The sequence below is a fragment of the Phasianus colchicus genome, chromosome 1, assembly GCF_987193195.1.
Source record: "Phasianus colchicus chromosome 1, bPhaCol1.hap1.1, whole genome shotgun sequence".
Classification (NCBI taxonomy): domain Eukaryota; kingdom Metazoa; phylum Chordata; class Aves; order Galliformes; family Phasianidae; genus Phasianus; species Phasianus colchicus.
The window spans coordinates 34,938,105-35,075,057 of record NC_143436.1 but is presented as its reverse complement, the minus strand read 5'-3'; the positions used below and the strand labels follow the sequence as shown (position 1 = coordinate 35,075,057).

The 136,953-nt window shown below is 42.7% G+C and overlaps 1 protein-coding gene and 1 long non-coding RNA gene across 8 annotated transcripts; one reads left to right on the top strand and one right to left on the bottom strand.

Moving 5' to 3' along the window:
* The first annotated feature begins 3,090 nt into the window (after window positions 1-3,090).
* Window positions 3,091-4,952, top strand: LOC149919495 (uncharacterized). 3 transcript variants are annotated; one of them, XR_016463615.1, is made up of 3 exons: window positions 3,091-3,251; window positions 3,488-3,590; window positions 4,688-4,952. It is a non-coding gene; the product is annotated as an uncharacterized LOC149919495 (long non-coding RNA). The 3 variants fall into 3 exon arrangements; XR_016463613.1 differs by lacking the exon at window positions 4,688-4,952 and adding an exon at window positions 3,664-3,779 and having other exon boundaries at window positions 3,092-3,251; XR_016463612.1 differs by lacking the exon at window positions 4,688-4,952 and adding an exon at window positions 3,682-3,779 and having other exon boundaries at window positions 3,095-3,251.
* Window positions 4,953-25,446: 20,494 nt separating this feature from the next.
* On the bottom strand, window positions 25,447-129,794 carry HMGA2 (high mobility group AT-hook 2). 5 transcript variants are annotated; one of them, XR_016465688.1, is made up of 6 exons: window positions 129,383-129,794; window positions 127,188-127,274; window positions 119,998-120,048; window positions 116,772-116,906; window positions 44,495-44,527; window positions 35,713-43,315 (listed from the first exon to the last, which is right to left on the bottom strand). XR_016465688.1 is itself a non-coding variant. In XM_031589507.2 (5 exons), exons 1-5 carry the CDS (start codon window positions 129,491-129,493, stop codon window positions 25,554-25,556), a joined length of 330 nt encoding a protein of 109 aa, XP_031445367.1. In that variant the 5' UTR covers window positions 129,494-129,792; the 3' UTR covers window positions 25,447-25,553. The 5 variants fall into 5 exon arrangements, 3 of the variants coding, with proteins under 3 accessions (XP_031445367.1, XP_089994504.1, XP_089994511.1); XR_016465690.1 differs by having other exon boundaries at window positions 116,772-116,911; window positions 129,383-129,793; XM_031589507.2 differs by lacking the exons at window positions 35,713-43,315; window positions 116,772-116,906 and adding an exon at window positions 25,447-25,601 and having other exon boundaries at window positions 129,383-129,792.
* Window positions 129,795-136,953: the final 7,159 nt, after the last annotated feature.

Below are 136,953 nucleotides of genomic sequence, written 5' to 3'. Positions count from 1 at the left end.
AGCACCTGTCAGTATCTGAAGGGGAGCTACGAGAAGGAAGGGGACACACTCTTTAGCAGGGTCTGTTGTGATAAGACAGGGGGAACGGATTTAAACTGACAGAGGGGAGATTTAGAGTCATAGAATCATAGAATCATAGGTTGGATATAAGGAAGAAGTCTTCTAGAGTGAAGGTGGTGAGGCATTGGAACAGGTTGCCCAGAGAGGTGATTGATGAACTGTCTTTGAAGACATTTAAAGCCAGGCTGGACCAGGCTCTGAGGAACCTGATGTAGCTGTGGGTGTCCCTGTTCACTGCATGGGGGTTGGACTAGGTGACTTTAAGGGTTTCTTCCAACTCAAAAGATTCTATGATTTTATGATTCTGTAAGAAATTGCAAGAATATTTTATATGGAAAAAAGGATTCAGATAACTCTTAGAAAGAAATTAATTTCTCCTTGGCTTCTGGAGTTTTTCAAAGCATTAGACATATGATTGACTCTGAATGCTGCAAGAATGCATTACAGCCCTTTGGGATCATAAAAATCTTAATGTTACTACGGTGGAAACCAGACTGTGAATGCCAGACAGTCCATGGTAATACTTACGTGATCTATTTTTGACAGGACTGATGTCAGCTTCATAGTAAATGGACAGGTCCTGTGGTGAGTTGGCACACGAAGGAGGCTCAGTGCAAATGCTGGTGGTCCATGGGGGGAGCCGAGCATCCAGGTTTCCTTACAGAAGCAGCCAGGAGAGCCATGTCCGTACACAAGGGTGCTCCACTGCAGGATCAGGCCTGCCTGAATGCAGACTGCATTGCTTTATTGATTGTGATGATGCTTGCCTAAGTAATGTCTCCTCAAATGTGTGGCAGCAAGTACATTTCTTCTGTAAAAAGCCTGGCGTGCCTCTAGTTCTGTTGGCTGGCTCCTCTGTCAAGGAAGTCAATAGGAAGTGATTTAGAACTAGTCACACAGCAAGTCTTAGCTATTTTATTACAGTACACAGACTGCAGTGTTATTTCTTTGTCTAGGAATACTGTGCCAGCATCCCAATTTGAGAAATTACAATACATCTGTCCTTTCACATATCTCGTGTTAACTGGAACTACACCTTCTGTCCATGTAATCTAGGAAAAAATTATTTTCTCTTTCCAGCAGCAAAAACAAATTATTTTTCTGAACCTGGCTTTTAAGGGCTTCCAGAGCTTCATTTTGTGTGTGAACAAAGCAATAAAATTTGCAGGCCAACGTGATCTAAGTTCTGAGGTTTGCAATTAAGCTTGAAAATCCAGGGTTGTTTTTCCCCTTGTTCTCCCTTGCTTCACTTTCTTTTCCTTCTTAATGTACAGACTGAGGAAAATCTGCCAGCTGCTATTCTAACAGTCTCTGAAACTTACGTCCTTCCATACAGTTTGATTCTTTCATGCACATTATCATCCTGAGATTAGATCTGGATTAATCTCTTCTTTTGATGGATGACTTTCAGCTCCTTGAGAGAAATTTGAACAGCACAGAAAGGGTTCTGGTCAAAATTGCAGATCAGCTGTAAGCTCACATCCAATTGCACAGGATTTCCTTTGGAGGAATGAATGAATGAGAGCCATTTTATTTGTCAATTACATTGTTTGCCTCCATTGACATTGTTTGTCAAGCAAATTAATTAGTGAAAATAAGCCACAAAACCATCAAAACATTCAGGCAAAGCTTCACTCAAACTAACATGTTCAATGAAACAGAAACTTGGACTGGCAGCTCAGTGTTTTTACACTATTTGTTGATTCTACTGACAGCTTTAATCATTGCTGAGCTGACACTCCAGTGGAACAAATGAGTAAATAAAATGTCAGTTTTGCTTATGGTGACACTGAACATAGCTGTTCAACCTTGACAAGTCTATATTTGTAGACAAGAGGATCACTTCTCTAGGTTTTCCGGCAAGAATAACACAGCTAAAACCTGCACAGACACCAGCTACCACAACCATGGCCTGTAACCAATGGAAGCTGTTATTTCTATTTTCAATTCTTAGAGAAAAACTAACGGTGTCATTTTTTTTTCCCTGCTCAGAATGACGGAGCAGCTGCAACGTGTGCCCAGTTCCAGGTCTAGGAGGAGAAGCCTGGCCTTGCTGAAATCAATGGGAGGCTTGCTATCAGCTTCTGTGGGCTCAGCACTGGCTCTACCCTCAGTTAGAGGGATTATGTGAAACTTTGTGTTTTTCTTTGAAAATTCTGTGTCAAAGGGGTCCTTTGTTTAAAGCATAACCTGAGTTGTCTGTCAAGTGTGGGCCCCAGTCCAGCAAAGCACTTAAGCACATGTGTAGCTTTGTTGAAACCAACGGGACTACCGCTCATATGCTTAAAGTCACGCGTGTGTTTAAGTGCTTTGCCAGCCTGAAGCCTTTCAGAAGTCCTTTATATCATGTTGATTTCAAAGCACATTTAGTTATGACATCATCATGCTGTTCTTGGCAGGGAATGAATTAATAAATGAGACAAGGAGAGGTCCGGCAGGAGCTGCCGGGGGAGTGGGACACTGCATTCCTTTCAAAACAAGGCCGTGGCAATAAGTTTTCAGGAGACATGAATCAGCCACGTAGGCAGTTATAAATAATGGGGCGCAGCCGGGCTGGGTGACATACCACTGCACTGCGTATATTGCAAGAACATATCAATACTGTGCACTTTCTGCATTTAATCTTCCAGCAGACTTGGCATCCACACACCCTCTGAGGCCGGTGGGAGTCTGGTCTGTGGGAGAACCAACTTGCTCTTGCTCTCCGCATGGGATTTTTATGCTATTTCATGAGCTGGGACTGTACGGCTGGAGAACAGTGCTGTCACTTATACCAAACTATTGGCAAGAGAGTGCTTCACACATATTAAAGCCAAGCTGTCTACATGAGGGTACAGCAGTAAGCATAGGGATGAGTGGAGAGATGCATGCGCTCTCAGCACATGAGATGAGCCCTCCAGAGGAATGCTCTCTTGCATCCAGGACCCTGTGGCTGTGCCTGTGTTGCTGTTTGAATGCTGGGATTAAAGTTAAGCTTCTCTTGTAATCACAGTCCCATTCAGATTTTGGGAAATGCAAGTACACAGCACCAGGATGTGGCCACACCCCTCTTTATTAGCCAGCCTGGCACCTCATTGCCAGTGTCCACAATGAATTGGAGATTACAGAGAGTCCCATACCAGTGCATCACAGCACTGACATCTCATCCCAGCTTGCAAGGCTCAACGGGCTCCGTGAGCAGCGTCTGCTGGGTAGGATGGTGGCAAACACCACACTGATTTCTCTCCTTGTCATGGTGGGGGTTACCTACTTGGGAAGGGAGTAGCTAAATGGAAATGAAAGAGCACTATGGGGAATAGGGAAAAAGAGGGCAGGTGTGGTGGGGAAGAGGAAGGAGGAAGAATAGGAAGAATAAGCATCAAACAATTGGCAGAAGACGGCAATGTTGCAGGAATAACTGAAACTCTCATTTGGGACCTCTCACCAGGGGACAACCAGGGTGGTTGTAAGAAGCAAGGAAATGGGAGACTCCAGCATTAGTGTTGACCACATGCATGGGAGGTGCAACAGAAGCTATGGAAGTTTCAAAGGTATTTTCACACAACAAAATGTAGACAAATAGTAGAAGTGTAGTAGTTTTTCCTTTGTAAAGTTTCTTCTAAGGAAGCCACTGTGCTACAGATACTGACAAGCAGCTGGGAGAACAAACTTCCAGCACGGAGGAGGCTGCTGGGAAGAGAGGCCAAGCTCTCTATCAGAGACCCAACTCCGTATGCCTTTTCTGTTGAAATCTGTGAAAACTTGGAAAGAATAACAACAGATTTATTTATCACTTCTAGCAGTTTGGCCTAGTTTCATTTTTGTCTCTCTTCGGATTTGTTTACTTACTACTGATAGATTATTTTTATGCCATTCATTATCAGAATACAACAAACCATGCAGTTAAACAAAACAAAACAAAACAAAAAACAAAACAAAACCAACTAGCTTTCTAGTCTGAAAGGTGATATGATTTAGATTATTTCCTTGAACTAGGACCCAGTGTCTGCTTTGATGAAAGTTACAGGAAAGCTCTCAGCAGCAGCTTAAACACACACTGCCAACTCACACCAGAGAAGGAACCACTCGCACACTTTCCAGAGGATGTTTTGCATCCTGTTATTCCAGCACCATGCAACATTTCTGCTGTCATGTAGGCTGGAATGCTGTTTTTTATGGGGAAACTTACTTGGTGATGGTTTATTTTCCCTTTCTGATGTGTACATTGCGCGGGGCTAGAATGTGATATCCAATAAAAGCCTAATCCAAAGTCCCTTGTAATCAATGATGAACTAGCTGTGATTTCTCAAAGACTTGGATCAATTTCTCTTCCTATAATTGCTGATAAAGAAGAATGTTATTTTTGTTGTAGTACTTGCATTAAGAATCACAGCTATCATTTAATCAACCTTGTTGCAATGTGTTTGCTAACAAGAGGCTTAAATTCTTTGAAGGATTTAGATCTGCTAAACCATCTGGGAAAGGAAAGATAATGCAAAATGTAATTTTAATGTATGTAAATGTAACGTAAGATGTAATACAAAATGTAATTTTAATCCATGTCAGAAGTGAACCACTTTTTACGATCAGATTCTTATGTGAAATTCTCATGAATAACGTACTACAGCTTTGACATTTCTTGTTTTAGGGAAGCTACTTCCTAATGATTCTTTCTTTGAAAACACTTCAGGAGCAAAGCAATGAAAAGAAGACCTTGTGATCATGCAGCACAGGATATACATTAGGTTTCTAATGCCTGTCACATTCAGCCAGCTTGTCTTGGTGTGTGCCATTCAGCATGGTGGTATCTGTGCCAGATAAGGAGCAATGCCTCCAGTCCATCCCCAGCTCTTTGTCACTGCCCTTCTTCAGAGGAGCAGTGAGCTCCTTGGTCAGGGACTGTCAACAAGGACTATTATCAGCATTTGATAGCATCAGAATTTGGCTGCAAGAACACTTCCAGCCACAGGTAGGGCTACAGCAATGGCCACTGGTAAAGCTGAGTCCATGGTGGTCTCACCACACAGATATATGAAAGATCAAAGCCCCAACAAATGCACCTTTTAAAAATCACTAAGCTATCTAAACCATACACCAGAGAAGAGTTAGATGTGAAAACATTCCTTGAGATCCTCACAGGGATTGAGGCAAATGGCTCTATTAAAGAAAGAGGTCTGGAAGGTTAGAGGAAGGAAGCATTAATTTAGGTAGGGATGCCAGGGCATGGACAGGCTGTGGGTAAAACTGACAGCACCTCCCAGAAAGAAATGGTTGCTATATAGTGTTAGAAATTGAGGAGGGCAGAGGTCCCTGGCTGGGGCCAGGAAGGAAATTTCTGCACCAGCGCAGGGATCAGGAGAGCACCTGGTCACTATTTGCTGCTTTCCTATGTAGTTCTGCCTACTCAGTTTGGCTGTAAGTGATGGTGTTCATCACTTTTCAGAGACGGTTTTTCTTCTGTATGACACTATTTACTCTAGGAGTATGAGGAGGTAACCCACTGATTATCTTAGCGGACAGAAGGAATAGAAAGTCAAGTTTCAAGCTATTGCCATGACTTAAGAAACATGCAAGGCTTTTGCCTAAGGACATAATCAAGTCAACGTGTTCAGTATTGGTTTATGCTTAAAAAGCAAAGTAAAAGCAGATGAAGTGTATTTATAGGCTCATCAGCCAATGAATGGATGAAAGGGAAAAAAAGAAATTAATGGGAAAATGTCAGCCAGGATAGAGAAGGGACTCACTGTGAAGTTCATGTCCAGACCAACAATTTGGATTTAATTCCAATGACTGGAATATACTGATTTACAGTAGAAGAGAAATTGACATTTTATCAACTTTGAATTTAAAATAAACCAGTAAAATTATCCTAGTGTGAGTGAGATTCTTTTGTCATACCACCACAGTCTGGGAAAGGCTAAGGGGCACTTAGATCTGGCCACTCAAAAATGTGTGGTTTTGATTTAAAGCTCAAAATCTTAAATAAAAAGTGAAAACAACAAACAATGCTACAGCAACAACTCTGGGGCTTCTTCACATTCCTCATCCTCAGATAAACCTGTCTATGACTCTCAGAGAGATGAAGAGGAAAGGAAAGTGGAGGAGTAAAATACTACTCCTTTCTGTCTTTGTGTCTTTCTGCTCTGCTGGAATCTCTGCTTTTTTGAAAGTAAAATCACATTTTTAAAGCTATTTTTGGCAACATTAAATACAAGGACAAGCAGAAAGAAACAACAGCCTTGTTAATTGAAATGTGAGGGCAGGCTAGTAACACAAGATACGATCGCTGAATCATGCCTCTTTTAAAAATGATTTAAGGAGTTCAGAAGAAGACTTTACATTTCATAAAATCTCATTGTCTGATCTAGTCCTGTATTTAAGAGAAAGGGATATGAGGAAAGCAGCGTAATGAAACCCAGCCCAAGGAGGCCAGGCTAGAACAAAGGAGTTGCTGTTGATTTCGTGTCAAGCTTTACCACAGCTTGATTGTGTGATCTGGAGCAAGTCTTTATGTCCATTCTGCCATCAAAGGTGTGAATGCAGCTCACATAATCATGCCCCCAAGCTTTCTTTGCATCAGTTTAGCCATCTGCACCAAAGCCATCGCACAATTTTACCTCTTTTAAGGGTTGTAGCACAACTGGCGTAATCAGATTTTGCAAAAGCTTTTGTGGTCTTTGGATGAAAAGCATGGAAATGCAAGATACTCTATGTAATATTTCTATTTGTTGAGACTACTGATCAGGGCATGTGTCTTGCTGCTGGAGGAATCCTCTGAAAAAATCCAGTGTTCACCCATTTTCTTCTGGCCGCAAGACTATTGCTGTGAATTGACGCAGGCTTAAAAATGTAAGCCAGAGCACAGAACTAAGCAATAATACACATATATATGTTCTTGGCAGTGCCTTGATACAGATCATGACCACGATCTGTTTAACGAATGCATATTATTTAATGGTCTCATCCGGTGTTGATTTAAAAAACAACGAATTGGAATATTTATGCTCAAACGGCAACTAGGGGAAGATGACTCAAAACCAAACCATTCCCTTAATTCTGATAGAACTCAGGGCTAGAAACAGCCCCCTGAAATGGCTTTAAATGAGTCCAAGTGGAGTTTACACACTGGTGTTCATAATGCAGTTCATGTTCCAGAAAAGTAATAACTGAGAACACACGCACAATAGAGGCTCAGTGCACAAAGCTTGCAATGTATTATTTGTGAGGAATATTTCTTTAAAAATGTAGAGCAAGAGTATCACTTATCGTTCCCACATGGAACAAGTGGTGAAAAGGTTGTGGAAATCATTTTTATTGTTATCATATGTTTTCCCTAAATGTTGCTATAGAAGTAAACCTTTTTTGGTATTACTTACAATATGGTATTGTCTGACATCCAACATTACACTGATGTTTGAATAGCTTACGCTTGTAGCATCCTTCTTTTCCTTTGTTGATTAAATCTGAGATAAATATACCATTGTTTTCATGAAGATTTAAAAACTATTCAGTCTCCTTCTGAGTGACTGAATATTAAAAAAATGGTAGGAGTGATCTTGCTAGAATAAACCACTTGAACAGTTGTTCTTTGGATGAAAGAATCTGAGTTTCAATGTCCCAGTCTGGTTTCCTGCAATTCCTGTGTCCCAGAATGGTACATGCAGCTCCTGGAGACAGTGTCTGACTGTATGACTCTTTCTGCTACTCCACTCCATTAAGAAGGGGGAATTTACTGTCTGAAACAGGTCTACAGGATCTGAGGATGAGTAAAACTTCTTAGAGTTGGTTTCATTTGACACGTGTGGTCAAAATGAATCATCATTGGTCTTCTATAAAATCTGATAAAAAAAATTTCACTGAAAAATGTGTGAGTAACTTTTTTGCAGAACATACTTCAAGTTTTGGGGTAAACGTAACTTGGAGGCTTATGAGAAGATGTACTTCTCAGTGTTTCATTTTTTCTGGTTTTCAGGGAAATATCAGGAAGTTTAGGAATAATAAATGCATTTTCTTTTGATTTGATTTTTTTTTTTTAAGTCGGAAAAAATAATTCTCTGACCATATATTGCCATTTCTGTGTAAAAGGCATAGTGGTTCATTTAGTTTTATTCCATGCAAAATAGCTACAGTAATCCAGGCAGACATCCTTTACTATGTCTTAGCTGCTGATAAACAGTTGAGTTCATGGACATACTTCGTAATACATTCACCTCTAACAAAATTTAAGAGGTCTAGGACTGCCTGGCACAACCCTTCTTCACTCCTCTCAATTCGGAGTAGAAAGTGCTTCTTATGATGCTCACAGAGCTATGATGCATGAATACAAAGATAAACGGTCTCTAAAATAGATATGAATATGTAGAAGAGTCAGTGTTCTAAAAGCTCTGTGGGTCTCCAAGGGCTTTAGAAAAGGCTGTGGCTCTTAAGATGCTGGTGGGATCACTAAATGAAGTATGGCATCAATGTTGCCACAGAATGGTTGGGGTTGTAAGGGACATCTGGTGATCATCTTGTCTAATCTCCCTGCTCACGCACTGCCACACAGATCTTTCTCATGTCTTCAAGGAGAAAGACACCACAACATCTTCAAGCAGAAAGACACTGCGACATCTTTGTGTGACCAGTGCTTACCTACACAGTAAATAAATGCCTCCTGATGTTCAGATGGAACCTCCCGTGTTCCAGTTTGTGGTCATTGCCTCTTGTCCTGGCAGTGGTTAACACTGAGAAGAACCTAGCTCCATCTTCTTTGCACCTTCCCTCCAGGTATTTATTGACACTGACAAGATCCCCTCTGAGCCTTTTCTTTTTCAGGCTGAACAGTACAAGCCCAAGAGATGTGAGAGATGCTCCAATCCCATTTTCATCTTCATGGCCCTTTGTTGGACTTTAACCAGTATGTCCAGGTGTCTCTTGTACTGTCCAGAACTGGACATTGCATTCCAGGTGCAGCCTCACCTGTGCTGAGTAGAGGGGAAAGATCACCTCCCTGGACCTGTTGGCAGCACAGTCCATTTGTTTATTGCCATTGACACTCCTTTTGAGAGCTGGCCATCACATGGCCCTAGGAAGGCCCTTTTAGCTCTCTCACCCTTCTTATTCCCTCACACGCATCTCTTGCCACGTGTCTGGATAAAAACTTCTGTGCCTCATGTGCTGGTGTGACACAAAGGGTTTCATCACGTATTGCCAATATTTATTTATGAGCAGTATTTCACAGACCAGGCCTGGTAATATATAACTTCAAAATAGAAGGAAAAAAACATGGAAACTGCCCTCAGACTGCTGTTGCCCGCTGTGCACTGGCACAGTCTTTCAGCAGCAAGAAGTAACTTCGTATCATGGCCAGCAATACTGAAATCTGCATTTCTGAAGAAGGAGTTTGCTGTTTGCTGTGACTGATGTGCTGTTCTCTGCTGTGTGGGCTAGGATCCACAAAAGCAGGGCCAAAGCCCTGCTTGAGCCCACAACTGTTTGTAGGCCTCAGCTAGATGCATATCATGCCTTCAGAGGTGTGCCATGGATATTTTATCAGGAAAGCAGCTTGTTGCATGTACATATATTGATTCAATAAACTTAAAATGGTCTTTAAAGGCATTCACTTTCAACTTATAGTGCATAATGTCAAAAATATATGTTGTATAACTTACGCAAGGTTTTCATCCCATTTTCAGTAACCGTTTAAACAGAGATGTTTCACTGTAGGTAGATGTTAACATTATGTTAAGCTGCATTATACTCCTGTGTACTAACAAAGGTCATGTATAGAGTAATAAGTGTTTGAGGTTTGTAAGATTGCTTTGAAGTAAATTCTATTTGCCACTGGTATTCTCCATTTACCACACATATCCCTGGAGAACAGCATGCCTGCATAGCTCATAAATTTGTTATAAATCATAATGCTTCTATTACATCATTTCCAACCTATCCAAGCTAAAAGCACAATGTGATTTTTTTTTTTTCCTATGTGAAATTTCCAGTTTGGTGGCATATCTACTGCATAATAAATTCCAGACAGTCATTCTTTCATGGTATATCTAACGTCTGCATTTTGAACCCAATCTAGTTGATTACTGAAAAGTGTGGGAGTTTGCCAGCGGTTACAGTGGGACCAGAACTGGGTCCTCTCAGTATTTAACTTTCCCTTGTTGGAGCAGCATGCTGTTTTGGAACGAGTTTCTAATGAGAATGTATCTGGGTCTGCACACATCAGATTTGCTAATTGTCTGCTGAAATGCTGATTTCAGTGCCAGCAGCAAGCCTTGGGTTTCTAATTCAATGCTGTTTGTTTTTCTTTATGATTTAGTGCCACAAAATTCATCTGTTACACTTTGGAACAATGGCAAATGAGGGAAATGCTGGCTTGCAATGAACAATTATGCAATATGGTAAAATAGTGACAGTGATGCACCGCATTTCTGTTCTGTTTCTCTTACATATCCTTTCACCCAAAGTAGGTATGGGAATAAAATTAAGCAGTTTATGTCAGAGTATTAGCAACACTAAATATTAAATCTTGTTGAAAGACGAGTCTGTTAACCAAGTGAACTGTAAAGCATAAACCTCCATTTGCAAGCATTTGTATACACAAGTTACTTTCCAGACATATATATTCCACTGAATTCAGTGTATATTCCATGTATATTATCCATGTGTACTCAGTTACTCAGTTGTGTGCCTGTAATATTGGGACTTTGTTTGGTTCAAAGCAGAAAGCTGAGATAAAACTGCTGTTTTATAATATTCAGAATTACTTAGCCCAAGAAAAGCAAAGACATCAAAGTCACTGTAAATCCTGTGCTCTAATTTTGACAAAGGGCAAGCATGTGAGTCTTACATGTGAGTCCACCTGTCTATTTATCTCGGACAATGATATAAGGAAGAGTAAAACTGACTAAAACTGGCTGAATAACAAAACTGTTAATGGAACAATCTCTAGAGCTAATTAGATACAACAGGACGTGCAGCTTTTATCAAGATTTTTATACAATTCAGTAAGAAGTGAAATTAGATTTTGAAGGATAAGTTGTTTCAGGCAATAAGATGGAGGAATTGCTTTCATGGTAGTGTTTATGAAAATATGTTCTGTTTTTAAGTTAAAAAAGTGGAATTAAGAATTTTTCAGGCAAATCCGTCACTCATCTTCTGTCATAGTTGTTGATTTCTACGTATCTTTCGGATGTGGAGTCAGGCTCTCTCCCTGGGACTTTAGTCCCAGGAAAACCCAGTAAAGACTCTGGGGTGACTGGGACCTACAATCCATACTTTGACATTGGACAGCACTGGCAGCAGTGCTGGTGGTTAATTATTGGTGTTTCTGCTGTCATTCTTTGTCCCCTGTAAAGCACCGCATTGCAGACAGGTCACCATCAATTCACATCCTGGAACCAGGGCTGTCATCTCCACTTTGGTTCAACCCATTCAGCACTTATGCAGCAGTGTTTAGAACAGTATTACAATCAAAAAAGTGAGACAAGTTGCCATGGGCAGTGAAACTAGGAAAAAACCTATAAGCTGCAGAGCTGAAATAGCAGTGAAAAGACATACACAGCAATGGGTCAATTAAGTATACTTTTGCCAGCAATTTCCCTCGTATTCCTAAGGTCTATTTAAAACAGAAGTCTTCTATCAAATAATCCTTTGGAAATTATTTACTTTTTTATGGTTGCTAAGTATGGCAACATAATACCTTTAGTAGAAACCCTAATAAATGGCGTATGCTGCAAAGTGTCTATGAACAAGCTTTATGGGCTGGAATTCTTACGTCACACGCTGTTTACAATTATGATTCCAGTGAATGCCTTGGGGATATATATAGAGATTTAATGAAGGTATAAACTGATAATGTTTAAAGTATATCATCACACCGGGAGAGAAGACGGGAGAAATATCATAAACAATGAGATTTATTGTTGCAAAGTGCTTTACAAGTGTTACAATAGATGAGGGTATTAAAAAATGGTGGCCCCCAACAAAGGCATTGGCTGCACTGGGCACTCACACCAGCTCAGCAGCAAGCACCGTAGAGACCCAGTGGACTGGGGTGGAGCAGCAACGTGCCAATCTTCGGGCAATATCTTGTTACACTGACCATCTGCCCTAGTGCTATTGGCCCCCAAAGGTTGGAACAGCATAGGGGTCTGCATGAGCTGGAACATATGGGACGCATTTTGATGTATTCCTATGCTTTGCTGGGACAAACTGTTATGAACTGTGTTTACCCATACACTACAAGCACACTTGGTGCCTTTATGCCTTGTTGGAAGCCATTCTCTGAATATATTGCCAGCTTAAGGCAACAGTATGAGACTACTTCAGCTGGAAAATTTTGAAAACCAGGTGTGGCTCATTGTTCTCATTCTCTTCCCATCCCATAGTATGCTGATCTCCTTTTTTGTTTTAAAATCTTTTTTTTCACAGTACCAGAAACATGATTTATTTTTCCTTTTAACAGTTGAAATGAAATTCCTTTACAACATAATAACCATCCCATGTATAACCTCCTCTCTCTAAAACTATAAGATTCCACACTGTTAAGAGATTATTCCACAACTGACGTATTTATGATCAAGCATTTCTTGGCCATATTTGGTCTCTGTTTAGCTGTTTCAATATGTGTTCAGTCTGGATCTTCTCGGCAATCCACACTTGTATGTGAAGAACAATCACTTTATGAACAGTTTAGTGGAGGCTTTCCAATGGCATGAGAGGGTCAGACCACCACCTCTTCAGTATTGTCTCCTGGTCTCATCCAGTAGAAGATGTTGGGAAGGTGTGTGAGTGCTCAGGCAGAACGAGATTAGGATTTGCAAAGTGTCCAGAGGAGATGCCAAGAAATTAGCAAGTCATGGGAAGAAAGGTGGAAATAACCTAAGGACTTGAATTCAGAACTACTCCATCTAGCTAAGAGCTGTAATTTTGGTACTAGAGTCACATTTAGATACATCTCTACCTATTTAGATGCAGCCAACTATTGTATGATAAGAAACAGAAACCAGGAAATGCTGACTCAGCCCTGATCTGCCCATCTTCCACCACCTCTGGGGACCGTGCTGCTGGCACCAGCCCTAGAACTGCCCTCACGCTGCGGCCCAGCAGTCTCACCTCTCTCTGCACACACGAAGTTTTGAGCTAACGATGCATTTTATCTCCCATCACCCAGCTCCGGAGAACTCACAGGCAAAACTGGAAGGTATTTGCTTTACTCCAGCAGCACTCAGCAGATGGGTTTTCAGTTACAACTGAAGCGCTGCACTTCCTTTCAAACTGCTCCGTGATGAGACTGATAAAGTTCAACAAGAGCAACATTTACGACAAAGCTGAAATGTTAATGTTTATATGCTGTGTTTATTGGGCTGGAGTAATTAATTTTTTATTAAGATATTAAACTGTTTTTCTAAATTGTGCCATAATGGTTTCCTACCAAAAACACACTGTTCAATTTTACGTCTTTTTTTAACATTTTCTTTTTTTTTCCAGTGTCTGGCTTTGATCTTTTGTTTGACTTGTGCTTCACAGAAGAATGCTCATAAGTCTTCGCTGAGAGGTTCTCTTTGCTTATAGCTTTACTCAAGAGATATGATGGATCTGCAGCAAAACCATTTTAGGAGCACTTATGAGAACTGTAATCTATTTGCTCACCATTTGAAAAAGAGGTTCACTTCCCACCAGTTTAGAAGAATGCTTTCAAACATAGAAGATGATGTTCTGATTTTGGATACGGATTACACCACACTTTACAAAGCTTGGCTTTTAAAGCATGAATGAGATTTCACATACTTCAGTTCTTAAACGGTTTTCAAGAATGCTGCCACAAGTCCATGCAAGTCTTTCTGAATGCTTTCCTGGTTCAGAAGAACGCGAATCCTATGGCTGCAAACAAACAGGCCCCTGCCTGCTGTAATTGCAGGGTAGGAACCAAGCATGGAACAGGAGGGTGAGAATTTTCAGTTTGCCATATTCCAAGGTCTCCAAAAATTACAGTTGTATGTTGAACTAATGGTTTTTCAAAGTGCTGATACGTCCTTGCCTCAGAGAAACAGAAATATTGTTTCTCAACAGTTAGCACTTAAACTGTGCTTACTGTAGTTTACTAATAAAATCCAGGAAGAAAAGTTCACTGTATCTATATTATTATATTTTAATCCTTCTATTTTTCCTAACTTCCCATTCTTCTGAGAGAAGCAAACCGAATGGAAGTAGTAAATGTAAACCTGGCATGTGCAGTGCAGATCTGAAGAACTGTCTCAGTCTGCATTCTGATGTTTAAGCTTCACTAGTGATATTGTTTGCAGATGCAGAAGAAAGAGAGCTCAGCCATCCTGCCAGGCTAAAGGAGAACACAGGTGGGGTTTCTTTCCCACCTTTCTGTCTTAAAGACTCCGCATCGAAGTTTGTCACAGGCCTCTGGGACACAGCTTGTCCAGGGGCACCTTACCATGAGCCAATCCCAAATCACAGTGCTGGCAGCTCACATTTGACCAGAGGAACTGGACGTATCTCATTTGATGAAGTCCCTCATGGAAGCAGGAGAATACGGGTGCTGAAAGAGGGCTCCCAGCCCAGGGACAACCTCTTGGTCAAAGAGGGGCTTGAAGAAAAGAATGAAACATTTTAAATGAACCAGGAAGGACGTTATGATCCATGGAGATCTGCACTTTTAAACTCAGGAAGTACAAATCAACCAATTTCTCATTAACCGTATCTCAGAAATCTAGTCAGTGGGACATACTCTAAAGTTTACTCCTTTTCTCTCCTCCAGGACTGGTGGTGCTCACCACTTAGATCAAATCGTTTGCAATCAGACTGTCTGCTCACTACTTCTTGGACGAAGTCATTCTTCTCAGATTGTTTATGGGCATCTCTCCTCCCTTTTTACTCAAGTCTGACCTCTGGTTTTTAAATTACATACCGTGCTTGACATCTTCTCCCATCTGTCCATGAGATCTCATCTCTGCTCTCCTGGCTTCCTTTTATTTTCAGATAGATGTGTGCCATATGACTAATTTCCCTCTACAATTCCTTTTTTTTTGCAAACCTTGCATCATTTCTCAGTGGTTTTCTACTGCATCTTTCTAATCTCAGCAATACTCTTCCTACAACAATGGAGAAGTCCCTCTCTCAGAGCGCTCAGAAAGTGCTCTCATCAGTGTTCTTGACACTGCTGGAATGGCTTCAGTGGATTTAAACATCAGGCCTATATACCCAAAGAGCTTGCTTGGCTTTCTGACAGCTGCCTCGCATGGTGCAGATGGTTTTAGTTTATTCCCCATTTACCACCAAATGATTTCCCCCTTAAAATTAATAGAAGAAAAATATTTGGAAAGTGATAGCTGGTTGTTAGATATTACTTTTAGTGTTCCTGTTCATATTTTTCTTTTCTCTCTTTTCTTTCCCATATGCGCTTGTTCTTGTGATCTTGCAGGGCTGTGAAGTTATGATTCAGCAAAGCGCTGGGAATGGAAGTGTGGCCCCACCAGTGCTGTGCAGGCATGCGGTGCCAGCAGCTTGGGGATTGCTGAAGCCTGGTTTGGACATAGAATTTGGAACTAGGGTGTGTGGACAAGGGCAGGCTTGGGGAGGTTTTCGAAGGGGCATAGAAAGAAATCTCCCATTGTCCATGATTTATTTCTTTTGGGGACATCCATCCTCCCTGTCCAGATTGTGCCAAGGCTGGGGAGGACACTTTTGATTTGTACAGAATTGATAGCCTCTATTGAAATCAATTCCACATGGGGAAATAAGCATTGTCTCTGCATAGTAAAGCTCAGTGTGGAATATACTGCAGGGTTCAGGCTCTGACTATGAAAATGCTTGAAGGCAAAACATGTGTTTCAGGGGTGTTTGAAGATACCACAACCCATGGGATATGTATGCCAGCATGAACGTGTTTTGTATAACCCATGAATGCAAAAGAGAAAACTTCCTGAAGTTTTTGTCCTATCTCAACAAACTCTGCTAACAAATCTGTCTCTTCCCTTCTTACAGCCCCCCTCCCTTTAGATACTGACAGACTGCCCTCAGATCTCCCTGGAACCTTCTCTTCTCCAAGCTGTACAGCCCTGGCTCTCTCAGTCTGTCCTTGCAGGGGAGTTGTTCTCATTGTTGTAGTCCTCCTCACCTCCACTGGTTGGGCCAGTCTAGGTCTCTCTGAATGGCATTCTGTCTCCTGCATGTCTCAGTCACAGCACACAGTTTGTTATCATCTGCAAACTTGGTGAGGGTGCACTCAGTCCCACTGTTGATGTCACTGATGAAGATGTTAAAAAGCATCAGTCCCAGTACTGACTCCTGAGGGACACCACTTGTCACTGATCTCTAACCAGACATTGAGCTATTGATCATCACTCTCTGGGTACAATCTCACAATCAGTTCCTCATCCATCGAACCCACCAAATCCATATCTTTCCAATTTGGAGAGAAGGATGTTGTGGGAGCTGTGTCAAAGGTCTTACTGAAGTCCAGATGGATGTCATCAGTGGCTTTTCCCTTGTCTGCTGACAGTTATGCCATCATAAAAAGCAACAAGATTGGTCAGGCAGGACCTGCCCTTGATGAAGCCATGCTGGTTATTCCATATCACCTTCCTGACTTCCGTGTACCTTAGCATAGCTTCCAGGAGAATCTGTTTCATGATCTTCCCTGACACTGAGGTTAGGCTGACAGGTCAGTAGTTCCCTGGATCATCTTTTCTACCCTTCTTAAAAATGAGTGTTATGTTGCTTTTTCTCCTGTCACTAGAGATTTCACCTGACTACCATGACTTTTCAAATGCCATCAAAATATTCTCATTATACTTGCATTATGAGAATAGAGCTTTACCTTCTAACCGAATCTCATTGGAATACACTTCAGGCATTTATTGGGCCCTGTGTACACCTGCCCACAGCCCCAGGGAGGTCCAGGTAGGTACCACGTCTGCGGCTCCTGCTTACCTCCTCTCTCTGCCTTTTAGTCAAGGAGGCTCCAAGTGTTTAGGCCTGAGTTTGATGGGACAACTTCTTCAGTGGCATAAGGCAGAGCACCTTCATTGATGTCCCAGATTCACACCATCTGGGAATATGACGCCAAGGATTTACAGAGAAAAAGATACATTATATTTCTGTTATTTCCTAATGTTGTTTTGTTATAACATCACATTCTGGGCAATGAGAATTCAAAACCCTCCTTTTAAGAGCCTTTTTGCTGGGCTGCTTATGTGGAGGTTTAGGCTCATGCAAAGTCCTCATTCCGTCATCTTAACTGAAACTGAACCCAGAATGGGCAGGAGGACTCAACTTCGTGGCAGGGTTTGTAGAAATGAATGATGGCTTCAACAAAGCAATATGAACTGTAGGAAGTATCTGGCATGTTTTCATATGTTTAATTGTGATATTATCCATAGCTGAGGGAATCTGATCAGGTTTGGGCTTGCAGTCCCACATGTCCTGATTTCATTATCTGCTCTGAATCAGGAAGAATGGTGCTGATGAATTTTCAAAGTCTCAGAGAAACTGCTGGCTCTTGTTTGAAATGTTTGTCCTTGCTATCTCTGATACAAATGCACTCCTTAGCCATTTGATCAAATGAACACCTCCTGCATTAGTAGCAGCTTTCCTTATGGGTAAGTGACAGTGCTGGATTGCAGGACTTTTCAAAGCACAAAGCACCTGATACACCAAAGGAGGGAATGATGCATGTGAAAAAATACCTCTAAGTTTTCGGTTTGAAATCACCTTGATTGGTCAGGGAGTGCCTACCTGCTCCAGGCAGCAGACTGTGCTGTTCGGAGAGGGATGTTTCTGTCTGTACTCAGTCCGCCCCTTCCCAGTGTGCAATTAGATCTTTCTGTCAAACTGGGACTCAGAGCCTGTCCCCTCCTCTGGATGTTGTTCACTTACCCCTTGCACGTGGTGAAGACAACTGGTTTATATTCCCTTGAAGACCCAGCTCTGGAAGAAGAGTGCAAAAAAAAAAAAAAAAAAAAAAAAAAAAAGAATTGCAGCAATTGCTCGTGAATAGGAGCTCTCAGCTCAGCAGTGTGATTGGAAACGAGACAAATTTGTGTTGTTTTGAAGCAGGTTTAAGAACATTGTCTCAACTTCCTGCACAGTCAGTGGGGAGGGGTTGGTGATTCATCCCACCCAGCTTGGGTCCATATTTTAAGCAAGAACTGAATGGACTGAATTATCCCCTGGCTGATGAAGACCTGGGATGAGACATCTAATCCTAATAACTAAAGCTTGGTGACACAGATCTCATTTTAAATGCAGAAAAAAAGTTTAATTTTAATTTGACTGCTCTTTTGACATTCAACTGGAAGCAACACTAACTTGTCATTGACACCAAATGCTTTTTTATTTACAACAACCCCACCGCCTCCTGGGCTCAGCACTCCTTAGCTTAGCTTGTGAGGGTTCGCCTCCTCTGACACCACAGTGGCTGCTTTAGTACAACTCCTTGCACCTCGATGGACTGCGAGGGCACCTACTCATTTTACTGATGCTGCCAAACTGTCTTTAACAGTCCTTATGCACATGGTCGGGAAAGAAGAGTTTATCCCAAAGATGTACCCTGCTGGCATTATAGCAGAGGCCTGTCACTGAGAGACTCAGTTCACTCAGAGCAGAGAATCCTTTGGACATCCATCACTGGGAAACAAAGAGAACTACGTGGCCAAGGTATCTGTAGTAGTGCATCTCTGTTCATCACCTTCCTAGCAGTGTAAAATCACATCTGTACAAATCAGCCACCCCTTGCAAAACTATGGGGTGGGCACAGGTGCATGGAGCTTACAGAAATATGAAGTGTTTTGGAAGTTTCTCAGAGGAAGGTTTCCCTTTCTTTGCTTAGTCACTGCTGGAAAGTTTTACTGAAACCCACAACAATGGGTAAGGTAAGGGAAAACCTCATGTAAACTGATTTAATGCTCTGTATGCAGCACAGCAGCCTTAGTGAGGGAACTAAAGTGAGAAGAAATTCACAGCCAGCTCCTGCCAAGTGCCAACTTCCCTTGGTTCCAGGGTGATCAGTACAGTCTAGAAGAAAACCCTAAGACTGTACCAGTACCATGCCTGGCAAGTTTTCAAATGCTTCTCAGAAAAGTCCTAATCTTGTCCTTAAGGTATTTTGAAGTGCCTCTCTTCCAGAGCACTGATGGAGCTGTAACAACCTGGAGTGGGTTAAGAGCTGTTTCCTTTGGATGATTTCTTCCTAACTTTTGATTTTCTAGATTAGCTTGCAATTGTGCTTAACCAAACAGCAGAATGTTAAGTTTATTTGGAACTAAGAGTACATTTCAGCACTCTGAATTTCTGCAAAGCATCTGAGCAGTAGACAGGCAAAGTGTGTAAACAGTGCTGTACAGCAGCCTTTTGTCTCAGAGAGCGGTTGGGAGCAGGGGCAGTGGTCCCAACCTGCAGGTGTACTGATGTCCTGGGATGCTGTCTGCTCCACTCTGCCTATATATATCTGACTTGAACACTTTCCTCTTCCCAAGCCAAACCATTAGCCAAAATTTGGAGTTCTGGATGTAGTTTCACTTGGGAAGACAAATTGAGTCAAGTGTTGAGTGGCCTAAGCCTGCCTCTTTGTGAGCAATGCACTGGGTCTGGGCTCCAGAGGAGAGCAGGAGTGGACCAAGGACTTGCACACAGCATTTTGCTGGCAGATTTCTAGCCTGCTCTTGAGCCAAAGCATTTTTGCTAAACAGTGCTATTTGTGTCATTCTGCTGCTCCTTCTTCTGTTTCTGCTTTTTCTCTATTTTTTTTTTTTTCCACTTAAAATTACAATAACAACAATAAAAAGCATTCCACTAATTTCTGTGCTCTGAGGAGAGCATTTAAGACTTTCAGGTTACCCATAACTTAGGACTCAGGAAAGTACAAAGGTAAATTCTGTGCAATACGAGCTGATATCAGGTCAAGAGACTTTCATGAGAGAAAAAAAAAAGCAGAAGAAGAGGTCATCTTTTCCAGGTCAAGGCTAATTACCAAAGAGAATGGAAACAACCTTAAAGTTGTTAGAGGACAGGGGATAGACAGAAGACTATGAATGCTTCCTGTGTTTCATAGGAAATGAAAACTTCCTTTTTCCCAATTTTTCCTTTCTTGAACCTATTTCCTACTGAAATCAGGAGCTATACTATTTAATTTTACATATTGACCAAGAAAGGTGGGGGCATTTTTAAATGTAACATATAAATATAACCAAACTGAGGTATTTTGTGTCAGATTCTGACAGAAGACTGGCAGCTGCTATTTCCAGCACAGGTAATTAAGTGCTGATGAAGCAATTGAATTCTAAAGATTTTAATAATAAACTGTCATTCTTACCTTCACAAGACTGTGAATAAAGACATTTAAAGGTAAATTTCAGTGCAAGAATGTCCCTTGTACTCATTGGTCTGGATAATACAGGGCTTCTGACATTTATTCTGGTCTCCTGCCCTGTGCTGCAGCACAGCTGTGTTGTTGTTTGAAGTACACTTTGCTGAATGCAAACGAAATCAGAGGCAAATGTGATAGAAACCTTTGAAAAACATAAAATATATCCAGGTGAAGTCTGAGGTGTGACAAATCTGACTCCTGTCTTGTGATCAGAAAAACACGTTGTTGCCATTGTGTTGGGTTCTGTCTCTAATGACAAGAAGAGCAGATGTTTCAGTTTAAAACAATCAAATTGCTGTGCAAGGCACTGGCAGCGCTGGCTTTCAGTAATTCCCTGTCTCTGTATGACTGTAATGTGATGGGAGTGGAAAGCTAAAGTAAAAACTTAATGTGACCCCTTGCCACAGGCATTTTGGATAGAGCAGTCTTTGATGCTGGATGAACACAGGCCTTGTTCCTGCAGAAACCAATTGGTTTTGTACATACAAATAGTCCCACTGTGGTACAAAGTGTGCAGAAGTTTATTGGGAGATGCCCCCGGAAGGGAAGTGGGTGTGAAGTGAGCTGGAGGAATGACTAATGAGAAATAGATGGGAGTTCGGCACAGGGCAGCAGCAGTTCAGCCACTTGGCTGATCCACCAGTTGGGTGGGTTACAGCTAGAGCATCACATCGGATACAATAACAGGAAGAGCTAAGTGATGGAAAGCACAGGAAGACCACCAGGAAGACTGAGATTGGAATGATCCTTTACTACCACCGAGCTGGGTGAGAAAGGAGAGGAGGACACATAATGCAAGGAATGCCATTACTCACATCTCTGACTCAGGACTGATGAGTATGTGTTACTGCTCAACACACATTTTGTGACTGTATTTTGGTTATTTTACGAGTAATCAAGTTCAATGGGAACATGCCATAAAGCTCTTGGGAAAGCAGAGGTTATTAGGCCAAAACAGATTAGGTGAATATTTTACAAACGAGTGAATACAAGGAATGTGTAAAACCAAATATTGGAGAAATTACTATCTGAACAACCACCCTTGGTGAGAAGGACATGGTTGCAGATATGAATGAGTGGACACACATCACAATCTTAACATCTCCCTGTAAAAAGCCACAGGACCACGTAAGACCAAATGTAGTGTGGAAGCCAGAAGAAACCCGCATAACCTGACTGTGACAACTTCGGGGTCGAAGTTTCAAGGCAATTTTCTAAGCCCCTCAAGCAGTGTCCCAGACAACACCTAGCCACATACCTGTCTCAGCCAATCCAAGTACTCAAACATCCTCCTTCCTCAACTATCCAGGATATTGAAAACAGGCATCTAGATTCACAGAAGGCCTGCTGCTCTGATCCTGTCCCAGCTTAGATGGTAAAGTACCTCCCTCCGGCACCCACTGAAGAAGGCTAGGGACTTAGGCTCATCTTTACATCTGCAGCTCTCAGCCTAGGCAAAGTGCCAAAAGGATGAGGTGACAGGAATCCATGCCATTTCCTTACAATGGTCCTACAGTAGCTTGAGTAGCCAGGAGGCTGCACAGTGCAGACCCCAGCCTTGCACCCCAAGGAAGAAGGGTGGGTTTGTGCTCACACACTGTCTTCAAAAGGAGGAACTTTACCTCAGCTCGCATTCCTCCATTTCTAGTTTACCCTAATGTCTGCATAATAAGCCATAAAACCTTCTGGATGCAAAATGTGATCTGGCCTAAACAGAGGAGAAGGCTCTGAAATTTGACTGACTTCCCACAGGTAGATCCAAAGATGGTCAACAAAACACGCCCTCAGTCTCACCGGTGTTACAGTGCTTCTGTCTTGGTGGCAGCAACTCTGCTCCCCTGGCACTTGGCTCTGCACGGTGAGTGCCATGCTGGGAACATGTTCCACTCCCTGAGGGGATGCTCACAACATGTGCCTCTGCTGAGGGCACACACTGGTGCCCCTCACAGCAAATGCTTCTGAGGTGCACACCTATGATCCTGAGACAAAAAAGACTACTTGTATGCAAAGCTTTTACAAATTTGGTCACTGTGACCAAACTTTATTACCCATTTTATGGAACTGTGACAAAAGTCTAGGAATCAAACAACATGGGGATCACAGAGGCTATGATGTTTATTGTGCTGAACAGACTGTGATAATCCATTAAAGGAACATTTTCAACAAGCAAGCGATTTGAAGTACAATCGTAGACAGCAGCTCTACATGAAGAACAAAGCAAAAAGTTAGAAGACACTCAAAAGAAGAAGTAAACTGTAGTTAGACATCTTGAAGCGTTTTTTTTTTTTTTCCTGCAAACACACCTCTCTTGCAGAAATGGTAGAAGAGTTAAATGTCCAGTCTTAGTTAGCAGTGACCAATGACAGCAAAGAACAGTCGTATAAAATTTATCTCCCACAAAAATAAACTATATATATAAAAAATTTTATGATGTTCTCGCTGGTTCACTGGCCACATGCAATTTTTCAGTCTGAAAAAATGAGGTATAGTAGGCCCTAAGAGGTAGTAATGTGTTTTGATTGTACTACAATATACAGAAAATTCAAGATTCCGTTCATCAGAGTGGTCAGTCTCTCGGAGGTTGAAAGTGTGACACACACCCAGTGATTATTCTGGTGTCATCTGCTGAATACTGTGGTTTCAAAAAATGTAAACAAAACCAACCAAAAGGGATTTGCTAAGGCTCAACTCGAGGCCCTCTGAAGTCAACAGAATTCCTTCTATTGACTTCAAGTGATGCTGGATTTGGCCTGCTAGAGCTACTGCATAGCTCGAGTTATTTTTTGTTCACTTCCTATTGACATGTCTAGTTTTAACACTCCGAGGAGCTCTTTCTCAGCAATCTCTGACAACGGACCCTCTGCAGTCTTTTGAGGAGGTCCGCAGTTCTTGACTCTGCCTCTTGGAAGAAGCCAGTAAGTAGTTATCTTTAACTGCACTTGGCTCGCTACGAAAGCCGTGCCAACAGACGCCTTCCTGAGAAACTACCCCTGGCCCAGTTATTAATAAAATGTTACAAAGTACTGACTAAGAAAGAGAGGAAGAAAGGAAATTAAACAGAGAGAAAATGAAATGAGAGAGAGAAGAGGGAAATAAAGAGAGGGAGGAGGAGAATAAAAATACTCTACAGAAGAAGCATTTAAAATAAATCTGGCTGAAACATATTACAAAATCACATTTGTGTAAAATACATGAAAATACTTGTCAAGTATTTTCTTACAATCTACTAATTACTTTTTTAAACACATATTTGTGATTGCATTATGCAAAAGCTGAGCTTGTTGCTTCCCACCTACAAAGCTTCAAGTTTCTTTGAAGGTTTTTTTTTGTTCATTTTTTTTTTTTTTAAATACGAAAGTAATTTAAAATGTGTTCATTTTCCACAAGTTATTTTACAAAAATAGTTTTGAATTAGGGATTAGTTGCAGTCCTAACTGTTTCAAACGTCTCAAAACTAATGCTGAAAGTAAGAAGTTCATTCCATTTAAAGTCTGGAGGTAGGTCTTTGTCAATCAATTAGTCCATTTCTTTAAACAATTCATTTGAGGTACAAACTTGGACAGTAATATTTAAACATTACAGCTAAATTTTTTTTCTATGTCATGTAGTGTCATTGAAGAAAATTCTCCTTACAAACCTATCAGCAATTCAGTACAAAAATATATTCAAGTTAACAGTACATTACACAGAAGTTTAGCGGAGAACAGGGTAAGTACATTTAAAAAAAAAAAAAAAAAGAGAGAGAAAAATACATAGTCATGCTGAAACACAATAAAGATATTGCTTCCTTAAGTGTAACTAAGTGTTGAAGTAGAAATAAGGGGAAAATGCAGATACTCATGATTATCTACCCAGTAAAAATTTCCTGCATTGAATGTGTATAGCAGCATGTATTTATCAGTCTGTTGAGTTAATTGTAAAAATCAGAGGTAGCTTTGAGTAGTGGGGTAATATTGCATCTGTTGCTAAAAGTGCTGCTTTGAATGAAAAGATGGAGAAACACAACTGGCACAAAGTGCTCAGTGAACCATCCTATGTCAAAATACATTGCTTAAAGTAATACACAAGCTTAACTGAGGTACGTGGTGTTGGTTCTTACATCATGACTGATGAGTAATGAGGAGAGATCCATCCTGTTTGAAATCTGGTGCGGGGTGAGTGGAATTAGTTGAAAATAACCAAAACATCTGGATTACTTTGTTCAGATAAATTCACGATTAATTTTGAGGTACCTTTCTACATGATTTAAAACACTTTTCTTGATAAAGACTTAGTCATTAATGGCGTTAGTGTTTGGTGTCAATCATTTCTGTTTCCACAGAAAACACCTGGCTTTACAGAAAGCCGACTCCTTCAGGCTTTCTACTGTCCAGAAGGTGAGGGCTGCTCATTTTGTTAACTACTACTTCTGCTGATATGTTTGTATGTAAAACTATACAACGTATCTTTGTCTTTCTTCCCTTTTGCAAAATGGAAGTACCTTTTTCATGTCGCTCTTTCTTCCGATTACCAGCTGAATGAAGTGAGAGTTCAGCTTTCAATTTTTTTTTTTCCTGAAATATCAGTAAGACTAAAAAAAAAAAAAAAAAAAAATCAAGTACAACTCTACAAGGTTACAAAAAAAAAAAAAAAAAAAAAAAAAGTAGTATCTATCCCTTATCTTTGGTGTTCTAAAACAGAGTTCACTAAGTAGGGAGTGGGTTGCTGGAAGTGTTGCAAGGCTAGGTGTTACACACCCAGCCTTTCCTATTTCAATGCCCATTACAATTAATATGTTACAAGTTTCTTGTTTATATGCAGTGCAGTGAATGACTTAAACCTGATTTGGAGTTCTTCTTGACCCAGTCACCCTTACTTAGCAGCTCAAACAAACTATTAGTAGGTTAAGAAAATTGAAAACAGTAATTTGAAGTTGCATCGTTAATCTGTGCCCCCATTGTGTTACAGCAGTTTTTCACTAAACCTGGGACTGTGAAGGGATTATAAAGAAGTTGATTAGTCAAATCCTTTTTAAGGTTATGCAATTTTTTTCCCCCCAGGCAAAAGTGGAAAGACCATGGCAATAGAAAATAAGTGGTCAAGGCAGTGTCTTCTCCCTTCAAAAGACCCAACTGCTGATGAGGTAGAAATTGCATGGTGCGGTCTCCTAGTCTTCCTCTGCAGATTCTTGTGAGGATGTTTCTTCAGTCTCTTCCTAGAATACAAAAAGAAAAAAAAAATAAGTATGTGGTGACCGTGTGTCTAAGACTGCCTCCTCCTCTCACACAGCTGACAACTGCATCCCAAGCTAACAAAATGTGCTGTATAGCTGCTGTGATGCCTCAAGAAGCTGCTGTGGAGAGCAGGGGAAGGTCTCCACTCTTGGACCGCACCACTTTAGTTTGCTGCTCTTCCCTCCTACTCCATGGGGCACCAAGAAAGAGAAATGCCTGCCGTACTCTGTCATGGGTCTCCTATGAGAAGTATTTTGAGCACATATCCAATGTGAAGGGGGTGCTGTGGGAAGCCTTCGCCTTCTTGCGGGCCATCCTCCTCCGCCCCAAAGCCAACTTGGTCTTTCCTTTCAGCACACCTGGCTGAACGCAACACTCTTATGCTGCTTATTTAACCAATGAGCTGGGCTTTTCAGGACACAGACAGTAAACTGGGAGCAACAAACATTTCTGATAAAAGGGGCCGAGAGTGAAAGGTTGTTTTTTCTGAAATGCACATCATTGCCTAAGCCAGCACGTGAAAAAGATCTATGAAAAATAGGAATTTATCCCTTCAGCCAACGGAGACCTTTTAAGAATGACCAGCTTAAAACAGCTTATAGCAGTCTTCATACTTTAATAGATTTGATTTTCCACATGGCTTCATTTTGTCTCGGTGGCTAACTGACACAATTTATAACTCTCTTCCTTTCCCAGGCCACTACAGTACACCATTCAGCAAAGCATGCCTTCAAGCTTGTCTGCATTATATGGCCAAACTTCCATTCATTAGTGTTTGAAACACCTCAGCTGTGAAGGGCTCCTAAATGCTACCATGTGTGACACTGCTGCAGAAGAGCAGCATCAAGGAAAAACACACAGCTTTAATCATAGGCCACCACTCTCTGCAGTCCTCTTTCAAAAGGTTTCAGCCCCTTGCACCCCCCCAAGAAAAGACTGAAAAAAAAGAAAAAAAAAAAAAGCTGTAAATCCAGGGAATAAACATAAGTATAAATGAATGGATGACAGCTTAAAAAATATAACCATAGCAGCATCAAGCCATGAGATTTCACACTGGTTTTGTTTAGTCTGCTTTGGGTTATGTGGGAAATGTGAAAAGCATGAAGCAAACGCTTCCCCCTCTGCCGCCAGACCCCTGCCCCCTGCTAAAGCTCGGGCCTCAGCCATTTAAGCCAGCAGGTTTATACCTCTTGACTAGGAAACGGGCCGTGACCCTGGGGTACTCTCTGGAGCACCAGGCACAAAGAAAGATGTAGAGTGATCAAAGCTGTGGACGGAGGAAAGAGAGCAAAGTCAAGTGTCAGCCGCCCTCCGACCTTGACTTCTCAATTAATATTTAAATTCCGGATGACATCGATCTATCACGCAGATAAACAATTTCTTCCTCACAACAACTGACTGCCGCTTGCAGCACGGTTATATTTAGAGCGCTGTGTGAAAACGATCCCTGACTCACCATGTGATTAAGCGACTTTCACTCCGTCCCCCGCAGCGTTTGGAGATGGGCGCTCGCGCTCCATCTAATCCTGTTATCATGTAATGCATTTTCCCTGCTTATCTTCCACGCAGAATGGGATTGTGACTGCTACAACATCTCAGGCAAGAAGAAAAGTGGTATCTGCAGGCACCTACTGAAAAGCTAACTTGGGCTGCGTGTTGAGAGACTGCACCAAGTACACTGGCTTGACTCTTGGTAATTCAGAACTTGTGATGACCACTGAAAACAATGGCTTTGCCTGCAAGCCAAGTATTTAAGTTAAAAATTATGACTGTGGGTTCTACGCTCGGCATTTGATGACTCAAATGCCTCAAAGCACTGGGAGCAGTCTGAACCTCTGGCCACTGAGTCCCAGAAGCCTGCAGTACACACATGGGCACTCTGTTTTACCTCCGCCTTGTCACACAATTGACCCATTTTCCATGACTTCTGATCACAGTACAACATTGACGGGGCATAGGGAAAATACATGGCCGGATGTACTTCTATTTCCGAGCCCAGCCAGGGGAGCCATAAAGAGCTATTTTTAGCTGAAGACCTGCCCAATCTCCTGATTTATACTGTGAATTTCACAATATTTTTTTCCTTGTGTCTCTGCTGCTGTGACCAGGAAAACAAATGAGAAGTTCATCTTTCATCTATCTATCTGTATATGTATCAATATTAATTTAATGACAGATTTGTATATGTAAATGTACACCTGCAGTGCTACAAAAAACGAGAAACCAGAAATCAAGCTAAAACCAATAATATTTAAATAATAAACCGATTATTAAAAATACTTGAGACTCGTAGCTCTACTTTTCAAATCCACATTTCGCGCAGAGATCAGGCTGTCACGCAGCAGAAAGAAAACTTTTCTTCATTAGGTTCATGCCTTGCAAAAGCCTACGATAGCTCAGTTACAGACGGGTGGTTTTAAGCCAACCTATCATGTAATTCCCTTGTCAAGGCACAGATGGAGACGTGATTGCTGCTCTGAAGTGCTTACAATTCAAAAGGATGATACAAATCAGGCAGAGATGAATGGAGGGACCCAAAGAAAGAAGTGAACAGAGGTTCTGAAAGAGAAAATGCAGATGTATCACAGCAACAGAGAGAAATGTTTTGCATTTGTCCCCTTTGTGTACCATATACATTTGTAAAAAAAAAAAAAAGGTTACAAATATCAGAAGATTGTGCAGCTGTGATCCTCAACCCAGCCTTTGCTGTGTGCCCCACATACACGCACACTCAACAGCTGACTGACAAGGTGCACTGCAGAGGCAGTTTTATTTGGCATGTCCTGTCCCTGGTTGTCCTGTGCTGTATGGGACAACATATTATTTACTCTGAGTTGCTGCAGGTCACAGTGTGATACTGTAAGGACAGATTGCAAACAGCATCCTGAGCTATTTCAATCCTTAATTGCTGTAACTGACCTAACAAGCAGGAAGTGATGTGGAACTGCTATCTCTCCCAGAAAAGAGTACTGAGAAATCCTTCTCCATGTGCTCAAATGTTTAATGGTCTCTTCCGGAGGGGCATCAGCAGCAAGAGGCTGGCAAATGTGTCCTGAGGACTGGGACCCACCAGCACGGCCCCAGTGTTGATCTGTTGAGCAAGGACAGATGTTTCCCAATGGTCCACAGCAGAGATCTGCCCTCAGAAGGGCTACTCTGCAGGGGGCTGGCAGTGCTGTTGTTAGCCTGAATTTAACAGATGGCAGCAAAAAGAACCAGGATGCAGCACAGCAGGCTTCCGTTAGAAATGCTCTCTGCAGTCAGTGTGCCTAGTGGGCTTTCACCCTCCGCAGTTCCAAATGATGGTACCTTCGGTGGGATCCATATGTCTGAAGATAGGAGAATGGGCCTGTTTTAGATGCCCTGAGTATTTAGTTTGGCATTCAGCAGCCAGGCCAGAAGGCTGCTTGTCTCCCATGTCACACTATGGATGTCTGTGATCCACCAGAGCACCTGAAAGGGCTTCGGACAGCATTGAGACAACTGTTCCTGTTTGACAGCAGCATCCCCCCACATACAGAAGGACAACTGTTTCTCAGTTTTGTAAAGAAATTTATTATGTTCTAATTCCCTGAGCAAAGCTCCTTTACAGTTACTTCAAGGTTAACTGCCTCAATAAACTGGCAATTCAGTTGGCAACTCATTTTTTTTCCAACTTTTGTTCATCAATCTGAACTTCAGATTAAAAAAAAAATAGAACTGATTTTGCGAGATGAACTACAGGATCACAGCAATGGCACATGCAGAGCCTCTGAATTTGTCAGAGCTTTTATTTTATAACAAAGTATTTGCTATTGGCACAGATCTTGCTGGCTGCTTTCTAAGTCCAAAAGGGTATGCTTGAATAGATACGTCAAAAAGAACTGCTGACAAGAGCAAGTTGCAGACTGTGGACCATTGTCTGCTAACTTGTCTGAAATCCCCCGACATGCAAACTAATATTTTCAGGAATCCCTGAAGCCAGTGGCTCTTACTGCAGTTGCAGACACCCAGGCTATGCACAGACAGTGCCATCCTGACTGCTCCATGGCCAGCACACTAAACTGCTTTAGAAATTCTTACAGCACTAACAGACACTCATCATAGATTTCTTTTGCATGAAGCTTTTGGTGGGAACTTTTGCTTCAAGCTGCTTTGCCCTCTGCAAATCATGCTGGCAAGAGCTCAGGCTCCTGTTCCAAGGAGCTGTCAGTCAGCATGCAGCCCTGCTGAGTTTGTGACAGCAGTCACTCAGCAGTAAGGCAAAGTTAAATTTGAGATTTTGGATTCAGAACTCATATTATTACAGGTATTTAATGCACACATCACAATAAAAGGATTCATTAAGGCAGAAGAGACCACCATGGCCGCATACAGAAAGCCACACAACTCTAAATGCTGGCTTAAAGTATATTTTTATATTCGCATCTAAATAAATTATTTCAGTACTGAAAATCTGAATACAGATGAGTCAACCAGCCTCCAAGCAAGCAACTTCCATGTACTGTCACTATTAGCACACAAGGAGTGCAAATTCACCAGCCTGGTGGTTAAAAGTACAGTTGAAAACTCTACCAACAGAGCAGTTCAGCAAACCACTGCCCTCTCCCTGCACTGGTCCTGCATTTGACACCCTACAATCATTGACTAAGCTATGGGACAGCCCTGATGAGAGCAAACAGACAGCTCCCTCCAAGGAAGCAAAACTCTTGGTACTATAATGACATTAGAGATAAAGAAAGAGACAGATGGAGAGGTGGCAACTGATGGGACAGTTTGGGGTTGACATTTAAGGGCTGAAAAACAACATTCTTGCTTTAAATATCTATGTTCCTATGAACTTTGCCTCTAAGGTCCTCCTTGCTACCTAAGGACCTTGGTCTTAAGAAGGCTGCAGACTTAACTATAAGACAAATCCAATGCTGAATTACCAATGAGTTTCTTACTGAGCTGCTGCTTAACCTCCCCAGTGCCTGTGGAGAGTGCAGAGCTGCCTAGTGCTCTTGGGAGCAATCAGTTTAAGCATCTTAAAATTCACTTCAACTTGGAGATGTCCTCAAAGCTTCCACAGCAAAGAAAGCAATGCACAACAGACAGTGAGAATAACACTCCTCTGTGAGTGTCCATGTACGCTTGTTCTTCTTCTTGTTCAGCATGATCTCTAATTTGAAGCAGATACTTGAAGCTGCATTTTCTACTGCCTATGAACATGCCAACCAACTCAGAATCCATATATGGAGGATGCATTTTTTGTTTGTTGAAGTCATTCCACGTTTATATAAATGATCAATTACTCTCTGAGATAAAAAGGGAGCAGAAATAACAAAGCAAAATACCGGTACTGTTCTGCAGGTGATCAGCCCGTGGCCTTTCAAATGCATGAACTTACTAAGCAAATGATGGGTGTCCTCTCCCACTGCTGCTGGAACAATTCTTCTTGACTAGCAAAAAAGCTGCTCATGAGGATTACTGGATAATCCACATCTCCAGCTGCTGGAGGAAGTGTACTAGCTGGGACAGCTGGAGTGAAGTTGCTGGGGCTGCCCTGGGACTCAGATGCTAGAAAGCTGAGAACTGCTGCCAACAATGTGGCTGAGAGCAATAACAGCAGTAGAGGTCAGAGGGAGTTACCATCCTTGCACAGCCATGAACCACTCCTACAGATCGCCTTCTTACAATGGCTGAAGTGTTTTGCAAGGTTGCAAATCTTTGGGTCTTGAGTTACAGGTTCAGGCAAATGAAGGGGACCAGGACATTGCTCAGGAGCATCCCTTCCGGACAGGACAGGACAGGACATTCTTCTATAAATTAGAACAATTTTCTTGTTAGATTAAGCAAATACAAAGATATTTTTCTATCTCTTACCTTATCTGCCACTAGGAGAACTGTTTGATATAATGGAGTGATAATGACTCTGGTTACTTTGAGATAAAAGGTTTATCTGACACAGGATTTTCAAATCCAGGAGGAGTCAAAGAGAACGTCCAGAAAAAGAAATTAGGGTGGTCTATGTATAGATATGTATAGATATTCTGAAAAGTACTATCCTAGAATCTGCTTCTCAATGTCTCCTACAAATGGGCTTTAATAAACCTGTTAGCAAATGCCCAACTTTGCCATGGATCTTAGAGCAGCCCTGATATAACGCAGCAGTGAGATTTCTGACAAGCACATTGCTCAGTGCTGAAGCCAGCTCTGGTGAAGCCTTTTGAAATTGAGACTTGTCTGTCTAAATCACATCAGGCCAAATTTCTTAAACGCAGTTTGGCATATGAGTAGAGCAAGTGCCTTTTTGACCTAAGCAGGTCAAAACACTTTGAAAAAATCTGTTCCCCATGTGATTAAAAGGAGAGCGAAAATCTCCAGCAAAATCTCAGTACTAGTTAGAACAATTTCACAAGGAAGCACCATTTAGAGTCTACAATGAACAGAACAAAAGTGAAAAATGATTCTTGAAACAGTCATGGGTGCTGTAAGAACACCGACAGAGACATACTTTATCTTAGAGAGATTCACTCCCACAAGTTGTAAACAGTTTTGGTGGAAAGGAAACAAAATGTCACAGAAAATAAGGCAGCAGTGCCATTAGAAACATACACAACTGAGCTGGAGCAACCTCAGCTCTGATGAGCTGCTCTTACAAACTTCTTGTGGAGGCTTTAAACTAGAGCAGAAGAAAACTGCTCTGTGTGCACACTCAGAGCCAAAATCCAAACTGGAGCAAAAGGCAAAAAAGGCTGTAATAATGGTCTCTAATTACTAATGCATGCATGGATGCCAATCTTTAAAATCCCTAGGCTTGTAGAGTCCACTGAAATATTATGGGCCACTGCATAAGCTCTTATTTCACTGGCAGTGGAGACCACAAAGCCCAGAAGGATGATGGAGTCCATGAAGGTAGACCCGAACAGGCCCGCCTTCCTCCCAAGCCCTGCAGCGCTGGAAGAAACGTTGATGCCTGTGCATATTTTGTGTTCAGTGGCAAAGGAAGAACAGCAATGAAGCTCTGGGTCCTGGCAAGGAGGAAACTTGGGGAAAGGGACACCAGGACTGGTTTTGAAATAATGGTCAGATCTGTGTTGTTTACCCTTTGCTTCCTACTCTTATTTAAGAACACAAACAGGGGAATAAAGTAAGGCCTGCTAGGTTTCTATTCTTTTTCCTCCAAAACAACTGCTTTTTACAGACAGGAAGCAACTGTCAGAAGTTATTCACCTCCAATCCTTTATCACTTAAAAAAGCAATACGGCTCCATTTATGGAGCCACTGGCAACTGTGGTTTGGGACCAGCTATCTATCCATAATGATAAACAATAAAATAAAACGTCTTCCTTTTGAGTCCCAGCTGAGAGATTTTGCCAAGCGATCAAACTTGTCTGAGCCTTGGAGCAGCAGCTTTGAAGTAATAAGAAAGAGATTGAAAACCTGCAGCCAAGAGCCGCACACACCTCATTAGGGCCCAGCTATGCGGGAAAGCCAGGCGGCAGCTTCCCGGTCAAGCCTGCCTGCCCACCAGAGAGGGGCTGCGGGAGAGTAAGATGAAAAGGCCTTTCAAAGGGGAAGTGCTCCACTGACATTTTTACGAGGACTGGTCTCCTGAATGAGCAGCTCACGGCTGGGCATGTAACCCACTCTGAGAGCCAATGCTGGAGCTATGGGGAGCTCGGCCTGCAGTGAGCGCGGCTGTGGGAAGTGGGGCTGTAGCCACCGCTCTTTCTGAAGCTTCCCCGGTTTTCCCTTTGCTTCTTTTCCACTTGTGAAAGAAAGAGTTCAACGCAGACAGCTCAACCTTCCCCAAGCTGTGCTCTGAAAAGTCCCCGCAAATGAGAAACATATTTCAGAAAGATAGCGAGCTGGGCCTGCTTATTTGGTTCTGCAGAGATCATGTGAGACTCTGCGGTACAGTTCAACTAAATTATTTTCTTTAAAAAAGAAAGAAAGAAAAAAAAAACACTAAAGCTTAACAGACTTGTAAAATGCTTTTAAAAACGTCTGAAGAGTTTAATCATAGATCTTACCACACAGACACTGGTGAGGCTTTGTGCTGGCAGCAATGCAGAATATTTAATTTTGAGATCTGCAGTTCTGGGTTTGATTTTTGGTTTCAGACTAAACAGCAGGTCTGCAGTGAAAGGCAGGGCAACGACTCTTGAGCAAAATGGGGTAATGGGAACGGTTTCCTTGAAACCTCACTGATTGTGTAACTGTGGAGCACCTCTCTGTGCAGGCAAAGAGCGCAAAATCAGAGAACTTTGTGTTGGTTTGAATAAGCATCCCCTCCCGCAATCCCTCCTCATTTTTACAGCAAAAAATTCTGTTGCTATTTTATTATGTAATGCTGCAGGCTAAAAATATATCCCTAATTTAAGCCATCTTGCCAATAAATCTACAAATACCAGGTAATCCAAAAAGGGTAGTTATGGTCTAATGACATATGCTTCTTGTCATCTTAACATGTTCAACTCCTAAAGGATTTAGAGCAATGCATTTAAAGATTTTTCAACTTCTTGAATATCTCCACATCATCTGGTGGGAAGGGCAATAAAGTAAGGTCCTCTTCAGCATGGAGCAGGAACCCAACTTTTCAAGTTCCATCTGCACTGCGACCATAGGGAGAAGCTTTTTCTTTTTCTAAGCAAGATAGCTTGATTTAAACAGTGTGGGCCTGTCCAGCTGAATAGATACTGAAAATTTCCTTTCCATTGTAGAGCCTTTTATGGGAATTTCTTTTCCAGTTGAGCACATCTATATTCTTTAATCAAATCAGAAAAGGTTTCTGGTAGAAATATGTGTTCAAAACACATTTTCTTTTAGGAGCAAGACAGATTACTGCAATTTATATCTCAATGTTAATCTATTCTGCTATTTGTAAATTTAAAGAAATACTAATATAAATTACAGTAAATGCCCCACTATATAACGCAGTTCTCAGGACACTGTAAAAGTGATGGGCGAGCCACCTAACATATTGTAACTGCCTCTCTGCTGTTCTGATTTCAGTTTCCAGATTTTGAGTCAAAACAAGCACGATTATCGGGGAAAGGGTGGGAGGAAGCCATTTGCTGCCCTGAATCTGATATCTCCTGGGTCCTAGAGCTCACATGTCCCATCTTTCCAGACTCAAGTCTGGTTTCAATGGAGCTCTCATTTTTCTTCCCACTAATCCTGCCATGAGATCAATCATTGGTAACTCTGTGAGAAATTAAATACCAGGATGTGGGAAATCTGAGATCTGAATTTGGGCAGAATGTGGGTGATTTTTTTTTTTTTTTTTTTCCCCCTCCTTCTCTTTTCCCATGGTTGTTTTGTGGCAACTAGCTCTCCAAACCTGAGATCAGAGATTGGCCCTTAACAATGTGACTGCATAAACAGATCAGAAGCAACATAACAAAGTACACTGGCAGCATCATATCCCTTTTTAATATAAGAAACAGTCATTCCTAAAGGGAGATTTTGGCCAACATTTTTTTGAAAACATTCTGGCATTTCCAGAAATGCCTTCCAATGGGATCAGCAGCAGAACTTCGTCATGGTGATGTTCACCATCTGGAGGAGCGGACTTCATCAAGAATTTAACATTTGTGACACTGGGATCCCAATGAAACAGAATCCATGAGATAGCTTGCTATGCTGATGTGAGTGGTAAAATACCCAAGAGATAGGCAGTCGTTTTGAATAGCTTTTTTCCAGTCTCTGTGAGAAAAGCGTATTTATTTACTTCGGTCCTATACCCAGGAAACTGAGATCCTTACAGACACTGGACAGCCCAAAGACATAGGGTGGGTCCTTTGTGTACTGCTTTGCAATGTGTCAATGTCCCGAACGATGCCTACATACTCCTGCAGTCTTCACCATGAAGTGGAGCATGTGTCACTGCATAGCCTACTAAGAAGCCTCTTGACTTTTTATTCTGTCCGTAAGTACAGCAGCACCATGCTAACAAAATCAGATGCGCGATCAACAACAGTGAGCTCACAGCTCCTCTCCAGACAGCAGCCTGCCTGTTACAGCCAGTGCTCACTGGCTGCGCTGCTTCACACTGTCACAGCACAAAGGGGTAGCGCAAAAAGAGCACAAGATGGAAGTTCCACTGGCAAAAGTGGCTTTAGGATGTTCTTTTTTTTTTTTTTCATTTTGCACTGACTTTAATTAATCCTTTGCCTGAATTCTTCTCTGTGAGCCTCATGGGAGGAGGCATGCTTGTAAGTCCCATTGCTCCATGCCAGCCCTAACATTTGGCACAGGTGTCATGTGCTGACAGGCTGCCCAGGGAGGCTGCATCTTTCTCCAGAATAGCATGGCAGCACTGATTTCATGGAACTAAATTCACTGAATTCCATGGATACCCCACAGTGACTGACAGAGTGTCTGTGAAATGCTTCTTACTCTTCCATTCTAAGACTGTTGTTTTAGGCAATAAGGGGACCTTATAAAATTCCCCCAATGCCATGGAAACTCTAGAATAAAATAAAATACTGGCTTCTTAATGTTTCCTTCCAGAACGTGTTTAAAGATGTATATCAGTTAATAAGGGCTGAGTATACTGCTGTTTTCCCTAGCCAAATCTTTTTTAATACTGCTGGTATGCACATACTGTAAATGACTATTCTAGCAAATTATTTAACAGATGACAAATGTGTTTTCTTTGGTCTTAACTTCAAACCTCATTGTGTTCCTCTAATTTTACCTCCATTACTGGAGTGAAGCATACTTCACTCATAACATGCAATTTGAAACAAAACTGATATGATACTGAACAAGCAAAGCAAAGATGCATCAATTCCTAAAAGTGGATTGTAGTATGTTGTTTAAGATTGTCTCATACAACCCTGAAGCCAATCATAGTTACATAAGGCCCATGTCCCATGTTTTTCAATGGAGCGAAAGAGCTGGATTACAGCCCTGGGACACTTAATATTTATGCCAAGAAATAGGGCATCCTTCAATTACTTCAGCCGGGTGTGGAGGACAATGATGCTGATTGTGAAAGATGAAGAACCTTTACGAGAACCTCAGTAACGAAGCCCTCAGTGAAAAGAGTGCTTTTGCTCTGCACAGCCTTCTGATACACCTCATCTTTGCTAATTAGCGTTTTGATTATTTTTGTTGAAGTCCAACAGCTGATCATTCTGGTAGTTTCAACTTTCTGGATATCATTCTGGAAACGTTCTAAAATAATCCAAATTTTCAGGGGGTGGCCCATACTTCCTAGAATCCTGTATGCTCATGAAGCTGGATACCCAAGTATCAGCTGTATGACTCTTGTTACTCTTGGAAACGTTGGCCAAAATGCACAGTATATGTATGTAAAAGTAGCACTGTTTAATTTGCTCTTGACTGGCATTTCTTAAACAGTGCTCCCAGTCCAGCCATCCTTCTCAGAGGTGTTTCACAGCTGTGTCTCCTCTGGTTACTAGTGAGATTTTTGTTTGTGTCAAGTCAGAGCCAGGTTTTGAACTCAATGTGGTGCCTCCCTTGTCATCTGTGGTCACAGCCACAGGGTCAAACATAAGGCCTTCCTGCTCACAGCCATCCCCTGCCCATGGTGGACTTTTCCCCAGGCAGGAAGGGGAGTGAAGTAGGAAATGGAGAAATCACAAGGATGTCATACTGCTCACTTACGGGAAAGTATATGGCCCCCATGTACTCAACTGCAACACCTGCTCTGAGCACCATGTGTGAAGCTGCACAACAGTTGGAGTTTCTGGGTGTTTCTGTGTGCTCAGCATGGAGAATTTTAGGAGCAGGCCTTGCCTCATACCTTGGGAAAGAGCAGCAACCTGATAGCATGTCTGTATCGAATTGGCTAATGTGTGACCAGCTCTGCATTCAGATGGCTGCTTCCTGTGCTAGGGCTCGTGTCAAGGAAATTGTGTGTTCCATGTTTAAATAAGTAACATAATCTTTTCGTGACTGCTCAGAGTGGATGACCCCTCCCAGGCTGGGCAATGCAGTGACACTCCTGCTCTTCAAATGACTGGGAAATGACTGACAAAGCCAGGGCATCTTCAAGCTGCACATCACAGCACGCCTGACTCTGAATCCCACAGCTCATTCCTAACAAGCCAGGAAGCAAAAATATCTTTGGAGATCTGATTCCTTTTTAGTTACATCAAAACATGACTGTCTGCATGCTCACAAGTCCCTTATGAGATGGAAGCATCAACATCTCAGTTTCAGCAGATGATGTTCAATTCACAGTGAGACTTCCCTAAAAAGGGACTTGCACACTACAAGTGTTCAGCACTGATGATTACAAAGGACATAGGAGGCTCTTCCACCACAGGTGATACAGACACCTCTGTTCCTTAGTCAGCATAAGGGAAGAAGCACTTCAGCTTGCTTTTAGATTATGGGCACGCCAAGCAAGGTGATGCAGAACTCAGCATTGAGGTAGGTGCTGTATGAAGCTGGGACATAACCAAACTGTTTTCCTCCTGTTTGTTTGTTCAGAGGCTCTTTGACCTCACTGACTGCACCACAGCCCAATGCTGAGTGAGTGGCATGGATAACGCTTCTCTCTTGGCAACATGTGTAGCCTGAAAGGCTCCTTAAGTGAGATGCACTGGGCTGCTCTCCAGGGGACCTACTTCCAGACTGATTTCTGCAGCCACCGTGGTGCTGCAAGAAGCAGACTGCTCCTCCTCCCCTGCAAAATCTGCAGCAGTGCAGCTGCTGGGTGCAGGGATGCTGTCTACTGGTCCCAAGAGAGAGACTGGGCAAGTAACCGTCTGGGAATTTGCTACTTCTCTCAGCCAGGCTCCCAAATTCTGCCTGTGGGCATTGCTGATGTGCAATGGATGACCCTGTGGCTACACTATTTAGTGTGTGGAATCGTTAACTGCAGGCAGTGCTTGCCAGCCTGGAACTGAGAGGCCACCATCAATAAAAGAAACTATAAAAAATATTAAAAAGATAATCTTATAAAGCAGCAACATATACCTTATGATCACTGTATTTTTGATTCTTGATTCTTTGAAAATTACTGAATACCTGAACATACTTGTGTACTGAAGATCATTTTTTCTTTCTTTGATTTCTTCTGGTTACATAATTTCTCAGCTTCTTTAATTTATGTCAAGTCAAATTTCTAGAAGGAGCAGTCTCAGAAATGTTATTCAGTTACGGTTATGTAATAAATGAAAATCACAAACAGTTAAGCTTTGGAAATCTGAATTATACACTGATTTGAGTATTTAGGTGAAATCTCATTGCATCATACCATTCAGGTTCTATTCACAAGTTATATCATATAAAAACAATCTTTTTGCTATCAGAAATACCCAACTTCCTCTTCTAACCCTCATTCTTTAGTGCTTCATCTGTTCATCAAACTGGATATTGAACTTCTTTATTTTTCCCCACATATTTTTGTGTTTGTTTCAGAAACGTGTGCTCTTTTGAAATCTGCTTTTTTAATTATTTCATTTGAAACAAATCCTTCAGAGTCCCCATCACCATAAACCAACGATTTCTACCTTTCTCTGGAGACCACACCATGCAATTGCCACCATTTTGTCCTGAAAGGAGGAAAAAAGTAAGACTTAAGCCCTGGCACTCCCCATGAGACTCCACCTACTGCAACCATGTGGAAAGTAAGAGACTCTCCTGATCCCCTTAAAATCAAATTCAAACAACTGTGATGGTAATTGCAAGCTCTTTCTTTCAGTAAGGTAACCAAGTTTCTTAGGGATTCTAGCTCTAGTCTACAAATTTGGTATCATATTTAATTGCTTCTTTATTTTGCATTTTTCTTTTGCCAGCAAGGGTTGCTAGAAAAGGCAGAATTGGTAACAATTTTTCAAACTAGATCCATTCTTCATGAGATACTTTTATCCATTTCTTAAAACAATCTCTTCAAATGAGAAAAAAAGTTTCAAGAACACTCAGAAGCCATATATGGAAGATTTTTCCAAAGCAAAAACTTAAAAAAAAAAAGAAAATTAAACCATACATTGATTTAAAAAGCTTAAGTGATGATAATAGTGTGAAGCTTTGGAAAAACGAACCTTCCAGGGACACCTATGGGAAAAGGGTCAATGCAAACAGGTTATCTCATTGTGAAGCTATTTATATAAAAATCCAAAAGGCACTGTGCCCTGTCAGGTGTGGGAGGGGAGCACTGATCTGGGGGTCCCACTGTGGGCCCATGGCTTGGTCCTGATGGGAATGCATGAGGAGGTGCAGCAAGTCCAGCCTCACTGAGTTGTAATACCCACATGTTGGCATGCATGCAAATGGTGCCGAGGGCTTCCAGAACATATAAGGTGGTTCCTACAGCCATCTTTGGGAAAACTTTCAGTGTTTGCTTTAAAAATGACAGTGATAAAAGAAAGGCAGCTCAATCACTCAGAGGATGTTCAGGAGTAGTGTGAAAAACACACACGCACCCTATGGTGGAAATGTAAAAAATTCCACATACGTACAGAAAATAAAGTTTTCTCCCTCTGGAAACTGACAACTTCCCAATTCTCCATATCGGTAAACACAGAAAAAGTATAGCACACACAACACAACTTGCTGGATGAAGTGGGAAGAGTGACGAAAACCCAGGGTACCAGGTCATCCTCTAGGGCAAAGGTGTTTCTGGAACCACAGCTACAATGAGAAAAGCTGCACTGCTCCCCAGTGGGCAGGATGTAGGTTGGGCTCGAGCAGTGCCATGTGCTCCCTCAGAGATCTGAGTGTGCCTGTGTGGCAGTGAGTGATTTACCAGCCTTTTTGTGACACCAGCAGTTTCCTTCAACCCTGAATCCTTGCTAGATTGAACCTTTCGAGTCCTTCTATTACATTTCTCTCTGAGTTTTCCCGAAAGGGGAAAAAAAATCCCATGTGACGTGTAGCAGGTACAGAGAGTCTTGTGGAAGTGCAGATACACTGCAGGGCACAGAGAGGTGATGCAGCACATGGGCACAGCATGGCACCAGCCAGGGCATCCCAGCGTGTCAGAACTGCTCCACAAGCATCATGTCTCCTGTTCTCAGCTGCACTCCCGAGGTCTGATGCTTCTGAGCTGCATATGAATATGTGAATCATCAATGCAGCTCCTGGACTGCAGACCCTGTCTGACACTTGTAGTATTTACTGTCTGTCCTACACTGAGTGCATATGTGATGGGTGCAGCTGTGGAACACATATAACTTGAAGTTGTGAGGTGCATATATTATGACTAATTAACATGCATAACTTAATTGCTATCAAGACTAAGAACTGAGTAAGATGAATAAACACAATATTCCTATACAAAGCAATATTTTTTGGTCTTATTCTCATTAGGATTTAATTTTTTGTTTGTTTTGTTTTAAGAGCAACTAATGCACTTAGCATAAGATAGAAAATTACAGTTGGGCTTGGATCAGTATGCTGCCTGTCAGACTCTGACACAACCTCAAGAAACTGCATGGATTTCAAATTTAAACAGACCTCCTGAAGAGATTATAAAAAAATTTTCAAAGGGTTGTTCCACACTCACTGGATTTCTCCTCTCCAGAATGATAAAAATAAAACATGTCCTGTTTTCAGAAAACTTTGATAGCTTTCATGATGTTTTCCTAAAAATATCTATTTCCTTTGTATTACTTAAGAGTGTAACTCTCCCATATGGCAGAGGCTACAGCTGCTACAAATAGTTTAAAAACAAGGAAAGGAAGAAAATGGGCTGTTTCTTTGCATACCTCGGTAATATTATTTCATCATTTGTACTAAATTTGGCTGCCCATTCTTCAGAAATGGTGGATTTAAAGAGAGCTTCTTGTTTTTGAGGTTTAGGCACATATTTATGTGAAGGTGCTAAACTTCCTGATGGCATGCAGTCAGGCTCACTATCTTTTTTTCATTTCCCCACGGAAATGTGAGCGTATGCGTCAGTGAACATCACAGAGGTGTGTACAGACTACAGTATTTAAAGCTTTCCAGCTGAATTTACAGTTGCATTTGCTGTCTGCATGACTGTCACTCTTCAGAGCTCTGGGGATGTTTGAAAATATTGCAGAAGTTTATAAAGACATCTGTACGGTCCTAAGTTAGCAGCAAATATTGATAAAGAAATTTAGAGCATGAGGGAGTTCTGTGCAATGCTTAAAACCTGGGAAAAGGTGATGGGAAGGAAACTCTCATCAATGGAAGGAGAATGTGATCTGGTTTTGCAGCTTCTGTACTTTTAAAAATAACACAAAACCAAGAGGCATATGCACTAGGAGCAGGAATGACAGCAACAGCGATGTAAACTAACACTCACCGAAGTCTTTTAGAAAAGGCCAAAAATTTGAAGTGCTGCACTCAGGGATAAAGCTTCTGCTGCTTCTACCATGGCAGACTGGGGTACACGCTCACCGTCACACAGCAGTTCCTGACCGCAGCCACTTCAGTCCCCATTGATGAAGAAAGGATACATTTCTAACTTAATCCAGACTGCCACATGGTAAAGCCATCTGGGAGGATATTTTGAAGGAAACAGATGGAAAAGGAAGAGATTCCTCTGTATGTAGAGTCAGATTTACATTATCCTCCATGAACTTCCATGTAGTCCCCATGTTTATATAATTTATCATTATTTCCTTAGACAGCTCAGATTAGGAAGCCTGCATGAGCTCATGTTCGTGCTGTTAATTCTGAGACTGAACCTTCCTCCTTTAAAGGGAAAATCAATGTAAAAGAGAATGGAGAAAAGCTACAGGACTGAAGTGCAGCCCAGCGTCATGAAGCTCCTGGCTGTCCCAGGGATTACACTGCTTTACCTCCTTCTTCTCCCAGCCTCAGGAAGATGCTGCCAGGAGTGCTTGCTCTCAGCCATCAGTTTATTCCCCATCATGCACCCACAGCCAGCAAAACCGCAGTGTTGTGTAAGCAGGAGTGTGGGATCAGGGCTTAGCTAGACCAGGAAGGGTTAAAGACGAGTCAGTGATTTCACTGAAAATCCCTCAGGCCAAGGATTAAAGAAAAGAAACGTTCTCTGAGTGAAGACATGGCACACAGATAATTTAAAGACTAATACCACTAGTCCTGTTGTGATGACTGGGGATTGCTAAAAAGCCCTCTCACTCCTTTTATCCATTCTTTCATGCCTTCTAGTTTGCTATGCAAACGTTTCCATTACTAATGGGGATGTCAAAGGGCTCCGCCTCTCGCTCTCACTCTCTGACCAGGGAGATGCAGCAGCGGCTGCACCCGGTTGGCTGAAGCACCCATGGCATGACCACTACAGCCACTGCTTTGGGAAAGGAAGGATGGGAAGATCCATCCTGGGAATCTCAGTGCTTCAATTCAAACTCCTAGATCATTAAAGCTGCCATTACTTTGTTCTTCTATCAGAATACGGGAGTCCAGGGCCCCGTTTCATCCTCCAGCACCCCAGCTCAGCCTCGGTCCCAAGCACTCCTTCCTTTTCAGTATCAGGGCTCACACTCCATTACCACTCAGACAGCCTCCATCTCTGCCTCCCAGATTTGGCCTCCCTTGCACAGCACAGTCTGAGCTCCTGCATCCCCAGTGCCATGGAGGAGAAGGCTGGCTCTGTGCCTGCCAGCAGATTTACTACCAGGCTATCCAAGGAACAGCATGACTGCAGCCCTCGCATTTGAAGGATGTAAGTGAGACCAGGGAGAGGAAATATCTTTTATTAGAACAACTCAGTGTGTTTTGAATTGTGTGTTGTAGTCAGAAGGCTGTAGATGGTGGGTCCTCAGGGACTGGTGCTGCATTTCTTCTGTGAGCTGGCCTAATAAAAGACATTACCTCTCCTTGCAAAACTTACCTCACTTGAAGACACTACAACACTCATCTTGAATGTTATCTCTGCTATTAGGAGGCGTTAGTACTGTTGCCAGTGCCACTGATTCACCACTGCTGTGACTGCATTGATTTCTTCTGTAGAAACTTGATTCCTACACATACTTTTAAGAGTTACATCATTTCACCCCTTCAACTCACAGCTAGGATGTTTTCTGTTTCTTATGTAACAGCTCTTAATTCAGATTGCAGTAGACATTACCATAATGCCCACTGTACAATAATGTATTAAAACCATAAGGTGGAAAAATGAAAGTATTATTCCCTTTTGAAAGCAAACTTCTCTCCAGAAAAGCAATAGCCCATTCTGCTCCTGACTCAGCAATCATTCATATTCACCAAGGAATGGTAGTGCTGCCCCATGGAGCCTGCCAAGTAGGGATGGACAGACTTGCTCCCATGCCCACACCTCTTCCCTGCTGGAGCACATGTAACAAAGTTACATAAGAGTTAGTGGGTTTTGTTTCATTTTGTTTGTTTGTTTGTTTGTTTGTTTTTTACATGAGTGTCCTGGCAAAATAAAATGGAAGAGGCCATGAAAGCAGTGTGTTTGACTGGTTTCATTATACCTTAGCTTGCATTTTGTCTAAGGTATTAAAGAACAATACCATTCAACAGAAGATCTTCAAATGTGTTAGTCTTTAAGATGAATCCAGTTTAATTATCAAGTTCAGCTTATTTGACTCAGGATTTAGAGACTCATTCAGACCAGTGGAGAGAATGATTTCACACCTGTGTCCCTCCTTCCTTTAAGCAGACATCAGTTACTCAGGTTCAGGGCATACACAGATACAAGCCAGATCTGCACTAGATGCATGTGGCTGTGTTGCCATCAGCACCTGGCAACTGCAGGAGGACATGTCTTGGCAACTGCAGGAGGACACGTCTTAGCAAGCACTCTGGTAGTAGCTCTATTGCTGCCTCCTCTCCTTCCCTAGGACTACTGCATGAATTGCCAAGTGGTTCTGCACAAGAAGCCAGCAGCTATCCCTTGCTTCATATTATTGATGCATTTCCCTTCACTCTTTACAGTAAATGAGACCAGTCTAAATACTGAGGGAGTATTCAATTTAAGACAGTCCAAGGACTTTAAATCAGCTTTTCTTACCTGAGCAGGCTTCTTTTGAACCACTTGTTGAGGCTGAAAAGTCAAAAAAAGAAAGCATGATGAGAAGTAAATTCACTGAAGTTTCCATTCAGCATAGGAAATAAAACACAGGCAAAATCCACATTCAGAACTAGAGTGATGAATGTACTCAGCTCTTAGAGTCCTACATTTATCAAGACCTTCCTCTGATTACTCTGGCTGTAAAACATGTTAAATTTGTATAAGTAAAATCAAGGTGAGGTCTAATTTAGCATGTTATGAATTCCAGCTCTTCTATGACATGGCTGGATTTACTTTGCTGCATTACTTCATACAGCCTAGTTCTATTTTGCTGTCTCCATGAATGCTGTGCTGTGCACCCTCTTCCACACTCTTTCAGTCATGAGTTGTGTGTAAGCCCTCCTTCCTGACCTGTTTGTACAGAGGTGAGGGACCTGTTCCCAAGGCAGGGCTCCCTGCCAGACCAAAGCCAGCCTTGTTGCAGCCAGCAACGAGGGTGAACTGGTGCCTCTGGCCCCAGGAAGGTCTGGTTTGGGAGCTCCGAATGAAAGAGGTGACGAGCCTCACGAGCTTCTTGGGGAAGTTTTGGGATGCCTATCACTGCGTTGGCTGGACACATGAGCAGGGGATATGAGGGCTGTGTCCACCAGCCCATGCAGGAGCTGGTGGCACAGCCAGGGGCTGAGGAGCTGGTTGCTCCCACTTGGGAATGGGAAACAAGGTCCCAGACAAGCTGGGAATACCACTCAAGGCCCTTCATCCCACCTCATCGCCTGGAGCTGCAGGGAGCTGCAGGGAGGAGGAGTACCAGCTAGGGAACTGACATCCACATACTTAAAATACACCACGGCTCTGGTGGTGTGACCCCTGTGAGTGCAAGGAGCTGTACGGAACAATACAATCACAGATAAGGGAAGAAATCCTGACACTGTGAGCACAAAAGGGCTTTTCTTATTTCAGTGGGGCAAAGCAGCCTTCCCCCACTCTACCCCCCAGGATCTTCTGTTTTCAAAGCGTGTGAATGGCACCCAACGATTTTCTTCCTGCCCTTCCTTCCTGCCTGTTCCTAATCCCAGCCATGATTTTAGTGCCTTGGTTGGGCAGAAGCCAACACGCTGTCCCTCCAGATAGCCAAAAACCTAATTTTCATGACAGTATAGTAGGAAATAACTGGAATATTTCTGAATAAACAGTTTAGTGTAACTGGCCTTTCAGAGCAGTATTTCAGTGGGAAGGATCAATGAAAATGTAAATTAAATGTAACTGATTCAATTCAGGCTGCCCACCACCGGCATCCCACTTTAACAAGAGATGCTTTGTTTATTTGCAGTCATTTTTCTAATTCGGTGGAATCTTATTGCTGTTTTATTTTTGTACCTCTGCCTGAGGCGCTAAGTTCTGCTTTCACATAAATAATTGACCAAAAAAAAAAAGAAAAGAAGAAAGCAATGACTGGGTCTGTCTTTAAGCTTTGAGGCTGATCTTTTTCTTTTCCATTAAGTTCCCTTGCAGTGGAGAAGCGATTAGCAAGGCACGCATTTTCCTGACACCTTTTCCAGGTGGGCTGCAAGCCCTGAACTGATTACAGGCATTTGCTGCTCTTGGACAAAGAAATTATTTGTTTCAAAGAAAACCTTCGTAATTGCAGAATTCATGGAGCTCTTCAGTAATCCGAAAGGTTTTTCTGCTTTGTTTTCTTTTCCTTGCCTGCTGATTACACCTGTGTACGTTTACTCCCAAGCCCTATGAAATCTGCAGACATTCTTAGCGGCTGACTGCTTTCTCCTGTTCAGAAATCCCCATATATTTTTGGCTGTGTGCACCACATTCATGTGACTCTCACACACTGTAGCTCAATGAAATCTTCTGAAAGAGCTGCCAACTCACCAAATTTTCCATGAATTAGGTCCTGACACTTCAATGAGAGGAAAGACAATGTCTGAAACAAGGCCAGCCCTGGCTTTTTGCCTAGTATGTGTCACCATAATTCTACCAGCTGCCCTTCCACACAGCACTTCATACTTTTCAGACCACCAGAAAGCCCCTTGAATACTTTCAGTGATAGCTGGGGCTTGAGCTGCCAGTGTGTTTTCCCAGCCTCTGGCACCCAGTGGTTCCAGATTGGACCTAGAAAGTTTTTGTGTGTATTTGTTTTGTTTTGTTTTTATTTTTATGAATGGCTTTTGCAGAGGACTCTGACTCAAGCACCGCACTATACGGCCATTCATAAAAAGCAGAGGGAAAATATTGTACTTTGCCCAGTTGGAAACCGTTTGTGATACTGACCAAGGCTTGCAGGAATCCCAGTCATTTGAGACCTCTGCTATCTCAGTGCTGCATGTCAGGAGCTCCCTGACAGCGTTTGCTCACTGCCAGCCAGGCTTCCAGTGGAGCACAGCGCATGTTCTGCTTTCTCCCTTAAATGGAAGAAACACAGCTCCGAAGGACAAGGAGCTGGGTCAGCCCCTCGCCAGGATTAGTGGCACACACAGCAGCGCATGGGAGCCGTGCCTGTCCTGCCAAGCCCAGGGTGGTGGCAGTGATGGCTGTATCATGGCACACAGGGCATTACTCATCCCCTGGATGAGCCCTGGACTCAGGGCTACTAGGTATGGCCACTGGGTACCACAGTGCACGCTCCTTCACTGGGGCCAACACAAGCCAGCAGAACCAGGGCACGCAGGAAGAATGGAACACTTTCTAAGCAGTCTCTTTGATTTCATTAACTGTTGTGGATGTGATGCCTTTGGAACCTTCTTGACAGACTGCAGATACAAACGCCTCTACTTGGTAAGCTTTGTGTTCACTGAGTTAAGAGATCTTTTCAGGGCTTCGAAGGAGACACCTCTAATTCAAAAGGCTGTGGCAAATGCACGTTCAACTAGCTGGGAAGAAAGAGAATCCGTCTTGGTTATGTACGGAAAAGACTGGAACCACAAAAAGCCAAGGAGAAGAGGCTTTAAAGAGGTGCTTTGGAGCAAAATGAAGACACGAGGGCTCTGAACTATTACATATCCCTCCAGGAGCCCACAGAATACAATGGCAGGTCTCCTGCACCGCCAGGGGCTGCCTCACTTATTTCAGTGATGGTATGCAAGCAGAGTTCTGTGAAACACACAGCTTCCACATCTTATTTTTATCCCTAGTTGGAAAAAACAGCTAGTTTACACCGAATCTAGATCAGCTGAAATTTCATACATACAGAATCAAATTTTACATCAAATTTACATCAAATACAAGTGCAAGGCAATCTTAAGTAACTTTCTCAAATCTGTATGAGGCAGAAAGACAAAGCGACAGTACTGGAAAAATCCTGTGACCATGTATCGTCTATCTTACAAGAAGATATCCAAAATGCAGCAGAATGTTTTGCCATGTTTAAACTACTAAGTAAATGTGAGATAAGACAAATGCAGTAATTTTGAACTTTGTGATGAGATCCCTAACTCTGAAGAGAAAAAAATTAACCACCTTAAGAGCAACATATACAAACCTTTTGGGAGTTTTAACATTGATTCTAAGATTTGAATGTTCAAAGTCCAATTGTTCTACAACATACTTTTTCTACACCTCCTCTGTCACCTCACTCCTCACTTTATTTTCAAATTCTGTCACTTTATTCTTTGTCAGTATCTTAGAAGCATCCTTACAGCCTAAACCTGGCTCAGGCATTCCCTGTCGGACAAAAAATGATACCATCAGATAACTTCTCCCTCTGTTGGTAAATACAGACACCGGTCAAACAACTTCACTGCTTTCTTTATAGGAACAAAAAAGTTCAGCCTCGTGTAATGAGCCCATACTCATCTTGTATCAGCAGTCAAAAGTTGTATCAAATTCAGTTTGTCACACTTCCCATTCTCTGGAGCGTTTCCCCTTACCCTGTCATTTTTCCTTGTGCTATAATAAGGACAGTTAAGGGTAATGTCAGCTAAGATGAGCTACGCTGGAACACATTTTTAGTGATCAGAGATAAAAACACTGGTCTGCACAAATCATTCACCAACTGCTGTGCCTGAAGCTCCAAGGGCAAGCTGCAGTCACGATGCTCCTAGACGTTGTGTTGGCATCTCTCTCTTTAAATGGAGTATTATGAAGATGTTTGACTGATGCTTCTTGGCAACTGTGACCATTTCCAAAGCTTGACACAGAGGAGACATTCACATGAAGGTAGCTCTGCTGGTAAGGCTAAATGACCGTGATGGAAACTAATATCCAGTTGGGATGACATTTATAGTGCTGACAGCTCAGTGTTGTGCAGAGATCGTTAAAATAATTTCAGAGGTCACCAAAACACTAGTAGTTCTAAATTAAAAGATGAGTAAAACCATATTTAGTCTTTTTGTCTACATATCCTAGAAAAATCAGGAAGTTCATATTATACCAGTTGAAACCAATGTAATCCAAAATAAATCATGTCTTCCAAGCAGTTCCATATGACAGCACCTTAACTACTGCTCTGCCCTACCGCTTTAATTGGTTTGAGTCCAGCCTTTCCCTCACTCTTTGAGAATGCATGGAGATACAGTGCTGGGACTGGAGGTCCACAAAGCCCATGAGAACCTCTTTGCCTTTTGATGGCTTCATGGCCATCAGAAGAATTGCACAGGGCACTGTGCCTGTCACTCAGTCCTCCAAGCCCAGAATGCTTATGACTTGCTTTAGAAATTATCTTCCCTAAGAGAGGTGAGCAGAAAGGCTTTTTATAGCGTCATTAGCAAGGAGAGGCTCCCCCTCTGCCCAAGCAGGAACTGCCTGTATTTTGCAAGGACAGGTCATGAATTCTCCTGCCTACACCCCATGTTTGCAGCCAACTGGTAACTGGGGCGTCTGTGTACGCACACTGCTGTGGGTCATTAGGATCTAACAGCAAAACCATCTGGCCCTAAGAGTTCAAAGGAGATTTCACAGTCCTCTGTGCAGTCTCATAAATGAGGCTAATAGTAATCTGTGGAGAATTTTGGCAAAATCTCTGGAACTTTTATTCTTTATTTTCTATCCTACTTGGCACTACTCAGAGTTCTTTATACCAAATACAAAGTCAGGTCATTCAAAAAATATTTATTAGCTTATTAAACTGACCTCCCCTGACTGCTGCTGGAAAACCCTGCAACATCTCAGGAGCTACACCAATAACTTTAGGTGATGACAAAGTAAATAGTGCTTCTATTCTACTTGTGGAGGAGAGCAGAAAGCATCACAGTCTCCCAAGTACACAAGTGACTTTTAATAATTATTTGACTGGCATTGAAATTTTATATTTTAATTGGCAAATCCAAAACACACTGTTTCACATTACTCTTTTGGTAGCCTGAAAATTCAGGCATTGGCACACGTATCCAGTCAGGTACATATATATGCAATGGAAGCCAACAGACTGACTTCAGTGGGGATAGGATTTCATACATTTTGCCTACAAAAGCTACTTTCACTACAAAAACTTTGTGGGTTGCTACTTTTGCAACGGTTTTGCATCTGGGGAGGATAAAAACTGTGAAATAAACCTATCAAAAATCCAATTCAGCCTTATTTTATACCAGTATATTTCATTATTTTTTCAATTTCTTTGACCCAATCTTCCTCAGCGTAGATTTCCCACCACTACAGAATATCTTAAAGGTACAAATCTAATGGTGAGAACATGAAGGGGAACAGTGTAATTTTTCTTCATCTGCTAACTGAGCTGATAGTTCAAGCACTACAATACTCCATTTATCAAGGATATAATCAAAATTCAGAGCAGAATAGTTGTTAGTTCAGTGCTCTTGGTAGATGATACTAATTTTTATGATCTTTCAGTCGGTACCAGTTACATTTTCACAAAATACTTAAGGCACAGAAGCTTATGAAATGCCCATTTAATAGGCCTTGTGTCTGTTGTTAAATACTATAAACAAAGTTTATACTGGTTCACTTAACTAAAATCAGTACATTTGAGTAGTCCCACATCTCAGATGCAGAAGGATCTGCTGCTGCTGACTGCTCTTCTTAAACCTCTGTTCTGTTTGGTTCCCCCATTACTTTATTATCATCTATCATGCATTTGATAAGCTTTCTTCATGCATTTTATTCAGGTTTCACCCAGCACATTGTGCATTTTTCTGCTAAAATAATAAGCACAACATTTCTACCTTTCAGAATAATTCTAGTACACAATTTAGCACTGATGGTTTGTTGATAAACACCTATAGCACACACTGGTTCCTGTTAAGCAAATGTCATATATATATGCCTATTTATAATCTCCTGCACAAACAGACTATTGAGAATGCCAAATGGGAGGTTCATTGTTCTTAGGTACAGTGTAAGAAAAGAGACTACATTTTAGGAGACATAAATAAATTATAAGTTATCTGCAAAGAACTTCGTGATCCAAGGATATAAACTGGCCAGGAACTACTCAACTTTATACCTTGCAGACTTCTCCACACAAGTAACTATTGTGCAACTGTTTACCTCCAGATTATCTTGTCTGTTTTGATACAGCAACCCTTCTGTTCACATGCATCTCTCTTGACCCATATGGAAATAATTTTTGGCTACTTCTAAACCAGCTAGATTTGAATTGATGACCTAGAGGTGAAAAGCACCAGATCACATTACCGTCCGGTTCCTGCTTTTGTTGTAGTCTTCCCTCTCTTCTCGCTCAGGCGCCTCTCGCCATACAGACCATTAAATCAGAGGCTGCTCTGCCTCAAAGACCATTCCCAGCAGTACCATGTGCCTAGAGCTGATCAGAGCTGCAGAACTCAGCAGTGGCCTCATCCTGGGACCTGACTGCCAGGAGTTCCTCAGTCTCCCTTTTTTTTGCAATGGTCTCCAGTGAGGTAACACAACAAACAGGGCAGGAAAGTCCAAAATCAGACCTTCTGCAAAGTTCGCAACTGTTTGGAAAGTGAACTTTTAACTTCAAAACATAACTATTGCTAGGCAACATTTTTCTTTCCGGCCTTGTACCTTCATTCTCATCCTCCATTTTAAGGTCAGAGAGACCTTAATTCATTCAGTAACAGTATTCTTGCGTCATGTACAGACTGGAAAACATGCAGAGCCCATTGTGAACAATGTAGGCTTAGATACAAATAATCACATTCATTTCCAGGTCTTGAAAAGCTTCTGCCAACAACAGGGATAGGAAAAGAATTGAAGTGGCAGTGATGGCAAGCGAGGAGTAAACTCTGCTCTGCTAGGCAGCCCGGGGACTGCAGAAGTGTCCTGGCAGGGAGAGGTGATGATTCTGTCCTGTGCCTGTGTCCCTACCAATGTGCTGTTGCAATGTCCATACAACACCCTTAGAGACTGAGAGGAAACTGAGTGCTTGATTCTACATATCTTCCTGCTGATAGGAAGGTCTGTGCTTTTCTTCCTCTTTCCTTGCCTTGTAAAACCACTTTGGATCTAGGAAACTCCACCTCATATTCTCCTGAAGGCCCAGCCTCAAGCCCTTGAAGGCCCAGGCTCTTGGCTGCTGTGTGAACCAGGCCAAATGGACCTCGGAAATCTGCAGGCTTCATCTACAGGAGAAAACAATCCACTGCAGGCCTGAAACTTGGGCTGTATCGCTGTATCCAAACAACTTTTCCTCCTCCCAGATGGAGCCCCACGGCCCGTGCCTCTTCCTGAGCTGTGCCTGAGCACTGGCAGAGGACAAGGCAGTGCTGGAAGAAAGGCCCCAGCCACCAGCACAGACAACTGCAGGACAGTGCCTAAAGCCCGTGACCAGGCATCGTTCAAGTCACTCTACATCCCCTTAGAAAGATCTATCTGTACCCCATCAGCATAAGCTGAAGTAAGGATAGAAGGGATGTAAGCGGCCTCTTTTGCATATCCATTTCTGACTCGCTGGTGATAGAAAGCATCTTGTATGGAACTTATGTGGTCATCCCAGGCCTGGCCCTAAAATCCTGCAGAAGCTTCCTCTTCCCATCCAGCCCGTTCCTCCTGTGACCTCCCATTGCCCTGTGATGGCTGGGCAGGGGTTTCCTCTGAAGAAGAGGCACACAGTGCAAGGAAGGCTGGTTGCTGATTTTCTGCAGCTGAGGATCTGGCCTGAGGCACTTCTCTTGAACTTATTTTGTCTGAACACATCCATTGGTAGCCACATGGTTGGCTGGGGATATTTTTGTTCGTCTGGGATATACAGATGTCTGATGGTTGTCTGTCTATCGAATAGATTTGATAATTACTACTGCCTCCAGGAAACTGATGCTGCTGAGAGTGTCTGTCAGAGAGTCCGAACATAGCCTGCTGACATCCTGGCACAGTTTCATAAAGAAGTCAGTGTCTGAAATAGAAATACATTTTCCATATACTTGAAATATACCAGGGGCTTGGTGGCAAGTGGTACCACGCCTCCTGGCGTGATGCATTTTGAGGTCATTCTGATGCATGATATATAAAATTCTGAACTCAGTTCATAGTTATTTTTAACGGAAATTACATTCATTGTGTCCAAATCAATGATCTGTATTGCAAAGCAGAAAGAGCCTTTGGTTTGCATTTCTGGTGTGCTTTCACCATTCACTCTGTAACAGTTATTTCACCACATGCATCATTCTGAAATCTGTGGGACACAGTGATGCATTTTAAAAGGTGGCAGCAAAACTGTTTTCTCTGTTATTCAGCTAGAAGTCATTTGCTGCAAAATCTGCAAGATTTTGCAAGACTGCAAAATTAAAGTCTACAATATCATGTCATTGACCTCTTGACGGCAGCACAAATATGTACACTGTCTGCACACACACTGCTCTTGTTCTGAAAGAAAGGAGGACAAGAGGGAGGGAGAAAGAGACGCTGCTACTGGTAATCCCAGCGTCATTTTGGAGTTGTGCTATTTACATCCTGGACAGACTGAGTTTAGTCCAGTCTAGGAGAGAAGGATTTGATCCTAACTTTAAAAGGACAGTTACCTGACTGCTCAGCTACAGATATTTAAAAGTCTTTTCTGAGCTACATCTGACCTGAAGATCATCTTAGTTGCATGGGCCTAACAACGTGAACACCAAAGGTATGTGTGTTAGTTGTGCATGCAAATCCCCTACAGCTTTTTTCCTTATTGTGCTGTAACCCGATGCCACATCAAGAATGCTGCGCCTGAAGCGCCCCACACCGCTTGCCCTGCCACAGCTCACAAAGATTTCCTAGCTCACAGGGCACCTTATGGGCTTGGAAAGCAGTCTGGTTTTAAATGTTAGTGTTGCTAGGGAGCTCTTGTTAACATTTTACCAAAGGCTGTTCATTCCAGAGAACCAGACTGCTCAATTCTCAATTCCTGATAACCTTTCCACACTTTGTTATTGCTGTTGATTGTTTCTAAGTAACGATTTTTTTTGTACTGCAAAAATTTGAGCAAAATCCTGTTCTTGGCTAAAATTGGTTGCTGAGTCTACTCAAACAGGTAAATGCTTCCATCTCCTGGCAAGTCACAGTTTCTTTTCATTGGATCCTGTGTGGTTTGGGAGGTGCCAAATAGGTATATGTTGGTAGCATCTGTGGCTAGGTGGTTCTGGCAGCTTGCTGGATGAAGGAGAAGGATAGCAGGCCTCCAGATGATGCTGTGGTAAGCAGAGACACACATGTTGTCTGGGCATTAACATGCCCTGCGTAAACATGCCCTGATAGGCAGCTGAACATAATCCACCTTCACAAGATCAGGTATTATAACAGCACCAGACCTCTAAATGGTAGCTGCAAGATCATTTTAACAGTAGCAGCAGTGTGGCCAAGGACATCCTGATGCTCTAGATTTTAACATGTATGAAAGCTACTGATGGAGGAGAGCGAGGCTCTGCTAGTGGATAGCAGGATGCTCCAGGCATCCCACTGTCCCCACGTCCCCTGCCAGTGACTCCCAAGCCCAATCTCAAGCAAGACTTTATCCTGAGAATGAAGTTGGGTAGCCTAGAGTGTATCCAGGAGGAGCTCTCCATCAGCCCCATAAAAACCAGAAGTTGCTGTGAGTCCACTGTTCTTTCTGGAAAACCCCCATGGCCAACAAGGAGGCCACTGGTGAAGGAGGACAGCATTGAGAGGAGAGGTGAGGAAACCGGAGTACAGACTGGGACAGTGCGTGTACACCTAGCAGTTTCTGGAAATCTTTGGCTGATAGGAAACAGTGCTGGGCTCTTTTTTCCCAGATCATGGAAAAGCAGGGAGGAACAGTAAGGACCCTGGACTCCCTGTATTGGGGAGTAGAATGATTATACCCGTACACGCAAGCAGAAAAACAACCTGCTGTTCAGGGCTGATGGCATCAGGATCTGCAAGAGCCCATGCTCTTCCTGAAGAAGAGCTCAAACCATCTCTCAACAGAGCAATCTGTGACGAAACATCTGTTTCAGCTTTGTGGTTAGACTGCTCTGGCAATGCAACAGCCAGGACATTCACTCTTTGTTATACAAGCACTTCAAAAGGGTGGGGGACAATGATGGGATAAGGAGTTGCCCATGCCTCTTCGTCTTTCACCACCTCTCAGGAATGTGTGCCTTCAGGGCTAATTTAGATGTATTTACATTTATAAATGTGTGGCCTTTTCAGCCATGTTTTTTAACTTTAATTCCTTTCTGCCCTTGCTGGCACATGCCCTTGGCAATTTGTGGCTGTTTTGCTCATTCGGCATTGTATAATTGTCATTTATTACTAAATCAATATTTTTTTTTAATGGTTAAACACAGAGCTCATGGAAGTGATATAATCTAGCTCCATTTTGCTTAGCAAATACTGTTTTTTGTTTTGTTTTTTCTTTTTGCTTCTTTTTCTCAAAAAGACAATGTTTTGCTAACTGTGAATTGATTTGCAAGCCTCAAACTGATGATTTCATGAGTCTTCCAGATGCACCACCACAGTTCCAGAAAGCTTCCTGACTGACAAGAAAGCCAGAACTTCTGTGAGATCTCCACATCAGGATACTATTAATAAACGTTCTGTACCTCAGAAGGAACCCCCCAATATCACGCACGCTCCATATGGTTTCCTGCTCAGCACTGGGGTGGTGCTCTCCCTCTCCTTACTCCTAAGTGTCCTGGGGCCCAATGACACTTGGGCTGGGATTGGTTGAACCATCCCTTGTGGAGGTACTCAATATCTCAATACCCAGCCCCAGCCATGACTTAATACATGAAGACATGCTCATCTGAAGACATGTCCACGCTCATCCCACGACAAGACGATGATGTTTGTGCTTAGACCAACTGGCAAGAGATCAGATGGAAGAACAGGATCTATGTGTCCCTGAAGACAGAGCACACAGGAAAGAAGGTTGCGGTTCTCTGCCAAAGATAAGGGTCTTCATAAAACAGGATGTAGGATAACTTGGCACTACTGATCATTTTATTAGGAAGGATCCAGTCCATGAGTTTTATTTTCATGAGTCCTTCCACAGAAAATAGTTGGCCCATTTACATTTTTGAGCCTTCACATATAACACTGCCCAGTAAGACCCAAGAGTGCACTTCCCCCTGGCTCTCAGCCATGCTGCACCCCATTACAGGGGTCAGATTGGCACAGTATAATAGACAGAGGAAAGTACATTTAATTCCTGACTACAGGACTAATTCCAATTTTGTAGTTTTTTGGTAACTACACTCAACTCTGTGCAAAACCATTTGGGAAGTGCCTGGACACCACACTGACAAACATGTTCACCTATCTCCTCATCAGTATTACTCGTGGTGAGTTTCTTTTTTTTCCAAATGCATTTGTTTCAATTATCAGTGCTTCTTTAGAAATGGAAATCTAACACATTATCAGGAGAGACCTGTGATACTGTGTTAACGGGTCATACAGGTATTATACCTTGGCTCAACATGGATATTCTTACAAAATGATTATGTAATAAATGAGAATCAAAAAAGAACACAACATTGAAATACATAATCTCATCTCTGAATATCCCTTCCTTTGCAGATCCCGCAGTGATTTTCACACCAGAAGTGATTTGGGAACCCAAAAAAAGGATCTGCATCACTTTGCATGAAGTGCAGCCATTTCTGGAATGAGATCTGTCTTAACAGCACAAGACAATCTTGCATACAGTTAGGACACGAGGTAAAGAACGCCATATCCAGTTTAAGCACAGGGAAGGAAGGATGTAATTACACAGATTGGAATTTGGCCAGGACACCGGGGTCAAAACCTCGACTCTTTTGAAAAGAGCCATGGGAACTCTAATAATCACAAGTGGTCAGGGCCTTGGTTTTACATCTCATCTGAAAAACAACACCTCTAATGATGCGATTTTCTTGAGTACCATGTAAAGGCATTCATTCAAAGTGAATAGGAAAGAAAAGTGCATCCTACTGCAACCTCCTTGGAGGTATTCATTTTGTTTCCAGTAAGCCTATTTAATCTGTTAGCTCAGGGGACATATACATGCCCCTTTACAACACTGGTGTTGTGACAGAACTGGACAATGTCACAAGACAGAATTCTTGTGATGAATTTATTATCAGCAACTCAGATCACTTCCCCACTGTTTTCACAACAGCAACGCTCATCCCACTACCATTCTTTCACATGACTCATGTTGTCTCCAATGTGGGTCACAATGACTTTTTAATCTATGAGTGGTTACTAAACAAAAAGACAACTCTTTATTGCGATGTTGGTGATCTACTGCATTCTTCATGATTTAAGGACACAAAGACATCACTAAGAAAACATTTTAAAAGTCACTACCAGTTACAGGGTTTTGCCAGTTTCACTTGTGAGGACAAATAGCATCACTTTATATCTGTTTTACTAAGGAAAAAACAGTACTTAGCAGAGAGGACAGGCTAGCAGCTCATGCATGGGTAGACACTAACACTTAGCAAAGCTCAGCCAGGATACCGTAACTCAGACATACATTACATTTCTAATCTCAGATTAGAAATTATGCCCATATCTGTTCTTCCACACCTGCATGTATTTCTCCAGCTCATGAGCTGTCTTGTCGCTGGTCTACATACTGCACACAGCCCTGAGACTAGGAGGAATTAAGTCCTGCTATGCTGTAGACTGAAAAAAATACTACAGCTGGTATTTCCGAGTTGACCAGTAAATATTCATACAGCTTCTCACCCTGTTCCTGTCTTCCCATGGCACTGTACAGCTCTTGAGCAACAAGCAACAAACCCAGCAAGCCAGGTGGAAAGATTCTGGGGCAACAAGGTCTTCCTGCAACACTTATAGTATCAGGGAAATTTACTGTCCCGGTACTGAGTGCTGCATTGCTGATCCCCTCACACAAAAAACACATGCTCAAAGTACTGACAAAAGATGGGCTGTGAGGAAAAGAGCTCCAAACAAATGAAACATTTCAGTACAGAACATGTTGGTGTCAAGAATACCTGAAGGAAGGCTTCTTGGAACTGATCTTAACTTCTACCACATTCCCCATTTTTTAAACATGAATGAAAAGATGATAAGGGTTTGTCACCTCCATTCAAATGCCACCTGTAAGAAGGAATGCCCTACTGAGTATACTTCTACACAATCTGTAGCAGATCTCTGCTTGCGATGGACTTCCAACAGCCCATTCTGCACAGGAGGTCACATCAGATAACCACAGGGTCCCATCTGGCTTTAGCATCTGCAAATCAAGGATCAGATACTTCCGCCACTAGTATAACAAGCAAGAGCTAGTCTGTCTTGTAGAATGACTGCCAAGAGGGTTTCTTTTTCACAAGCATTTCCTTACACTACAGGAACATACATGCATGTGCTGCAGAGAAGTTAAATAATAAATTATCATCAAGGAAAGTTAGGGAGTTGACATAAAAACCACTAAGACCAGCTGCACATAACTAGAAATCTCAAGTTTATTTGAACAAGCTCAGGAAACAAACTCAACTGGGTTCATAGCATGAGTAGGAGGAACTGCATGTGGGAGAGAATAGGACAGCTGTACTGGAAATGGATCCTGTAGATTCCACAGGCATTATATAGGCCTTTCAGCCATAACATGATTTGTAATACAGGAACATGCAGCACTGTCTCTTCAAAAGAAATGTAAAACCAGCTGTCAGTCCTTATTTTAGGTAGGTACAGGAGACAATGTGACATATATCACGCCCTAGGTGGTTTACATACAAGGTATGAGTCTACGCTGTATGATCTACATGAAGGGAAGATTAAGAAAGTTGATAGTTCATCTCCTTTTTACAAAATAAGGACCAAAATTTTGTGATTTTTGCCTGTCTGTAACTAAGCAGCACAGACTGCCATGTTTTCAAAGTAAAATCTAGTTAACAGAAGCATACACACGTTTGCTCCTGGTCTTCTGTTAGAAGCTCTAGTGTATATTTGTCGATTTTCCCAGCCATATACAAGTATTAGTTACCTTGTTACATGAGCAATTTTTATTTATTTAATAATTTAATGGTTAATTATTCCGTATTATTTGCTTATGTCCTTAGAAGCAATTGAACCCATAGCTAAATATCTTCTTGTATTCCCTTTGCAACATCAAAGTCTCTGTAAAAAGATTTTCTGTATCTTAACAACACGCAGTGCCCACAGCATTATTAAAAACAACAACAAATATACAAAATCCAAACTTTCTCTTACTTGTTGCTTTATTCAGTTCACTATCCTCTCATTGTTTTATTGTAATTGCTGGAGCTTGATACCATACTAATTTTCCTCAGTAAGTTCATAATTTCAATTTCCCTGAAGGTCAGAAACAATGCATCAGGAAATACCACCTGCTATTCAGGGATATCACAGGAAATTTGCATTTCCACTTTGTAAAGTGTTATTATTTTGGACTGACAAGCCACATTATTTCATTATCCCAAAGTGTTAGGATCCCTGAAAGTTATAAGGAGAGAGAAAGGAAAGGAATCAGTGTCTTGGCTGACCTGCTAGCATTTCATGGTCATTAACAATCAGAGTGAGAAGACAAACAGCTTGCTGCTGAAAGATAGGCATGCTTTACACACAGTTCTTGCTGTCACTTCAGTGAGAGCAATTAGGCCCCTTCCTGGGCTCCCCAGCCTGTCCAGCCCCTGTTCTGGGCTTGGTTACTGCCTCAATATGTTTCTGCATCATCTGCAGACCGCACTAAGGAATGAGGAATGTGGATACAGCAGGATTTACCTTCTTGCAAGAGCACAGGAGATTAGAGCACAGCTTCTGCAGGGAGTTGAACAGCATCCTTGCAGCATTTTACTCACTGGGTGTAAAAGCACAGTGTGCGACCATGGGCAGGGGCAGGGAAGCTGCCCTCAGCTAGATGCTCACAGGCCTTACACCCTCTGCAACAGCTTGATGAACACCCCAGAAACAAATCTCGTCCTGAAGCATTTTTCCCCCCTTGGGTTATTTGAGCAACAATCCACATTAATCCCAGCAACTGTATTACCTTAGCATTTTTACCAAAACCTTGAAGAATCAGGCAGCAAGGGAAAGACCCATCCGAGGGAACCTGCAGCCCTGCACATTTGCAGTGCATTTTCTACCCAAGAAGGAGGATATTCAACTTTGCTCACCTTTTTCCCAGCTCTTCCCCATGCCCACACTGGCGGGGAACAGCCATGCTCTGCAGGCAGAGCAGCTACCTGCTCTGAGGCCATGTGCCACATCCCATTACATGCACCAGGAAGCCTGTATTGTGTGTGGAATGCTGAGGCATCCGCAGACTGTCCTGCTGTCTTGAGAGCACGAGGCAACCTGAGCAAGCCCCAAGCTGGACCGTGGGCTCAGCAGCCAGCACTGCGAGCTGGCAGTGGCTCAGATCTGTTTGCAGAAGAGATGTCTTTTAAAACTGCAGACTGATAAGAGTTGTTCATAAAACACCGAGTTACCCCTTATTCAATTAAGGAAACCCTTACTGATCTTTCAAAGCATCCCGAATGGATTATTCCCCTCTATGCCATGCTGATCAATCTGCATAACACTTTGGACGACCTGGGCTGGAAGTTAGAAAGTTCAAAAGGTGAGGAACACCTCCCGACAGGAATAAACAATGATGAACGTTTGGAAATAACCCTTCCAGCTACTGTCAGCCACTGAGTACCTTCTGCCAGGAAGCTTTTGTGCTGAAAAGTTACCTTGGAGAGATGGCAAGGAGCAACTCTGAAACAGCCTCAACCACATTCAAGGCTGATTTAAAGATCAGGAGGAGAAGAAATAGCAATGTTTAATATTTAAACAAAAAAATGTTTAATTTTTAAACATTTATGTTCTTTTATGATTGTTAAATCAATATTAATACAGAATGTAAACCATTTTACGGCCTCCACACAGGACTCCCCTGTGCTCCTTTCCCAAGCTGCCTGTTTTTGAGGAAGGTAGACGCTACCAGTGGGAGGTTCAAAAATGATGGTCTCAATAAATAACCCCAGACAAAAACCCGCAGCCCTGCTGCAGACACACTGCCGGACGACTTCAGTGAGAGTTCTGCCTTAGTAAAAACATCAGGTTTTGGTCCATTACCTTCCAATGAACAGAAACTGTTTATTTGTGGTTGGAGGTGCTTCCTCCTGTCTGAGCTTTCAGCTGTCCAGACTGAGCTGAAGAGGTTCAGCCAAAGGGGTTTCCCACCATCCCAGGCTGTAAGTGTGCTCCAGAGGGCTCCCACATTACCCTCTTGCATGTGTATGACCACCCTTGCCTTCAGTGACCAGGAACAGCTGACACGGATGAGATGCCTTGACGGTGACTGAACTGAAAAATCAATCACCAGTGCTAGCCTCCACTGCACGCTAAAACCTTTCCTAAAAGGCCCTTATAACTTGTAGACAAAAATCAGGACAGTGCAGAAAAACAAGAGTAGAGAGAACAGCCAGCAGTGTCCAGTTAGCTTACATGCGTTTGTTGCAATGAGAACTTCCAAAAAGCTGCCAGTAAGCATCTGTGTGCAAACCCCCTGCCAATCTGCAGCGTTCTGCTCACATACAGCTGCTGGCTCTGTTCATTCACTTTCTCACACAGCCGAGCACTCATCCAGATCAAGATGCCCTGTCCTCTCCTCTGTCCCTGTGCCCTTCAGTGAGTGCCCAGAGAGGGGCTGCAGCTCCCTCCTCACATCCCCCCAGGATCCTTTAAGGGTTTTGTGGGGAGGAAATGGCTTTGACATGTATTTTACTGATGTTTTAAGGCATATGGTCTGAATGCTCTGAATGCCGTGGAAGATTACTGTCACATGTCCTAACCCATTGCCTATCTGTTGACACAGTATCACCTTTCCTATATTGCTGGATACCATTTTCCCATCAGCATAGCTCCAAACATAGGGATTATAGCCAGGACACAAATTCAAACAATCCATATATGCTTAATAAAATAAATATAAATCAGCTTTTTATACATTTCTCCTGTAAAGCCATTTTCCTTATTTTAGATCAAACGCTTCCTTGGGATTCATGTGAATTTCTAGTTAACAGCTCCATGAATAATTAACACACAGGAAAAAAATAAAACATAGCACATAGAAAATCATACTGATTTCTATTTTTAGATTTCAAACTATGTGCTCGTGCCATGTTTTGGATATGGCACAATTTCTGAATGGATGCAAACAAAGCAAGATCTGCCTGAATGCATCAGGCCCCTTCCCACATACTTAGCATAGCTGCAGGTCAATGGAGCCAGACCAATTTACGCTGCTCACCAGTTGGCTGGGAGGTTCACAGGGGTGTCAGATCTCTAGGCATCTCCTCCTTTCCCTCATTCTCAAACTTGTGAATGGGTTAATGCCACGATCTCAGAATGCTGCTGAACTCTGCTGTGACTCTGCTTTGAGTGTTTGGATTCGGTTCAGGTCAGGCGAAAGCAAGCCAGGAAATGCACACGCACCTTTGCCACCTCCCCCCAGTTGCACACACTGATGGAGAGCAAATGCCAGCCTTTACAGGAGAGCTGACTACTGAAATGCTAGTTTGGAGTTGAAAGTACATTTGGGAGTTTTCCACAAAGACAAAATTTTCTGAATTACTTTAAACCTTTAGATTTGTCCGCTCCACTGATACAAGTAATGAGTAGTGATGTGCTTCAGAGCCAAGCAGTAGCCATTTGGGGTTGTGCACGCAGGATGAAATCAATGCCTGGTAGCTGCGGATGAGGCAGGTTTCACTCTGGCAATGCTGGCTTGTGTCACATGAAGAGATGCACACTGCTATGGAGGGCTCCAGGAGGAACCCACGTGTACAGCCCAGCCAAGCCCCTCACCGCAGTAAAACACTAGGATCTCTGCCCAGCTCTCAGTATTATGCCGAGTTCATATGAGACTTCTATTGTTACAATACCGGAAAATTTCCCATACAATTCAAAATACATGTAAATGATGACTCTCTCTTGTAACAGCTTGATTACTGCCCTGGGTTTATCTAAAGTCATCAGATGTCTATGAAAGCTATTCTCATGAATACGTGCCCCATTCCAGTGCATTTGAGCAGCCATGCTCAAAGCACCATAAAACAACCCCTGCCACCTAATCTCCTGAAATCTCCTTTGGTCACTTCATGTTCCTGGAGTTACTAGAGCATGCAGTTACAGCAGCTACACAGTTTCTAACAGAGAAGTTTCAAAACTGAATAAAGGCATGGCATGTGAAAAACAAGTTTTTTGGTGCTAAACATGATGGTGATGTCCCATCTATGCTGCTTGTCAGAGCTCTCCTTTAGCAGTCACAGGCCAAGGGCAGCCAAGCTTAAAATCCTCTTGTTCCCCCATAAGGAATTCAGCATATGACTTGCCAGAACCAGAGACTAGTGCCTTTTCCAGGCAGCTGTGATAATAATGATAATAGGGCAGTGATATAATTCAGATGAGGGATTATCGGATGACTTTGATTTCCAGGACTGCCAGGCCAACACCTTTCACAAGCACCAAATTCATCTCACAAAAATTTTTTTTAAAAGAAAGATCAGGAGTACTATCAGTGTCTGCAAAACAGACTGGAAACACGGACAGTGGGTTTGTAACTTCAGACAACCACGGAATTCTCGAGTGAATCTAGTGGATGTCACAGAATAAACATGTCCACTAAAACTGCCTAAAAATCCTCCGCTCTCTGGCCCCCCAAAAATCATAGAGTCATAGAATGGCTTAGGTTTGAAGGGACCTTCAAGATCATCCAGTTCCAACCCCCTGCCATGGGCAGGGCTGCCACCCACTCTACCAGGTTGCCCAAATACCCATCCAAACTGGCCTTGATCTCCTCCAGGGATGGGGCTTCCACAGCTTCTCTGGGGCAGTCTATACCAGTGCCTTAATGCCCTCTGCATAAAGTATTTCTACCTAACATCTAACCTAAATCTCCCCTCTTTCATTTGAAGTAACATTCCTCCTTATTCTATTCCCTCAAGGCAGTCAAACAGCAAGAACAAGCAGGGATCAGAGCTGCTCATGTATCCCAGCACACAATGTCTGGGTACTACTGCATCGCCATGCTTCCTACAGCCCCAAACCACACAAAGGCACAGAGAATCCTGTGAGGGCAGTAAAGGTGTCAGTGGGGCCAGGATCTGTCCAACAGTCATTGATTTACATCAATTTATCAAGAGCAACTAGAGGAGCTAAAGGAGAATGGGCAAAAATGAAAATGTGTGTTAGCTCCATTAGCTATCTACATCCAAACTCTGGTGTTTGAGAGCATCTGACAACCATTAAAGGCCCATAAACCAGACAGAACCTTCCCGTGTGGGCTTCCTTTGTTAACAGACGTCTATGAGGAGACTGCTTCTGTCCTTTTCTCATACTGGCTACTATACACAAAACATGAGATTAGCAAACCCATGATCTAACCCTGTTTTGTATATATACATTTTAAAAGAAGATGCCTACATGATATTTTCAGAATGCTAACAACTGCTTTTCCCTCTTGACCAAATCTTAAAATGAAATCCCCTTGCTGACGAGATGGGGAATTAAGATATATTGTAATATATATAATATACAAGATATATTTTCACATGTGGACATCCATGTGTCGTTTTATTGCCCAGTTCCCTAATTCTGTTGTATATAAAAACAGTAAAGAAAATTACTGTGTATAAAATATTTTTCTGTTTTAGTGAAAGAAATGTAAAATATGTTCCGATGCAGCCAAAATCCTATTTTTGTCTTATTCTAACTAAACTATGGCCAAGACAATTTCCTTCAAATTTTAAGCATAAGAGAAATGTTCCTGGATCTCAGCTGGGAGCCTGTGCACTAGTTTTCAATCTGGAGAGAACTTTTATGGTCATGTTATAATATTACTCATGAACAAATACTATAATGGAAGCATTGACAGGACCTGCACTGAAATGATACCAGCAAGGACCTCTGTAACAAATTCAATGAACATCTAATAGAAACCGTGATTTCATCACATGCCAACCAACATTATGCTCAGAAGTAAATCAAGCTAGCACAGACTGGCCTCTGCCCATGCTTGAAGACTGCCATCTTCAAATCCTTCCCACACAGCAACGGGTTTTACACACTGGTGCACCTTCCTTAAATCAACACAAATCACCAACCCTAGACCAGATTGTGCTTCAGTCATCCTCATTTAAATCCAGAATAATTTGCTGGAATGTGAGTCCTCAGCCTCCTTACTGAGGTTACATAGATGTGACCATGGCTGACTTTGGCTCAGTAGCTGTTAAAAAGATTAAACAAAAATTAGCAGTCTTGCACAACAAAATATTTGGATATTAACCAGAGTTAAAAATCAAACTTTAGTTTGCTTCCTGCCCATCAGACATGCTACACTGAACATCCTTTTTACATTCCACAGGTAATAAAACTTGCAGTAAATGAGCCTGGTCTTAGCACAAGTCTGTACTGATGCCAGGCACAGCAATCTCTTTCATGTGTGCTTCTTTGAAAGCACCAAGGCTGCAAGGCATAGGGGTCCAGGAAAAGACACCACTTTATAGGCTCACTGATAACTTGATGGAGCTGATAATGCAATTATTGCTCACCAGGAGCTGACATGTTGAACAGATTTTCACTGTGGTGGCAGGGAAATGTCAGAAACAAGCAGGGAAAGCAAGGCCAGTACAACTCACAGGATGTAAACTTCTGTTTCCTAGACAAGCAAATAAAACAAATCCTCAAAGGATGTGCCAGTAACGTGGACTTGGTACGGCAGAGGTCCAGTGAAGATTATTATGGTAGAATTCAACACCCACAAATAGGGCAACAAAATCTTTCAGGCCACAGCATAGTTAGCTATTTAATATATGGGGCCTGACACTCTGCTCAGCCTACAACTGGCATCCCTTTCCCATGCCTGGCTTGGCCATTGGCATTCCCCATGGCACAGCTTCCCAGCCCCTGAGGACAAAACTGGGCAGGCTGGCTCAGATCAACCATTTAATCCAGCTGAACTGATATGGCTGATGTTGCCTGAGGCAGAATAAGAAGCACTATTAGGAAGCAGAGCAGGGCAAGGTCGATAACCTCTGGCCGAGAGCAGTGACCTCTTTCACCTGCATAGCTGGACCTTGAAGGGGACAGCTTCTTACAGCCAAATATCATGGTAATGGTAAGATTATAACATGGCTCCTCTCATGGTAACGGGCGGCCAGGCTGATTCACTCTCCTTCCCATGCCAACCTCACCCTCTTTGTATTGCTCAGGGGATTGCTCCCATCTCAAGAGCATACAGCTCTCAAAGGGTTGGAGTTTTGCATTCAAATCATTTTTCCTGCTACAGCAATGTGAACAGTCTCCACATAAGTTAAAACTGAGTTAAACACTGGACTAAGGCACAATGTAGGGTTCACACTAACAACTCCCCAAACCCCTAGAGGACACCAATTAGACCAGAAGGTGCCATTATCGTCACCTAGTCCAACATCCTGCACAGCACAAGTCATTTTGCCCAGGAATTCTTGCATCAGTATCAAAATTGAAGTGCTGCACATCTTTCAGAAAAACATCCAGTTGTGATTTAGAGACTGTAAGTCTTGAAGAATTCACCACATCCCCTAAGCAAGCTGCTCCCATGATCAACTGCCTTAATTCTTCAAAATGTATACCTCATGTGCATGTGGGATCTGAAAATGTAAAGGGTTAGCAAGCCAAGTTCTGTACTTGTGCTCTGGCATTAGTGAAGAATTGACCTCATATCAGGTTTACGAGGTTATTATAATTCCATATAAGAGACTGTACTATCTTTCTGAAAGATCTCATACAGAATTTAGCATTGATTAGAAGCGTTTTCCCCATTTTATGAGAACTTTGCAGACTGTGTTTCCATCCAAAGACTAAACCAGACTTGACAAGTCTCCTAAGTGTTGCACAAGGTGTATGACCACTACAGTGGTAGTGGTACCATGGTCTTCACTAGCCCCCAGACAGACGTGCTTGCCAAGCAGCTGGGGCTGAGAAGTTGGATCCTGAAGCTAAGAGAGAAAATGGTGCTATCACTCAAAAAGCACATTTTTCTTTCCAGCTACAGCTCTTGTTCTTCCATATGAACCAAGACAGATGACATACTGCTGTCACACAACCCAATGGCAGTGTCTGCCTTGTAATCTGACAAATGTAATGCTAAGGACAGGGAACTGAAAGCTGCATGACCTAACATCTGGTATGCCGAGCACTGAAGAGGAAAAACAATTAGAAGTCCTTTGAAAATAAAAGTATAACAAGGATTCATGAAACAAAACCACAAAGAATCAACTGAAATTTCTAACTGCAGATACAGGTGTTCTCTTCTGGCCTTTAATGCTTTTCTTAATCATAGTTTGAGTCATATCTCAAACAGAAAAACAGACCTTTTCATTTAGAAAATGCTGGGACAGGACATGCAACCTTTTTTCAGCTTTAGTTGAAATGGGAAAATCACTATAATGAACCTTCCCTCTTGGGAATCTTTGATTAAACAACTTAGTGTTTCTGAATGAATAAAAATATCCTCCAAAAATTACAAACCATTGCCAGTAAACTCTTACCTGTGCTCAACCACTCACTGGTGCATCTCAAATTTTGCTGCAGTTGCAATCACAGCCCTGGGTGTAACAGAGAGAGGATGAATCTCCTCACACTCAGTTCATATTGCTCTTAAACTCCAGTCTAGCAATGGATAGGAAATGGGAGCCGATGCCGTGAACTTAGGGTAGCAGTGGGACATGGCTGCTCACAGCCCATTTGTGTGGCAGACATGGGTGAGAGGGATGCAATGAGCAGCAAGAGATATCCCGTTTTTAGATACGTAAGTGTTGTGTATCTTTTGTTAGCTCAGATTGAAGGCCAAAACATGCACTTGTGTATGCTGTCACCTGTATCACATGAAGGTGTGCTACTAGCAATTTCATCCTGCTAGCATTACCAGGAACTCAGTAATTAAATAAACACTTATCACTGTGCTCTTTCCATAAGCCAGAAGGTTTTCTCCAACACCAATCTTATCTCCTTCACAGAACACATGTTCTACTTGAAGGTTTATTTCAACTGGAGGAATCAGATCACCAAAAGGGTATGGACAAGACCCTCAGCAGATCCCCATCTGCTAGTTCTCCACATCCAGCATAGGCAGAAGTCTCCTTTCAGAGAAGTGACTGATCAACACACGGAGGCACAGCTTTCCCCTTGCTCATGTTGGTATTTCCCACATTTAATGGGAAGGGCAGCATTTTCTTTGGGTAACTAGAGTTTTCAAATGGTTATTTGGACACATTTTCCATTAAATGTATGGGAAATAGATCTGTACAAAACCTGAGCTTATTGCTGGAGACTGTGACCTCCGGGGTGACCCCTTTGGGACTCTCCCCTGGTCTCCAAGTGAACACAAGAAGGACTTCACCTTCAATCATTGTTAGATGTGACCTCATGGCTATATTTCTTTCATTTAGTTTAGCTGCAGGCCTAAGTTTTAAAGTTCAGCACTATGAAAAAAACAGATTATTAGACCCAATCAAGAGTTAGACTTCAAAGACCTTTGGTCTGTCATCTGTAATTAACATGCTCAATCACAATTAAGCCATGATTGGCATTTTATAGTGCTAGTTCTTTGAGGACAGCAAAGCTCATTTTTACTGATATTCTTTGAGAAAAAGACTTCATTATTTAAATGTAATTCAATTTTCTACACCATTCAAGATATTCTCAGGAGATACGAAACATATAATTTCAAACATAAAGCTGCTTTCACATTATTTCATTATCCCTGCGGTATTTTTGGCAGTGAATATTTTGGAGAATGAATTCAAAAAGAGAACAAATATAAAATAAAGTTGTCAGTGCACTGATTGGGATTATGACTACACATCCTTTAATCATGTGTCCCACTCAAACCATGCATCTCTGAGTCCACATGGCCCAGGACTGAATCTCCCACTGTGGACATTAAACACGGTAATACATTTAATTAATTCACTAAAATGCATGAAGGTCCCTGCATATCATACTGATGGGTGCCAAGTAAGTGTTTTTAGTTATAGCAACTGCTAATAAAACATTGCGCGCTCCAGGTTTGGAAGATAATACAGAATAGCTGAGGGGCTCTAGGGCCTTGAGGTCATTCATATCTCATATCTTCTTACAGTTAAGGAGACTGGACTGAACTGCAATGATGCGGAGCAGCCAGTGCCTTAACTCCTCTCCATATTCTCCCAACCCTCAGCTTCCACAAGAGTTAACAAGTGTGGTTCCTTCATAAGCACAGTACTTTGTAGCTAGTGAAATAAGACCAAGATATTCTGGCTGTGGCGTGACGAAGACAACTTTGTCCCACCATGTTGTCCATTACATTCAGGCCAGCCAGCCTGGTTAACTTAGCCTGCACCATAGCCACTTTCATCTCTTATTTTTCCCTTAATTTATCAGAAATACAGCTTCTTATTGTTATTTGTACACATTCATTTACTTTGCAACTGGATCATCAGGATCCATTTCAGGACCATCGGGATTCCATTTCTGCTCATGTCAGCTCAGACAGCCAATTTTCTGTTAACCACGTCAGAAAGGTCCTGCCTTGTCTGATAGCTTTGCAATGAGACCAAGATGGATAAATGGACAAAGGAAGGAAGATTAAACAATATTTTTCAAGCCCCTAGGAGTTTTTGCCTGAAGATCTACAGCTGGGACTAGTTACAGTAAATCTCTTGTTTTCTCCAACCTAAATAATCCTAACAGGTACTTACTCGACCTCTTGTCTGAAAAGCACAGAGTTGTCCAGAGACCCCCCAAAAATATAGGAAGTGGACTGTCATGGCTTCATGTGCTGCACCTACTGATGTACTGCTTATGAGTCTAAGATCTCCTTAACATACTTGCAATACATCCAGTTTTTCTTCTCATGTTGTTCAGCAGTTTGGAAGTGTGAAAAGTTATGTGCAACAGATGGGAGATGACATGCTCATTTCCCTTCTATGTGTTTCCTCCCTCTTTTAATTTTGGAGAGGAAAATTCCAGCAAAAAGTCTTTCCGTGGAAAAAGATTGCTTGACCTTAGGGAATTCTGGAACAATTTTTTTTTTTACCTAACTGATTCACTATCAGCTTCAAAAATGGCTGAATCAATAGCTTAAGTAGTGAACGTGGAAAGGAACTGGTTTGTAACTGCCAGTTGGTTTGGGAACCCAGAATTTCAAAATGAATGCTTTTTTTAAAGAAAAATCCTGCAAGATTTGTTTTCCAGAAGGATGCACACTGCTCACCCAAACTGTTTGTGTGATGCTTCATCAGAAGAACTGTGAGACATTAGATGAAAGGAGTGGCAGGTCTCACGGTTAGAGATTTCTGCAGGCAACAGCCTGCTCCCTTGGGATCCTGCTGGATGGTTCCAGCTGCCTAGGACTTCAGTTAGGTAAGGTGCTTTGGAGTTCAGCCATACTCTCCCTACTCAAAGTCTCAGTTCATCTGAACCTTCCCTCAGGCCAAGAAAACACTTCTGTATGTTCACCAACTCTGAGCTCAAAAATTGTTAGAGCATCATGGAGTTTATATTTTATTGGGTCCCATCAATACACAAAGACAAGTACAAACAACTTCAAAGAAAAGATGCACTTCTGTCTTATCTGTTACTTCTGTGAGCTTGCAACACTGCCCTTCACAACGTATCCATAGTACTTACAAACTCACTAGAGAGAAAAAAAACTGCAAAACACTATAAAATCACAATTAACAAGGGAGTTTAGAAGCATCGGTAACTCTGTCTTTTATTCTGATGCCAAGGTGAGTCCCTCCTAACTTCTTTTCCTTTGTCTCTTCCCTTGAACACCAATTACTGACTGATGGGAAGGAATCACAGAACCTGCATCCATGTGAGAGGAACACAGGAGTCAGGAGCTGTTGACATCTCTGCTCTGATGGTGTGTAAGACCTCTTGGAGAAACCACAGAGCTGTTAAAGCTCACCAGTTGGTATGAGTGTACATGATATCCTGGGGCACGGGCACAGAGTGCACAAAACTTGCCACTAAAAATGGTCACCAAACAAAATGCTAACGTATGTTCATAAAAATAAGAAAAGCACAATGAATAAACCAAAAGGAAATGGAGAAGGGAGGGAAAGGAGAAAGAAAGAGGAAGAACCACACTGCCCTAAGAGAGCGGCTTTGTGATTCCTCCAGTAACGTTGCTCTGTTTTGTTTATCATGAAAAGATCCCATTAATGCTTCAGCCCCATCAAACAGCAGACCAAGTTCATGAATGGCACCTATCAGAGCCCAGGGTAAATCCAATGATTAGAAGGAATTTGCCAAAGGGCCTTTGTAGCTGAGAAAAATGCCTACTCCAGAGAGGAATGCAGAAAATTCCTGGGAGGACAGGCGCTCCTTTGTTGGCAGGCAGCGGTATTCTGGAGCAAATAAAGGCACACAAAAAATAGGATCTCGGATGCAAAGAACATTTGAAGAAAACGTTCAAAGACCTCCTTGAAACATTCACACCTCCCCCCTTTCTTGACTGTACTAATTCTGTTTAAGATGAACGGACAGACTATACTCAAAACACCACTATTTCAGGATGACATAATAGAAATGTCTCTCTACAGCAACAGCTTTACTCCATTTTTCTACTGTTTTTTTCCCAATTAAAACTTCTGTTGACATAAGCTTTTAGCGGCCAAATTCTCAGCCAGTGCAAATTGCAACAGATCCATTGAAATAAAAGGATATCCACTGGCTTAGAGCAACATACAACTTAACCTCAGATTTAGAACTTAAAATAGAAGAAATACACGCAAACAACAGAACGGAACTACAGTTGGTGAAGAATCTACGCTGATGCCACAACTCTGATTCACCCCAGTTCGTTAATGTATCTGCAAAATGATTATGTATCATCTACAATCTATGCAGCAACAACAGAGGCTGCACTGCAGAATGAAGGATTTGCCTGGCTACGCTCACATCCAGAGAATAAACACATCCAGCCAGAAATTCAATTTAAAGATTGGACAAGACAAGCTGTCGCTTAGCAACTGAAAGAGACACGGCATGTGACTGTTGACTTATTTCAGTCTTGCACGGTTGATGTTCTTTTACTCCTTTTAAGTTCATTCATAAGAAACATATTTAAACTAGGAAAGATGCATGGAGGCCCAAAGAACTCAGCCAAATAGCAGCAAAATTATTTGAAAGCTGCAGATTGTTATGTAATATTTGTTCATACTTGCTTACTATGATCTGTCAACTACGTTACAGCAATGTCAATGTTTTTAAAATAGTTTCTGCATTAAAATAGCCTCAAATGATACCAAACACACAGAGGCAATGTTCTATTTGTCACAAGCAAGGCTCTAATCTCACTTACATCAGTGTAAATCCAGCGTATTTCCAACAATTTCACTGAACACCAGCGCAAGTGAGGTCAGAATTTGGCCCTATGCCTCCTTCAGTCTGTTTTCCTCCAGAGAAAACAAAACCTTTTTTTGTTATTTCGTTGGTGTGAAAAATCAGATACAGATTTTATGGCTGATTTAGAGGCCCTTATCTGCTTCTGAAATCTTGAATTGCATAAACTGCATGTAATCCTCACATAAACACATTCAGCAAACACTATTTCCTCCTCCTCTCCTCATTTCCTATAGTCTGAACAATCCTAATGCCTTTTTTCTTCACAATGTACACTTAAACACAATACATTTCCTCATAAGCATTGTTACTGACTTTTATTTTACGTTCTGCATTAAAGAATTTGCAGAGATTATAAAGAAGTGAAACAACTGTCATGCAGTTCCAGTTAGGCTCTGCAAGTGTCTAAGAGTACATATTATGTGTGCATCTGAAAGCTAATAAAATGCTTATTTGCAAGTCTAGAGACTGATACTCTAGCATTTTTCAAAATTAGGTTGAATTGTTAGCAAAAATGCAGTTCAAAAGCAACTGAAGGCATCTACTAATAGCCAGATTCTGCCTTCTTCTGGATATTCCTTAACTAGTTTAGTAGGGTTTGTTCTAGCCTCCCTCAGTGTCTGTGTGAGCTCTGCCTCTGAGTGCAAGACTTGAGCCAGGATGTCTGTCGGCAGCAAAGGCAGAGCTGGAGTCTCTCCATTCATTCATACCAGCTGATTTTCTTCAATGGGATTCCTTCCAGAGCAGCATAGCAGGCTGCTCCTGTAGGTGAGAGGCTCTGACAAGGGGCCTCTCACCAAAAATGGCATTAGAGCAGACAGGCTGTGTGGGCCATGCCACTCACTACCCACCTTGAAGCACATTAACAGGGGCACTAGGTGAAGTAATAGATTTAAAGATTCCTTTAAAACTCTTCCAGCAAAGACATAAAAACGCCTATAGTATCACTTAAGCACCGTGGAAACTGCAGATATCCATCACTTTCCAGGATCAGACAATCACAGTTAGCTATAATAAAGGAAAATAAATATGCAGAGAGATAGTAACTAAATTCCCTCCAAAAGGGGCACACATCTTCCCAGCACCATTCTTTAATTGCCATCAGCTGCATAAATCTTAGAAACATCTTCTGCAAAGTATCAACTAAGAAAAACTGGTCATGGGAGAAATATGCAAAGCCTGCAAAACACACGTGTGCGCATTACCCTCTTCGTATAACCTTGATTTATCGAACCTCTGCTTGGCAGATGGCTGACATCTCAAAGCTATAGGTCTGTTTGTTTTTCACCATACAGACCATAGCTGCTCTAGATGTAATTCACTAACATGGGACAGCGAGGTAAATGCCTGTCATGGAGCCCTGCCTGTCACAGAGCCACGTGAAGCCCTGGGCTCTCCTCCCAGGCAGAGGTTCTACCATCTCACACGTGTTTCTCTCACTAGCTGTTTTTGGAGCTGCCTTCAAAAACTTCCGTGAGCTGCACACTGATTCACTCACAGCTCTGCACCGTCACAGCCTTGCCTCAGGGACAAGTTCCTGCTCCACCACAGACTTCCTCTGTGTCTTAGGGAAGACGCACACACCCAGGCATTTAAAGATATTTTAGGAACCTGAATGTGCAGACAGCTGTTTGCAATAACATGTCAGACCCAAAACTGTGCTAATCCCGAAATAGACACCTTGGCCGCTCAGACACCCGGCTAGGCCAGCGGCACGGCCTCCAGCATGACAGCCACCCAGGGCAGCGGTGACGTGAAACCTCCCTGAGTGAGATGGCAGAGGGTGAATCACAGCCAGCACAGAGGACAACGCCCCGTGATTCCTCCTGTGAGGACAAAATAAAGGCAGGCTGTTTATAGACGGGATTCGGTTCAGGAGATTTTGAACTCCCCTTTCAATTCAAGGCAGTTATTTACCATTGCAAACAACCATAAGCCCTATGTCATCAAATTCCACAGAGAAAACAAGAGAGAACTGACTACCCTAGATTGAGAGTCCCGCACAGATGAAGAGAAGCAGAAAGGCAGCCCTGAGGCATTTCTGCATCCCGTGATATCTGGATTTGGGTTCTGTGATTTATGCTGGCTGCCCACAGCCCCATGACAGCCTCACAGGGAGACCTGCTTCTGCCCAGTGACCAGCTGCCTAAACAAAAGAGATGCTTGTCCAATACATACAGGAAGTCGGAACATTTACAAAGGACAAAGAAAGGGCCAATGTGTAATTACCTCCTTCTAGTTCCCACTTAGTATTGCTGCCTTCTGGTTCTTGATTCAGACTTAAAATTACCACTATCTAGTGGTGCCAAACCTGTACAACGGCAGAATGAGAACTGCGGTTTATCAGAGCAGCTTCCTGATGGCACTTTTCAGAGTACGGAAGATGCTGGCACTCCTCCCAAAACTCCCCTGGAAATTCTGAAGCCTTTACTCTAAGAATCAGATTGTCCTTCCTGTTGTCCTCATGAAATAGGAGAAGGCAATGAATGAACATCTGTTTGCAGGACAGCCTGACAGAGTCACACCTCACCTCTGCCCAGCTTTGGCCCAGGCTTGGTGGCCCCACACTGCCCAGGCATCGCTGCTGAAGCTGGAGTGCATATTGGGGTAGATACACTGCTCCAGACCTGCCCCAGGGCTCATGGCGTATGAATGTGTCTATACAAGAGTGGGTGCTGTTCCCAAAATGAAATCTGGAGGGCGTTAATTTATCGTGTCTAAGTTTGAGGCCTAAAATAATTATTGCCAGCATTCATGTTTCTCTATACACTTTGGAATTTCTACATAGCTGAAACTGGCTGCTTTTTTCCCCCCAAGAAAGCACTAACGACCTTATTTTCAAACACTCTCTGTAAAAATAATAAGAGATGTAGGCACACATTTGCTGCCTTTTCATAGCATAACAGTAGTGAATCTAGCATAAAGTGAACTGGTGAAGAGACAGCAGAGGCAGCTCTGAACACAAAAGGACTTGCTATATTTCTTAAAGGTTCTCCTGTGCTAACAGCAATTAGAAAGTCCAGCTGTAATTCCACCCCACATTCATATAGGACCTTGTCTCACCTTTAACAGGAAATAGGGACTGAGCTGGTGGAGCCTGAATATAATAGAAGTCTGTGGCTGCAGAGCACTGTGGCCATCAATATAAATCTGTCACAAACACACTCGGTGAGGAAGAGGAACTTCCATGCGCCATGGCCTCTGTGTTTTCTGATGCTGACACAGATTTATGGCACACAGGAAGCAACAGGCCTCTGGGCCTTGTGAGTGTGCTGGAACATACAGACTCGGCTCCACAGCTGACCCACACGTCTATGGCTGCCTTCCTGTCCCACAGGAGAGCTGGGTCAAAAGGAGGGGATGGGGAACACTTGTTACATTGGGTATTCAAGACAAAAGAAGAGGCGGAAATTTCCAGCTGAGTTTGTTGAACCATCTCTGAACTGCCACCTGCACTGCCAATGGCGTGTGCTGCTCCATTCACTCATATGTCCTACATGAACAGGACACATCTGTGACCCAGGGCTAAGGGACCACTCGGTGCCAGGACAAGCAGAAGAACCAGGCCAACTAGGCCACTGTGTGTCTTGCACGACTTTCTTTGCCTTCCAGCAAGCTTCTGACCTCTGACTGAATAAAGCCCCCTATCTGGGAGGCAGCTGCATCAAGTGACTGAAATAAGGTGATTACTCTTCTGAATTATGGTATCTTAAGAGTGTTTTTACATAGAGGGAACTACAAATGAAAGCAGTTTTGAACAAATTAAAAAACAGCTCAGTGTCAGTATTAATTAATTAAAAACAATTTTCCCAAGTCAGCCTAATAGAAGGCTTCCTACATGCAACCAGTAACTGATTAAGTGAGTGACTCAAGCATTAAAATCACAGTCAGGCATATTTTCTTCATCCTGGAAGGCCAAGTTCAATATTTTTCCTATGAGGCATGCCTTACTATAAAAAGAATGTGATGCTTGAACGTGAGTGTCTCTGCTCTCGGTGCTGGCACCCGGCGCTTTCCCTAGCCCTCCTGCTGCATTGCGAGAGTACAGTATGAATCACAATCATGTGGCTCACCTCCCTGCCAAATTCTTCTCTTCTGCTACCACTGCAAGTTCCTCCCAGACCTCTGCCAGCAGTATCTGTCCCCCAGCCAAGGCTGCCGGGGCCAGCATCAGCGGGAAGCAGGGCTGGCTCCCTCCTTGTTCTGTGAGGTGGAGGAGGTTAGGAAACGGTGACCACAGGGCTAGCTAAGCGGGTGGTGGTGTCGGTTGGGACACAGAAAAGGAGCGTGAAGGAGGCTGAAATGGAGACAGAGAGAGGGGAAAGGGCATATGTAGGGCTGGCTGGGTGCTGCAGCCCGCACAGCGCTGCAGGGCAGCTGACCGCCCCATACATCCTTCCTCCCACTCTCCATTTGTAAAAAAAACACCCCTCATCACTCTGTCCTATACAGATGGGTCAGGAGAGTGCTGCTCTCAGCACTATGTATTTCTTAGGTGACAAAGACCCCTGCACAACAAAACTAGGAGCTTTCTCCCAAGGCTGCAGCAGCAGGGACTCAGTCCATGGTGGACAAGTGGGCAGCAGCACAAGAGATGCCTGGCCACCAGCCCTGAGCCAGACCAGTCCATAAATATGGACTTCTCATAAAGCTTGCTACTTCACTAGTGGGGAGAAATGAGAAGCTCTGTGTTCTTCTACTGAGTCTGTGCGACTGGCACTGTTTTTATGCAGAAGGCACTCAGAGACTGTAGTGCTGGATGACAATACAAGATCTTGAAATAGGGTCTGAAGAGCAGCACTGCAAGCCATCATCACCTGAATCCACCAGCTAGCTGCTGTCGAGTATCTACAGTATGAAGAACACTGTGAGTATCACAAGTCAAAACAAAATAAAGGAAAATCCGTGAGCTCCTGAATGCAGCAAGAATGGCTTCAGAGAAAAGAATCCTGCCTTTCAGATGCTTTTCAAATAACATGCTGGTGTTATTTACCATACAAAAATTACTGTCCCTCTTAAAGAAAATACTTTAAGAAGAACTGCTGTGACAGCCCAGGACAGCAGACAGATAAGCAAGACTGGAGAGTCAGTCTGGAAAATTGTAAAAGGATCATTCTTTAAGGCACAACTGCAAGCATTTCTAACTGGCTTTAGATTACTAGCCTACTTGAAAAGACAGAAAAAAGATTAATGTTTGGCCACTGGAAAAGCTTTTCTAATCACGGATGTTTGTTTTTCAGGTAGAGAAAAGGTTACAGTCAGATAATACTGAACTAGCTTTACTTTTTTTTTTTTTTTTACTTTTTTTTTTCTTCCCAGATCATGCTCTGAGTCTTGTATGTAAGCATTGTCCCAGTGCCTTTGATGGCTCCACACTGATTTACAGAAAGCTGAGACCTTGAACTTTTACAGCTTACCTTGTGCTATAAAGAATATGAGACTTAAAACGTGTACAGTAAATCTATATTTACATTATTCTCCCAGGTTTATTCATTGTCCATAGAAGCAAGGAAGGAAAAGCACCCCAAAGGATATTAAAGTCTGGAATCTCTGAGTCCTGGTGCTTTGTTCTGTGCATGCAGCATTCCCATGCCAGGGGACCTGGGACTTGCAGACTTCCCAGAAGCAACAACTGTTCACCTCCCTGTGACATTACAGCTAAGCTAAAGACCTGGTTAATCCTGAAATGAAATGACTGATTTCTCCCAATTTACACTGAATTAATCTAACTTTTACTAGTCCAGGTTCCATACCAGTCACGTCTTAAACTTTCTCTGCAAAATATCTCTAATGTAGATTTTTACTACCAAGCTGCTGTCACTGGGTCAGTTCAAAACAGACATCACAGGCACATGGTCAAGTTGCTGACCACATGCTCACCCACCAGTCGCAGCTGAAGCGATGCCTTTTGCCTTCCATTTGCAGCAGGCTGACGACACACACACGGCTGGCTGCAGTTCAGCCAACAAGCAACAGTGATCTAGATCCCACTCTTTTTATGAGCTTTCTCTACAAAATAACGCTATGGCTAACTTGATGTGCAGGAAAGAGACAATGAATAAGAACAGATGAAATGTCCAGGGTCAACCCTTGCTCCTTTTTTGTAACGTGAGTAGCTCATTGACTAGACTGTCTATTTTTGGACAATTCCTTAGTATGGAGCAGAGATGGATGCTGCTGGCAGGTTTCCAATAAGAGAAGAGATGGTCTCTCAGAAAAATTGTCAGTTTCTGAAACACCTTCACAATACTCTTTTCTCCCAGCTGACAGATAGAACGTTTCAAAATACTTTATTTTTATTGTAACTGACAGAAAATTATATAATGTAATTTATAATATAATTTAAACTCCCGGAACACATTTGCAGATAAAAGACCCACAGTCTAACAGACAGGGAATGAAGAGTTCAAATACACCACTGATTCACTTTCTCCTGCCTTATTTCCTAAATGGGAGAATGGCATTTTCTCTTATACAATTCACAAGAGGTCTACACATCAGAAATGTGAAACGCTTATAAGATATTCAATTTACAGTGTTTCACTCTTGTAAAAAATACTTCCCCAATCAGAGTTCCAGCACTCCGAGTACAAAAATACCAGTTAATTCAGAAGAAAAAGAAACTATTTAGAATGTGGGCCACTCCATTTTAAATAAATTATTAACTTGCCCTAACTACATTACAGTTTCCTACCTTATAATTTTCATAAATCTGAATAAATCATTCTTACCTCTATCTTAATGGGAGAAAGCAGTAGTTCTAGGTGCCCATAAATTCTGAAAATAAAAGTGTCTGAGTACAAAAAGACTGTGCTATTCATGTTAGAAATATTCCCTTCCATCACTCTTGATAGCAAGCTACTTTAGCAAACAGACTGATCTGAGCGTTTGAACTAAAACTAGTAAGTGGTTTGCCAAGGTTGAAATAGGACACAGCACCTCGGGTCTAACTTAACTCCAATGGTGATTACTTAAGTAAGTGTTTCAGAAGAAGTGTATGGAAGAAAAACTGGAAGATCCTTTTTCAGTGAGACACCAAGAGGAGATCCAGTGTCACCATCATTAGGTACTGTTCCCACGCAGGAAGGCTGGAATAAGCCTGCCTCTATCAGCAAACTTATCCTTTCAGATTAAGCAGTCCAGAACTAACAACTGGACTGACAAACAACTTTTCAGTAAGAATTGTATTTGTATGGCCAGTTCATATACAGCATCTCAAACACTATTTGCAGGCTACTTCTACAGAGGATGTTTTCAATTACTTGGCTTTTTTTTTCTTGCTTCCTTACCCTCTATGTCTCTTCCAACTGTTATTTGGTCTCCATAAAAATATTTCTGTTGTGGTTGTAATTTGGGCATGAGACACGTAAGCGTATACCCAGTCTGCACATATAAGTTAATGGCACAGATTCTCTCATTACATACTGTTTATATGCAGCTTTTACCACTTTCCAGTCAGAAGAGACTTCTACTTTTCCGTTGTATGAGAGCTCAATTTAGTCATCTAATCAGCTTGATCAGTTCAGGCCAAGTTCATTCAATTCCATCTATATTTGAGTAATAGGGGATTCAGGATTTTCCTTCTGAAGTTTTCTGTCTAATCACACAGCTATTCAACTTAAAAAAAAAAAATTATATATAGAATATAGAATTCAATATATCTAATGCTTTTTTTGTGACAGAAGAGTTAGGGAAGCTCCAGGACACTGCTCCAAAAACATGCAGCAGACCTACTCGTTAGCAAACACAGCTGATTTGATGGCGTTCCTGTGTTTTGTTTTATTTTGTTGCTGGATCCACTACAAATAAAAGGCACTGGCAGCTCAGCCAGCAACAAGTGAGAAGGGGCTTCCTCTCCTGCCGTAGCGTTCCTGGCTGCTTGAGCATGAACAGAAAGCATGGACAGATGCCAACTGGCAGAAATAGTAGAAATAGCAGTGTGTGATTCTAATACAAGCAGCAAAAAGACCAAGCACACAATCTCTCTCCCTCTCTCTCTCTCTCTCTTTCCCCCCCCCCATTGACTAAGGTTCCTTTTGGCAAACAGCAGCAGGCTTTTGCATGCTTATTTCCTTCTGATAGGTTTAATTATGTAGCCCTGCAAGGTAATACTGTACAGTCTGTGGCAGTGTTGATGTGCGAGTGTAGTAAATAGAGGGCAAAAGAACTGATCAGCTGTTAAGCAGTCAGAGATACTCTCCTCCTTGGCTTTCTAATTAAATTCCACATGAATGGGCTTAGCTGGAGGACACCTCAGACCAATTCACATACGCTGCGGGAACGCATGGGAAAGGGTGTGCACCTACAGGGAAGGAAAATGTGTAAACAGCAGTGACTCAGTAATCCCAGCACATTCATGAAAGGCAGGTTCACTGGGATTAATATGCTTCCTTCATCAACAGATCTTCATTAACAACTGCAGCAAGCATGCGTATGAGTTTCAGCATGTAGAGTACAGCAGTGGGTGGACTGAATTCTTTAGCAGTTTTCTTCCTTTCTCTTCAGAACATTGACTGATCTAGACCAAGACTAATCTTTCTACCACTCTACAGTGAGTATGAGGACTTGCAGGGGGCTCTTCTCATAAATTATAACAATGATGGTTGTCATCATTTTGCTTCTTAACTGAACGATTGCTTCATAATCTGCTAAGGATTCCTCTCCCATCTCCCACTCAACCAACATTCACACTATGTCCAGCCAAAGCATGACATTTAATCCAGGGATTTCACAGAACAAGAATATATAAAATCATTCCCTAATAATAGGTGGCTTTTCCACAAGAAATGAGCTCATTTGATAAAAATCACAATTGTTATTTCTTTCTAAATGCACTGGTACTACTGGCAGTTATTTTGCTGCAGAAGGGATTGAGCAGAAAGGATGGAGCAAGATGTTTTACATTGGGCAATGACAACAGATACAGACTGTTTAGGAAGATGTGCTCTTCTAGTAAATTTGGTGGCAGCATGCTGGGAGCCCATTAAGATATTGGAGGTTACACCAAGGGCTTATTCTCAGCATAAGGTGTTCAACATTTTCAAGAATTCCAAATGCATTACAAATGTAAGAGGGAAGGCAAGAGAAGTCGAGCACACATGTATCTCCCCTTCACAAACAGATTACACAGGACAAGACAGGTTCTGTCCTTACCAGGACAGAACAGATGTTGATTTATCCCTGCATTCTTTTTCTGTAAGCAGACACCTAGAGAGGGCATACAGAGAAAGAATATAGTGTGTAATCCCCTGCTACTCTCCAAGCCTTTGGCTATTCCCCACCTAAAATAATAGCACCTAATGTCTTATAGCAAGGAGTTCCTCTGACCTACAACCTGCAGTGCTAAGGACCATCTTTCTTTGTTAGTTTACTATTGATTTTAGTTGATTCCACTCACTCTTGACTTTGGAAAGGTAGTCAACAGTCAGTTCCTACCACATCTCCATACCTCTCATGATTTTATAAGCTCTCCTAAATTGCCTCTTTCCCAGGCTGAAGAATCTCAGCCTAGTCATTCTTCAGAGAGTAATCATTCATATGACACTCTTCATGATCATCCTTTAACCTTCTTGTTAGGTTAGCATTCAAGGTATTGACAAACACATTAGCATATGGGCTCTACCTTTCTTTCAACCTCCAAGCAACACTTTTGGTGGGAAATTCAGTACAAAGGGAATCTAATGAAATGAAACGGTCCTCTATAGCACCTAAAATAGTACTGTATTAATAAGAATGTTCCTCTGAAAGACAAGTCAAATTTAAACACACAGTTCTGCAAGGTACCCCTAGTGATAGTGGAAAACAGTTCAAAGAAGATTGAATAGATCTCGCTACAGACAGAAACTTCATGCTTTTTGTCTGGCAAGCTAAGGGAACAGGTTGGAGAAGAAGGCTCAGGGCGTAGTGAGAGAGAGGAGAATGGTGTATTTTGTTTGTTTGTAGCTTGAGTGATTTGGAAGTGTTTTCCTGTGGGAGTGACTATCTCTATCTTAGTGATCTAAAATCAGTGTCAAAGGTTTGTGAACTAGTTACAGAATGAGCAATGGCACCTCCCATCGTTAGCTGTCTGCATTTATAACCACTTGCATACTTTTGGTCAACCACTGTAAAATAAACAGTCCTTCCCAAATGTTTTTGTTTTCTTTGACAGTGCAGCAATAATTCACTTGGTATGCTGCAGAATATAGCAGCACTTAAAAATTGTTGTAAAGCTGCCTTTATATGATTTATGTTTGAGTTGTTTTCAAGCAAAAAGATGCCAGACCTACAAAAGCATTTAAAATTAGAAGATGTATCATGTGAGCTTGTACGTGATACAGAGTGAGCCCACGTAGAAGCGACTGTTCTATATAATTTTCATTTTGCAGGGGAGATCTGATCATTTGCCTGTTTCTCTAAAAAAAATGACTCAATGCAACAGCCAGATTAACTTCTGCAATTACGAAAATCTAATCGAGATGACCAGAATGAGTCTCTTTCAGTATGAACTCTTAGGACCAGTGTTTACTACGCTGTATTGCCAGAAAAGCAATACACTCATAAATGGACACTGTGGCTTATCAGAAGAAATATTTTTCAGATGGAACTTTAGATGGCTACAAATGCAATCTGTACTTCAGACCAGTATAGAAACCTGTGAAAACTATTTTAGTGTTTGTCATCCTGCACTGCAAAGGAACAAGTCTATTTGACCGCTGATTTTTGTGCTAAGGCAGCATCACTGTGTTTATCTCTCTCATTTTCTTTATGAAAAAAACGCACAAAGATCCTAAACTCTGCTGTATGGCGTGGAGGAATATACTGTATGTGAAGTTTGCTATTGAAGGCTCAGAGGTTATCAGTTTGGCCATCACACCTGCAGTCCTGATAAACAGCTGGAGATCCAGAGAGGCCTGGCCCAGCTCATTGCTTCTCCAGCAGAGAGCAGTGATACACTGTCAATGAGCTCAGCCCTGGAAAGCAGAGCAGCTTCCAAGCACAAGCAAAGGAGAAGCTCAAAGCTGGCAAGCTTGTCAATGTGAATGTCTGGAGCTGGACTTGGAGAAACAGATAATAAGCTAAGGTCACCTAAAAAGAAAGCTATTAAAAATTCCTTTAAAAGCAGCGCCTGAGCCAGCAGCCCTCACTTCAGGAGGATTATTCATGTGAGTAAGAGCTCTGACATCAGATCCTTGCAGCATTTCGCACTATAAGCCAAGGAGCGCAGGGGGCATTTATGCTACAAACTCCACCTGCCTCCAGAATACCTTCTGATACTCTCTGGCAGCTTTTGCTGAAGATGCTTTCACTTGTTCAAATGATACCAAGGGGAAGACATCCCACTGCCAAGAGCACCGTCTACCTCATAAACTCTGTTTGATGGCACAGTCACTGCAAATTTGACTAATTCAAGTTGTGAGCAAGACAAGATTTACAGGCAGAAGGAATCTTTCACTAGACCAACCAATACTGACTGAAAAAAAAACCTGACAAGCTTGTCTCAAATTCTACCCTGCATCAAAGATGCTTCACATACTACAAAGACAGGCTTACACATATTCACCTGCACATCCACACACGGCCACTTCAGCTTTTCACATCTTATATGCATTTTATCCTTGTATGCAGTCTCAATTGCCACTTCTAGTAGTAACAAAGCCAAAATAGAAACCCATCTTAAGCAATGAAAGTTACAGAGTGCTAACTCATAGATTTCAAGGTTGATGTGTAAGCAACAGATGGCCAATAGCCTTATCTGTCCCAGCCACTAGGAAGTGATGTTCCCTAGAAGAAAGAATTCCCAAGTGGAAGGCTTTTCCATCTGGATGTTTTACTTTCCATCTAAAGATACCAAAATATTTCACAAAGTAGAAGACCAGAATTATCATTCCTGTTTTACACATAATGAAAAGTGAAGCACAGAAAGGGAACTGTCTGGACTGAGGTGCCTAAGCCAGGCAAAGAAGTTGGCAGGACCCCAGCTGTCTCCCTTTTGTTGAAGTCTGTCTGGCTATCGGCAGGGCCAGGGAATTCAGGTAGCTTGTGTCCTCCGCTGCAGTGACTCAGAGAGGTGCTGGTCACTGGTTCCATGGAAGGGATAAGACACAAGAAAGCTTGTTTTTATTCTTCCCACTCTCCTACTTGGTAGCCCCAAGATATTTCTACAGTAAAACTTCTCTGTAAAACTGCTGAAGCAACTGAAATGTGTAAGAATTCCACCAAGAAAGTATTTCATAGAAGTAAATGTGAGCTTCTGCTCTTTTCCTCCCTCATTTCACCATACTCTGCCTGATGCAGTCCTATGCCTTTTTGTCTCAAGTATGCGTGTGGGCACAATTCCTTTTTTACTCAAATAACCACATATTCTTTCTGCATCTTGTGGGCGCATGACCCTGCAGGACAAAGCATGAATGAAAACACAGCCTGGTCATGTACAGTGGTCTCCCCATCGGGAAACAACACCAACGAAAAGGAAACCATTGCATTCTCATCAGCCTGAGCTGCGCTGCTGGTGGTGTGTTCTATCTATGAATCATGACACTAAATAGTCTTGTAGACATCATGTAGACTGTAACTAGATCAGTAGCGTAAATGATAAAAAAAATAATAATCATGAAAGCAAAAAATGAGTGGCTTCTTCTTTTTTTTTTTTTTTTTTCAGATCATACCCTCACCTGATGCTCCACCCTCACAGCCAGCATTCCCTGTTTCTGTTTGAATTTAGCAATAATACAAGCCTACCTATTTGTCACTGGCATCTTGAAGTTTAAGTCTGGCATTGCATAGAAAGGTAAAGACCTACCTATTATTTTGTTTCTGAAGTTATAAGAAGATGAGATTTTATTTAAAGGACAGCCTCTGTTAATGCTTTCAGATATCTTCTCAACTAGAGAAACTGAGGAGGTCACAATCTCCTTTCCCCAAGTGCCTGGAAGGCATAAAAAGAGCAAAATGCTCCTCTGAGCAGATGGTTGACTTTCAGAATCTCACAGCAAAAATTCTATTACTTTGTGTAGTCCATGGTTCATCAATACCAGGATGGCTCAAACTGGCACATCTTTGTGAGCCTCCAGCACCTGTTGTGTTCTGCGATTTCAGGAGGAACAGGAAAACACTTTTTTTTTTCAAAATGTAAATGAAATACAGAGAAAAAAAACAAATACTGGAGTTTTGATCCCCACAGTAGCAAAGATACAATGTCTGTAACCATGTTTGCTAGGAACCATGGTCATGAACAACGCAATGCTCTTGATACCCGTTATCCAATCCATGTTCTAAGTGTGGTCCATAAAGCAGCTGAGTTTTGGGCTGCCTTCCCACAGAAGTCAAGGACACGGCAGAAGAAGGATCGGTGCAGCACCTCTCCCAGAAGGCAGGCATGGAACAAGGTGGTTTTCAGGGGACTGGCTCAAACCCAACTACACCCTGCATCTCCCATCCCTCTGGATGATTGCCATCTTCTGCTACTACATGATTTCCTTCAGAGCAATCGTGTCCTGCCAGATAGAAGCATCTATCTCTGTTTCTCTCCTTCCTACCATGTCCTTGGGCTCACCAGCAAGCAGCAGCAAAGCAAGTGGCAACCAGCACACCTCCAGCCCAGGCTCCTCAGCTATTGAAAACTGTGGGCTGCTGTGCCTGCTGAAAGGCTTGGGAAAGTGCAGTCCTGCTGTTTCATGTCAACATTCCTCCCCCTCTGCCTTTCCCAAGGTCTCAGGCAGAAAATCCCTTTTTGTTCTTATCAGTTCAAACAAGAACAATGAATTCCTCAGGCCCGCAAGAATGTGACAAGGTGCCAACAAAGCCAACCAGGAAGGTGATGTATGGTCTATAGGCTGCAGCTCGAATAAATCACTTCACAAACCAGTGCTGCAAGGAACGAATTCAAACAGCTTAGAGCCTCCCGTTCTAGCTCTGCCCTTCAGATTTTCACCTGCCAAGTATCCTGAATAAAAGCACTATGTGTGATGTTAAAACGTTGCATGCCCTTTGCTTTTGTTAATAGGAATAACTGTGCAGCATGTAATTAAATCAGTATTACAGTGGTGTGCCTGCACAGCTTTGGTGAAGGCAGTTGCAGTTTAAACCCCTACATTTGAGAGTTTACAACTGGATGTAAAACTGGCTCGTTGAGCAGAACTTGGCGCTCACAGCTGTCAGACAGGGAGCAAATGATTTTTACCATATTTCAAAAATAATTGGTTTGGCTCTTTTAAAATGATACTAATGTTTTAAAAAAAATGAGGTAACTATGTCTGGATGCTGTTTAGTATATATCTTCCATTTCTACAGAGAAACGCTGGCAGGCAATAGATCTCCTGCTCAGCTAGTCTGATTAGGAAAATAAGAGTAATGACCCACATATTCAGTCACAAAAAGGCATATATAAGCATGGCCTATATAAATAAAAGTACATGCTCCGCATATGCAAGGATTTGCATGTCTCACCCTCTGTTTGGACAATATGCCTCCTAGGCAGAATTCATATGATGCTTGATGCTGCATATATCAGAAGAACAATTACTTCATTCAAAATTAGACCAGTGATTGGTATAATCACTGTATAGTCACAGTTCCTGGAAGTGTTTAAGAAATGTGTTGATGTGGTATTAGAGACATGGTTTAGTGGGCAATACTGGTGATAGGTGGATGGTTGGACAAGGTGATCTAAGAGATCTTTTTCAAATGTAATGATTCCGTGATTCTATTCTATGTTTCTAAGCCTGTGACAAACAGGCATTCCTGGGTATGCCGTATTTGCAAGCCGGTAAGAAAGACAGTAAGAAGGAAGAATTAACAAACCTGACTATTGAGCTTGATGTTTTTCAGATCACTTTTTTGCTGCTATTGGTGTTAGCAACCAGTAATGCACCAGCAAACGTGTTGCAGAAAATAGAAAAAAGCAGTAACATCTCTGTAAAGAGAAATGTTACTATGGCTCTCTAGTACATTTTTCCTAATAAATGAGGATAGACAGAGTTGCGTTTGTGTGATGCCCCTAACCCTACAGGCTACCTCTCAGAACAGCTTCAGCTGCAGCAGACCTTGGTGCTCCATCTCCAATGGGTGGACTTGCACAACTATGAAGAAGCAGTTTTCTTTAACTGTGCACAGATGCATTAAAAAAAAAAAAATGCTGCCCTAAATACATATTTTATACAACATACCAAAACAGTCAGGTAAGTAATTTCTATATTGGGTTGAAATGGCCTATTTGGAATTGCTGTGGTCTGTTGTGCAGCCTGCTGGGAATGTAGTATGGGTCACAAAAGCCCTCCTGAGCAATTTCTGTGTAAGATTACTCTAGCTGAATAGGAAAGACTCTCTTCCAATACTCACCAGGCCACCCCCGCTCCCTGGAGGAGTCCTTGCAGGCACAAAGCTGTGCCTGGAAATACTTCTGTGTGTGAGTGCCCTGCTTATAACAGTCAAAGCAACCATTCCTGGCAGGGAGCAAGCAGTTAGGATTACAGCCTTCCTCAGTTGGGGGTCGCACAGAGACAGCAGGCAGTGCTCCGGACAGCACACTGCATTTCCAAAGAGCTCTTTCTTCAGTTTGACACTGAAATGCAGCATTCCTGGTGAGTGAGGTGTGGCAACAACAGAGGTGAGATGTGGCATGGAGCCCAGGCTCTCGCTTAGACATTGCAATGGGGCTGAGCTTTGGGTCACCTCGGTGGGACAGGGGAGAGGCAGTGAGAGGGAGGGGAAGGGAAGCTGGGTGTCTGGAAGCAGCAGGGCAGTGATGGACACCAGAGAAGAAAGGAGACAGCAGTACTGATGGGCAGGGAAACAGCTGGAGCCACTTCCTTGAAAGATGCACGCACTAAGCTCCAGAACGTGTCTGGTGATACTTGGTGACTTCCTTTAAATCTCAAGCCAAATGAAGACATAAAGACATTAAGACACATCACCCTTAAACTATTTTTAAAGGAAAAGCTCAACCCCCTGAAGACAAATGTAAAAGCCACTTCTCTTTCAAGTCACTCATGATTCTTGGCTAATGTCATGAAGCTTGGTGAACACGTTCTCCTAGAAAAAACTTCTGTGTGACTACAGATTTATATACAGAAGGCACTGAGGAACTTTCAAACTCACATGCACAGTTTTCATATGAAAGAGCTTTTGATGTTAGAGAAGAAATGACAACTAACTCCAAGGAACAGGAACTACTTTCACATTAGCCTTACACATTTACAACTGAAGTTAATAATAAGGTGCTGACTGTCTCCATCTGCTCTATGGCCTGCTGACCTAGCTAAATAGAAATTACAAAATTATAAAGCACTTTCAAATAAAATACACAATTTCATTGTGCTCATAATTCACTTTCACCTTTTAATTGTACTATACTAAATTATGGATACACATACATGAAGACAAAAAGGCATAAAAATTCTACATTGCCTCCATTCTTCTATTATATCACTTTTTTATATCAAGCTTGAAGAACACCAAGGGAATTTTTGCTAACACAGACAGTATGTTAATCCATTTCACCTCAACAGCACAAGGTCTTAGCACAAATTACAAGCAGAAATGATCTTCGGCATCCTCTTATTCTCACTTCATAAAACAAACAAGTGAACACGTAGTTTGGCACAAAGCCCTCAGCTCAAGAAAGGCCCCAAATGACATAAGAGCAGATGTCACCAGCTGGGGCTGAGTTATAGTAAATATCCCCTCACATTGAGCATTCCGTCCTGTCCTGTGCCTACCACAGCCATACTGTGTGCAGTATCTTGTTCAAATGAATATGTATTTGCACAAATGCAGACTTTTACTACAAACAAATGATGCAGGATGATTAATAATCAATTTCCACTTCTAAAGTAGTGTCAAAATAAGTCATCCACCTAACAGAATTATAACTCAAAAGTAACATTTAATGAAATCCTCTGTGCAGTTTATCATGTACTAATTTTGTGATGTCTGCAAAAGGAGAAACTCATTTTTTATGTGATCTAAATAAGCACTTTCAGTGGAGCAAGAGGATGACCCACCACTACTTGTTGCCCATTTGAATTCACCATGCACCTCACTGAGAAGGGCAATGCCCCGACCCTGGGAGCTCTAAGACTTCACAGAAGTCTTATTCCCAAATAGCTGAGGCAGATCTACAAAGGTCTTCATAAACAAAACAAGTGATACAATACAGTAAATTCTCCACTCTACGTTTCAGTAGTGACTTGTTTGTTCCCTTATTAATATCATGTTATCAATAAAATATCTGCCATCACTATTCAGATCGCAAACACTGTATTTTCAGTTACCTCCTTCCAAAAACATCAGAACAGGCATTCTGGGTAGGCTGTGAAGCCCAGCAGTCTTTCTGAGACAGCCATCAATGAGGAACACTTATGGAAGAGAGTATGAATACAACAAGCAGATAATGACCCTTCCCATAACACTGCCACAGTGTGCAACGATTTATGGCTCTGAGACATCCTGCACCTAAGCACCAAAGCTCCCTACTTTTCCTACTTTCTTTGAATCTGTGTAATCAATCTTTGAATTCATGTAAAAACTTTCAGTTTCTTTAGAACACTGTAAAAGCGGTTTTCAAAATGTACTGTGGGAAAAAGCATCTTCTGTTTCCATCAGATCTACCAGCCACTGACTTCACCAAATGACTCCCAGTTCCGCTATATGAAGTATGACAGTGAACATTTCTGCACCCTAAGATTTTAAACACCCTGTGAACACACCCTTCCCACTCATCTTCCCTCCTGGCTGAAGAGTTCTGTTCTGTTTGATTCTCTACCTGAAACTCCTTCAACAGCCTTGATCATCCGTTTTGCTCTCCCATGTCTTTTTCAGTTCTACTGTCTTTGCAATTCCCCACACTCACCACATTTGCTAGCAGAGGCGAGTCTTCAAGATGGCTAAGGAATGTTCAGTGGATTCTAGAGAAGAGAAGATTCTTCTGATTGTCTTTAGACTGCATGGTGGCTGAGTGTGGTGTGTCAGGTTTTTAGGTCAGAGATGTGGCCTGAGCATGCCACAGCTCCCTTCTGTGCTGCACCTTCTGCTTTCCTTTTCACAGACAGGTGTGTGTGATTTGGGGAAGGAAAAGTAGGAAGCTGGTATGCTCCCTAGTCTTGCTTGGACACGGATCTGGAGCATCTGGAGCATGCACATCTGGAGCAAGGAGCCTGCAAACACTCTCAAGACTAATAATTCATATGTAACCTCCTTACTCTCATAAAGCTGCAACTGGCCTAGTTGCTTAGGTAAATAACAATTCCTGTTGCTTTGAGGGTGGAGCAACATGTGTAGTCATATGACTTTGTCCTTTGCAACTCAGTGCAGACTGGCCGTGCTTTCCTGGTAATGGCACAAACCCAGGCATCCTAAAAATCCTGTGTGCCCTTCAGCTGACACCTCTAAGAAGAGGTTATCTCAGCTTTCCAGCATCACTCTGCCCCAAAGACAGGTGATGAATGATGAGGCAGTGGCCACGAATACCATGATAGCTCATCTCCTTTGTCCCTTTCCCCATTTTCTGACCACCAGCCTCTCCTGCAACTGTAAAGCACAGAGCGCATGCTGGGAATACCTGCAATAGCAGAGCAATGCCTGGATCTCTGCAGTGAAGCCTCCATCCTCACAAGCGAAGCATCAGCTTGCTCTCTCCTCAGGAGAGACCTCTTACCAGATCTACAGAGATTAACTAGAAACAAAAATACAGCCTGTGGCTGTTTCACCAAGCTACCAGCGCTTCCAAGACTCACGCTAAGCATGCAAAGTACATATTCTTCAAGATTTATTTTTGTTTACAGTTTGTTTGTTTTTTGAACTAAGCTGCTTAAGTTTCCATTAAGGAATCCCATGCTGCCTCTGCAGGCACAGCTCAACTGGCTTTGCAGCAACCCACCTTTGCCCTGAGCGACAACATTCCCGTTGTTTGGGAAACCCAGGGCCCATCAAATGGCAAACATGGCCTTCCTCCTGCTCCTCCAGCCAGGGAGACAGAGCTCAAAGGAGCTAGTTTCTCTCCTGACAGTGTCTAAAGTGGTAATACATCACTTTCCTGCTGAAAAGAGAAGCATTGTGGTTGTATATTTGCTGCAGAGAGCCCTGGATAGATTTGTACATGCAGTAGATTCTCACAACCACTTTAACACCTCTTGTTCTCCACATAGTTAAAAAAATTGGGAAATTATACCATCACTGACCTACATTATCATGACAGTGTCAGGCACAGCATTATTTGCCAGCACTTTAAGGCTTGAGTTAACCTGACCATAAACAGATTTTTACAAATATGTAACTGGTCTTCCATCTTCAGTTGGAAGCTCTATAAAATGTAAATCTACTGCACTTTAACATGTGCACAATTTTAGCCATTGCTTTTTAAAGGCTTTGTGCTTCTGATACCATATCTAATGTAGGAGGGAGAACAATTCTGTAGGGAATCAGATGGGCAGATCTCAATGCTGTTCCTGATTGTGCCAAAGACTTTTTTTTTCTTTTTAAAAGAGAAAGAGCAGTGTGGCGAGCATATTACTTTCTTGCTCTGTTATATTCATTATGTCTTGCCTCATGATATTAGGATGAATTTCAGTGAACCCAAAGGTTACCCCTGCCACAATTCTACCTGAAAGTCAGTATGACCGCAGTACTTCTCATCTAACAAATGCACTTCATTATGTATCGCTAACCCTAAAAGTTTACAAATGTTTGGATATTAATATGAAAAGCTTTTTATCCTCAAATCTTACCTGTAACATTCTAAGGGCTATTCTCTTTCATAAATACACAGGGATGGGTATATATACATAAAATAACTGAAGGAGAGATGCAGATGTGCTACTGTGGATGGTAATTACTCAGAAGTTGTATATTTCTACTACTGTAGTCTTATCTTATTTGAACTCTGCCTCTACTTGTTCAAGATTCAACACCTCTACACGTTCTCCAATGGCTTAGCAATTCCAGTATGTTTGAAAGTAACAGGCTGTTGCTCAGAACTGTTTCAGTCCTGCCTCATCTGTGCTTCACATTCAATATGCTGTGGGATATTTTATTTCCTCTTTCATTTGGACACGATTTTGACTTTTTGAAGACTATATAAAATTGTCTCTCTACTTCTTTCTTTAATTATGGATTCTTTTTGTAACCATTGAAAAGTCTTTCTGGTAGCTAGTGTATTATCTACTATATGTACTTAAGAAGATGTCTGTAGGCAGTCTTTCTCCTGACTAAAAAGTCTCCTCACTCCGCTGACTCTTAATTTGCTTTTAACCAATATCTGCAGTGATACACTGTTCCCCGTTATGAGGTACAATTGTGAAGGAAATATAATGAAGTAGAACACAGATGACTCAGAAGGATGCACAGTATGACGATTACCATATGGAATTAGAAAGTAAACACTATGTATTTTTGTACAGCATAAGACAAGGTTCCCCAGAGGCCTCTAAAGCTCTCTTGGATTTGGAATCATGCGTTCAAGTACAGATCTGAAGACTAGCAACTGAATATTTGCCATGTTTTAAATGCTCGTTGACCAACTAAGTCAAACAAGTTTATGATATCAATTTCAGCTCCTCATGAATATTATTCCTGAGTTCAAGTATGTATTTCTGAGGATTTCAGAGAAAAGATGCTGGGGTCTATATTTAAAACTTCCCTTTAAGAGCTTTAGGCAAACTGTTGGAACAATGGGGCCAAACTGTAACTCTTCTGGCTGTGATGAAATTTTTACTTGCATGCAGGATACTATTTTCAGAGGCCATTTATCCAAGACCTTTATTTAATTCTTTTGTTTCATGAAGTTTTTTATATTTTGCACACGTTGCTTTTGTCAGTACTTCTAATCACTGGGTTAGGTCAGTGCTTATCCAGATTAATCAAATATTTTTATCATCATCCACCTAATAGAACAGGTGGCAATAACGATTTTGTACAAAAAACCAATTTAGAATCACTGGGCTTTTTGCTGTTCTTGAGAGGGCCTGACCTCATTAATTCTTTGGTTGGAATTTTGCTTCCAGAAATACCTGTGAGGATTATTTCATAGGTTCATTTTCTTGTTCTTAGATGTCTAATTGCCTAATTTGTAGATGTGATCAGGTAGTTAGTGCTCTAAGTACTATAAATGGCACCCACAATTATTTCCTGAAGCAAATTTGCAGGCATAAAAACGTAGGACATTTTTCAAAAAACAGACCAGAAACGTGTTTTTAATTGTAGATAAAAGCATCCCCAGAAGCAGTAAAATACAGCTAGAGGTGTCATGCCCAAGTAGCAAAGGCTGGTTTTATAACAGTAAGATATTGGCTATATTTAGTGAAGCTGTAAATGTCATGTGGTGACAAATACTACATCATGCTTGGATTTTTGAAATTATTATTAATTATTATGAACTGATTGTCAGATATGAAAAAGAGTTGGGCAAAGGAAGCTAAGGTCTGTTTGTCTATGTGTACCTTATTGCACAGTGTCTCTTAAGTACCCCTCAAAAGAGGGGTGGCCAGCAGGGACAGGGAGGTGATTGTTCCCCTCTACCCTGCTCTTGTGAGGCCCCATCTGGAATACTGCATCCAGGTCTGGAGCCCCCAGTACAAGAAAGACAGGGAGCTGTTGGAGAGGGTCCAGAGGAGGGCCACGAAGATGATCAGGGGACTGGAGCACCTCCCCTATGAGGACAGGCTGAAAGAGCTGGGCTTGTTCAGCCTGGAGAAAAGAAGGCTGCGGGGTGACCTCATTGCAGCCTTTCAGTACCTAAAGGGAGCCTACAAACAGGAGGGGAATCAACTCTTTGAAAGGGTGAGTGACAGCAGGACAAGGGGAAATGGTTTTAAGCTGAGGGAAGGGAGATTTAGGTTGGACATCAGGGGGAAATTCTTTACAGAGAGAGTGGTGAGGTACTGGAACAGGCTGCCCAGAGAGGTTGTGGATGCCCCATCCCTGGAGGTGTTCAAGGCCAGATTGGATGGGGCCCTGGGCAGCCTGGTCTAGCATTAGGTGGGAAGGTTAGTGGCCCTGTGTGTGGCAGGGGGGTTGGAGATTCATGATCCTTGAGGTCCCTTCCAACCCTGGCAATTCTGTGATTCTGTGATTCTGTGAAGTATACACCTGTGTGCATGTGCAATAAAATTAAATGAAGACTTTCCTTCTTCCTTTCTTTCTTCTAACTACATAAGGCATGAAGCTATCTGGTACAGATACTACTCTGAGATAATCTTTCAATTTCTGGCAGTTCCTATGGCATCACCCTCATGCCTTTTTCTTCTACTGATGAAAAAATAAAAGGCAAATGGCATCAAGACATATAAAGCATATAAAATAAGCATATAAATAAGAAGCATATAAAATTTCAGCCATCTGTAATAAAAACCTAAGGCATGGTTATGGGAACTGACCAGTGATCCTGTCGGCAGCACCTTTGACAACTCTGGTAGTTCTCAGCATCGCTGCTGTCAGTTTTCTTTTGGTTTAGTCCACTCACTGGTGAGTACAGCAGCATGCTGTAATCCTCCATTAGCACAGAACATGTTAATTCAGTGAAGCTATTGCAGCTTGCAACAACTAAGAAATCTCGTGCAAACCCTTCTCTAACTCTACTCACTTTCAACTTAGCTTCTATCTAGAGAGCTCAGCCCCCTTGTTTAAGAGTGGGTTCCCACAACACAGACTTCCAGATTTTTAGAAAACTTCAGCCTCTGTCTGTAAAATCTTTCCATGGGAATAAAAATCCACAACAGATGAAAGGTATTCTGCCTGTTTTTGCCTTGGATATTAATGAAGGAAAATTACTAAATCAACACTCTTCAGCACAGATGCAAAGCCTTCTTTAATTCCCATTTCTTTAACTGAAAGTCTCAGCTGTGGAATGCTGGAACTGGGATACTGAAAAACTGACTCAACATAAAGCACTTAATTGTCATTAGATGTAAAAGTGAAAGGTATCTCTACTATACTTCCTGTCCTGGAACTTTAAATGGAACCTATGGCACGAGCAGGCGGAGAGCCTGGATGTGAAAATACAGATACAATTTTCTTTCCAGAAAGACTCTGAAGAGTAACTTACTAATCAAATGAAGTCAGAAACTCACAGAACACCAGATATGGTCAAAGAATGTCAGATTTTTAGGAGCTGCTGATTAGTTACAGAGACCTGAGCTTGCTTACAATTGCTGGTTATCTGGTACCCATTAGGGTTAAACGTGTTATAAGGAATCACTCTGGCTATACCAAAAGGGCATGGCAACAAAATGAAACAGGAAAACGGGACTGGGACTCTTGAGTTCGTTTAGTTCACCAGATAGCTGGTGTTCTCATTGGCACTATGAAGGAACAGTAGCATGCTGAAGCGTTGAGTAACTAAGACCGGAATGTGATCTAAATCTTCCTTGAGTGATACTGGTGTGCAGAGTTTGCTCGGTGACGATACTTGAACCAGTTCTGTGTTATTTCCTTTTCCCCTTAACGATGAACACTAATAGCAGAAATATTCTGTTTCATTTCTGTTATATAAGAATCCTCCTACACCACCGTTTTAGTCACAGGACAGGTCAGTGGGCAAAATATGCTCATTAGTATTTCCTTTGCTGAAGAAACACTTGCCAAATTGCAAAGGCAAGTGTTCCTCATTTGCCTTTTAGTCGGAGTGGTTTGGAGCCTTTGGCAGCAAGCCACAACCAGCAGAGCAGAGTGGGACACTTGTGCTGCCCGCATCGAGCTCATGGTCAGACTGAGCTTTGTGCTCAGGACTGCTCCGTATGGCTTCCCAAATGAATAACATCTTAAACAGCAGAGAGTTCCACTGGTTCTCCATTTAAATATCTAAGTATTAACTCACAGTTTCAGACACTCTTAAGGTCTCCTCTGGAGTTTTGTCCTTTTTATTCCATTCACACTCCTCTTTACTCCGTCCCTTTGAGTTCCCTCTCACTCAGCTTCTTCAATGTCACTGAGCCACAAATTCTGACCAGTCTTTTCAGAGCATTTAGTCCACTGACTGCAAGCAAGCAAGCCCACTTACTTGTTTTCTAATACATTTTTTATAATGCAATGTAATCTCTTGCCTTTTCTTGCCCTCTGGCTTTGCTCCACTTTTCCCTTCTTTTATGTTGCACAACAGACTGTGGTCTATCTTTCTTTCCATTTTGCTCTTTGTGTCTGTTTCTTCCTTCCCTTCCTTTTCATCCACTTGTATTTTTTCTCTTTTTTTTTTTTTTCCCTGTGACACCTCCTCTGCACAACCCCTGCATTTTCTTTTTTCCTCTTTCTCACAATATACTTCTGCCACCAAACTCTCCGTTTTCATCCCAGCCTCTGCAGCTTTCTTACTCTGACTCTTACTCTGACAAGAAAGACATCGTGGCCCTGGAACATGTCCAAAGAAGGGCAATGGAGCTGGTGAGAGGTCTGGAGCACAAGTTATATAGGGTGTGGCTAAGGGAACTGGGATTTAGTCTGGAGAAGAACAGGTCCAGGGAAGACCTTATCGCTTTCTACAATGACCAGGAAGGAGGTTGTAGTGAGGTTGAAGTTGGCCTCTTCTCCCCAGTAACAGCAATAGAACAAGAAGTAATGGCCTTCATTTTGCATCAAAGAAGATGCAGGTTGGATGTTAGGAAAAAAATTTCTTCTTAGAATGAATGGTGACAGGCTGTCCAGGGAGGTGGTGGAGTCACCATCCTTGAAGGTGTTCAAGAAGTGTGGAGATGTGACAATGAGGGACATGGTTTAGTTGATACGGTAGCAAGGGGTTGACTCTTGGACTAGATGATCTTTTTCAAACTTAATGATTCTATGATTCTCAACCAGACTTCTCCAATCTCTCTCAAAAGACCCAGAGTCAAAATAAGGAGCAGAACAAAGAAGCTAGGTGCTGGGAAAACCTTTTAAAAATGTGAAGGTAATGCAGCCAGGAACAGGACTCACACAAAGAGGAGGCTTTAGCAGGGAAGAGGATCGAGTGTTTACTGTGAAAACTACTGCTGAACTAGCTGAGGAAGGTGGAATTTCACTGCTAAGAAGAAACCAAGTCCATGGACTTTAACAGAGCATTAAGAAAAGACATCACCAGCTTCTCACATGGCTTTTCTCCCTGTAAACCTTAGAAGAAAGTGAAGCAGGGAAATGCATGTGGATATTCATTTTGCCCACATGTTTGTAAGCCAGAGCATCTTACATTGCCTTGCATTTAGCTCTTAAATGTCTGTTTGCTTTCAAAAAACATATGTCTCTGAGCGTGAAGCAGCACATCCTGCTGCTTTCAGGCCTGGCCCTTTGGGATGATGACAGGAACCTGAGAAAGAGTCCAGAGGATCAGCAGCTGAAGATGCCATCCAGCTTCACATCTGTGAAACTAACAGTTATAACAGTGGGAGAGACCCAGGCAGTACTTAAGAAATATGGCTGCAGACACCCTTCTAGAACAAGAAGGCCTGGGAGTGCTTGTCCTGGGACACTGGCAGGCTTCTGGGTGAGCAAAACCCACCAGAGGAGCAGTAGGCTGTGGGGAAATCAAACAGAAGAGAGTCCAGAGGGGTGACTGCTGACCCCCCTGGCTCAGGAGTAGGTCCCAGCAGACAGAGTGGGGCCGGTCTCCAGCCCGACTGCTCTCCGGTAGCTCTGCTGCAGTGACTCAGAGCAGTGCAAGTTCCAGCAGGACTCTCAGAGGTATGTGCCAGGTAACGAGACATTGCACTCTTTGGAAATATTCCTGATGCTCAGTCTAAATTTTCCTTTGGTCAGTTTTTCCAATTATATCCACTTTATCACAGAATCACAGAATGGCCAGGGTTGGAAGGGACCTCATGAATCTCCAAACCCTCTGCCACAGGCAGGGCCACCAACCTTCCAATTTAATACTAGACCCAGCTGCCCAGGGCCCCATCCAACCTGGCCTTGAACACCTCCAAAGACGGGACATCCACAACCTCTCTGGGCAGCCTGTTCCAGCACCTCACCACTCTCTCTGTAAAGAATTTCCCCCTGACGTCCAACCTAAATCTCCCTTCCCTCAGCTTAAAACCATTTCCCCTTGTCCTGCTGTCACTCACCCTTTCAAAGAGTTGATTATCCTCCTGTTTGGAGGCTCCCTTTAGGTACTGAAAGGCTGCAATGAGGTCACCCTGCAGCCTTCTTTTCTCCAGGCTGAACAAGCCCAGCTCTTTCAGCCTGTCCTCATAGGGGAGGTGCTCCAGTCCCCTGATCATCTTCGTGGCCCTCCTCTGGACCCTCTCCAACAGCTCCCTGTCTTTCTTGTACTGGGGGCTCCAGACCTGGACGCAGTATTCCAGATGGGGCCTCACAAGAACAAAATAGAGGGAGACAATCACCTCCCTGTCCCTGATGGCCACCCCTATTCTAATGGAGCCCAGGATACCATTTGCTTTTCGAGCTGCAAGACACTGCTGGCTCATGTTAAGCTTTCCATCCATCAGGACCCCCAGGTCCTTCTCCACAGGGCTGCTCTCAAGGACCGCTCCTTCCAGTCTGTATGGATGCCTAGGATTCCTCCGGCCCAAGTGCAAAACTCTGCACTTTGCTGTGTTGAACCTCATCAGGTTCACCCAGGCCCACCTTTCTAGCCTCTCAAGGTCCCTCTAAATGGTATCCTTCCACAGTGTCAATTGCACCACTCAGCTTGGTGTCATCAGCAAACTTGCTGAGGGTGCACTCGATTCCGTCATCGATGTCATTGATAAAGATGTTAAAGAGCACCGGTCCCAAGACAGACCCCTGGGGGACGCCGCTCGTTACCAGCCTCCACCTGGACATAGAGCCATTGATGACCACCCTCTGTCTGCGGCCTTTCAACCATTTTCTTATCCATCGAGTGGTCCACCCATCAAATCCACATCCCTCAAATTTGGAGATAAGGATGTGGTGGGGGACCATGTCAAAGGCCTTCCTCAAGTCCAGGTAAATGACATTGGTCACCTTTCCCTTGTCCACCGATGCCGTCACTCCATCATAGAAGGCCACCAGCTTGGTCAAGCATGACCTTCCCCTGGTGGAGCCGTGCTGACTGTCTCGGATCACATGCCCATTCCTCATGTGATCAAGCATGTCATCTAGGAGGATCTGTTCCATGATCTTCCCAGGCACAGAGGTGAGACTCATTTTGTTGATAGTACTGAACATCTGCTAAAAACTTACAAAGCTATAAGCATTTCAGATATTAATTGGCACACTGACTCTCACAACTTCTCACTGAAAACAAACAAAACACATTACAAAAATCTTTAGTCATCAATTTTACTACTGTTAAAAAAGCACTACCAATACCAATAACAAAAAATAAAATTCCAGTGTACTCTAAAAATTATTATCTTTGCTACTGTATTATACAGGACTTTAAAATTAACATATTTTTTGTTTTCTACCTCTTTTAGAAAAATGGTTAAAGGTTACAAAACAACTTCTACAGTCACATCAGTTTATACTATGATCTATCAATAATGTCTTTTCTGTGAAAGGGAACTTTCAGGTCTCCTCTTCTGACGTCGGCAAAATTCCCACCTGGGGAAGAGTGCCAAAAGTCAGTGAAAAAGCACTGTAGTACAGCTATGTGTATATATATTAAGGGTCGGGTTTTTTTCTGTGTTTCCACTAGTGCGTCTAATGCTGTTGCTGTGTTGACTTTTAATACATAAAAAGATTTTTTTAAGCCATAAAGTTACATTATTGCTACATGAAGGAGGTGATTTTAATAGCAACAGACTGAGATGAATCAGAAATACATCTGACCTGCAGATGCAACTCACAAACAAATGAAATACTTTAAAGACCAAGTGAAGGAAAATGTTGTCCATGTAAAAGAGCTTGTTAATTTCACTTTAAACACAAAAATATTTTGCAGCCTACCCTAAGTAACAAACATACTGAAATCAAAATTCAGGATTTTTTTCTGAACAAACAGCTTTTATTGCTTAGCGCTGCTGTCTTCCAACTACTAGAGGGCCATTTTTGCATAAGGGCTGCTCCAAAAGTAATGCTTCTCATTTTATTACATTAGCCCATAGTGTCAGAGGTGAATGTTGGTGGTACGGCAGTAGAGGCTGAACCTTCCCATCAATATCCCATTACATGTTGTTGTTGCATGACACATGGCAGCAGAGGGGCAGTCTGCCACAATGGTGTCTGACATGGAAGCCTACATGAAGCAAAAGTGTGGCACTGAATTCCTCCATGCAGAAAAAATGGTACCCACTGACATTCATCGATGCTTGCTGAACATTTCTGGAGACCAAACAGTGGATGTGAGCACAGAGAGGTAGTAGATGGTGCATTTCAGCAGTGGTGACAATGACCATGGATCATCTCCACTGTTTCCAAATTTTATGTGCACAGCATACAGACTCTTGTTCACTGCTGGTGAAATTGCACGGCTAATGGTAGTGACTATGTTGAAAAATAATGTTTTGTAACTGAGAATTTGCTCCATCAAATAGTGTAATTGTGCTGTGTGTATCTGTTGTCATTTCCATGGAAATAAGTAGAAGGCTTTACTTTCAGAGCAACCTGCATAGTAATAGTAAATTGGAAATGTTACATCAGTGCCTCATTGCTATTCACAGATCTCCAGCAATGCTAATAAAGGTCTGAACTAGCATCTATCTGTGTAACTTCCTGTAAAAAACATCCTGTAAAGGATCAACTGATCTGTTTAATGCATTTGCAAAAGTCTGTTTAGCCTGGACTGAAGACACAGAAAATACTTCCACGCGTTCTAAAAACTAGAGTCAAGCCTATGAGATGAGGATACAACAGGTTTTTTATATAATACTTTGGTTTGATATTAAATTATTCCCATTCCTTTAAGAGGCACATTAGCTGACTTATTAAATCCAGTAGTTACTCATTTAAAACTGCTTCTTAGGTTTGTAGCACTAGGAAATGACCCTTTAACAAGTACTCTTGAAAGTGCATCACTGCTCACGTGCTTGGTAAGATAAGTTGAAGTTTTTTAAAGCAGCTCAACAATGTGCAAATTTTAAAATAAAAAATGAAACAGCAATTAGCATTGCAAGCATGCAAACAGGAAATGGACAGGACTGTTCAGTCACGGCCAACTACCTAACCTTAACCTTTCTCACTCACACCACCAAATATTTACCTCTCATATTTATTGCTGCATTATCATTACTTTTCTAAACGAGATTAGTTGCTGCAAAGCTTCCTTTTCCTGAGCATGTTAAGAAAACCAGTGCACGTGTCAGTGCACTTAGTGGAAGAGTTGCAGTGATCTGAATGCCACATGCAGGACACGCCACATTAAATGCAGCCCTAGCTGCTTGCATGATGAGAGACTGCTGCTAAATCATTAATTTGCTTTGATACATTTCCATACATTTTATATATACCATACATACCATTCCGTATTATTTATTCCTCAGATAAGGATTTGTATGACAATTTTCTATTTATAGGTACTTTTTGTAACTAAAGACATGCAAGAGGTGTGTAAGACTTTTGGAGCAAGATGTACTCCTCTTTTATTGGCAGAGAAATCCAAGTTTGGGAAGCTTTGCTATTACTGGGTACAAACTAGCACAAAACATCACGGAAAACAAACCTGACTGACTTCAAGTAAGCATTTACATACTTTTCAAACTTTTTTTTCCCTGATTATAACCTTAATTTTGAGTCTGTCAAGTGTTCAAACATTAGAATTCAAAATTTTGAACTGCAATGACACTCTATTCCATAAATTACAATTTAGTTTTTTTTTTTTTTTTTGCCTTGGAAGTTCTTCATCTGAAAAATATTGTGCCTGTGCATTTACCTATATGGAAGAATTGCTCAGATTGCACTTCCAAGTGCAATCACAAACCACATGCTTTTCAATTTATTCTTTTGCATATGGCATCCAATTTACATACTGCCTCTTGCTCGTGTCTCAAGAATACACCATCTCATTGCCATCAAACCAGATCTGATGGATCTCTACATGGCTGCTCACCACAGCCACTCACCATCCACCCAACACCACTCATCACTTTCATTTGCATTGAAGTGTTTCACCTTGTTGCCCATGTCATCATTCCGGGTACAGCTGCTGTGAAACTGAGTCTAAAACAACCACCCATGCCACGGCCAGAATGTCTCTGTGTGCATAGAGACATATCTGCAAGTCCCCTCACAAAGCTGAATGCTTTGCTTCTTTATCTACAAGGCCCAGGGAAGCATTGCTTACTTGGGTAGATATTTCTGAGAACATCATTTCCAAAGGCTAGGTTGACTTGGGCAAGAGGTGTTCAAGAAACGTTTAGATGTTGCACTGAGGGACATGGTTTATTGGGAAATATTGGTGACAGGTGGATGGTTGGATTGGATGATCCTGGAAGTCTTTTCCAACCTTGAGGATTCTATGATTGTATGATTCTAAGAGGGGACTGGAAAAGAGGTGCTGCATACAGCACCCCGCTGCAGGCTGGCAGATCTGGCATGGGGTAGAGAAAGGAAAAACACGACAGGCAACATGACAGGAAGGGTGACCATATAAGAACCACTCCTTTCTTCGTGGACCACACGGGAGATGGATGGTCACCATTGACCTTGACTAATCAGTCAGTGAGGAATGGTGGTTAATTGCCTCTATTATATATCTACCACAGGTGGCTGAATTATCATGCAAGGGAAAGTAATTCACATCCCTGCAGTGATGTCTGTGCCACTGTGACGATCCTAAAAACTTCTGCCAAGTACTTTGTGCCCTTGTGCAACTTTATCTTTCAAGCACCTGAAGAATCTGTACTTTAGCCAGAATTACTAAAAATCACCGACTTTCAAAAAGGGAAAATGTAACCAGCTTAACAGCTACAACTACAAGAGTTACTCAAGACATGTGGTCTGAACAGTGGCACAAAATGCCACTGTTGGTCAAAAGGACTGCTCTACCTCTTCTTCTCTCAGCTCATAGAAGTGAAGAGCACCTCACACAGGACATTTCCTCAGGATGGATAAACAAAGAGTCACCAGCCCCTCCCAGCCAGTCATGCTGCTCAGGAAAAGCCCTCCACATTTGTTGTTGTTCCTCCAATACCACTTGTGAGAACTCTTTCTTCTGCCTCAGGAGCAGCAATAGAAAATTCCTTTATGAAGCCTGGTGTGTATGACTCAATTAACAGGCCATGACTGGGCACAGAGGATGTAATTATTAAAACTTCAGGAAACAGAGAGTCTCTGTCCAAACTTTGAAAAGTTACAGAAAAATGAGACATATCCTAGGGGAAATATTTCTGAGAAACTAAGAAATAGTGCCCATGGGAAACTAAAGGGAAAAGGAAATTTAGAAATCGTTTAGGTTTAGAGCTACTGGCCCACACAGAAACCCCTCCTGTCTGTATCAGAAGGGGAAATGAAAGCAAGACAAAGATGTCTTGAGAATACAGATGCAATTAAAAAAGGCAAAATCTCTTATAATTCATTAACTACATTAACTGAAAACTATGGATAGTGTCTTGAGGTATTGTACAGCAAGAAGCTGGAGAATGAACAGAGATAGGAAAGCTCCACCAGGAGATGTGCTGGTCCTTTAATAAAGTCTCCATAAGCTCGCTATTCCTTTTGAGGTACTTTTAGATAAAGACATCAAGAAGCAGTGGTGGGAAAGACTGCTGCCACAGGCAGGGAAAGTGGCATGAACTCTGCACAGAGCCTCAAAATGATGCCAAAGGATGGGCAAGGACGGACTCCCGTCAATGTGAGCAGCCAGGAAGAAATGTAAAGAACACGGACCCAGAGCTTCTGTGGTTTGTAAGCCCACCCAGCAACGTGCTCTAGGAAGAAGAATGAGGGCTAGAGGGATACAGACAGCTGCAGAAACTATTGATTGCTGTGGACTTCTGCATCCGTTGCCTTGTTCACACTTGTGACTCCACTGAATTGGGCAGGAATTAAAAACCTACCTACTTGGTAAGGACATAAGGCAGACGTTCCTCAGCCTTGAGGAGTGTCCTGACTCCTTCAAGTGGGGTTTACGAGCTTGATGACAACTAAGCAGCGGATGTGAAAGAAAAGCCATAAAACCTAAAGGGAAACTGGAAGCAGGAAACATTAACAAAAAGATTTGGGAACTTCTGGCATCAAAGGTAGGATTATTCTTGGCAGAATTCTTTCCCCAGGTCACTCCAACAGTGAATGCAATGCCACAAAAGTGCATCAGAGCTGCTAATAGTCTGAGGAAGCCTATCACTGCAGTCACACTCGCAGCAAAGTCCTCGAGGAATCAATAGTGTCTCCTTCAATAATAGTTATAGCTAGGGGTTTTGTGTTGCCCTGAAGCAACATGCACTTAGGGATGTAACTTGTTTCTGACAAACACAGCAACTTTAAACAGTAATTTCTTCAGCATTTCTAGCAGAGGTGGAAAATCCATTTCTGACTTACATGTTATTACCTCTAAATAACGCTATAACTCTGTAGGAAATCCTACAAGGGTTCAGCTTGAATCAGCTCTGTTGCTACAGCATATTGTGTTTTTTTTCCCCTTCACTCTCATTCTTTATTAACAGCGTCATTTAACTGAAAACCTGTTTCTAAATAGTTCATCTGTTCATGATGCACCTTAAGTCCTAATCCTTTGTTTGCAACATCGTAACCATTTGCTGTGGAAATGATTATGGGATCACAAAAAAAAAAAAAAAAAAAAAAAAAAGGATTAGCAAAACTGTAAGTAAGGAATAAATAGGTTGAGCAGATGAACTCTATTAAATAGAAATAAGCTATTCTCCTCCAACTAATCACAGGGAAAAAAAAAAAAAATAGGAAAAAAAAACTTTTCCCAGACCTGATCTGTAACGGATGTTAACACATGCTGACCATCAATAGAAGGTTTTCTTTTGCCATCCTTGGTCCAGAAGCATTCAGAAAAGTTTACTGGTCATAAATATATTTATTGCATTTTGAAAAGATACTTCTAGAACACAGAACTTTGCAATAAAGCTACTGTTGACCTTCTGCTTCTCTTTGCTTCTCACCAAAGCAGAAAAAGTAGTATTCTGCAGCTGATTGATAGATATGAGATTTTTCCCTGGAAAATGATGCATCTTACCTAGTGGTGAAATTAAGCTTTTTGATGAACATCAGACCAAACTAACCAGAACCAAACAACTGTGGCTCTACACACACTACAGGGCCTTGTGTGCTGTGGTCAGCAGGAATCCCAGAGGCAACTGTGCTTTGATTGCATCTCAGAGGCTGCAGAGGATCATCACAGCTTGATGTCTGACCATGCTAATTCCCACACCTTCTGTGCACCAGAAGGACTTCACAGTGACCAATTACTTTACATATTTACATAAAAACATAACAGAAGGTCTTGAAACCTAAAGCATCCCCAACAGATCAACCAAGAATTTGTGCATCAATTAGATTCCTTTATAAACTCAATCACTCCACTGACATTCTTAGCCATTAAAAGATTTAAAATACTCCTGTATGTTGATGGGTAAAGCATAAAATCTGATTAGAAGGCACCTAAATGCTATCTAGTCCAGCCTCCTGCTCAGAGCAGGGCTAACTTCTAAATTCAACATTGCATCAGGTTGGCCAAGTCTTCTCTACTTCACTTTATGAAGATCTTCAAGGAGGGATTCCTCAGAGTTCATCCAATGCTCAGACCCCTTCACTGTGCTCCACGGGAACTTCCTTTGCAATGACCTGTGGTCACTGCTCCTTGTCCCCCTGTACCACTCAATAATCGAGGAAATGCCATGGATTCAGTAGACCTGTGCAATTGAGGGAGAGTGGCGTTCTGCTCATATTAAGAATTGTGATGGTGCAGAAATGACACTCTCCATTACCCACATCCTCAAATGCCTCTGATCCTCAAGGCCTGACTTTGTATGTAGTCTTTACACAGCTTGGGCTACCAATGGGCTTAGAATGGGAAATGTGGATAAAGAGTAAGGGTGAGCAACTTGCACATCAGTTCAGCATGCAACTGCTTATTCATCTTTCCATGTATCTAAAAAATAAAAGCAAATCTCTTTCAAGATTTCAACAACCATATTGTATGGTATTCCATTTATACTGCAGATCATTCATTTTAAGATATGACTGGAATTCTGCACGTGAAGTTGTGAATTCTTTTCTAAAGAATTAAAAATGACAATAATATTTAACTTTGGAAAATAGGTGCTATAATGTTCTTTTGGAGATTTTTGAATCTTTCTTCTCATTTAAATGAACGCTTTACCTACACAAGCAACAAGTATATGTTTCAAATAAGGAGATGCCTTGCACTTGGTAGCTACAGAGTGTTCATGAAAGCTTTGTGACCTCCTCAATGGAAAAGTGCTTTTATTTTCATTAAATTTATATATATTATATCCCCAATAAAAACAACCCAAAAGACATCAAACACCAGAAAACATACATTGAAATAACATTAAGGATCTAATATAAATCCACAAAATCCAGGAAATTCAGAGATAAAGAAAGACTTTCAGACGAGGGAAAACTTTCCAATATATTAAACTGAAGCATAAATTCACTTCCTCTTCACATGTTTGCCATCAAGTCGTTCCAGACACAGGGGGTAAGTTCCTCCCCGGGGTAACTCAAGCGCCTTCAGCAGCGCTGCACCAAGAATTATTTTGGCCCTACAGAATAATTACCAAAGATTCTGATAATTACCAAAAATACTTGAGTTAAAACAGCAAATTCCTCTCTTACTGCTTATTTTCCCATTGTTCAGAGGCTGCTATAAAAGGGAATTTGTGGAATCATAATAGTTTCCATCATTATAGAGTATGATATAAATTGTGGGTCTGTCAGTGATGACAGACCAACTAGAAGAAGAACCTCTGTATGAAGGAGAAAATCTATACTCGTATATAAATATATCTGAGATTCAGCAAAGGCAACACTGCATCTCACTGGACACGGACATTCCTAACTGCATAAATAATATTCGCTACTTTCCACTCACATCAACTATGGAAATGCCCCTTAAAATTTTCTCTTTCATTTGTAAGTCATTCATGCTTCTGATGTGCTGCCATCCAAACTCGGCCTTGGTGCTGAGTTTGCAGTGTGTGGGCCAAACTTGATATCAGCAGCAGCCTAAATCATGTGCTGTGGGTCCAGTTCTTTGCTGCACTTTCTAGAAGTGCAAAATCAAGCCTCCAGCTTTAGACAGGATATGAAGGGAATGAAGTGATTTTTAACTGCCTTCAAATCTCCCATAATTCTGCCTCTGTCCTCAAGCTGACATGGTTTTGGCTCTGAAATCTGGCTTCTCCCTCCCCGATAGAGTAAGACAACCTTAATAAACTAGTTATTAGAAGAAGCCCAGGTGTCTGGCTGAGCAATATGATCCAAAAATGAAAGTGATGAGGAAAACTGGAAAGAAGAAAGACAGGATGCAACCTCCCGAACTGCATCTTTCCACAGCTAACCCTGGTACACAAGCCAACTGCCCTGAGCCAGGAGATCATAGTATCATAGAATCATAGAATGGATCAGCTTGGAAAAGACCTTAAGGATCAGTGAGTCCAACTGCAACCTGACCATACTCCCCTAACCCTAACAACCCACCACTCAATCATGTCCCTGAGCACCACATCCAGACGTTTTTAAAACACATTCAGATGTGAAGCAGAATTGCTGTAAACATAAAAGCTTCCAGCAATGCTGATATAGGTTGGTCGGATGACAGTAGCTAAAAAACGCAAAAAAATTATCTTTCATTTCCATTTCCTAGACAGAAATAGGCAGAGGGGCTATATGACTGATTGCCAATGAGATCAGGTTCAACCTAAGAACCCAGGAGTGACAGTGCTCCATTCCCTGTTCTAATAATGCTTCTCGTAGGGTCTGAACACAGACATCACATACAAAATGCTGCAGGAATAGTTCTGCATTTTTATTTAGGCTCTACATTCAGTTTTTTCTGTCTAATTCTCCTTGCCTCTTTAAATGTTACCTGAAGTATTCTTAGCCAGATGTTTATTTTGCTGGAGAGCTTCCAAATAAATCCAGTCAGACATTTTTTAATTAAATAAATGTCCTTTTCAATTTTTCATCCATCTTATCATGCTCAAATTACTCAAAACAAGAACTTTTTCAAAGCTTCTACCCATGACATTTATGCAACCCTGAGTGAGGAGAGTGGGCACGGTAAGTACTCAAAAGTCAACGTGGAGGAAAAGACAGAGACACTGAGAAAGGATGCAGCTACAATTCAGTTCTGTTTCTGTACTTATGCAGGGTGTCTGGAATGCTCACAGTGCAGAAATGTAAAAGAAGGACAAAATCCTTCCCCCGTCTTTTTTGTGATATGGCCACAAGAAGCTCTTATGAAAGTTAGCAAGTCAATAAAAAAATAGGGAAGCTAAATAAATCAGTAGAGTGCTGCACCTTAGTTATTACACACTCAAGATAATGAGTGTACAGAAAGATACACAGAGCCATGCAGTGTACAAAGCTTGCTCTAGGACATCATTTATTTAATTATTTGAAATTATAATCACACAAAGCAAACCAAGAGGATTTATAATTGTGCAGAAAGATCATGCCAGCTCCAACTTTCCCCTTAAATAGTTTTCTTAATGATTTGCAAGCACAGGATTAATAATCTCTTTCTTGGAAAAACAAGGGTATCTTGTTTGCCTGTAGTGGCTGTTGGACTTCCTGAAATGAGTGATCACAGACAAAGAAGCTTCTGCTGGGAGCAACGTTATTATTAAATATGCAATTTTGAAGTGCTTTTGTGTGCACGTGTGAAAGACATCTACAGCCCAGTATCTCTTTTTTTGTTCTCTGAAGCGGGTGTTGGCTTTACCTAAGGAATTTTGATCTAGTTGAAACCAAAAATATGATGCACAAAACCTTCTCCCTCAAGATATGCTGCAGATTAAGGAGCAAATTCTTTCTCTTACTCAAAACCATAATCAGTAGCTTTCTGTTAGCATAACTAAGAAGTGGTTTCCAATTTATGTATCACCGTTTACAAGTATTTAGAGAGAAAATCCTAACTGTAGCAAAGTCAGTAACAGTCCTGATGTAGAATTTTATTCAATGGAGCAACTATTTTATGCAGACATACTGTTTGTATGTACTTGCTGAACATACTTTTAAGGAAGGTTATACAAACAGAAGCATTAAGATCACTCTGGCATCTTCAGAAACACATCTCTGTAAAAATGTGGAAGGTAGAAGTGCAGAGGTGTCCATATTCCAGCCTTCAAATAAAATAGCTCACTGAAGTGACCGCTTCACACACCCCTGCCTCCTACAGCTTGTGAATGTCAGTGCACAACAATGAATCCAAGAGTGCATGCTATGGCACAGTTACCTTTGTCTCTTTGCCTTTTTACAGCTACGATCCAAATACTGTATTTTGTCAATGTGTTGTGTGAATTGTTTTTTTTAAACAGACAGTTGTCTGTGGAATGAGAGCCCCTGGGCAAATTTCTCAAGGCATGTACCGTCATTAACAGGAAACAACGCAGCGTGAGCAGCCAGAGTATGAATGAGCTCAGTGTGAATACTAAGGAAACCTCAAGAACACGTTAACACTGTGCAACTTTGATAAGATCACAATAATGAAGATCACATACGTGTTTGTATTACGTCTCGCAAGAGGCCCCAGTTGCTACCAGAATAATTGATATAACGATCAAAATGAATTGAAACAATGTATTGGGTAAAGTCATGATTTTTCTGCACACAGAACAAGCGGTCTGAATGCTTTTTAAGTTCCCAGCAGCTACTCCAAGCAGACAGGATGTAAAGTTTCTAAATCTTGCCAATTCACCGACAGTCTTAATGGCTTCAAAACAGAGACTGCCACTACTGGCAAATCACTGCTAATCAAAGCCAATCAACCTTTGCAGGACAGACTTTGTTCTTATTGACCCTGATGCATATACAACAATAATACACTACTTGAAACGTGATTTATCTGTGCTGATATTTAAGTCATCATAAATAGCACCACAATCTGACCCTGCAGTTCTGCAGTTCAACAGTTCTCAGTGCTGAGAGACTGGAGTAAAACAAACTGAAGTCAGCAAGTCTATTTTAAAAGGAGGGGGAAAAAAAAAAAAAGAAGAAGTCAAAATAAAGACATACATTATGCACTGCTAGCTTGCTAAAACTGATATGCAAATAGCACACACACTTACATATTACTGAATCACCAGCCACCTGGAAGTTTATAGTACATGCAATAATTGCACACAATCCTATATGAATTGGTAAGAAAAAGAATCAAAACCACATGCATATAAGCTACAGAAAGCTGTCGCCAGCAAAATTTTTGCAGCCACACTTCAAAATGCACATATAATATCTTGTTTGTCGGATGCTCTAGCATGGAATCCAAGACACCTGTTCCTCTCAGCTGTGTAAGTTCCTCTGTAAGTTCCTCAGGTGTCCAGTATTTTCCTACTTAACCTTGAAGCTCTCTGAACACTGGAGTTCAATTAGCTGAATGTGCTCAGAACTGTTAGACTCAGGTAGTAAGGCTTACATCCAGCTAACATTGTGCTGTGCTCCAAGTTTCAGCTGACAGCCACTCACAGTCCTGCTGCACCCTCTGCAGAAACCTTCAGAGCTGCAGGCCAGGCCACAGCTCCATGTAGAAGCTGTCCTGCATTCCAGAACACAACACAGCTCCATTCACAGTGCTCAGATTCAACTGGTACATCGCTGCCTCAGAGCAGGAGCACTCGAAGGCAGCCTGCACATTAAGGTGAGGAAGATCTAATCCCACACCTCCTGCACAAATGTCTCAGTCCTCAGTTATAGTGCTTTCCTGCATGATGGACATCCTTCAGCTTTTCTGTTGATACTGAAGACACATGAAGAGAAAAGTCCCAAGAAGAAAAACAAGGAAGAAAAAGGCTATTGAGTTATTAGTTATTAGTTAAGGGCCTTAACTTGTTATTCAAATTGAGACAGAAGTGATTTTCTGGTTCAAAGTGGGCACTTCAGAACAGAGAAAAAGCAACTCTAGGAATGTCACCTCAGATCTTTATGTGTGTGTCTAAAGCACCATGTCAGACTGCTGCATGTTTTCATCTGTTTTCCTGTGGCCATGTTATTTTTACATGTTTCACTATTCAGCATGTCACATCTCTTGGCAAACAGGGTCACCTCCAGGTGAGAAACAACCTGGACCCAGAGTCGCTCTGTGCTCCAGTAATTCAGCTATTATACCAAAGACAGACTTCCAGCCCCCCTCCATCACTCCTATGATGGCTAAGCAAATTGGTCCTGAGTAGCGTGAGGAAAAGTGCCATTTCTGGTTTCCTATGCACTGAGCGGAAGGACAGATGTCTTAACTCAGTGACAGCTCAGTGGATCACTTTGTGAGAAGCAGGATGCACAGCACATCAGTGAGGTGAGTGGATCCCTCCATGAACCTATTTCACCAACAAAATAAGAATGGTTTCATCATACAGATTGCTGCAACTGTCTTGTTCCAGGACAGGCTCCTAAAATCCTAGCAAGGCACTGTTCAGCTTAGGTGGAACGGGTCTCCCATAAAGGCACGCTACAAAAGGTGAGGAATGCAACCCAGAGATGGCTGTGTCCAGAAAACGAAACCACCTCTTTCTCCTGCCTGTCAGCCCAGGTGGCCAGCAGCTCCCTCTCACAGCAGAAAAGATTATCTTCCTAGAAAGAAGGTCTCCGTGTTGCAAACAAGGAAATCATGCCCCATCAAAAGCCTCCAATAACAGCAGGGCAGATAAGCATTTCCTGGGAAATCAGAATTGGTCAGAACAGGCAATAATAGATGACTGCAAAACAAACAGTGCATTATGAACATTATCAGCTACAACACCATAATTACAGGTTCTTCCACATTTGGCTCTCATTCAGTCCTGCAGCCTCCCAAGCCTTGGTGTCCTGGTTCAGGGTTCCCTCTGAAGGCTGAAAAATCTGGGACTTTAAAAGATCTCTTTCTCCTTTACCTGCAGCTTTGGTTCTGCATCTCTAAATCACTAACCTCTATATCCTAATCTATTTGCTTTGGTCTTTGTGAAACGGCAATTTTCAATTTTGACAGTCAGATTCTTGTCCCTCTATTTTGTTGTTGTTCTTTTCCCTTTAGTCTGATGAATATCTGAGGTCTCAGGACAGAAAAACAGGTTCACTTGTAAGCACTGTCGCAAACTATGCTCTCTTTATATTTTAAATTGGTACCTAGCACAAAATAAATTGAAGACAGCAGAGTGAGAACAAGTCATGCTAAGTCACATATAAAGTACATCACTACTGATGAAAAAAATGCATTTCCTTCCTTCAAGTTGCGTGCAGTAAAATTAGAAGCCACCTCCTGGTCAGGATATTTTACAGCTATTTACTGAAAAAAAAAAAAAAAAAAAAAAAACACCACTTTCTTGTTGAAAATCCATCCCTGTGCCAAAAATGTAGTACTGGATCGCCATTTCAAGTGAGACTCCCAGGATTAACAAAGAGAAAATAATAATACTTGCATTTAGAACATGCCATGACTTTCATTCAAGCACCTGAAAGCACTTTCCTCATATTAGCGTGCCTTAGCCCTTCCAGGAGAGGATCCGCCCCATTCCTTCAGTGTCCACATCTCCTACTTGGGTCTGTACAGGATACAGAATTAAACCAGAAGTACTATTACTCTGTAATTATTATCATAGCTCTTATGGGAGAGGAGTAAATTCATCCCCACGGCGGTTGACTGCCTTTCCTAAAATTGCCCATTTCTATTAGTGGCAGAGAGTAAATGTGGTGTTTTCTTGTAAGGGTACCGTGTTACTGACACATGCAGTATGAAACAGAACTTGGGACACATACATTTAATAAGGCGCATCATTAGCCAGAAACTATAAGAAACCTAGAAATCTTTACACTAAATCTTCTGTGCCATATCACACTTTATTATAAGGATTTTCACCTTTTCTGCACCGCTCCCTGCAGAAGGACAGGGAACAGACACCACGGCTGGATGGGGCAGCCTGGTAGTACTTTGTCCCATAGGTAGGGCTCAGACAGAACAGTCCTGAAAAACAGATCAACCTTATCCAAAGCATTCAAAGAATCAGATGCTGTGGTGTCATCACCACATCTGACATTCACTGGATCTGTATTGGACCTCTATATGTAATTAAGTTACAAAATGGAGAAAATACTCCTGATGTGCAGACTGTTTTCAAACACTTTTCAGGCTTATATTCAGGTTTGGCTCAGGTACAAAGCCCCCGCTGGACCCACATCTCTTCACTCTATCCTGTATATAAAGAACACACACATCTCTTCAGTTTCTTACTCCTATGCATCACTGCTTATCAATTAGATGTATGCTAGAGGTACTGTGCATTCTGCATACTCATGCCTGAGTTCACAGAAACAGGTAAAAAAAACACTTGTTGGTTAAAGACACAATGTAAAAGCGTGCTTCCCCTCCTCACCCAACCTGCTCAGAGCATGCCACACTGAGGAAGGATGGCCTTGAGCTGCAGGCAGAGGCAGCACGCCAGGAAATCTGACTGCTATTCCTGGCGCTTCTACAGATTTCCTTGGGCAATGCAATTAACCTTGTGGAGTACATTTTCAATGGAGGTGAGGCCCAGCTCCACTTTCTGCATTCATGGCGTTTTCAGCAGTAAAAATGGAACTGCAGGAGCAAGAACTAGCTGATACGCTTTCTCTGTCAAATAGTTGGATGCACGATTGTTGACAACCCTGTCAGCAACAAAACTGAGATTTCAGGCACTGCAGGTGCAAAACTGCCAGTACCAGTCTCAGTGCTCTGTTTCGTCCTATGTAAAATGGGCAATGAGGGTTATGAAAATCAAATACACAGCCAAAAAAGAAAACGATTTTTTTTAAAGCTTTTGAACACCTGTTATCTCAGATTATAAAAAGAAAAGAACTCTGAATTTCCGTTTATTGTTTACTACAGATGCTGTATCTTTCACTTTCGGCATTTTTACCCATTAAAACTTCCTCTTTGGGTCTGAAGTAGAACAGAAGATTTTCCTTTAAGAATTCTGAAGCGGCAGTCAAAATCAAAGCATATTTTAGCTAAACTGGAGATGTTTTAATAGCTCTTAACAGAAGTGGAAGCAGATTAAAGAATTAGTGGAATATCCTTCTGTAAATATAAATGTAGTTTAGAGAAAGAAAGATCACGGTCAAATTTTCTGTTTTGATGTCCAGGATGACCTGCAACTGAAACAGATGGTGCCACATCTGCTTATACCTGCAGGGAGATCCCAAGGAAGGGCAAGAGCGGCATCCCATCCTTGCTGACGAGTTTACAGAGAAATGAAAACATACACTTCTCTCAACACAGGTAAAGTAGAACAAATTCCTAGTTATTTTTACGCATTTGGTACAATCATGGATGGTGTTTTAACCTTCCCCAAAATGTTAAATAGGGAAATTAAAAAAAAAAAAAAAAAGTAAAAATTGGCCCCCAAATCATTTAAAATCTAATTATAAATTATAAGATAAAATTAAAAATTTCTAGAGCCACTTTTCTCAAAAATTTTACATTTTGAGACATGATTTCATTTAGAGCTCTGGAGATCACCTGAGCTGGAAAGTAAATATGCAGGTATAAAGCTTTTACAATAAATATTTCAATGTTTTTACCTACTCCTTACGTTTAGGAATCTAGAAGGAGAGGTTAATGCTCTAGTTTTCATAATTAGAAAAGCCCCTTCCAGCTCTTTAGACAACCAAAATTTTGAGCTCTCCTGTCTGTGTTGTCTGCACGGACGTAAAATATGTTCATGGCACAAGATATTTTATTTATTACCATATTTACATTTTGCCTTAATCATGGTTTGCTACAAATGGACCATGAAATAATTAACTCAAACAAAAATAGGTCATCATAAAAACAGAAGCTCTGGCCAGGCTTAGGCATGCACTGAACAGCATCCTGCTGCCAAAGGGTGGGATTTCCTTCACATAGCTTTTGCTGTCTAGAAGTCCGGATTGTGCCTTATTTTCTCACCGAGGCTGTCTTTGCCAATGACAAAAGATTGCCTTCTCCAGATGAGATCTCATCACACCCAGAGGAAAGCACTGTGATCTCAGTGCAGCTTTCTCTCTCTACTCAATGAAGAAGCCCACGTGCCTTTGAGCACCTCCTAGGCTGTGACTTCACATGAGGTAAAAATTACTGCACTGAGACAGAAATGAGCAAAATTGGTTAAAAAGCACAATTATCATGGCACTACCAGACAGAAACTTCCACTTAGACAATAGTTTGCAAGACTCATGACAGGCAAGAAATAGCCTCAAGACTCAATCTTCTGCTATTCCTGTGAGATTATAAAGGATCTGAGGCAAGGGGATCGCTTGATAAGTATTTCTTGATTTCAACCTCAATTTTCAAAAGTGTGTGGTGAAGGAGGAATAGAAGTAGGCCCCTGCCCTGACACGGGCCTTCTGAAACTGCTGGAACAGAAACATGCCCCACGTTCTGTGCTCACGGCTTGATATGTCAGCCATGTCAAAACAGCACTGGGAAGTAATCGGAGGAAACACTTCTCAGAAAAAAAGAATTCTGTAATGATTTTTTAAACGTGGTTTGGCATTACTTAAGCTGGAGTGAAATTCTGCCCTCATTAAAAAGAGGAAAAACCTGAGTTTCAAAAATACTCAAACGGCTCACTGATCCTGATTGGATCCATTGAAATTCCTGCTTAAGGAAATTAAGGTCATTTCTGTTTATCTTTTATCTGCTAGCAATCAGAAAAGTGCTATCTAGATCATCTAGCAGAAAACAAGATTCTTGAAAGACGGAGAGGTTTTTAGAACAAGTCACAGTTCCTATGGGCCATCAGTGACCGGGTGGGCACGTGGGTGCTCCACACACACTGTCTATGGAAATCAGCTGGTTCTGTCCTCTCATTATGATCATGCTGCTTCCAGAACCACATCTTCCCATTCTTTAAAACAGTTTCATGACATGGTGACAGCCACCTCTTCTTCTCACCAAAGTCCCACCAAAAGCTCTGTGTTATTGCTTGTTTTTTCTTTTTTAAAGCACTCTACCATGCCAATGTGTGGTCCAGGATAAACAAAGTGGAAATGAAATCAGACAGTGCCAAAAATGTATCTAAAGACAACAAAATCAGTGGAAACAAAAATTGAACACCCTTTAAAACATCAGCTTCAGAAATGGCTTTCAGGTTTCTCCATTAAACCAATACCAGAGAGCACTACAACTGTATGAAATTTCCAGAGGTTTCAGAGCCAATAACAGTGTAATTCATCATTCAGTCTACTGCTCTACTCTTATCCCAGTACTTTCAGTCAACTTCTAGATATACTAAAATAAAATAAAATAAAATAAAATAAAATAAAATAAAATAAAATAAAATAAAATAAAATGGCATCTTTGATTTCAAGCTCTTTACGCAGGCAAACTGATTGCTGATTCCACATGAAGCAGCATCAAGCCCCAGTGGAGAATGCCTGATAAAATCAAGGCAAACATTTTGATGATTTCTGGGCATGCCTATGAATTTGACTTTATACCTGTGGCACATAATTCTGCTAATAAAAGCCATGTTGCTTCACCTGCCTCTTCCAAGCAGCACAGACTACATCCCCACTAGCAAGCAAGCAGAAGAAAATAGGCTGACTCCACGCAACGTACCTTTCAAGAGGTTGGTTTTTTTGCTTTGCTCTAGCCTATGAGTTGAATGCCTCCTGGACTGCATTAGATGTACTACTGGAGCATGTCTTCCAATTTTGTTTCATTCAAAATGAATCCAGCCCATGAGCTCTGAGGCTGCTCTGCAATGCAAACAATAACTAGGGACAATTAGGAGATCTGATTCCAAAGCACACTCCCAATTCGACCTAAGATGCTAATGCAGACGCAGCCAAAGAGCTTAGAACGTGTTCCTGCACTAAAACCTCTAAAATTACAGAGTACCAAGGTCATGAAGAGTTTTACCTCCCTCCCAATTAATAGGTCTCACAGCTTTCAATGCATTTCACACATGTGCAGCAACTTACAGCGAAGATGAGTTCTCCAGCAGCAGACATTGTGTTTCTGATTCCACATATTTTCATTTCCCATCTGTGTGATCGGTCGGGATTTTTATTCAATTAGCCTTCCACATTTGGAAAGCTTTTCTATGTATCCGAGTATTTTATTTTCAGAAGAGTTTGTCACTTTTTACTGTCTGTTCTACTTACAACGGTCCTCTTTCTTTGACAGCTTTGCCAAGCCCACGATTGCTCTGAAAAGATCACTGGATGTATCACATGCTTGCGATAACCTGGGTTCCCTTCCCTCTTCACTAGGACCCTCTCTTCCAAGTTTTTTATCAGACAAGAAGATTTATTTCTTTTCCAAAAAAATGCTATCTAAATAAATAAATATTTTGCTAGTCACAAACATTAAATACTTAATTTGAACTGGCAGAAAGACCAGCTACCGGAATTCTGCAGTGGTCTGTTAGCTCATATGTCTCCGTGTGTGCATACTGAAGGAAACAGCAGAAATAATACTTTACAATTTGATGAACAACATATGACATTCAACCTCCGGACTTGCAAAAAAAGGGTCACAATCTTAGGAAAATACCTGAAAGGCAGAATTCTGTCCTCTCCAAGGAAAAGAAAATCTCCAGACTCCTTACTTTAATTGGTACAGAACTGTTATCATCAAGGCTTGGTATGTAAGTAAAATGGGATTAAGCAAGAAAGTAACCACTAAGGACTTAACTGAAGTTTGGGTGATAGAAAACTGCATCTTCTGAATACATGAAAACACAAAGGATGATATTGTGCGAGCTACTTTTAGGCAGACTCCCTCTTTGATCTTGCTTACACATTTTACTTACAGTAGGCACTATAATGGTTTGTAATAATTTAACTGCATTTACTTCTGGAGCAAAATACGGTATCACCCTCCATGTCACCATACACAGAGAAGGAACTCATGAAACCAATTTAAACCAGAAAGAGAGAAGAAAGAGGAAAAAGGCATGTTTGGTTCTCACAGCCTACAGAATTACCACAATGCAAGCTAGAGATATGAGCGTTCTCTCTGAAGATCACAAGAAATCACACCATTGGAAGATGCAAGTAAACAAAGCGTGCTTCCTACAGACATAACAGGAGAGTAATACTAAGTCTTAAAATATGCCTTACTTTCAAAAAAAAAAGCAGTGCATATGCATACTAAATAGCCACAATTTCCCTTTTTAAATCAGATTCTTCAATCCAATTCAGCCCATACTGAATCTAATGTTCCACTGATACCGCCTACTCTTTCTTCCCCATACTCTCTCTTCCCCATAGAGATACAAAAGTAAAAGGGAAACATTCTAGCCTAAAAAAGCCACAACTGTTGAGATCTTTCCACTGAAAACTCGCTTCATTTCTGACTACAAGCACTTAGAGAAAGTCTTTGAACATTTTATACCACTACATTTTCCCTTTTCATAAAGCTATTCAGCCACCCCTGTTCAACCACCACGCATTCCTCAATCAGTGGAGATGGCTTGCCTGTTATAAATTACTCTCATAAAACAGCTATTTCTGCTGCTTCCCCTGGGACTGCACCCAAGGTGAGGATCAAGCCAACAACACTTAGCATCCACATGTGCAAGCACAGAACCAAATGGGAGGAAGCAGGCAGTAACTAATCTATCTTTTACTGCGCCTGCTGTAAGCTGCCTTTGGGAACATCACCAGCACAGGTAGATTTGGGAAGGTCACCCTATTTCCTAGTGCCAAGGAGATGCTTGTACCTGAAATCTGCCTCATCCAAAAACTCCGGGCATAAGCAACACACACAGTATGTGTGAGTGTTTTCTCTACAGAATTTCTGAAATGTCCTAGGATACTTCATCACTGGACAAAGCTACAAAACTAGATCTTAACGTGACTGGTAAAGCCCTTTCCTGTGTTTAGCTGCTGATGCTCTGGAGAACATCAGCAGTAGTTTTAAGGACCTTGTGATGCTCTCTGAGCCTTCAGAAGCACACACGTTGACAGCAGTGTTAACACCCTTGCAAAAGAACTGAACCAAAGGGGAAAAATGGCAGGACGGCAAAACTGAGCTGGGCAGGGATTTGAAAAAGAAGTCTAAAAAAGGTTGACCTGCAAAAGGAAAAGACAACTAGAGAAGCATGCAAGACGGACAGCTGGCACACGCAGACATCAGAGAGAAAAAAAATGTCAGCTATATGAAACTCAGATCTTTCCATGGCCAAAGAATCAAAACCCATTTGTCTGATGGCCACATCTAGAGAGTAAACGGCAAGGAAAAGAGCAAGTTTCAAACAAAACACACTATGGTGACTACAATTACATGAAGTGCAGAACAACTTAATCCTAATCCTAAAAGCAAGTATCCTGCTGTTCATTTATGCTCTTTCTCACTGAAATCAAGGAAAATATACCGTAATTCCAGGGAATGTTGCACATTATACTTTGCCTTGTACAAACTACATCTGAATGTTACCGAGTCTCTCAATCACCTCTGGATGTCTGATAGTGCCCCTTTAACCTTTGTTACTCAATTACTGAGCAAGTTATCTCTTTGCTACTCTCTTCTGAAGGAAGAATTGTGCCTCTTTCCATGCTGATAAGAGACATAAATATTCACTCCCAGCAAACATTCAATAGTAAAGTGTCTTGAGCAAACTACCAGAGTCTAAAGGTAGGAAGCTGTGGTTAACTTTTCTGCTCTCTTAACCCTTTAGTCAATCCACCAGAACAAACAGACACAGAAGATGGATGCTCTTTTTCACAAACGAAGCAGAAATAATTGTTTCCTTAGAGAATGGACTTGTAACATGTTTTATAACACAGAAAATAAATCAAATGAAAATAAATCAAATGATTGAAAGTGGAATATTTACCCATTTTCTGGGCCGCCCTCGGGGTCGCTTTTCACCAGTGGCTTCTGCTTTCTGTAAAGGAAAAAAGAAATACAGCGTATTTGATACCTCACCATTACTGAACAACCTTGGTAACAAGGACCTCCTTTCCTGCAACACTACCCATCAGTACTTCTCTTGTGTGGCACCAGGCTTCCTCCTCAGCCCACAGGGAAAGGAGGTGCCTGTGATGTTTTTTCTGCCATTTCCCAGCCCACAAGGCCAGGGGACACTGCGCTGCACCCTGCTTTGGTCTGTGCTGTAGACAGAGGCATGAGACAGGTTTGGGAGCTGCCGAACTGCAACACCATCACATCTAACCTCCCATGGGTTGCAGCCGCCAGCCATCGCCACAAGGTACTACATTTGATATGCAACCTGTTTCAAGCCTGAACAAAGCATTTTATAGCAGCTACAACTCCTCCTTTCAGGCTCCTGATGTTCATGCACGTAATGGATTTGGACAGACTGTTACCACAAACGTGCGTTCATTCACACAGAAGGTAACTTTTCTACTTCTCATGAGCTTTTCCAGGTAGATGTGCACCCCAAGCTCTAAGCAAACCTTTCAGTGCTCCAAAACATGCGTCCTGCTCGAGGTTTAAGGAAACAGCATGGAAGGTGCCCTAGAAGTGACAGTGACATTTATATGAGCCCAGCAGTTGATTCTGTAGCTCACCTTAAGGGAAATCTGGGTTCTTCTACAGACTCTTCCATGATTTTTTCCTAGATAGGCTCTGCCCATCCACACCCCTTCAGGTAAACAGCCCTGTTCCCAGTGAGAGTGAGAGATCTTACCACTGTGAGATTAGGACTTCTGCTGCCTCAGACATTGCTAAGAACAAACATTTCTACACGTGTTCTTCCATGTTTCCTTGAACTGTTTAGTTTCCAGTTCACTGTAGGTGTGTTTGATTTGCCCCTAGAAATCAGCTGTCTCATTAAGTAGATCACTTGCAGGTCAATCTCTGTAACATACACTGTCACCTAACACTGGGCACAGCGGATCCCTCTGCCAGAGAACCTGAGCCAAAGGAGCTGCAGAGGAATCCCTACACAAACAGCACTACAAGGTAAATGCAATTACTCTAAAAGAAATATTTCACCAAGAAAAAAAAGCTGTGAAAAATCAAATTCACACTCCTAAAGGGCAAAATTATCACTCAGACTTGTTAAAAGAGTAAACTTGTCCTTTAATCGTTTATACCAGCATTACATGTAAGGTGAAACCCTCTTATGAGAATACTTGTTAAAGTGCATTTGCTACATACTGTAGCTGTCTATTTCAGACTTTTGGGTCCCTTTAAAGTGTTCCACATTTTCCTACTTAATTACCTGAAGGATGCAAGAAAGGTTCAAAGATCTATGAAAAAAATCTAACTTTTTGGAAACTAAAACTGCTTTTGTCTCCCACTTAATGCTATTAAAGGCATGATGGGAGCTGCAAGCTCCACTCCAGGGCTGTGGGGGGGTGAGCCATCTCCCCAGAAAGGCCACAGCCAAGTGCCAGGGGCTGAGACCACTTGGGGAACCCTCACACCGACAGGCGCCAGGCTCCTGCTGCATTGCGAATTCTGCCTCCTGTTAGAGGAAAAACATTTCCACAGCCCTTATCAAAACCAAATCTTCCCCAGAGGTGAGCTGAGCAAACAGCGGGGAATGCCAGTTACTATGTTTTGGTACAGATCGACTCTGTAAGTAAATAGGAGGGTTTTCACAGGCTAAACTGAAGTAAGTGAGCAACCGGAACCTGCGGAGAGGATGTGTTTATCTCCATTCTGAGGGCAAAGGAAGACAAAACACTCCTGGAACTACCACGAAGGAGCAGAGGCAGTCCAGTGGTGATAAAAAGGCGTGAAGTTTAGGAAAATATTCCCCTTCTTTCCATCTGGATTTTTTTTTAAGGTTGCGTTTCACAGACATAGCCCGTACTTTCTCCAGCAGCACAAGACTGCCTTTTAATTTAGGGGCTTGAAGAAAGGTTTTATTGTAGATCAGACAAATTATTCAATGTTTCTCCGTATAATTTTCAAGTAATTAATAAGAACAGGAACACATAAGTGCTAAAGCCTTGCTTTTTGTATTCCACAGGTATTTACGTAATCTAAACCATGTCAGTCCATCAGCTCTCTGTTTTAATTGAAGTGTTGCCTCTGAAGCTGGGAACAAATCCCAGGAGAGCCCAAAGCCACCCAGAGATCACAGGGGTCTGTATCTGGGCAGCACAGCACGGTGCTCAGCCACCCCACCCGCAGCAGCCCGTAATTGCTCACGCAGAAAGGAAGCTGCTGCCCTAATCCTCTAAAGCACTCTCTGAAATTGAGATGTGTTTGGTCAGGATTTCCTCAGCACTTGGTGCTATGCTAGGAGGTATCCTCTTGTTCTGTGCAGCTAAGGCACAGAATCACCAAACTCAGAGGAGGGCTGGGTGCATAATCAAACCAAGGTTATGATAATTTGTGAAAAATTTCTTATAACCAATCATATCAACATCTCATTTTTACTGTGTCGCAGTTTAGGACTAGAACTGAATTTACGTGCTCTTCAGTACATGATCTATTGGGGAATGCTATTTTTGTCCTGGATGAGAACGATGGCCATGCCAGCCACCACCATATCATCAACATGCCTCCAGACAGGTGTGCAATCCAGCCAAGCCCTTCACCACAAGGCCAGCCCAACCTGAATGCAGCCACCAGTCCCACGGCACCCAGCCGCCTCGCATCCCTGCATCTCCATGCTGCACCAATGGCCATGCCCAAACAGCTGGTGCTGCCACAGCTAATTAACAAGATAAGACAAGTATAAATAATTGAGTGACTACGAAGTGCTCTTTGGGCATCTATCTGTTGTCAAGGAAGATGGCAAATGCAACAGAATCCAAATTTTGGGAACTCTAGCCACTCTGCAAAATGATCTGCTGGAGACCTCAGCTGAAATGTGTCAGAGCCCAGGCAGGTGAACCAATGGCGAGGTCCCACTGCAGGGGTGGCTGCTGTCAAACTCTGCCAAAAGAGCTTGCACAGGGAACTGACAGAAAAGTTCTTTTTGCTATTTGTTTCTCTTTCTTAGAAGAAATGTAGGCATTGGCTAGATACAAAACTACTGCACTTGCTGTGTCTGTTTTACCCATTTTAATTCTAAACAGGAGCCATCTCCTGCTTCACCCACCTTGCTCAGAGCATTTGAAGTCTGATTTTTTTAGGTACAATAACTATACTGCGATCCCTTGATAAACCTGAACTTGTTTTCCCTTTCAGCCTGCTATGATTGGTACTGGTAAGAATGAATGAAACATGGGAAAAGCCAAATAGATTTTCATGAACCAATTTAGAACAAGCAGAGTCCTGATCACATGCACCTTTTTTTTTTTTTTTTTTTTTTTTTTTTTTTTTACCTTTGGACCGTTTAACTCAGGGACGTGGTTTTCCACATACCAAACTCAGGCCATGTAATGAGAGACGGTACTAAGTGTCGTCACACACAGAAACACAGGTTCTGGTTTTCAGAGAATGACATTTCAAGATCTGGTATCATCGGTGAAGTTTACTACTTCAATAACTGCAACATTACTCAAGATGCTTGCACTGAAGGCAAATTTTAGAAGAGTTTTTATTTACAGATATTCCTGGGATACCTTCCTGACATTTTCTTTTCAGGCAAACACACAGACGTTAGCACTCTTTTTCCTTGTTTTGACCCTATAATTGTTTTTTTTCCTTCCCAACAAGAGAGCATTTATGCCCCTACCGTATTTTTGTGAAGCCCAACTGTGGGAGCCAAACAAAGAAAAGCCCCTGAATGCCAGAGGGAAATGCAATGGGCTGGGAACACAACTCAGCCTAACAAATAGAACTCAACCACACAGCATCCAGGAACTGAAAAGGAACATCCTTACAATGACCCTTCTGCAAAACCCAAGTTGTTCTTTAGAAAAAATATAAACCTTTTTTTTTTTTTTTTTTTTTTTTGGTGTGTGTGTGCGCTAATTTTTTACCAGTATTTTAAATCAGTAACAGAATGACACATTTAAAGGCACAGACTTGAGTAACAGCTGGGTTGTGGGGACTCCAGCACAAGGTAACCAGAAGCTGTTGGTGGCTCTCTCCTCCTGTGTTAATGTGTTGTGTTTGTTCCGTTCATAAAAATTAAAGTGAGAAATGATTCTTCTAGAAAATGCTGCTTACCTTTTGTGCCCATTTTACAACAAGTGAAGTACATGTAATGTGCAAACGTGCTTTTTTTAACCGTGTATTGCCTAAAATTAGAGCAATTGCTGCATTATTAGCTATCCAGTTGGTCTTGCAACATTCTGTATGCATTGTCAAGTTTCACGTTGCTAATTTCCTAACAAGCACAGTTTGTTTTCAGATGCCCCAAGGCCAGTTTACTAAGACCAAACACAAGCTCTGAAAACTAAAGGAAAAAAAAAAAATTAAAAAGTCCTATGAACCGAGATATTTAAATCCACAACACAATCATGATTCTAGGGCAGATTCTAGGGCAAACTGTCGGCCAAGCGCATTTACTTTCTGAAGCATAATGAAACAAAGCCCCAGCACTTGAGTATTTTTAACTGACTGCCGGTTTGTGCAATGTATTTTTAATTGTGATGTGTAATGGTTTGCAAGAGAACACCCCATCAATTAATCACGAGAGCGTTCTCACGTCTGCTCAGTGGGTGCGTTTATCTCGCGTGTTGTGAACACTACAGCACAACTCAGTGCACCAACTTTGAGGAGCAAAGCCCACACACCACTCTTTAGAAATTCCGTCAACTTCCAAGCCCGTGGGTAGGACCCATGTTCACATGCACGGGGCACTGAGCGGCCTGAGCTCACTCTGAGAGCTGAGACAGGGAATAGAAAGCCTTAAATGCAAGACTTACGTCTTTGTATGTGTAAATATGTCTGTCACAACACGCAGCACACAGCTTTCAGAGGTGATAACCCCGCCACCAAACGGGGCTTTCTTACAGTGCCAAAGCCTCTCCATTCATACCCTTGGTAGAAAAACTATCAACATTAATATCAGCTAGAGAGGTCGGTTCAGATGTCTGGTGAGAAGCTGAATCATTTCAGAGAGGGTTAATTATCTATTTGGGAAAAGAGCTACAATATTTAGTGGAAATGTGATCTCAGATGCTCTTTTCTGAGAAGGCTTTATGAGCCTTTTGTGTTTTAGGAGAGTTATCAAACATTTACATATTTTAATCCATAAACCTGGAAACAAATAAAACCAGTAATTACGTACCCCTCGAGGATTTTTTTTTTTTTAATGATAAAAAGACATGTGGACTTCAGTGAATTTTTTATAATATCAAAACCTGAAAAAGGTTTGCTTTAATTAGGGAGGTAACCTGATGCGTTCTGAAAATCAAAATGTTACAGTGAAATTGCTCAGATCATAAATTAGATTAAAAAAAACCAACCGTGTGCACCAGAATCATCTGGAAAGCTCTTGAATTGATATGCCCACAGATGTAAGAGAAATTTCACCTTATTCTCCATTAATACCAATTTTCAAATCACTCATATAAATGAAATAACATTAATACTTCTCTCAGAAATGTCTATCTTTTGAAAACACGTTTCTATGAATTACTTCAAGCCTAATCTCATTACAAATATTTCTCCTAGGAAAGCCAACACTCTGAAGAGTAATATTTAAAATACTAAAGCTCACACTTGGACTTGCTGGGCTAATAAAAAACTGCTCTTTCCCTTTTCAAGAGCGAAATTTTAACTTTTATAAAGTGAATCTGAAGAACATTTTTATTACACAAAGGAAAAAAAAAACAACTTTCGAAGGTCAGTAGGTTGGAGAGTGGCTTGATACAACTTAAATGCTTAACCTGTAAATCATTTTTACTAATTCATGACCTTCTAGACAGAATGCACCGCTCTCTGCAGCTCAGAAAGCTTAAAAAAAAAACCAAAAAAACAAAAAACCACACACACAAAAAACCCACCTATTTCACATTTAAGGAGAGCTGGAAAACATCCCTCAAACAAAAGCTGAGAAGCTTGGAGCAGAACAGACATGAAACCCCCATCACCCCCCCAATAATTGAATACTTATCAGCAGTTGCTCTAGGAATTTATAACACTGAAAGCTATCAAACTAAATAAGGTCAGCACCATAGGCACAATGAAAATTGAACCATAATGAGATGAAGCTACAAATACCTTCCACACGGATTTTGTCACAGATCTGCTTAAAGACACTGATAGCCTTCAGCATCGCAGCTCCCTACCAGATTTTGTAAGCTTTTGTTTCCAATTTAGTACCTGCGAATTGGTGCTAACTGCTGCACGACCATCACCATAAACACAACTCAGCATTTATTTCCAAGCCTCCACACAACCATTTGCCTTCACTAAAATAACTTCAATAGCAAGGTATGATTTGCCTTGATAGCAGTCTTCTGACACTGAGCTTTCTCAAATTCAGATATAATGAAGGCACGCTGAATTTGCTGTCGAAGCCCATGCAGTAAGTGGGATGAGCCCAGGGAGGCTGAACCAGAGCTGGGTGCAGCCAGAGCTACAGGACGCACGGCTGCTCCCATCCCAGGCACAGGCAGGGGCTCAGAAGACAAACAGCACTTCAAGGGAAAGCCTCTTAGAAGCTGATTTCTAAAGGAGATATCGAGGGCTTTTACTGTAACTCACAGTTTACTTTACCAGCACATTTTAAAGCTGTAAATTTCAATACGTGCGCTTATTTCCCTCAACACTTAATTGGATTTTCTTCTAATTAACCAGTGTTTGACAAAACACTGAGCTTTAATACACACATTTGGTCTGTATTGTAAAGCCTGTAAATGGACAAGAAATACACCTTCTTCCAAAAACCTACACTGAGATACAGTATGCTTAACACTGATTTCACTGCTTGATGCAGAGACCTCAGAAAACGCATCAGATACATGGTGGTATTTCACTACTCAAGAAGCAAGCTGCCCCTCTGAGTTCTGTGCCCTGGGTCCTGCTGTTTCTAAACTTAAAATGCAAACCTCACGCTGTATGTACATACATTGTATGGAGCCTTTCTCAGAGGCTCCAGCCCCACTGCTCACAGCCTATATGACCGCGTCCTTTGCTACCTCTTGATTTAAAAAAAAAAAAAAAAAAAAAAAGCATTAGGAATTTTCTCTTTCATGCTCTCACCTTCTGAGCTGCTTTAGAGGGACTCTTGTTTTTGCTTCCCTTGGGTCTTCCTCTTGGTCTTTTAGGAGATGGTTCACCAGTTGGTTCCTAAACACAGGAAAACATGCTGTTGTGGCAAGCAGCTACAGCACCCGAGATCTGAAGGACAGACTACAGCGGAGCAGTTACTGAAAGCATAAGAATTAAAAACCTAAAGAAATGCAACAACGTTTCAAGTATGACACGAAAAACCAAACAACTCGAGGTAAAGAGAAAAATACCATCTGCACACACAAGGAGTTCAACTTTCCGTGCAATTGCTCAGAAAGCCCTGAGAAGCTCCAGTGCTGGGGAGACAGCAAGCTACAGCAGAAAGCAGTTTTAAAGAAGATGGCTATGGCTTCCCTCGTGCAGGAATGAGTATTCAGAAGTTAACGGAGTTCTCCATTTAATCTTAATCGCGTTTCATTATAATCAGATACAATTAGCACACACACACCTTCAGGAAAAAAAAAAAAAAAACAGAAAAAAAAAACAAACAAAACAAAGCTAACTACTGGAAAATCAGAAAGAAGGCTTTGAGACTAATCTCTCTCCCAGGGACACAAATACTTCGGGTGGATTTTTTGTGTGCCGTTCTGCATTACATTCACACCTATTTCAACCAGAACTGATTCGCAGCAAAATGCAAATGCAAAAGTTCCCTCCAGCGGAGCCTTACGGGAGATAAAGGATCTGAAATAAACAAACAAAAAAGTCTAAAACGCCGAGACGGGAGCAATGACTGCTTTGGCAGTTTTAGCCAGCTCTTATGTCTGACAGTGCCCAACCAGTGCTGGGCAATAGGGGTAAGTTACGCGGGTCCGGGCTCACCGAACTCTCCCACTTTCCAATACTTCGCGTTTCACTCGGAGCGCAGGATGGGGCACAACCAATGAAATGCCCTTTGTTAACTTAAAGCGGTCCAAAGCCCGCAGCTCTCGGACCACCGAGGGCTCAGGGGAGGCTGCAGAGGGGTCTCCTCCCCGCAGGGCCTCGGCGGGAGCCCCACGGCACCGCACCGCTGCGAGGGGACGCCGAGTGCTTTCCCTTACGTGCATTCAAATGCTAAAATAAATGAAAGAAAATAGAGGAGAAAGAAAAGAAAGAAAAAAAAAAAAAGAAGAAGAAAAACGAAAGAAAGGGAAAAAAGAAAAAAAAGAAAAAAAAAAAAAGGAGGAGTGGGGGAATTGAAAAGAAAAATAAATAAATAAAGGAAGGCCCAGTACGGCGCTGATGGGGGCAGCGGGCCGGAGCTGCTCAGCGCGGCACTGCGGCAAAGCGGGAAGCCGAGGGGCTCCGGGGATACGGCTCCCAGAAAGCGAAGCCCTCAACCCCGGCAGCACGGCACCGAGGGGCCCGGCCCGCGGTTCCCACAGCCCCCGGAGCGGCTGATGCTGAATGAATGGGGCGATCGCAGAGAGCCCGCTTAGCGGGCGGCGGCTCCGCGCTCGCAGCCGCGACCTGCGAGGGGCCGCGGGCGCGCCGCACCGGGCCGCGGCCACCCGGGCGCTGCGACAATGGCACTCGGGGGAGGTGGGAGCGGACGGGTGAGGGCAGGGGGTGAGGTGAGCAGCGCGCGGCCATCCCGGCGCTTGTCGGTCCCCCGAGGGCCCGGGGCGGGCGGCGGGGGCGAAGGTGGTGCGGTGCGGTGCGGCGCGGTGCGGGGCGGTGCGGGAAAGTGCGGTGCGGGGCAGTGCGGTGCGGGGCAGTGCACCCCCCCGTGAATGGAACGGGGGCACCGCTCTGCAGGGGGAGGAGGTGGGGAATGGAGGGGACGCGTTAAGAAAAAAAAAAAAAGGAAAAAAAAAAGAAAAAAAGAAAGAAAAAAGGCAGCCCTATGCGACCCTCCAGACCCCCTCCTCTCCCTCAGCGCCGGACTCCAGGGGCAGGCAGGGGCCGGGTCGCTCGGGCTCCGGCCCCGGTGGGACCGCCACACTCAGACACGCACGAACGAGACCCTGCCGGGCTCAGAGAGGAGCGCGCCCGGCGAGCCCCCGCTCCCCGCTTTCGCAATTTCAAACTGAGCTCCAAGTGCCCCCGCGGGCGCTGGTTGGTCGGAGCCGCGTTCCCCACTGACACGGCTCGGCCCCGGCAAGCGGCCGCCACATTAGCGGAGCCCCGCGCGCAGCCCTCAGCCCCCGTCCGCGGCACCCGCGGCGCCGCGCGGTACTGACTTGGGGCTGCTTCCTGGGTCTGCCTCGTCCTCGCTTCTGCGGCTCGGCGGCGGCAGGTTGCTCCGGGGCGGCGGTGGAAGGCTGGCCGGGTCCCTCGCCTTGGGCGCTCATGGCGAGCCGAGAGCTCAGCCCTCCGCCCGGCTCTGCGCGGCACCTCGCGACGGGGGGAAGCACACGGAGCGCTCGCGCCGCTTTCGCTGCGCGCTGCCACCGCCGCACCGGACGTCCTGGTGCTGCCAAAAAGGAGAGGAGAGGGGAGGAGGAGGAGGAGGAGGTGATGGTGGTGGCGGCGGCGACGGCGGTGGTGCTGGAAGAGGAGGGGAATGGAGCTCTCCGACAATTTAGGAAGGGGTTAGGAACGTGGAGCGGTCCCAGAGCGGGTGGGTTTAAAAAAAAATAAAATTAAAAAAAAAAAAAATTAGAAAAAAAAATAATTAAAAAAAAAAGATCGCAGCGCTGGGAGAGGGGAACGCTCCGAGACGAGAGGGGAGAGCCCCGCAGAGGGCAAGTGGCCGCCGTGCGCTCAGAGCGGCCGCGCCGAGCGGGGGTCGCACAGCGCGGGGCCGGGCCGGGAGCGCGCCCGGGGCGGACGGGGGGCGCGGGAGCAGCGGCGGCAGCGGGCGGAGGGAGCGCTCATTTAAAAATTAATAATAACGCGATTTGGGAGATCGGGGAGGAAAAAGGGGGGTGGGGGGAGGAGAGGCGGTCCTGGGTTCGTGCCTGTGATGTGAGCTGCTGGGACTGGAAATATTATTATGCGAGTCCTGCCCACGGACTGAACGGGGATGAGGGCTTTAAAAAAAAAAAAAAAAGAAAGAAAGAAAGAAAGAAGGGAAAACTACCTTTACTCGTGGGTGGAAAAAGCGGGAGGGGGCTGTGAAAAAAAAAAAAAAAAAAGGACGGGGTGGTGGTGGGCGAGAAGGAGGCAGCGCGCAAAGCGAGGAGCCCCGCGCGGGGCTGGCGGCGGGCCAGGCACAACATGCGGAGCGCCGCGGCCGCGCCGCCTCACGTATCCGCCCCGGCCCGGCCCCGCCGCCGCGGCAGGTTTAAAGGGCCAGGCCGGGTCCCGCGCCCGGACCGCTGCACGTGGGCGCGCCGCCGCCGCGCGGAACAAAGGCTGCGGGGCCGGGGCCGCCCCTGGGCCGGGCCCGCCGGGCGCCACCCGCGCCCCGCCCGCGGCCAGCGGGGGGACCTGCTCGGGCGGCGCCGCGCCCTGCCCCGCGCTGCGGTGTGCCTGGGCCCGCGCCGCCGGGCGGTGCTGGCGTGACGGCGGCGGCTCCGGGGCTGCCGGCGGGAGGCGTTCCCCGGCCTCCGGCGATCGAGTTTTGCGGCTGAGCTGCCCCCGGAGCTCCTGCTTCGGGGTGGGCAAACGGAGAGAGCCTTCAGGAGGGAGCGGGAAGGGCTGCGCTCTCCTGTATAATGCTATCGAGGGCAGAGATGGTGCTGCAGCGCTTCTTGCGCCGGCTGCCTAGGTGTGCCGAAGTGTCTCGATGCATTACAGGCTCTTTGCTGTCTACAGACAGATAAGAGTAATGTAACCGGGCAGAAAGGGACTCCAATCAAACGTGTGCAGGGCTGCGCTGGGAGGCAGCTGAGTTATTTTCTGCGCAATAGGAAAAGTACGCTGCAGACAGATGGGCTAAAGAAAGAGTAACCCTAGAGCACTTCTTAAGGCCGCAGATATTCCCAAAGTGTGCTTAATCCAATCACAGGCCCTCCGGAGCCCCGCTCCCCCCATCCCCAAGCGTAGCTCTTGCCGGGAGATGGACATGCTCCACCTGTTGGGTCTCACAGCTCTGGGGAAAGCCCTACTGGCCCAGCTATGCACTGCGGAACACCGCTTCCCATCACTCCATGGGGGAATCTGGCTTCGCACCCATCCTGGCCATCAGAAGTTTCAGCTGCTGTATTAGACCAAGAATTCAAATGGAGATTGTAAAGTCCGTAGTTTAAAGCATAGCAGCACATAATTTTTATAGCATCCATTAATCTCTTTGAAGAGTATTCATGTCTGTGGAAGACAGTGGCACACACAATTACCGAAACCCGAAGCTCCAAGGCTGCTGTCTGACAGATTAATCCCACATGGGCCATTAGTGGTTCCGTCAGCCTTTCCTTGAGCAGTTCCAGTAACAATGCCAGAGCCCAAAGGTTTATACATGCAGCCGTAAGCAAACACCTTCAGGAGCAGTGTTCCTATAGTCACTGTCTGAAGGCTGCTTCGACATGGCAGGTCCTAGCACATGAAGTACACCCAGGTCCCGCTGGGTGCTGCCCACAAACTCACCCTCATAGCAGGGATCAGCACTAGGACTGGGATGGCTACAGGTCTGATAGCCATTTGAAACTGCCATCATTCTATCCCCACCCAGAAGCCCTTATCTCACAAACCAGGTGAAGCTCCCAAGGGCAGCCCTGACAGTGCTGCCTTGTCTGCAGCAATCCAACGACATCTGCACCCCAACTGCATGACAGAGGGAAGCACCTTAACACCAGAACCCAGCGAGCCAGGCTCCCAAAGCAAATGGGAGCCAGCACAGTGCCTCCATTTGAGATTCCTTCTCCAAGAGATTGGTGACTGTTCCCTCTGCTGCTCCTTCCTTTCCCACTAATAGTCACTGCTCAATACAGAGTGAACAGTGGCAAACAGAGCTGTGTAACCATTGAGAGAATACAGCTGTCACTGCTGAGGATATGGCCTACTGTCCATAGCTTTGGGCTGAGATTTGGGCTTTGGTTTGTCAGCTGGAGTGTTGTCAGCGCTTTGATGATGTTGTATCTTTTGAGGCATGCACAGCAGGGTAGGACATGTAAGATAAGGCCTGGTTTCCATGAAATAAGGCCTGGCTTCCACAAGCCTAAAATCTCAGATTTCCAGAGAAGCTGGAAGAACTCCTACAGGGGTAAGAAGGAGGTAACACAAGATGGATATTTGCTGCCTCAGGCACAGCACTTCCCAAGAGGCTGTTTGTTACTCTGCTGTCAGCGTGGTGGCTGGCGGGTGGCCTGGCCCCAATGGTTCTGCTCCTTGGGCTCTCTTTTAGCCCCACAGCTCCATGCAGCAGTGGCGCTTCGCATCAGAATGCAAATTCCAGGTTGCAGCACAGCATCCTTCAGCAATACACCCCCAGTGTGCTCAGGAGATGGGTTAGGCTGCATGGCCTGCCTGCCCAAGGGAGGCCTGCCTCCTCCACCCGATTCCCCTGGAGCACATGGGCTACTACAAAGGGACTGGGATGAGGAAAGTTTAAGGCCTTGCTCAGAGGGAACAGCAACTGGTGTTGGAGGAGTTCTCTGGGCAGAGATGGGAGAGCATGCAGTGAGAAGCACTGGTCTCTGATACAGGACAAGGGGAGCGAGCACAAGAGCTGTGGGGCAGTGATCGGACAGACCTGCTGCACTGCTGGGCTCCATCTTGCTCCTGCTCACCCAGTGCAGAACAGCGGCTGCTTCAGTCAGCAGATGGCTGGGATAATGCTTTAGGGAAGCATGACTGCGACTGACAACCAAGACTCAGAAAAGAACATTAAGGCTCACTCTCAGGCCTTGTCTGCACAAGGGAATTTTCCTCCATCCTCCAAATTCCCACAATTTCTAATATGAATGCAGCTGCACAATTGTTAGGGACGCTGGGAGCCGTAATATATGAGTTTTCATCCCGTCAGCCATTTGCAGCACTGTGTCAATTAACCCTCCTCAGAGCAGGGTTAACTGATCCAGTGCTGCAAGCGGCTGCTGGAGCTGAGAGCTGTCTATGCTGAGCTCCCATTGCTGTGAGCCCTGGTGCAGCTGCAGGGGAAGCAGCCCATACGGGGTTATTTTAGTAATAATTCCCCAACCCTGAAACAGCCTGAGAATGCAATATGGCCATGCTGTGGGCCAGGACATGCAGCGGCCGATCTGCAGGAGCTGTGCACCTAGCCTGCTGCCCCTCACAGGGAGTTCTCTCCTACAGCCCAAGGAAAGGTGCTTTCTGAATTTCTGTATGAAACTGACATCCCAGCTGATGTCACCCCAGCAGACTGGCTGTGTCTTTTCATTGATCCACACACTCACTCATTCAGAACCGTGTTGTCAGTCATAGACGCTTGTTCACTGGTTTTTGTTTCTCGTTTCTGAGTGCAAATCTAGGTCTTTGCTAGATTGCTCTTCACTGGCAGCTTTGTTCTTAATGTTAACAACACCGTATTTACGCAGCAGCAGGCAGACTCAAGCTGCCCTGTGATGAAGTTCTCTCACAAATGAATAGAGCTGGCCAAATCAGTCCCACTGGTGTCCATGCACTTTGGGAAGCAGCACGCTGCTGATACGGGTGTCACCCCATGCCCAGCAAGGCTAACCACTCTCTGTACTTGTCCACCACCGACTAAAACAGGGAAATGCTGCTCTGCATTTGTTAAACTTTGAACAACCATTAATATGACCAATACCAGGAGTTAGGGTTTTTTCATAAGTGCAATTTGGATGTGTTAAAATGTTGAAGCTCAGACTCAGCAAAAACCTCACTGAAAAGCTCACTACAGCCCTTGATTAATGATGGCCAGATTTCATTTCATGCTCAGCATTTTATGCAAATACGGAACATAGCTCTGTGCAGACTGCACATGCCTATAAATATCTGTGGAGGCTGAACACACCTGCCCAGGAACAGCCTGAGGAGATGCCCAGCCCAGGGTGCTGGGGTGTGGGGCAAACTCTGGTTTGGCAACAACCCGGATATAACCAGGAATTTTGAGAAAGGGGAAAGGAGCCAGCGCATTCTTCCCTTCCCCCTGATATTTTGACTGGCTGTTTCCTCTGCTTGGGGGTCCGTCTGGACAAGGTGAAGGAGCTGCCTGCAGAGCAGGTGCCCCAGCAGTCCCTGCGAGGAAGGAGGAGTGACGTCTCTGCCATCCTTCAGCTCAGATCAAGCTGTGGAGATGCATGGCAAAGTGCTCAGGTCACAGTTGTCACACCAGGAAGCTGCCTCTTGGTGAGCATGTATTTACTTAAACGGTTTGCATTAATCCCTAGAAAGGCTCTTATTAAAAAAAAACTGGTTAAAACTCCCATCCTAAATCCCGGTGGAAGTAGATTTCTACTTTCCTTTAGACCTTTTCCCCTTCAATATTAGGCTCAGTATCTTGCATATGTTTTTATATGAAACCCTGTGATTAAAAGTACTTAAGACTGGCTCATTTTTCTCTGCAATGAGTTCAGTTATTTCCTTTTTATACCTTCCAGAATTTACTATACCATATCTAAATATTGGCTGCAGTCCACATGTTTTAGATCATGCTCTATAATGGTCCTGTTGTTACAGAATCCTTTGTGTGTGAGAGAGAGAGAGAGAGAACATGCATATGTGTTGGAAGGGAGGCAGGGTGCATATAATTGTTTGGAAGGAGAAATCAGGGTATATTAATTCCATAAGTGATTTCTGAACTGATAACATAAAAGTGATAAAAATAGAGAGCAGTGAAATTACAGACCTCCAGTGCCTTACCTAGCACGTGTGCTAAATAATACTTCTGATCCCAATATGTTACTCTACTGTATATATTCTACCAATAAAATGACTCATTCATCTTTCATTGCTATATAATTTTAAAGATCAGATTTATTGCTGTTACATTTCCTCGTTTTTACATAGGTTCTAAATGTAGATCCTTCGATCTGAGCCATACAATGTGTTAGTCAACCGTAAGCTACGCGAGGATGGATCAGGGCAGCAGCTGAAAGTCCTCCTTCGTCACACAAAAACCTCATTGCCTGCCGAAGACCACACAGAGAATGTACACGTGTAGAGTAAGTTGGAGATCTTGGGGAAAAGCAGGATTGGATTGGATGTTTCATTTAAGAAATCACAAGCTTCAACTAAAAATAAGTCCTCGTGCGTGGGGCTGTGGAGCCATGAGCGTGTGGCCGATTGGCTCCCAACTTTCTTGACTTCTTGTGGGTGAGCCCTAAGGTGCTCTGAAGGTGATGTGAATTCTAAGCAATTTTCCATGGGGAGAAGTCCTCAGGCAGCCAGAACATACAAGATGCAAAAGCCCAGCGCTGACAGTTCCACCCATCTTCCACCCTGCAGGGTCCTGTGTTGGGGATCAGGCTGTGAAGAGGGCTCAGTGGATGTTGCTTTGTGCTGGAATGAGTTTCACCCATGGAAAGCATACTGGCTTTCTATCGTTTTTTTTTCCCCACAAGCTAAGATAAATTTTTGCTTTGGTCCATTAACAGTACTTGTATTTTTAATCAGAATTATTTTGAATGATATTTTCTTTGGAAATAACAGTAATACAGTTTATGTGAAATACAAACAAATGAGGGAACGATTTTTACCTAAATGTATGAATAGCATTTTGCAATTTGTCATTGTGATATATTTATCTTTTGAACTTTAAGTGAGCTCAGCTGAAAAAAATGCTTCTCTTCAGCACATGACTGGAAAATATATTACACCAGAAAAGTATATTGCTGTTTCAGTTCAGAAATTAGTGGCTAAATATAATTTTCCACTATACTTACTTTCACAAAGTATGTAGTAAACTATTTTCGTTACAGTAAATTCTTAGTATGTATTCCAAAAGGTGTTAAAATCAGCGTTCTCACCCAAATTAATGGATATTTTGTGAATGCACATTAAAAGTGAATAGATCTTTAAGATCTATTAGAAAAGACTCATAAAATGTTTTGTTTTCTGTTGAAGTCTTAAAACCACTGTAATACAGCTAGAACAAAGAGTTGTCAACACAGTGAACTCAGGGGAACAGAGAAGAAACCAGTGCGGAGCGGAGAGATTCTGGCTGCCCCATAAAGAAGTGACGAGGCACAGCTGAAGACCTAAGCCTGCTCCCTGCCTGACAGCCATCCCCTTCCAGCAGTGTGGCACATTTGTCTCTATGATGTGCAGCCCTTTTCACGGAAGCTTCCCACAGTCCGAGAGGAGCTGCCTGGCCACTCCTTACCCTGCTGCCTCAGGAGCAGGAGCAGACCTGCCTGCAAGCTGGACGATGGCAGCTGCTCCTGTTTTGCCCAGGGGTCATCTGCCTGTCACATCGCAGACATGTAACCACCGTGTGATGGAGAGCAGCCAAGCAGCCATTGAGACAGGCTGGGGCCGGGTGGGAGCTGATGCTGTTGCCAGAACTGTGCCTCTCAGGCACTCCCTGCTCACTGTGCCCAGGAAAAAAGCTGCTGGGAACGAGCTGTGGGATGGACATGTTGTCCCCTCCACCTGCTGTCCGTGGGGCGAGCAGCTGCTTCCTACAGCATGCCATCACTGTATTCCCAAACCATTCAGCTCCTCTGATAACTGGATTGGTTTTTGTCCGGTTCCCCTTTGCACATATACAGACTGCACAACGTGGTCTGAGTTTTACAGGGCTGGTTTGGAGCTCAGGAGGCAGATTTCCTTCCTTTCCCTTATCAGAGAGCACACCTTGGGCATAGTAGCTACACCCAGAGCCTCAGAGGTGCCTGGGTGCCTCCCACTGAGCTGGGCAGAACGGAAAGCCTGCACCATAGGAAAGGCAGATGTCAATATTCCTCATCTTCAGGGCCATTTTGGAGGCAAAGACATTTCTGGCCCA

Bases quoted from the DNA above. Each gene is read 5' to 3' on its own strand.
- HMGA2 (XM_031589507.2), bottom strand. From the start codon at position 129,493: ATGAGCGCCCAAGGCGAGGGACCCGGCCAGCCTTCCACCGCCGCCCCG. The intron at 127,275-129,382 runs GTCAGTACCGCG...TCCTGTGTTTAG, and splicing joins GACCCAGGAAGCAGCCCCAA to GAACCAACTGGTGAACCATC. The intron at 120,049-127,187 runs GTGAGAGCATGA...TTTCCTTTACAG, and splicing joins CCTCTAAAGCAGCTCAGAAG to AAAGCAGAAGCCACTGGTGA.